The sequence below is a fragment of the Mytilus galloprovincialis genome, chromosome 9 (assembly GCF_965363235.1).
Source record: "Mytilus galloprovincialis chromosome 9, xbMytGall1.hap1.1, whole genome shotgun sequence".
In the NCBI taxonomy this organism is placed as follows: domain Eukaryota; kingdom Metazoa; phylum Mollusca; class Bivalvia; order Mytilida; family Mytilidae; genus Mytilus; species Mytilus galloprovincialis.
The window spans coordinates 26,175,152-26,319,330 of record NC_134846.1 but is presented as its reverse complement, the minus strand read 5'-3'; the positions used below and the strand labels follow the sequence as shown (position 1 = coordinate 26,319,330).

The following is a 144,179-nucleotide window of genomic DNA, read 5'->3' as shown; positions in this document are numbered from 1 at the left end:
TATTGTATATATGTAAAATGATATACTGTATAAAAATAAAGAATAGAAAAAGATAGAACAAAGTCTCAAAAGAAGACTTCAATATCAAATTGAAAAATAAACAAAATTTACATATCAATATATTTACCAAATTACTATGCCCAATTCTGAAGAGTTACAAGGTAACGATTTTCAAGTAATTACAGCCAATTTCCTAATGCATGTACAACAAAACTTTGGTTAGCTTGCTTGCTTTGTTTGTATATTGTACAATCATAAAGACAACACCCAATTAAATTCAAATATGATATATACAGGTTAAACCTTGCCTATATAAATTGTTTAAAGATGTCAATCTTATTAACATAGCTTGTATAAACAATTATACAAACAAATCAATCAAGCCAACCAAAGTTTTACTTTCCAAGCATTAAGAAATCAGCTGTAATTTTTGTATTATCTTTCAGTTACTATCTTAGTTGCACATGTTGTTATGATAAGCTAAGCTAGACCGCCACTTGAACTGTTTGCCACATTTCGTACAAGCAACAAATCTGCCATTATGGATGGCTTTGGTGTGTTCTGTTGGGGAGGATTTTGATGACACAACTAGTTGGCACACAGAACACTCATATGTGGTTTTCTCCTCTTTGCTTCTATAGCAGGTATTGTGATGTTGAAGTAAAGATTTCTTGTATTGGTATGTTGCATTACAGATACTGCACCTTTCCTTAAGTGCAGTATCATGAGATGCAACATGACCCTTGTAGTTCCAAAGGGTAGCAAACCCCCTTTGGCAAACGTAACACTGATATCTAAACACCTTCTCATGTATTGTTTTTACATGAAGTGAGAGTCCGTAAGGAGTTTTGTACATTTTCCCACAAATGCTACAAAGTTGTGTTTTGGTTGTTACTTCATGTGCAGGGGCTGCATGTTTACTGTCCATGCGGCGTGTCAAATTTCTTTTATAATTACTTGAAAATTGACAAACGTTACATTTAAACTCATTTTGGTTTTCTGTTTCCACTTCAATCGTTACAAGCGATTCATCAATTCCTTCTATTTCGAAAGATTCATCCATGGTCAATTTCTGAAAATTGAAAGAAACCAAACATTATTTTCATTGCATGGTTTTGTGGTGAAATCAAATAAGTAGGTATGATGTTTTGCGTTTCAAGAAGATTTGAATTTATGAAATAAAATCAATCTTTAAAGTTTCAATAATCTTGATTGTCATCTGGGTAAATTAGGTGCACTATGCACTCCTGTTTACATGTTAAACGTTTGTTCATTGTTGAAGGCCATACGGTGACCTGTAGCTGTTAATTTCTGTGTCAGTTATCGCAATGACAATTATACCAAATCTTCTATTTTATGTATCGCCTGTACATACTGAGCATGCAAGTTTCCAACGCCTTATACAATATATGACAACCATATACAACAAATAATGAGGTCTTTTTAAGATTTTAAGAAGGAAAACGGCAGCATGGAGATGTTATGTTAAGAGCTGTTAATGTAAAGTCCAGTGTTAAAGATATAAATCAAGTTCCAGAAGGGGATTTAAAGGGTTTCTCTAGGGACCCTCTTTTTGTGGTCTAAATTTGGTTGAATATATAGGGAAATCACTGAAGCATGACTGGAGCGGATCCCCTCTTAAACACTTATGAAAATTTATGGTTACGCCACTGAGTGCACAGCGCTACATAGATAAAAGTCCAGCGATGAAGATACCAACAAAACTCCAGTGGTATATTTGTTACTGTAGTAGCTATATTAAACGTTAAACGCTGGAGATGTGAATTTTGGCACTGTAGATGTCAATAAAGCGTAGTAGAGCAAAGTCCAGCGGTAGAGGTGTAATGTCCTGCACTGAAAACAGTCCAGTGCTGAAGAGATAAACACGATCGCTTCAGATCTAAAGTTTAATGTTGTAGATATATAAACAGTACAACGGTGGAAATGTGAAGTTTGCCGCTGTCAATGTCAATTCAAGCGCTGTATATTTAAAGGACAATACTTATATATATATATATATATATCTAGCGCTTAACGCTAATACATTTTATATACTAATCTAAAGTGCGGAAAAGGAGAAAGAGACATACTCGCGCTTTAAACTCAATTTTATTTGATTTCGATCCTAATAATTAAGAGATGCATTTATGATATTTATCTCATACAAAAAAAGTTGTGGTTTTAAAGTCAAGCGTCATAAATCTTAAAGTAGCCCTTTTCACAGAAAGTCTTAAGTGTAGAATTAATCTTACGACAAAAATGTTTAGTTGAATTGTTAAGGAATATTTTAGACTTACATGTAAGATGCATGTAACACTTAAGATTTTTAGTGAAAAGAGTTCGTACAGATTCAAAGATTTAAAGTCAAGCGCTGAAGACCTAAAGTACACATCTTAACATTTCAGCTCAAGCGCTCGGGATGGAACAAATCCAGTGGTCGACTTTATATCTACACAGCGCACGACTTTGTATCTCAATTGCTTGATTTTAAATCTTTAGCAGTGGATGGATTTGAAATCTGCAGCGCTGGACTTAAAATTAATGGCTCTGGATTTTTTTTGTTTTATCTCAAGCGCTTGATTTCAAAAACCACTCTTAGTAGGAAGCAATCCCAAAATTATTGGGATCGAAATTAAATACCATGTTTAAAGTTGATAAGGGAGGTTTTTTTTGTTTGTCTTCATAACGATGGGTTGTCTGTTTACTTTTTATGCCCCACCTACGATAGTAGAGGGGCATTATGTTTTCTGGTCTGTGCGTCCGTTCGTCCGTCCGTCCGTCCGTTCGTCCGTCCGTCCGTTCGTCCGTCCGTCCGTTCGTCCGTCCGTCTGTCCCGCTTCAGGTTAAAGTTTTTGGTCAAGGTAGTTTTTGATGAAGTTGAAGTCCAATCAACTTCAAACTTAGTACACATGTTCCCTATGATATGATCTTTCTAATTTTAATGCCAAATTAGAGTTTTTATCCCAATCTCACGGTCCACTGAACATAGAAAATGAAAGTGTGAGTGGGGCATTCGTGTACTGAGGACACATTCTTGTTATTGATTAATTTTGGAACAAGTCTATGTATCTTATTATATGAAAAATGGAACTCCAAATTGATTGATGCTTTTACATGCTTTGTATCATCATAAAATCGTTTTAAAAAAAGAATTAACAATGCCATAGCAAGTCGAACAAACCGCGCTATACATTGCAGGATTGAAACACGAAGTTTTAACAATTAAGTTCATTTTATGTTTTCTCCATTAATAAATAAACAAATTCCAAAATGTATCTTGTGTTTGTATTTGTCAGCTAGTTTGTTAATAATAATATAGATCTTACGTGTGTGTCAGGACGTCTCGATTACTACTTACTTTGGAGTCAATTCAATAATTTAGGGGAACACTACAACTGATGATATTAATATAAATATATAAAGAAGTTTATCTGGTCAATGTATATATTTATAAATATCCCATTGGCTATAAAATATAATCTGAGTTTTTATTTGAAGATATTTGATTTGTAAATTTCCTTTTTCTATATACATTTGTACTAAAATCGAGGTTTCTTATGATTACTGTTGCCAAAATCATTACTCTGCTCCCAAGCGACATTACAGAACTTCTTCAAGTGATAATACAATCGAAAGTTGTTTACCGACAAGCGACCGTACAGTGAAAAATATTTAGTGACTTATGTTTTCAAAGATTTAGAACTATTTTCTAGTGTAAACATGGTGAAGTTGTATATGATGAAAAAATATATAATAATTCTTATTAAACAACTTAAAATTTTGTTAAAAAGCCCTTTTAAAGTCAGATTTTCAGCTGAATGAAGACAATCATTTGCATAATTTGGGTCGGAGCTCTTACTTTTATTCCATTTTTTCCCCTGTTTTCTTGCCTCTAGAATATTTTCTGACCCCTGGAATGTTTGAATATTATTGACAGATGCAATACTTTTCTCATATGCATTAAAAGTGAGCCCAGAGATAGTAATTTTATAAAACACTTACCTTCTCTGTAGCTGAAAATGCTCTCGAATGTCGGAGCCCCGCTTGACAGTCTCCCGAATGACCAAAACATTAAAACACCGTACAGTTCCGTTCCCACACTGTGTTGTTCTCGTCCTGAACATGCATGAAATATTTGTCACTGGACGTTAAGCAACCAACAATCAATCTAATTTAAAGACGCACCAATTTTGCCTTCTGGTGCAAGTTTCATAAGATCACTGATGATTCGCCCACGGAAAGCAGAATATTAAGAGATGTTGGTTTTAGCATCACCTTGTCACACACCAAATCTCTGCGAATCTTCAATAGAACTCCCCCCCCCCCCCCCCCCCCCCCGACCACTTGCATGCATATTAATTGCTCTGAGGTTAAACATTGACATACAATGTATTTTCACACAATGTCAACAATAGTCATTATCCGGAAAAACCTCTTATCCGAAGGATTTGGTTAACTTTTTATATAAAGTCAAAATTTTATTAACAAAAATATAAATTATTTACAGAAAATACACGAAAGAACTACTATATATATTCAAATCACTCAAAAATAAATTAACTTCTCCTACAAAATCTACATAATCACATCGAAACTATCAAATTGATGGTGAAGGAAAAAATAAATGGTGGAGCTGATTGACGGATAGGAAATTTCCGTAATTAAAAAAGGTACAAATGATGTTTTTATTTTTGAGTTTTTGACAAAATTGTTTGGAATTTGCCCAACGAAATTTGCATGCAGTATCGCAATAATATGTTTTGTCCTCTCAAATGTCAAATACTATTTTTGAATCATATGTTTTCTCTTTTTCAAAGAAAAACGCGTTAAATTTCTACCTAAAAAACAGCTAACTTTAAGTTTGAAAGTTTTACTTGGAGATGGTATTATATTTATGTCTTCATCATTCCGATGATCCTTGATGATATGTGCATAGAAAATATTTACGAAAATAGCGGGAAATTTAACCAAAAAATATATTTTTGGATTTTAAGGTAACTACCCAAAACCGTAAATTGTGGGGTACCCCCATTAAAGGGATAAAATACAAAAATGTGACCATAGAAACTTTTTACGACCCGACGGAAATTAAAATATAGATATTATTCTATCATTTAAAACAATTTGCAGCCGTGTGTTATTCCGGACCATTAAACTCGTTAACTAAGCGTCTTTTTCGATGTCAGTTGCAGTACTATACCGCCTGAAAGGTAAATCCTTCAGAGTCGACCAACAATTCCCGGACGAAATTGAGCAGGCTAGAAAAATCTTTAACCGCTCATGATTGAAGCTCATAAAGAAAAAACGAGCTGAAGGTTGCCAGGTCAAGTTCTTGAGGGACATCTTGTATCTCTATGGGGAAAAAATGAACAACTAGCTGCGAACACACAGACTCGCACAAAAATGTCGCATACTCCAGATAAAAACCCCGTACAAAAACGCAAACGCAAAACGACGCCAAAACACGGTTAGCAACCCCATAAAGAGCCAGTTGTTGCGAATGCCAACATGATAGATAGCAATCAATATATTACTTCAGGCGTTTTCAGAATTACAAATGATTTTCTAAAAGACATTAAAATGTTAAACCTTAACTGTTGCGGTTGCTTTTGGGTATACAAATAAAATGTCTAAACATATTCATATTATTGAAACTAAGAGTAGCCTAGTGCTATGGGCTAAGATATCTGCTGATTTCCTACAGACTGATGAAGAAATGAAGAAAAGGCAGGGCCGTAACTAGAGTTCGAATTCAGGGGAGGCAGGGATTTGTGGGCTGCCGATTGAGGCCCCCTTTGAGAGGGGGTTTGGAGGCGCAAACTCTCAGAAAATGACTAAAAATGACCGGTTTTCCTTCGATTTCCTTACCTAAAGAAACATCAGTATTGCTTAAACCTGCTGGCATGAAGCTTTTTTTTTTTATGCAAAAACAAGCAGAGATCACAGTGCTGTTTGGGTGAGCCAAGGTTCCATCTTGAAGGCCGCACTTTGACCTATAATTATTTATCATTAAATAAATTGTGACCGCGGATTTTTTTCTCAATAAAATCAGTGGCCAAAAATTACCCGTTTCCCTCCGATTTCCTTACTTTAAGACTCATCAGTAATGCTTGATCCTGGAAGCAATTTTTCATGCAAACAATTATTATCTGTATTTAAAGATTTTTTTGTTAGAAATCAAACTGGTAAGTTAAAAAAAAAACCATATAAAGCAAGATCATAGAACGCAAGATAATTTCTGTTTTTTATCAAATCAAATCAAATCAAATAAAATCAAATATTTTATTGTCATATAAACTTTACAGTTTGTGACTAACATATATTAACACAATAAACACAATAAACATACATATTAAACATACACAATAACAACAGCATCACATTTTTTTTAACAACAAACAAGTTGTTAAGAGTCCCCTGCCCTCAGTTCTAATGACTTTTTTAAGAAGGATCCTAACTTATTTGTTTGTATATCGAATTTCAATATTGTTGAATGCTGAACAGATATGTATATATAAAGCTACAATCAGGGACGTTCTATACTAGTATATAGAGAGTCCCTGCCACAACGAATGGGAGTGTTTTAACTTCTGTCTAAGGCATTGACCATAGCAATGTTCTCGTACGTACTGTCTAACTATAGACACGTTAAAAAAATGATCCAACAGCTGATTCAGCCGGTAACGAATTTCCGATATCATAAAAGATTCACAATACAAAGGGAACTTCCTCTGCTTAATCGAGCCTCTAAATAAATGTGAGTAGTTAAGTTTTATTCAAAATTGACGAAAGCAAAGTTTCATATGTGTTATCGTACGACATACTGTTAAGATGGCACGGTAGTATTTGCATTCCAGAATTTAGGTTGCTCTTTTGTGTACCTACTAAGGTAAATGTATCTAAACCGTGTGATTGGGAAAAACATACAGTATCAACTGAACATACTTTCCCAAACTGAGGGATGAATCAGGTGTAGAAAAATATGAAATAATTTTACATACAGATGAAAATGAATTTTTGAGAATTTTTTTTAAATTTTGTATTCACTGCACCATAAAAGACCTAAAATTACTAGTGGCCTTAGGTTTCTAAAAATAGCAAAAAAAGTAAACGGTCATGATACATATTCAAATTCATTTCTGAAGAGTAAAATGAAAGTACTTCAGTTAAGTGTGAATGTAGATTTTTTTGCAGTGTTAGAAAGTGGTGAAAATTCTAAAAAGGCTATCATTATCCCTATGGGCCAGGAAATACTACCGTGCCACCTTTACATGACATAGAAAATACTGAATAACAGATGGACGGCCACACAAAAAAATATAAAACTGAAACGGTTCACTGTCGATCAAAAATCCGGAAAATGACAGATGTACCACGTATCATGAAAACACTGTTAAAACTGAAAACTTGTTTATAATATAAATTCAAGTTCTTCGTGTACATATTGTCAATATTTCATTTTATCACTTCAAAAAAAATTTTGGTGTGGAAAATTCAGGGAAGGCAGTTCCCTGCCTCATAGGTAGTTACGGCCCTGAAAGGTGATTAGAAACGTGTAAATCCCTCCTGAAAATTTGCTGTACAAAATAACCGATGCATTAAAGAGGCCCCTCATGGGGGGTCCTAGTAATCACATAATCACCATTTTTTTGCCAATATAATCACATAATCATTAAATATTTGCTTATCTTTAGTAATCAAATAATCATAAACTAAAAATACAGTCCTAGGTAATCAAATAATCATGAAATATTTGGCTTAACAATCAAATAATCATTAAAAAACGGCCAAGTAATCACATAATCAAAAACCCCATGAGGGCCCTCATTAAACGAACTAGAACAAGAGTTGTTGAAGCATAGCCTTTCTGTTAACTATAAATATATGATGCTTGTCGGAGATTTTAATAGCAGAACTGCTTCCGATATCGATTTTTCAAATATTGTGAATAGCTATAGCAAACATGATATAGTTAGTGATTCAGATTTATGCTATGATTACTCAAATACTTTACAAGAGTTAAATATCAGTGTATATAAAGTGCGAATCCAGTTTGTTCATTTTCACTGATATATGCGAGTATGTCTATTGTAGAATAAAGGATGACGGGGAAAATTGCGTTTGTCTACTTTTTGAAAGTACGAAATAATTAATTTAAATGTATATTTTAACACATTTAGATAAGAATACTACTTTCTAATGTAGTAAAATCACAAGATTAAAGTCCAAAAAAGTGTAAATAAAGCATCTAAATCCATAACATTGTTGACTGGATGCTATTCATTTTAACTATAGATGCGATGAATTATCACTGAAAGTGCAATCCTTTCTGATGTGGAATTTTTGGAGGTGCGATGAATTTTCATTATTGTTTTATATGATAAATCGACATGCAACAACTGAAATGTTTGTTTAATTTTCCATTGAAAAAGTGTGAGGGTATCTACACATACACCACGGTTCCATATCAACCCTCTGATTGGTTTACCAGAAGATTGAAAATGGTCATGTGGGGTATGTGAGATACCTCACACTTTTAGCCAGAATCTACAATGTAACATTTTCTTTCCTGTAATATTTTTCAACTCTAAATTTTTACTAAAACTATAGTGTTGACACTGTTGAGTAGTTGTCTCATTGGCAAATACCCCATATCCTTTCTTTTTCTTAGAAAAAGTACAAAAATGAATTTTAATAACTGTATTATTTTAATAAAATGTGAAACTAGAAGCCAAATATTAAATACTCTAATCCTCGAGAATGGCACACTGGTAATTTCACTACAAAAAAAATGCATAATTTCACTACTAAAAAGGATGGAATTCCAATGAATATATTCCTTTGAATAAAATACACCACATAATCCTCAAATACTGAAATAATCACAAATATATTTAACTTCCACTATTAAAATTGAACACACATCCAGTGAACAAACTTCCAACGCCTTCTGCTGCACTTTTTGATGTTTCTTAATTTTCTGTGCGATTTTGAATTTCTGTGTTGTCTTCATGTTTAATATTTTTGCACATGCTTTCACTCGGTTCAAGGATATTTGAGACATCCTTCAACATCTCACTGGAAGCCCTTTTATATTTTCTAACACTCTTCACTGACCTATGGCCTGTCCTGTTCATTATTTCTTGTTCTGGGACTCCTGCCTGGTATAATGTTGTGGCACATGTCCTTTTACCAGATTAGTGAAATACCCATCTATTCCAGCTTCTGCACACATGGTTTTCATGATATTAGACAATTTGTTGACCCCTACTGACTGTTCACCAAACTTAATACTTCCTTTATCTAGCGGTCTCCTATAAAAAGCTGTTCCATTTAAATCACGTACAATATTAAAATATTGTTCATATATCTTAAATAGTACTGGATTTTGTAGATAGTGTTTTAAGTTTTTGGCACTCAAGTTCCGCTGATTGAGTCCACCTGAAAAAATGAAGTATTGACATTGAGTGACAATTAAATCATACACTGAACAAAACTGAGTTATTAATGAAATAGATAAGATAAGATATTTTATTTGTTTAAAATCCAAAATAACAGTGAAATATGAAACAGTTTTATATTGCTTGAATTGGGTAAAACATAATAAGCATACACGCTACGCAAGATATGAATATACCGGCCGTCTTTACAGTGAATTTGCATAAATCAATCACCTGTTGAAGCGCGGACATCAACGAAGACACCCGTATTTTCTGAAAATCGTCACTCATGTGACAAAATTACACAAACGAACGAATTGAAATACACAAGAAAGAAAAATACTTAATATTTAAGAAAAAATAAACTGACCTTTGTACGTTTTGTTGGCTCTGCCCTTGAATAATATAATAGCTTCCCGTCTGATCCTTTCCCAGTTCGAACTGATCCACGGACAAATTCCTATGCTCATCTACACCTCTGAGCCCAAATGTTAGATCGTCTTTACTGTTGTCCCATTGGGGAATTACATTCAAAAAGTCAATGTCACTTATCTTCATTTTTGCAGCCATTTCAGACGACTGAAACGCGCAAACTGATAATGCAGCGAGAAAGGCACTTTTCATCACGTGATATCAGTTTATAATTGTGACGTCTAATGAACTTTGGCACAAGTCATTTACCAAATTAAAAATTTGATTGGGTATGTGTAGATACACCATAGGATGAACTAAATTTCACTCGAAAGCAAAACTTTCTCGTGAAATTTAGCCCCTCCTATGGTGTATCGACACATACCCAACACTTTTTAATTTGGTAACTATAACTTGTTTGACTGATTATGTCGCACGACCTTTCGCTAAGCTTGGCTGCAATTAGGTGTAGTTGCTCGGATGGATGGTACGCAGCCCGAAAAAAGAAAAGGGGGGAGAGTGTTGTAGACCTGGAGATATAAAGGTAGTCTAACTAGTTGAGTTAGGGAAGATCTTCTTTGGCTCAATCGGTTAGAGCATAGATGTAATAAATTTCATAGATTTCTATTTACTTAAACAAAAGTTATAGTGCGAAAACCAATGTTTCTTCGGACCGTGAATGACGACGACGACGACAACGTCATACCAATATTACATCTATGGTTAGAACGCTGCCTTTAGATCCCGAGATTGAGGGTTCTAATCCCACTGGTACCATCCATAGATTTTCACAACAATGATAAAACATATGTAAAAATATAAACATTATATACATGTACAACATTTTGCGTGTTAGATAGTCTTGTAGTGTTCGACTTGTATCTTTCTATGAGTGTTCATTACATCTGTCTTGCCAGTCGTGATTGTTCAGCCATCTCCTACAGCGTACACCGGTAGGCCAGAATGATTCGGTCTCGATAATGCTAGCGGATTCTTCTGTTCTGTGACGTTTAATTTAGCTGATATTCGTGAATAATTGTTGTAGAAACGTACTGTTTTAACACCTTTCACTTCGAGAAACTGTAAAATTCCAGATCGTGTTGATTTGTTATCAATTCCGGATAAATAGTATCTAGCAGATCGTTTCCTTGGTTTTACACCAACAAAAATGTTCTCGTTTAATGGTTTTATTTCTTCGGTATTACCTTGTACACGTACCGGAATTTTAAAGTTATCCTTATTTGGAACTTTCGGTGTTTCCGTTTACTGATCTAATTCGGGATTCGACACAAAATGTTTTGAATGGTCTACTGGCGATGATAAATGTTCACTTTCTTTTAAGGTTAATTCCGTACCGTTATTTTTTCCTGGGGTATGTTCATTGATCTATGAATACACTACTTCTTATCAATTCTCTAGCTTAACCCATTTCTAGTAAAAGGACTATCTGTTTGATGATCTGACAATGAATCAACTGAATTTCATGAAAATAATTTCGTATTTTGTCTTTTTATTGTCTAATAGCTGGAACTGACTAGATCCAAACGGTTCACATTTATATTTAACTTAATATATTAAAGTTCAATTTAACTTAAATGTGTAGTTATCTCCCCTTTTTATTACCAGATTTTGTATTTGTAAATGATTATTTCATTCAATGTTGAATCATTACAAATAATTAATATTGATTAGATTTAAGTATTTATAATTCATTCAAATAGACATATAACTAATATATGGATTTTTTAAAATCTTTTTTTGGAAAAATCTTTTTTTTTCAATTACCAACATTTAGAAACCTTTAATATTTACATATATAGTATTTAGCAACCTAATGATGAAACCAGATCAGTCACGTCTCAGTCATTACAGCTGAACGGACGTGCTGGGCCAGCTCTCCTTTACCCGCTATCTTCGATGAGGGTTTACAGTTAGATATCAACGACTTACTACTTAAGATGACAGAAACCGATCCATGCCGTACAGATAGACGTAGTAGTTGGCGTACCCGCTTTAACATGCACTCCAAAACCATTGTATTATGGGGAGTGTTATGCCGATTAACGTCCGAGGGCTGTATCCTAGGCTGTTGGGTGATACGACCTTCATTTCACTGCCTCACGGCTTTGGTCCTGATAATGCTTCCTGTCACCAGGTAAAAAAAAGTCAGGATAAACTAAAAAAAAAAGGCAGGACCGAATAGAGTGAAAAATAAAAATGCAGGACAGAGATTACAACTAAAAAAAATGTAGGACAAACATTTTCATCCTAGCCCCCCCCCCCCCCCCCCCATAAAAATCAAATGGTAGCTCCCTTATTTCTTTTTACATAAAGTGAGGGGTTTTGGACCAGTAAATTATTAGAAAAAAATACTTGCCCAAAGCTTTGGTGTTATTATCATTAAAGGGGGGAATGTTTCAGCATATTCCCTGATTGCATGTGTAAACCTCTATTTTGTCATATATACTTTGATGGAAATAATTATTTCATGGCATACTTTTTAGGAGAATCATAAATTATTATTCTTGAATACACATAAATTCTTTATTTTGATTCAGCTTTCAGTGATGAGTCAGTGATGCAGAAACATATTGTTTCTTAATAGATCTACATAAAAATATATTTTATAAAGATTATGGGTATTAAATGTACAATTTTGCTTTTATATATTCTATTCTAGAGTTAAGTTGAGACCCAATGTCAATTATATCTGTGAACTTATTAAATATTTATTTCCATTCTTACAAGTGTGGACACAGATGAGTGTGGATAGTATGTATGGATGTTTGACAGTGTCTTATGACAAAATGAGTTCTATGTTTTTTCTATATGGTGTTATTAACTATGTTGCACGATGACAACCAAATCTGAGCATTATGAGTGTTATTTATTAAATTTTTTATGCCCCCACCTACAATAGTAGATAGGCATTATGTTTTCTGGTCTGTGGGTCCGTTCGTTCGTTTGTCCCGCTTTAGGTTAAAGTTTTTGGTCAAGGTAGTTTTTGATGAAGCTGAAGTCCAATCAACTCGAAACTTAGTACACATGTTCATTATGATATGATCTTTCTAATTTTAAAGCCAAATTAGACTTTTGACCCCAATTTCACGGTCCATTGAACATAGAAAATGGAAGTGGGAGTTTCAGGTTAAAGTTTTTGGTCAAAGTAGTTTTTGATGAAGCTGAATTCCAATCAACTTGAAACTTACTACACTTGTTGCATATGATATGATCTTTCTAATTTCAAAACTCATAACTGCTCCAAAAGTAATCTGATAGAATTTCAAGCATTTTAAGCCAATATTATCAACATCTACTAATGAGTCTTAATATGTCTACATATCTAAAAAGTCATAGTATTCAAAAGGTAATGCAAAATTATTCCTTTTCATTTTTTTTGTTATATGGATACACATTTGAGTGATACATGTACCAATACAATATTTGTTGTGGTATGAAAGTGCAGTAATTAGCATTTACTGTAACTATGTTAATTCACACAAATTGAAAAATAAACAAATGAATGGACCAGATGCTCCGCAGAGCCCAGCTTTATACGACTGCAGAGGTCGAAGCCTGAACAGTTGGGGCTAGTATTGACACAACATGCAAGCTGGAAACAGCTCTGAGTTTGAATTGTGATTAAATAGATGACACAGCTTAGGTTTCTGACACAGAATGAATGTGGTCTAATGAACTTAAATATTTGTTTTGCTTTTGTGTTAGGAGCAATTCACTATGCTGCTGAATATTAATCCTTTCAAACAAAAATATCTAAAGAAATTTTCTTTTTAATTTCTGAAATGAGAAACATTTAGAGGAGACAAACTTCAGTTAAGAGATCAGAAACTAAAAAAATGTATAATTTTTCCATTTGTAAAAGGGCATACCCTAGAAAGTGCTTGCAATCACTGAATGGTTATTAATGACTGCTTTAATTTATCAGTTGGTAATAAAGTGAATATTGCATTGTATATTGTATAATTGATTTAAGTTGACTGAACAAAGAAAGATAACTCCAATTTTCAAAGAAGATTTCATAAAGCATTGGTATTAGGTAATTCAAGAACCATTCTGGACAAACTCCAATTAAGGGTCTTGAATTTACAAAAATGTTTGTTTTTGGTCCGTAATTATTAGACTGTTTGTCCCATAACCCACACAATATATCCGAACCTTCTACTTATGGTATTAAACATTGTGGTACAATTTCAGAACAATTGAAATACTTATACACAACTTTTTAAACCGACACTAGATTAAAGCTTGTTTTGGGCACCTTTGTACCCCTTATTCCTAAACCTTAGGGACCATAACCCCCAAAATCAATCCCAAGCTTCCTTTTGTGGTTATAAACGTTGTGTTATAATTTTGTTGATTTCTGTTGACTTATAATAAAGTTATTATCCAGAAACCATCTTTCGGACAGGATACCAATTTACGACCCCAAATTTTTTGTGGTTGTATAAAAATGTTGAACATGTGCAATGAAGTATAGTTTTAGAAATCGATTAGGGAGCTACCATTTGATTTTTATGGGGGGGGGGGGGGGCTAGGATGAAAAATGTTGTCCTGCCTTTTTTTTTAGTTGTAATCTCTGTCTTGCCTTTTTATTTTTCAGTCTATTCGGTCCTGCCTCTTTTTTTCTTAGCTTATCCTGACTTTTTTACAACAATTGTCATCCTGCCTTTTTTTTTTTTGCCAAGTTACTCATCCTGCCTTTTTTTTTACTCAAAATCCTGTCCTGCCTTTTTTTCAAATTTCATCCTAGCTCCCCCCATAAAAATCAAATGGTAGCTCCCTTAGACTGGATAGGCCTTATAATTTTTTTCCCTCCTAATTGAAGGACCATTTACACTCAGGGCCGAGTCATCAGCAGGCAATACAGATGTATTAAAACAACCTAGCATCATATTGCTAGTAGTGGGAGTAGCATTGTCCGGTAAATTTGTTCCCACTTTTTTTTATAAAATGTATGGTTCAAATCAAAAAAGAATGCTTTTATCTCCTGAATACTTACATTGTACATAGAGATGATACTACTTTGACAAATCCTTGTCCATTAGAGTTGTCTGTCAAATCTTAATTTCACAAAGAATGAATTGCATAACAATGAACTGAGCTCAAAGCAAAGTACTTTAATAATACACTTAGACAAAGAGCTAAATCCAGTGATATACTTTGTACTACAGGTCCTTCATGACCATCCATCCACCCAAACCATATCTCAATAACATTCCATACTACATGATTGGATTCAGAAGTCCTGAAAAAGACATGACTTTTTTTATCTTGTTTTAAGTATATATGCACAGGTTAAACCTTTATTGTGGATATAATCATTCAGTATCTAGCAACTATCAATTTGCTTCATGCACATATTGATATAGGTTGATTGCTCCTCTGTTGGAAATTAGAACACACCTCCATCTAATTTTAGTCAACTGACGAAGAAAAAATCAAAACTATATAAAATGTTATCTAAGACTTGTCAGTGTCTATTTCCTTTGCCACTGAATAAGATTCCATATTTACAACCAATGAAAATCAAATATCCCTCTAATAGACTTAGCATTGAAATCGTTTTCTAAAATGGTAGTTATGTGGAACCTAGAACTAAAAAAATTGAAACAATATATCTTAAATATTTCAAATGCATGTACATTTAATAATTCTCCAAAATTCACTTAATTTTTTTCTTTTTTGGTTTTCTGTTGGAGACTGTATATTGACCTCTATGTAGCCTTTTCAACTTATAAAAGGGGGGATACATTTCCATAGAATTAAACTTTTCTGAAAGAATTGATTCCATTTATTTTCAATAAACAATAAATATTGAAGTCTATAACAGGCATCTAGGAACAGGCTCAACATTATTTCTAAACATGTATTAATATATACCAAAATATGGACAAACCTACATTAAATATTCTACTTCAACGACTTTAATTAGTGGAGTAGATCAAATTAAAAAGTCACAATGGTTAAAAACTCCAATGGCAGTCTTTCCTGCTAAAATCTTGATGTGTAGAATGTGATATACCATTTTTGGGTCTATATACTGTCCTTTAAATTTAGGTCATTTTGACACGGCAAAATATGAAAAAAAATGTAAACTATGGTCTGGAAAGCACACAGTTTGTGATATTTTAAGGTATCTTTACTAAGAAAACCTGCAAATCTCAGTGGCAGATCCAGAACTTTTCAAAAAGGTGTGGGGGCTCTGATGGACCAGAGGGTTGCCCACTCCCATCAAGCTTCAATGATTTCTTACATATATGTCATAAGCTAAATTTCCCCCACCCCCTTGGTCTGTCTATGCATCTGTTTATCGTTCTGCGAAATAGTACTAATACTAATTTTTCTGCTCCCTTACCTGGCCCTAGACAGTTGCTTACCTTTGTAAACATTTTATAATTATAGTCAGGTATATATTGATTGAGAGTAACTTACATAGTAGTTAATGGGACTCTTTTTCACACGGTTCTGTGAAATATAATACGGCAAATATATACCCGTACATACTATCTGCATAACACAGAAATCTGATAGATTTTCACTCCTCTGGGAAAAATCAACCTGTGAAATGAAATACCATGCCTGGAAAAAAATTACCGGGACAAATTATCCTCAGGATAAAATATCACAGAGGACGAAATAAACCGTTACATTACATGAGAAGCCGGTTTGGTTACAAATAATTATGTCACGTGAAGGCGCACTGACGTCACAATTTGCATTAATTTTGCAATACACTACAGTTCACTCATACAGAACCCATTATCATGCAAACATGCAACGTGAATGTGATTGGTTATCAAATAATACAGAATTTATGCACGTACAGTTAATATAGAAGAAATTAGTTCATCAAATGTGAGTTCGTGATCTTGTGGTTAAGACCGATGGCTACAGTGCTGAAAGTCCTGAGTTAGATTCTCACTTGGGGTGCTAAAAATATCAGTACATCAGAAGGGTAATTTTCACCCTCTCACACACATCTTTGTTAATGTTCCGGGATTGTTGAAAACTTGCATATTCATCAATATTTGATTTTGTGGTTTTAACAATCCAGACAGACAAATAGCAATAAGGTGTTTAGGAAAACATGACCTAAAACCTCCTTCATATATGACAAAAATACATGGGAACTCATATTGAATGGTCAAATGTGTTCAATATGAAAATTGAAATTAAGATGGTAAAATCAAATATTAGCCGTTACTGTAAATGGACTTAAAGTATGACTTTTCAGCAAATTTAAAGGGAAATGACACGGAAGGGGCCAAATAGTGTTCAAGGGGAGCAAATGCTATTTAAATTAGTATATAGAGGGAAGTTGAGTCATCTTTTTGGGTGAAGTTAAATACTGACTAGTGTGTGGTTCTCATTGGGTCTAAGCGTGACCAATATTGACAATTTTTCGCAAGTGTGAAACGTGAAAGTCAAATTATTGTGTCATGAAAACGGGAAATGAGGTCTGTCGTGAAAACGGGAAATGGGGTTCTGCAGGACCCCGGAAATGACAAAAAAATGAAAATTGCTCATGTACATAGTGTAAGCGGGATATGGGAATCTGACAAAACAGTAAGTGGGATCTGGGATCAGAACACCACCCCCCCCCCCCCCCCCCCCCCAATGAGACCCCCTTATGTAGATTTACCTTCTAATTCTATATAAAAAAAACACAACTAAGAACTACGTTTAATTCACTTTGACTACTGATATGCAAACCTAGAAATATTTCATAAAATAGTGATTGAAAGATTCATAACATTTTGAAAGGATAATTCAGACACGTGTTACGCGGGGAGCATGTTTTAAATTTGTTTACAAATAATAATGTAACGTGATCGCGCACTGACCTCAAGTTGCATCGCCCTTACAATTCACTAATACATGACCATTTTCATGCAAACATGCAACGTGAATGTGATTGGTTATCATATAATACAGAAATAATGCATGCACAGTTTAAGAAGAAATTAGTTCAATAAATCGATGCGATTTTCACTTTTGACACGAATAGGTCGGGTTGACATTACTGTCATCGGAGATAATATTGAGATAAATGGGATAAAACGGACCGTCAAAAAGGTCTAGAGGAGCACATCAGTAGAACCTTAACATTAATAAGTAATACTTACCAAAATTTCTCTAATTAAAGAACTATATAACTGAAATTTCACAAAGATAACGGTAAACATTTTGTTGATGGTGATGATGCTATTATCGATCCGTTGAATTCAGGGTCAACGGAATTTTTTGCGTTGCGTTTAAATCATTGAGGGCATCTATTTTTATTGCGGGTTCCACATATATAAATCGGAATTAAAGAAAAAATGGAATGTTGTTAGCAGAATCAAAACAGAAATGATGAACATTGCAACATTTTCAGCAAAATATAAATAGGATGGAGGATCTGTGTAGTCACATTATTTGTAAAACTCTCCTTATTCATGTGAAGCGTGTGCTTTACATCGAGGCTTGCTATGCTTATCATTGACGCCACAGTACTTCAACCAATCAGACAATGTTTATTTTGGGCATTTGACTTTTTTTAACTCAGATTTTGGAATATTTTAATCGAAATTATAGAAAAATGGAATGTTGTTAGTACATATAAAATAGAAAATGATGAATACTTTTAGCTAAAGATAATTTGGATGGGGGTTCTGTGTATTCACATTATTTGCACAACTCTCCTTACTGATGCCATATTTTGGAATTTCCGTGACCTAAATGGTTCGCGAAAATTAATATTTTTATATATAGTATAGTAAATATGTTTATCTATGCAAGTAATTATTTATGTGAGGTCTATTAATGGTGAACACTGAAATGTAACAACTTCTAGACACTGGCATAGGATATCATACCCTTGACAATTTTGATTAAAAATTGAATTAATCAAAGCACTCTATAAGAAGGCTTTACCAAAAAAGTAATTTTCTATGTGTTTGTAAGTAGCAATATTACAAAGTAATAAAAATTGAGAAAAAAATAATAAATAATAAAAACAAAATCAGGGCTTTATTTCATTTTCTATTGAGAGACTGATTAAAAAAGTAAAATCTATTCCTGAACAAATTGATGTCATAAAAATATTGCATTTTATATTGAACTTTGTTCTCTACAGTGGTTTTTCATTCTAACAATATATTTAGATTTGGCCTGATAGTGACACTGTCATGTGTTTTGTTGTGTGCTGTCTCATTTTAGAAAAGGGGTTATATTGTAAAATATAAATTCTGAAATGTAGTAGTTTGAACTTTCTGTTTTTTTAAATCATTTAGAACTTAATAGGGCTTAGGAGATATTATATAAATCTAAGCATAGAATATGGATACCCATACAGTCCTCTTGAGTCATCTCTGTTTAACATTTAGGATAAAGTAAATTTTATATTTTTCTAGAATAAAGTAAAACTGAAAATAGCTTTCTCACTAATTATATGTAATTTAGTGGGATAGTAATGTGTGTACTCAAATTGAACAAAAACAATCACAACATTCAACAGCTAGAGCCATGGGGTGTGAAAAATAATTATATAATGAATATGATTTTTTTTTATATAATTCATATAATATATAGTATAATATCAGGAACACTTATAATGACATACTGTTCTCAAATAATATGTACCATCAGAGACATATGATATATAATCATTTCTGGTAACATATATATATATATATATACTGAAATATGTGTAATAATGAAGAATTAAAAAAAAATTACCATGTTGACCTGATATATAAATCCTCAATCATCAAATGCAGGTACATGGAGCTTAACAATTGTAAAAAAAGAATGCACAAGACTAAGAATTCATTAATAGAAATTAATTTACTAAGGGAGCTACCATTTGATTTTTATGGGGGGCTAGGATGAAATTTGAAAAAGATAGGCAGGACAGGAGTTTTGAGTAAAAAAAAAAGGCAGGATGAGGCACTTGCAAAAAAAAAAAAGTCAGGACTACAATTTAGGTAATAAAAAGTCAGGATAAACTAAAAAAAAAAAGCAGGACCGAACAGAGTGAAAAATAAAAAGGCAGGACAGAGATTACAGCTAAAAAAAAATGCAGGACAAAATTTTTTATCCTAGCCCCCCCATAAAAATCAAATGGTAGCTCCCTAATAGGTAAACTGGATGCAGATTGAAAATCATCTATGGAACAATTATTGAATGACTGCTAGAACCTAGATGAATAGGGAATTAACAAGCACAAGCAATATTATATTATGAAGTGATATCATCTTCATTCATTTGAAATTACATCTGAAAGCTACAAAATAAGGGTCTGACTCTGTTCAAACTGTTTTCCTCTATTATTTATCTATGATATATCTGATCTCAGAATGTTTACACTGGACATGTCATTCTTTCACTGATTCAGGACAAAACCTGACAAGTGTCACAATAATTTACACCTGGACTTCCCAAAAAATAATGCACTGCTAAAGGGATGTTATTGGGAGGTTTGTGTACATTTTATTACATGTTTAACGTGCTGAATTCATATCATTTGTGTGATTTATAAGAAAGTAAAACATATTTTGTTCATTTTTAGTATTTTTGTGTACTGGGGCATGAAAAAGGGAAATAAATTACACAAAAAATAACAGATTTTGTTCATTTCAAAGGACATGTTGACCGTCTTTTCATTAGTGGCAAGTCTGTCGTATTTCGGAGCTGTTTTAGTCCAGAGCAGAGCAGTTTCAACAAAAAAAGAAGGGAGTCCCCGCAGGGCCTTACCAATTTGTGATGTGTACTGAAATTGTGCTCGTTTGTAAACAAGGAAGGGTAACGTCATGTGACTACCCCAGTTCTGTTCTCCATGCTCCAGTTTATCAATATAAACTTATCATATTTATTTTTCCTAAGTAAAACGGGTTTGTGTCAATTCGTCCGGAGTTGAATATTTGTCAATGACGGTCGATGTTGAAAAATGGCGGTTCCGAAGACTGAAAATAAATGACTTGAATTTCTGATTCAACGATGAAATTATTTGACTTCTCATATCTTTTAAATACTTGTTAAATTTATCATATCATGCATACCGCTCGTGATACGTTTAGTTTCTTATAATTTAACAAATTCACGATTTCCTACCGGGTCGTCTTCCGCGGGGAATTATTTTTCTACGCAGCGACATCTGTCGACGACGTTCTCTCAAATTATCTCCACTTGATTCTCGAATAATAAATCCGGGTTTTTAACGGACAAATCAGGGATTTGCTGTCCGGCTGTATGGACTTTCCCAATTGATCTTCCTCTAAGTTCAGTATTTTTGTGATTTTACTTTTTACCAGACACCAGTTGTTGATAAAATAGATACTATGATTGGTCATAATTGAAATATTATATATATACATTTTGTTTAAACTGGTCCCCTTTCATTTTGTTTTGATTTTTCTAACGTTTTACATTTGTCATCCATCGTCAATCAGTTAATGAACTAGTATTATTTGTAATACGCATCCTAAAACCGAAGCAGAATTGCTTTTTCTTCAAATGTACAATACTGTATATAATTATGTCAATTTCGTAATGTGTCATATAAGCTGTTCATAGCCGTGATCGTCTAGTCGTTGGCACCGAAAGAAAAAAAAAAACTGTGATATTAACAGTGACAAGTTCAAGTCTAGTGCCCGGAATGATTTTTTTTGTAATGTTTTTCTCTACCAAAATATTTTTTTTAATCTTAGAGGTATCAATATTTCAGTCTTACTCTAAGGTTGACGATTTTGTTTCTGGTTTCACCGTAAAAAAAAGTGGTTTTACAGTCGTAGTTTATCATATTTTATTCACATAAGACCTTAGAGGTATCAATATTTCAGTCTTACTCTAAGGTTGACGATTTTGTTTCTGGTTTCACCGTAAAAAAAAGTGGTTTTACAGTCGTAGTTTATCATATTTTATTCACATAAGACGAATATAGTTCCCTTTAATTTAAGTGTATTTCTTCTTAAAATTTTTTCTTCCCTTTTCTAAAACATTTCTTAGCTTTTATAAAGTGGAAATGAAAGAAGAGAGGTGAAATAATTTTTTAGATGTTTTATTTTAACTGATTTTGATATGGAAAGAGTGATTAGGTCAGGTGCAAAAAGGTGATATTTACAGTTTTCGGAACATCTCTTGACTTGTCCATAGGGGTATGGATGTGTATTGGCTAAATTTGTAAGTTGTAAACATGCAATGTTTCTGAAACTTGGACATATTTTTGGACTTGTACTGTACATTACACACACAAAAGATCTGCCAAAAAGAACAGTTCAATTTTTTTTATGAGACAAAACGTTATAAAGAACTAATAGAGGAATTAATTGTGGTCTCGGGCCTGATATCATCATAATCATAAAACCAAAAGATGATGGAAAGGGAAAGGCCTTGTACCTTAAAAGTAATAAGTGTAATGTGTACATGGATGTTTATTTCATCAAGGAATTGTACTAGTAAGTAATATAATATCTTCAATTCCTTAATTTCATAGTGTTTATATATTTCATTAGGTAACAAAAAGACAGACATACAGTTTATTGACATACATTGACATATGTTCGCTATAAGAGTGATATTTAAATAACAATAAGCACTCGTGGTCTAGTGGTATCATGCATAGACTACAGACTGAACTGTCGAAAATACGCGTGAGTTCGAACCTATACTATTCACTCGTTTTTGAGAGGATAAATATCGTAAGTTAAAAGTTTTTTTTTATATGAATTTATTTATTTGCAAAAAGCATTTACATGCTATGGCAATCAAAACATATATTACATATATGACACAATAATAAACAGCAGAAAACAACACATCATACAAAGTTAAGTAAGAATTTGACATCTCATTTTCCATGCTGCCTTAATATAATTACATAATTTTATAGTTACAGTTTTATTGACAGCTTTTAACAATTGGTCCAGTTTATAAACATTTGGCCAAGAACAAAAGTATTTTGGTAAATAATGTGATCTTACAGGTCTGTATACAGGACAAACTAAAACAAAATGATATTCGTCTTCAACAACGTTCATGTTACAACAAAGACACAATCGTAATTCTCTTGGCGTATTGGTATATCTACCAACTTCGATATTTAATTGAAGTGTCCCACTACGTAGTTTCGTAAGTAATCGAACATCACAAAAGAAATTTAAGTAATTTTCAAGACAAAAATCTGTCTTGATTCTTCTATACATGCAAAGTTTTTCACAGTCATATAAAGATGTGGACCCCTCTTGTAAATATTGATCAGTAATACGTTTTTTAACAATATCAAAAACTACATTAGTTACATCCTGTGAAATCCACAAAAAGTTCAGGCCAAGATTAGACAACAAATCTCGTACATAAGAAACCCAATTTGTTTTACCATTAATAACATCTTTATACAGAAGCATGTACACATCGTAAACAACACTTGGCTTTTTCAATAAAATATGAAACCAATATTTTAAAATTCTAATACGCCTTGAAACATACATTGGCAAATGCCCAAGTTCACCGCATAGAAAAATAATAGGTACATTTTTACCAACTTTTACAAGAAATCTACAAAAACGGTTAAAAATTAATTCAACATCACGAGCACGATGAAAGCCCCATATTTCTGATGCGTAACTAAGAACGGAACCAACCATACTGTCAAATAAAATACAACATTGATCAGTTGAAATGTAAACGCTTTTGAGAGTATTCATTAGTGTTGATAAGGCCTTGGATCCTTGCTGAGCCAGACGTTTCTCTGTTTGTAGAAATTTGCCATTAGAATGCAGTAATATTCCGAGGTAAACATATGAATCAACTATTTGGAGTTCCTTGTTGTCATAGAAAAAAATATTCTTAACCCGCTGCCAGCCATTTCTAAATACAATCACTTTCGTTTTGTCAGTGTTTACTTCAATATTCCATTTTATACAATATGTTGACAGTTTATTAAGTAACTGTTGTAAAATATCAGGTGATTTCCCAAACAAAACAGTATCGTCTGCGAATAAAATTAGGTATATCAAATATTCGTTCAGAGTTACGACATCATCAGTTGCATCAATAGACAAATCATTGACTATATCGTTTATGAAAAATAAAAATAACAGAGGAGATAACGGTTCTCCTTGTTTCACACCAAGCAGATTTTCAAATGAATCAGACAGCAAACCTCCAGATTTAACACGAAGTTGCACAGACGAATATATAGATTTCACCATAGCTACAAATTTAGTGCTTACTCCGTTTCGTAATAATTTGTATATAAGAATTCTTCTACTGAGTTTATGATATAAGTTATCTTAAGTTAACATGGTGGTCAGTGGATTCTTGAAAAATAATCCATCGCTAGAACAATAGACTGACGTCAGAGAAATGGGTTAATCAGTGTGCACCACATTTTTTATGTTATTTCTTCATAGACAGAAAAAATATAACATTCATTCCTTAATTAATTTTTATATACATCTTATATACAGTAAAGAAAGTTCGAGCAACAATCGAGTCGCCTTAATATATGTTTGAATTTCTCATAAATCGTTAACTATGTTCTCGATGTTTTACTTACGAACGATACAGAACTATTACGGAAAAAACATAAAATCAAAGTACAGAAAATTATCGATGAACAGTACACAATGTCCGAAATCAACCATAAGTTGCTTATACCCCCGTGTATATTCAAGTGAGAATCTACGACCAGCTTGCATTGTAAATATCATCAGTATTAAAGTCATTATTAAGACTATGTTATAGTTACCAAATTAAAAAGTGTTGGGTATGTGTAGATACACCATAGGAGGGGCTAAATTTCACGAGAAAGCTTTGCTTTCGAGTGAAATTTAGTTCATCCTATGGTGTATCTACACATACCCAATCAAATTTTTAATTTGGTAAATGACTTGTGCCAAAGTTCATTAGACGTCACAATTATAAACTGATATCACGTGATGAAAAGTGCCTTTCTCGCTGCATTATCAGTTTGCGCGTTTCAGTCGTCTGAAATGGCTGCAAAAATGGAGATATAAAGTGACATTGACTTTTTGAATGTAATTCCCCAATGGGACAACAGTAAAGACGATCTAACATTTGGGCTCAGAGGTGTAGATGAGCATAGGAATCTGTCCGTGGATCAGTTCGAACTGGGAAAGGATCAGACGGGAAGCTATTATATTATTCAAGGGCAGAGCCAACAAAACGTACAAAGGTCGGTTTATTTTTTCTTAAATATTAAGTATTTTTCTTTCTTGTGTATTTCAATTCGTTCGTTTGTGTAATTTTGTCACATGAGTGACGATTTTCAGAAAATACGGGTGTCTTCGTTGAGGTCCGCGCTTCAACAGGTGATTGATTTATGCAAATTCACTGTAAAGACGGCCGGTATATTGGCACGCCTGAACCACTTTTATAGATAATCCTAGATTATCTCAGATAAACCAGGATTTTCTCAGATAAACTAGGATAATCTGAAAATTCTGAGAAAATCGATTATCTGAAAAAAAGGAGCCAATAGAAAGTCACGACACATTGGAAGATAATTTCATGGTCATAAGGGATAAGATATAGAGACCATGGTGCATCTATACAGACAGAATAATGAAAGCTAAGACTCTTACGGGAAACGTTTTAGAACGTTTAATTTTTCTAAATTTTATAAAAAGAACAATTGATTTATTTAGGATGTACATGTATTACAGGTATATCGATATTAATGAAGATCAAAGGGAAGTTGTCTTCAAGTTGAGAGTTTCTTTCAAGAGAATTTGAATGTAATATCCGTATTTTTCCTTATGAAGATAGTGAAATATGTTGACATCCGCACAATTAACTAGGACAAATAACTTTAATGTTGAAATAAGTTTAGCACAGATGAAATACACCATTTAGAAGTCCTAAAGGGTTTCCTTTTAGAAAGTTGTAATCTTAATTAAAAAAGATATCACGCTCCATTTTCTTTCCGTAATTTTCTCTATTAAAACAGTGAAATATGGTATCATACATTTTTATTGCTTAATGTTACATTTTAGTACTTACATTTTGTATTTTATTAGTAAATTGAAATATAAAGTTTTAAGTGTTTTTTGTTAATTAGATAATCTAATCATGATGATGACAAATGCCCAATACCTGAAATATTTATTACCTTACAACTCTATTATATTGTTTATTAGTTTGTTATTTAACGACACGTGCCCAGTGCATTGTTAACTATTAAACAAACGCTGTTAACACGGGTGTTTGATCGCCACATTTTGCATTGAATTAGATCTACTTTTTTGCAACTTGTATCTTTATTTTTGTTCTAAGAAAACCTTTCGTACAGATGTATCCACAAAATTATAATAACATTTTATGTACTTTCCTGCTTTAATAAATCATTTTTAATACACAATACTATTTATAAACCAAAGTCACCAATTTATGCTAATTAAGATTAAAACTTCATATAACATATTGTAATACTTGACTTGACGGATTGACTTTGATGGGCAGCAATTACTCGACAATTCGTTGGCCGAATTCACTAGTACGTTAAATGACATTATGGCACCATTTTTTAAAAAGAGGACAAACAATTATAAATCTTGCAGATCTAACATTTGTGATGATAAACCTTGGTTCAACGCCCAGTGTAAAGACCTTCATCGCCGCTATATAAACCGTTTAAAGATATTTAATAGACTGAAATCGCAACTAAACTATAGTAATTTAATCCGAGCGAAAAAGGACTATAAAACACTAGAACGTCGCTTGAAACGAGAGTATATGCGCACTGAAGGAAACATGCTAGACATAATGAGACTTACAAACCCTAAATTATTCTACAAGAAATTTAAAAGGAAAGCGTCCTCTAAACATGCTGTACCATTAAAGTTGTTCCATGAACATTTTAAGTCATTGTGCTCATCAGACACAGATGCTGTACTGGACGACAGCCGATTTCATAATACTGATGGTGAATGCGTCTATGAGGAACTTGATAGAGAAATTACAGAAAATGACATTTTGAAAGCTATTCGTAACCTTAAACGTGATAAAAGTAATGGAGTTGATGGAATTCTTAACGAATATTTTATTGAATACAAAGATGTGTTTATGCCTGTATTACTGTACATTTTTAATGGAATTTTACAGTCCGGAATTTTCCCTACAGACTGGGCTAAAGCCATACTTATACCTATATTCAAGAAGGGTAGTGTGCTTGATCCAAACAACTACAGAGGGATTAGTTTAGTCAGTAATTTTGGAAAGTTATTTACGTCCGTTCTTAATCAACGTTTGATAGACTGGTCGGAAACGTTTGATATTGTGACCGATGCCCAGTTCGGCTTTCGTCCCGGTCTGGGTACAGTAGATGCTATTTTTGCTCTTACATTATTAATTTTCAAATCCTTATCAGCCAAAAATCGTTTTTATTGTTGTTTTGTAGACTACACGAAAGCTTTTGACACTGTTCAAAGATATATGTTATGGTATAAACTATCAAAAATTGGTATACAAGGTAAATTTTTAATGGTTATCAAAGCAATGTATTCTAATGTCACTTCTTGTGTAAGTGTTGATGGGTTCAACTCTGATTATTTTACTAATGAAGTAGGCTTGATGCAAGGTGAAGTATTATCACCGATATTTTTTTCTATGTATGTCAATGATTGTGAAATGGCTTTTATAAATAGTGACTATTCCTTATGAGATGAAGGAACTAAATTTATTTTTACTAATGTACGCTGACGATATGGTTATTTTTTCAGAAACTGTATCTGGATTACAAACATTACTTGATACTTTGTATGATTATACCTCCAAATGGTCACTTAGTGTGAATATAGCAAAAACGAAAATTGTTGTTTTTAGAAAGGGTGGAAAAATACATGGCAATGAAAAATGGTATTATAATAACCAGGAAATAGAAGTTGTAGATAAGTTTAGTTATCTTGGTACACGTGTCTTGGTATTCTGTTAAATTTTAATGGTAAATATAATGTGTTACAGCAGAAACTCTCAGAACAGGGTAGAAAAGCTGTGTTTGCCTTAAGGAGAAATGTAAAAGATATATATTTGAATTTTGTAACTTTACTTTCGCTTTTTGATACTTATATAAACAGTGTACTTTGTTATAGTTGTGAAATTTGAGGTGCTCACAAGGCACCAGCTATAGATAGGATACATCTGGGCTATTGTAAAAATATTATGAAAGTAAAAAGCTCTACTAGTAATGTCATGGTGTACTACGAGCTAGGTAGATTGCCATTATTGCCCACCAGAAAATGTCGAATTTTTAAATACTGGTTTAAGCTGTTATGTACTACAAACTGTATTTTGAAAAACTGTTACTGTTTTTTATATGACGATTTACAAAAATGTCCAAATAATAAGACAAATTGGTTGTATTTTATTAAAAACGAGTTGCTCAGTATAGGTTTAGGTGATATTTGGTATAATCAAGGTTTATTTTTAGATAGTAAGCTCTCCAGTAGTTTTTACTTGATAATTAAACAACGCCTGTTTGATTGTCTGAAGCAAGATTTTGACAGTCAAATGAATAATTTAGTTAAATGTACAAGTTATAGATATATGGTTCAAAATTTTTGTTTACAAAATTATTTATGTAAACCAATACCAGTTATTTATAAGACATGTATTACCAAAATAAGACTTAGTAGTCATGATTTAGCTATAGAATGTGGTCGCTATACTACAATTCCAAGAAGTAATAGACTATGTAGTTTTTGTAAAAATGACATTGAAGATGAGATGCATTTTATTTTAAAATGTCCTACTTATCAAGGTCTTAGATCTTATTTTATAAAACCATATTATTGGAGAAAACCTTCTATGTATAAATATATACAATTAATGAGTTCTAATAACCTTAGAGAATTATGTAATTTGGGTAAATTTATATTTCGTGCACAAAAATTAAGATCTAACATGATGTAATATGTTTAACACATTACCTTCTGCTATCTATGTATACTTTGTGTAGTTTATATGTTGTATGCCTATAGTTGTTATGACTTTGGTAAATAAAGATATTATATACTTAATCTTGTGAAAATTTTTCATTAATAAATACTTTTTAAACTAAGATTAAAATTGCATGTGTCATTCGGTCATTTCATGTGTCATTCAATCATTTCATGTGTCATTCAATCATTCGTGTTACGTATCTCTAGTACTTATCTATGGATAAGAGCTAACACTACCAAAACAAATTCACTAGAATTAATCGAAAAATTCTAGAAAAAACTACCTCTAAGCTTATACTCTCACTACCAACTTATGTAGCAGATGTTACTATCATCATCCTAAACGGAATACTTCCAATAGCCCAACTTCTTATTAGACTATTGAACAACATCTTTTGCGCAAGGAATCGAGTGGCGCTATGTTCAAAAATCTGAAACTATAGGGCTAAAAATTTGAAAAAAAACGGAAAAAAGTGGGGTTGGCCTATTTTATGGCTTCTTGAGAAAAACAATGAGGGGAGTCACCGGGTATGACTATTTAGGTCTTGTAGAGGAGAAACAGGCGCATCTTTTGCACAAGGTATCGAGTGGCACTATGTTAAAAAAAATATGAAAAAATGGGGATTTTTTTTCATAGCCTCTATAGAAAAATAATTAGGGGTGTCACGGGGTATAGCGTGGTGATAGATATACAGAGCGATTGTAGATATACAAAGTGTTGTTAGATATACAGAGTGGTGATTAAATTCTTTTAAATTCGACGTCCAATTGTTTGATACTTAAATCGACGCCCAATGACAATGTGCCGTCATGTATTGCCAAAAACGACGTCCGATTTATAGTAGTCTTCTCTTATCGATGTCCACTATTAATGAATAATAGAATAACAAATTGCTGCACTTACACTTATACATGTAAATGCATATTGATAAATGACATGCGAGTATACTTAAATAAGAACCGAACGACAAAGAAAACTAAACGAAATATATATATAGGGCAACACTCAGTCTTCAACAATGGACAAAATAAAGAAGTATAAATGCCAATTGTTAAAGTATTATAATTTGGACTCTGTAAAAGTTTGAAACCCATCATAGGTAAAAATACGGCCTTAAATGCGGAGCCTTGGCTCACACCGAACAGCAAGCTGTAAAGGTAAAGGGCTATATAATTGCTTACATCCACTTTATTTGAACTCTGGTCTATAGTTGTCCGATTAGCAATCTCTACACGTTTCATTGTTTTTAATAAGCTTTTAAATTACATAAAAAATGATATTGCAACCTGTAAACATCGGTAATACATTAAAAGAGAAAAAATAATATATTTTATTTGTCACATATACTATGTTTAGGTTGTAAAAATATTGACCTAGAACTGTCTTTACTATTTTTATTTTTTTTTATCTTTATTCTTCTCGGACAATCAAACTTTCAGTTCTGTTATAAACTTTTTTGTCCCAATTTCCACAGTTTTGTTCAGTTTTTTAAGATATATTTTTGTATAATACGGCATGTCGGCAAAAAATGTCTCGGCGTTTGGATCTTTCCATAGGTCCATTAAAACGGACAACGATTAGAGAAACTAAAAATTGGACTTCGATTTGAAGAGCCAAAAATTGGACCTCAATTAGAGGGTGATAGAATTGGCCGCCGATTTGCAAAATATACAAATTGGTGATAGAAATAAAGTGTAGATAGATATACAGAGTGGTGGTAGAAATACATTGTGGTTGATGATAGACAAAATTGTGATAGATAAACAGAGTAGAGGTAGATATACAGATTGGTGGTAGATATACAGAGTGGTGATAGATATACAGTGGTGATATGTATATATAGAGAGAGAAAGGTGATAAATATACAGAGTGGTGATAGATATACAGAGTGGTGGAAGATATACAGAGTGATGATATATATATACAGAAAGGTGATATATACACATATTGGTGATGTATTTACAGTGGTGAAAGATACACAGAGTTTTAGTAAATATATAGAGTGGTGGATGATATACAAAGTGGTGATAGATATACAGAGTGGTGGAAGATATACAGAGTGGTGATATAGATATAGAGTGGTGATAGATGTTTAGATAACGATAGATATACAGAGTGGTGGTAGATATACGGAGTGGTGGTTGATATACAGAGTGTTGAAAGATTTACATAGTGTCGGTAGATTTACAAAAAGATGATATTAATACAAATTGGTGATAAATATACATGGGAGTGATAGATATAGAGAGTGGTGGAAGATATACAGAGTAGTGATATAGATACAGAGTGGTTATAGATTTACAGAGTGGTGAGAGAAATACAGTGTTTTGGTAAATATATAGAGTGCTGATTGATATACAGAGTGGTGACAGATAAACAGGTTGGTGATATATATACAGATGGAGATAGATATACAGAATATTGATAGATACACAAAGGGGTGATAGATATACAGATTGATGTTAGATATACAGAGTGGTGATTGGTTTACAGAGAGGTAATAGATATATACAAAGATGTGATATATGTACAGATAAGGATGGATATACATAGTGGTGATAGATAAACAGAGTGGAGATAGATATATGTAGAGTGGTGGAAGATATACAGAGTGGTGATAGATATACAGAGTGGTGTTAGACTTACATAGAGGTAATTTATATACAAGTATGTGATATATATACACTTAAGGAAATATATACAGAGTGATGATAGATATACAGATTGGAGATAGATAGATGTGGAGTGGTGATAGATGTATAGATGAGATTAGATAAACAGAGTGGTGGTAGTTAATGGAGTGGTGGTTGATATACAGAGTGGTGATAGATATACAGAGTGGTGATAAATATACAGAGGGGTGATATATTTACAGAGTGGAAATAGATATACATATTTGTGATATATATACAGAGTGGTGATATATGTACAGATTGTCGATAGATATACAGAATGCAGATAGATGAACAGATTGGTGATAGGTATACAGAGTGGTGATAGATGTACAGATTGGTGATAGATATACAGAGTGGTGATAGAAATACAGAAGGCTGATATATAAACAGGTTGAAAAAAGATATACAAAGTGGTGAAAAATATACAGAGTGTTAGTAGATATACAGAGTGGTAGTAGATATACAGAGTGGTAGTAGATATACAGAGTGGTAGTAGATATACATATTGGTGATATATATACAGAGTGGTGATATATGTACAGATTGTCGATAGATATACAGATTGGTGATAGATATACAGAATGGAGATAGATGTACAGATTGGTGATAAATATACAGAGTGGTGATATGTGTCAGATTGGTGATGGATATACAGAGTGGGGATAGAGTGATGACAGATATAGTGATAATATATATACAGAGTGCTGATAGATATACAGAGAAGAGATAGATATACAAAATCGGGATAGATGTATAGATTGGTGAAAGATATACAGAGTGGTGATATGTGTTCAGATTGGTGATGGATATACAGAATGTAGATAGAGTGGTGATAGATATATACTAAGTGATAATATATTTAAAGAGTTGTGATATATATACAGAGTAGTGATAGATATACAGAATCGGTATAAATTTACAGATTTGTGAAAGATATACAGAGTGGTGAAAGGTATACAGAGTGGTGATAGATGTTCAAATTAGTGATAGATATACAGGTTGGTGAAAGATAAACATAGTGGTGATAGATATACAGAGTGTAGATAGAGTGGTGATAGATATATACTAAGTGATAATATATATAAAGAGTGGTGATATATATACAGAGTAGTGATAGATATACAGATTGGTGAAAGATATACATAGTGGTGATAGATATACAGAGTGGTGATAGACTTACATAGAGGTAATTTATATACAAGAATTTGATATATATACACTTAAGGAAATATATACAGAGTGATAACGGAGTGGTGGTTGATATACAGTGTGGTGATATTTATACAGACTGGTGGAAGATATACAGAGTGGTGATAAATATACAGAGGGGTGATATATTTACAGAGTGGTAATAGATATACATATTGGTGATATATATACAGAGTGGTGATATATATACATACTGGTGGAAGATATACAGAGTGGTGATAAATATACAGAGGGGTGATATATTTACAGAGTGGTAATAGATATACATATTGGTGATATATATACAGAGTGGTGATATATATACAGATTTTCGTGAGATATACAGATTGGTGATATATATACAGAATGCAGATAGATGTACAGAATGCAGATAGATGTACAGATTGGTGATAGGTATACAGAGTGGTGATAGATGTACAGATTGGTGCTAGATATACAGAATGGTGATATATAAACAGGTTGAAAAAAAATACAAAGTGTTGGTAGATATACAGAGTGGTAATAGATATACATATTGGTGATATATATACAGAATGGAGATAAATGTACAGATTGGTGATATATATACAGAGTGGTGATATATGTACAGATTGGTGATGGATATACAGAGTGGTGATATAGTGGTGATAGATATATACTAAGTTATATATATACAGAGTGGTGATAGAAATACAGATTGGTGATAGATATACAGAATGGAGATAGATGTACAGATTGGTGATAGATATACAGAGTGGTGATATGTGTACAGATTGGTGATGGATATACAGAGTGATGATAGAGTAGTGATAGATATATACTAAGTGATAATATACATACAGAGTGGTGATAGATATACAGAGTAGTGATAGATATACAGAATCGGGATAGATTTACAGATTGGTGAAAGATATACAGAGTGGTGATAGATGTTCAGATTAGTGATAGATATACATAGTGGTGATATGTGTCAGATTGGTGATGGATATACAGAGTGGTGATAGAGTGGTGACTGATATAGTGATAATATATACACAGAGTGGTGATAGATATACAGAGTAGTGATAGATATACAGAATCGGGATAGATGTAGATTGGTGAAAGATATACAGAGTGGTGATGGATATACAGAGTGTAGATAGAGTGGTGATAGATATATACTAAGTGATAATATATATACAGAGTGGTGATAGATATACAGAGTAGTGATAGATATACAGAATCAGGATAGATGTACAGATTGGAAAAAGATATACAGAGTGGTGATATGTGTACAGATTGGTGATGGATATACAGAGTGTAGATAGAGTGGTAATAGATATATACTAAGTGATAATATATATACAGAATGGTGATAGATATACAGAGTAGTGATAGATATACAGAATCGGGATAGATTTACAGATTGGTGAAAGATATACATAGTGGTGAAAGATATACAGAGTGGTGATAGATGTTCAGATTATTGATAGATATACAGATTGGTGAAAGATATACATAGTGGTGATAGATATACAGAGTGGTGATAGATATACAGAATTGGTATAGATTTACAGAGAGGTGTTAGATATAGAGAGAGATAATAGATATACAGAGTGGTAGTTAATCTACATATTGATGACATATATAAAAAATTTGTGGTAAAAATACAAAGTGGTTTTAGATAAACAGGGTGGTGATAGATACACAGATTGGTGATAGATATACAGAATTCAGATAGATGTACAGATTGGTGATAGATATACAGAATGGTGATATGTGTACAGATCGGTGATGGATTTACAGAGTGGTGATAGATATATACTAAGTGATAATATATATACAGAGTGGTGATAGATATACAGAGTAGTGATAGATATACAGAATCGGGATAGATTTACAGATTGGTGAAAGATATATAGAGTGGTGAAAGATATACAGAGTGGTGATAGATGTTCAGATAAGTGATAGATATATAGAGTGGTGATATGTGTCAGATTGGTGATGGATATACAGAGTGGTGATAGAGTGGTGACAGATATAGTGATAATATATATACAGAGTGGTGATAGATATACAGAGTAGTGATAGATATACAGAATCGGGATAGATGTATAGATCGGTGAACGATATACAGAGTGGTGATATGTGTACAGATTGGTGATGGATATACAGAGTGTAGATAGAGTGGTGATAGATATATACTAAGTAATAATATTTATACAGAGAGTTGATAGATATACATAGTAGTGATAGATATACAGATTCGGGATAGATTTACAGATTTGTGATAGATATACAGAGTGGTGAAAGATATACAGAGTGGTGATAGATATACAGAGTGGTGATAGACTTACATAGTGGTAATTTATATACAAGTATGTGATATATATGTTACAGGGAATTTGTAAAATCAGGGATTTTGTAAAATCACTGGACTAATCAGTGATTGTGTAAAATCACTAACAGCTTCAGTGGTTTTGTAAAATCCCTGAAATTGTTAGGGATTTTACAAAATCACTGAAAATAGAGCTAGGGATTTTGTAAAATCCCTGATTACAATAGAGTATAACATGCTATTAGAAATGTGTTTTTCTTAATATAAAGATAAACCAAATGAATGATCACTAATTATTTAGAAATATATTTGTTTAATAAACACTATGAGCTACAACTTGTGAATAATGATAATGACTAAAAAGCTTTTAAACGGGTATTTAGACCACTCTGAATTTGCTTATTTTTGCAAGACAAGTTTGGATGACATCCCTACCACTATAAGCTATTGATATGTGAATTTTCTTAACTATGCTGTACATGTCTTCATAATATTTTTAAAACATCTTCATCAGATGAATATCGTTTTTAACAATTTTTTTCAAATCTTCACATTGAAGAACTTCAGTCATACTTTCATTTATCAACAAAATATTTACTTTATTTGGATTAAAAGAGTTGAGAAATTTTAGAAACTTATTCAAAGTTATACCACTTTGTGATAGAATACATGTGTCTGATAAATAACCAAAGTAGGTAAACTTTGTTTATTTTTGCTTGGTTAGATTAACCTATTCATAAACATGCAAGTACAAAACAAAGTGTTATTACCAATATTTTCTGTTGTCTTTTTTTATTATTATTTTGTGAATATAAATGTTATTTAAAAAATTTGTAGGTTGCAAATTAATAATACAACACTTTTTCATGCAGCAATAAGATGCTCTTGATCTGATATGCATGTAATATATGCCACTGGATCACATACCCTAACCCACTCAATTTCTTATACCTTACAAATGTGTTTTTCTTCTCTAATGACAGCAATCAACCTACTGTTCTGATCAGTTTTTATATTTGATTTAAAAAAATTATATAATTGGTTTTATTTTCTACAGTAATTAAACAGAAAAACTATAATAAACAGTAACTTTCTTTCAAACACGGTAGTGATAAGAGCTTGTTTTGTCTTCTTTCTGTGGCTCGTCGACAAAATATTCCAAAATGTTTATCATATTTTCCCTGGTTCCATATGTTGCATTTTACCTCATTTATTTGAAGTAACTTTTGTGTGTATGTTTGCTCTTGATTTCAAGACATTTGTGTCTGAGCCATTGTTCTACAGTATGTCAGTTGTTTTGTGCATGAAAACCGCTCACTTAGCATTAAAATAAATACTAAATTAACCTCAAACTTATTGAGTGTTACTGTTGTAGTCTTTTTTTCCACAGAAATTCGTAATAAAAATTAATGAATGTATTTTACAAATTCCCTGAATTTAATTAGTGAATCTATAAAAAAGATCTTAATTATTACAGGGATTTTGTAAAATCACTAGTCAAAATCAGGGATTTTATAAAATCACTAATCAGTTCAGTGATTTTACAAATTCCCTGAAATTTCAGTGTTACAAAATCACTGATTTCACAAATTCCCTGAAACATATACATCATCACCACTCCACATCTATCTCAAATCTGTATATCTATAATCACTCTGTATATATTTCCTTAAGTGTATATATGTTACAGTGAATTTGTATAATCAGGGATTATGTAGAATCCCTGATTTTTCAGGGAATATGTAGAATCACTAAAATCATTAGTAATTATATATAATCCCTGAAAATGACCAGTGATTTTACATAATCACTGAACATTTGAATAATTATTCTACAAATTCCCTAATATAATTTCAGGGATTATGAATAATTTAAGGATTCTTTGATGGGCGTCAAGTTGGTTACCTATTCCCTATTCGTTACCTATTCCCTATTCCCTATTCGTTGCCTATTCGTTACCTATTCCCTATTCCTTATTCGTTACCTATTCGTTACCTATTCCCTATTCCCTATTCGTTACCTATTCGTTACCTATTCCCTATTCCCTATTCGTTGCCTATTCGTTACCTATTCCCTATTCCCTATTCGTTACCTATTCGTTACTTATTTGATTTTTAATATCCTTCCCCCTTTTTAATTATGGCATGGAATAGTTTAATATGGCTGCCGTTACCATGGAAACGGCACAATTGTGAAAAATATGAGCTTTTGGTTTTTGGTGAACTGTTTGGATATGCTTCAACTCAGAATCATCATATTTTAAAACAATGTAGGTGCCCACTATATACAGGTGTTGGATGATTTTGGCGATCATTGGAACTACTATGTTGCCATGGAAACTACACCAAAATTCTCAAAATGCTCAAAACTTCATGAAACTTCACAGTAATGATGAGCAACATTGGAGTTGGAATTTCCAAAATAGGTCTTGTTACCATGGAAACAATGCAAAAAGGTCAAAAATTTCAAAAATAAGAATTTTCCGCAAACTGGATGAAACTTTACAGGAATGGTAACTGGCATAGGCAGAGTTGGATTTTGAAGTTAGAATTTTCAAAATGGCCGCCGTAACCATGGAAACAGCAAAAATATCAAAAATTCAAAATGTTCAAACTTAATGAAACTTTGCAAAAATGTTACTAAACATCTATAGATGCTCTATAGATGTTTGGAATTGTCAAAATGGCTGTCGCTCACCTGGTAATAGGGGGAAGGGGTGCCTTCCGTTATTGCTAGCAATTACAAATCTAGTTGTTAATAGTCTTACATATGGTAATAGTTCTGAATTGGTTGAGGTAAAATGATCTTTTTATGACCTATTTATATGTGTTTGTGCTCAACCGATCCTTTTACTTCATGTTCGATACGCATTTGTTCCTTACTTGTTTTTTTATACGTTCTACCTTTTAACTGCTTTATGTCCGTATGTTTGAAGATGGATCTTGGTTCGACGGGATGAAATCACCGTGTTAGCGCTTGCGTAAAAACGAAGATGTGGTATGATTACCAATGAGACAACACTCCACATTAGACCAAAATGACACAGAAATTATCAACTATAGTTCACTGTACGGCCTTCAACAATGAGCATAGCCCAAACCGTGTAGTCACCTATAAAAGGCCCAGACATGACAACCTCATACAATTCAAACAACAAAACTGACGGCCGTATTTCATATACAAAAAAATAAACGGAAATATGTAACACAAAAACAAACGATAACTACTTAATTTCAGGCTCTTGTCTAGGGACAGGCACATACTTACATAATGTAGTAGAGTTAAACATGTGAGCAGGGTGTACATCGTTTCGGAGCATGCTATTACCTTGTTTAATTCGTTCCATCACTCGCTTATAATTCGCTTATAATACGTGTATCTTACGTTGCACCTTTTAAAACATGATTTTCAATTGTTTTGTTGTCTCTGGTGGAAGATTTGGGCTCTTAGAGGTGATATAACTCTATAAGTGCATTTGTATCCGTTCCAGCGGTCGGATAATACCCTGTTAAATATTCGTTACTAATTCGCTTTTAAAAAATTTGTTGTACGTTGCACCTTTTAGAAAAGGATTTCCAATTGTGTTCATATCTCTGGTGGTAATAATGTGTTCTTATAGATGAAATACCCCTATAAGCGCATATGTACTCGTTCCAGCGATCGGTTAATACCCTGTTACCTATTCGTTACCTATTCGTTACCTATTCACTTATAGTACGTTTGTTGTACGTTGCACCTTTTAGAAAAGGATTTTCAATTAAATTCATATCTCTGATGGTAACAATGTGTTCTTAGAGATGAAATGACCCCATTACAGCGCATGTACCCGTTCCAGCGCTCGGTAAATAACCTGTTACCTATTCGTTACCTATTCGTTTTTAATGCGCGGGGTATACGCTGCACCTTGAAATAAATCGTGTTTTAATTGTGTTCATGTCTGGTGGTAACAATGTGTTCTTAGAGATGAAATGACCCCATTAGAGCGCATGTACCCGTTCCAGCGCTCGGTAAATAACCTGTTACCTATTCGTTACTTATTCGCTTTTAATGCGCGGGGTATACGGTGCACCTTGAAATAAATCGTTTTTTAATTGTGTTCAGGTCTCTGGTGGTAAGAATGTGTTCTTAGAGATGAAATTACCCTATTAGCGCGCATGTACCCGTTCCAGCGCTCGGTTAATACCCTGTTACCTATTCGTTACCTATTCGTTACCTATTCGCTTATAATACATTTTTTTATACGTTGCACCTGTTAGAAAAGGATTTTCAATTATGTCCAGGTCTCAGACGGTAACAACGTGTTCTTAGAGATGAAATGATCCCATTAGAGCGCATGTACCCGTTCCAGCGCCCGGTAAATAACCTGTTACCTATTCGTTACCTATTCGCTTTTAATGCGCGGGGTATACGGTGCACCTTGAAATAAATCGTTTTTTAATTGTGTTCATGTCTGGTGGTAACAATGTGTTCTTAGAGATGAAATTACCCTATTAGCGCGCATGTACCCGTTCCAGCGCTCGGTTAATACCCTGTTACCTATTCGTTACCTATTCGTTACCTATTCGCTTATAATACATTTTTTTATACGTTTCACCTGTTAGAAAAGGATTTTCAATTATGTCCAGGTCTCAGACGGTAACACTGTGTTCTTAGAGATGAAATGACCCCATTAGAGCGCATGTACCCGTTCCTGCGCTCGGTAAATAACCTGTTACCTATTCGTTACCTATTCGCTTTTAATGCGCGGGGTATACGCTGTAACTTGAAATAAATCGTGTTTTAATTGTGTTCATGTCTGGTGGTAACAATGTGTTCTTAGAGATGAAATGACCCCATTAGAGTGCATGTACCCGTTCCAGCGCTCGGTAAATAACCTGTTACCTATTCGTTACCTATTCGCTTTTAATGAGCGGGATATACGGTGCACCTTGAAATAAATCGTTTTTTAATTGTGTTCAGGTCTCTGGTGGTAAGAATGTGTTCTTAGAGATGAAATGACCCTATTAGCGCGCATGTACCCGTTCCAGCGCTCGGTTAATACCCTGTTACCCATTCGTTACCTATTCGTTACCTATTCGCTTTTAATGCGCGGGGTATACGCTGCAACTTGAAATAAATCGTGTTTTAATTGTGTTCATGTCTCAGGTGGTAACAATTTGTTCTTAGAGATGAAATTACCCTATTAGCGCTCATGTACCCGTTCCAGTGCTCGATAAATAATCTTGTTACCTATTCGTTACCTATTCGCTTTTAATGCGCAGGGTATACGCTGCAACTTGAAATAAATCGTTTTTTAATTGTGTTCAGGTCTCTGGTGGTAACAATGTGTTCTTAGAGATGAAATGACCCTATTAGCGCGCATGTACCCGTTCCAGCGCTCGGTTAATACCCTGTTACCCATTCGTTACCTATTCGTTACCTATTCGCTTTTAATGCGCGGGGTATACGCTGCAACTTGAAATAAATCGTGTTTTAATTGTGTTCATGTCTCAGGTGGTAACAATGTGTTCTTAGAGATGAAATTACCCTATTAGCGCTCATGTACCCGTTCCAGTGCTCGATAAATAACCTGTTACCTATTCGTTACTTATTCGCTTTTAATGCGCGGGGTATACGGTGCACCTTGAAATAAATCGTTTTTTTAATTGTGTTCAGGTCTCTGGTGGTAAGAATGTGTTCTTAGAGATGAAATTACCCTATTAGCGCGCATGTACCCGTTCCAGCGCTCGGTTAATACCCTGTTACCTATTCGTTACCTATTCGTTACCTATTCGCTTATAATACATTTTTTTATACGTTGCACCTGTTAGAAAAGGATTTTCAATTATGTCCAGGTCTCAGACGGTAACAACGTGTTCTTAGAGATGAAATGATCCCATTAGAGCGCATGTACCCGTTCCAGCGCCCGGTAAATAACCTGTTACCTATTCGTTACCTATTCGCTTTTAATGCGCGGGGTATACGGTGCACCTTGAAATAAATCGTTTTTTAATTGTGTTCATGTCTGGTGGTAACAATGTGTTCTTAGAGATGAAATTACCCTATTAGCGCGCATGTACCCGTTCCAGCGCTCGGTTAATACCCTGTTACCTATTCGTTACCTATTCGTTACCTATTCGCTTATAATACATTTTTTTATACGTTTCACCTGTTAGAAAAGGATTTTCAATTATGTCCAGGTCTCAGACGGTAACAATGTGTTCTTAGAGATGAAATGACCCCATTAGAGCGCATGTACCCGTTCCTGCGCTCGGTAAATAACCTGTTACCTATTCGTTACCTATTCGCTTTTAATGCGCGGGGTATACGCTGCAACTTGAAATAAATCGTGTTTTAATTGTGTTCATGTCTGGTGGTAACAATGTGTTCTTAGAGATGAAATGACCCCATTAGAGTGCATGTACCCGTTCCAGCGCTCGGTAAATAACCTGTTACCTATTCGTTACCTATTCGCTTTTAATGAGCGGGATATACGGTGCACCTTGAAATAAATCGTTTTTTAATTGTGTTCAGGTCTCTGGTGGTAAGAATGTGTTCTTAGAGATGAAATGACCCTATTAGCGCGCATGTACCCGTTCCAGCGCTCGGTTAATACCCTGTTACCCATTCGTTACCTATTCGTTACCTATTCGCTTTTAATGCGCGGGGTATACGCTGCAACTTGAAATAAATCGTGTTTTAATTGTGTTCATGTCTCAGGTGGTAACAATTTGTTCTTAGAGATGAAATTACCCTATTAGCGCTCATGTACCCGTTCCAGTGCTCGATAAATAATCTTGTTACCTATTCGTTACCTATTCGCTTTTAATGCGCAGGGTATACGCTGCAACTTGAAATAAATCGTTTTTTAATTGTGTTCAGGTCTCTGGTGGTAACAATGTGTTCTTAGAGATGAAATGACCCTATTAGCGCGCATGTACCCGTTCCAGCGCTCGGTTAATACCCTGTTACCCATTCGTTACCTATTCGTTACCTATTCGCTTTTAATGCGCGGGGTATACGCTGCAACTTGAAATAAATCGTGTTTTAATTGTGTTCATGTCTCAGGTGGTAACAATGTGTTCTTAGAGATGAAATTACCCTATTAGCGCTCATGTACCCGTTCCAGTGCTCGATAAATAATCTTGTTACCTATTCGTTACCTATTCGCTTTTAATGCGCAGGGTATACGCTGCAACTTGAAATAAATCTTGTTTTAATTGTGTTCATGTCTCAGGTGGTAACAATGTGTTCTTAGAGATGAAATGACCCCATTAGAACGCATGTACCCGTTCCAGCGCTCGGAAAATAACCTGTTACCTATTCGCTTTTAATGCGCGGGGTATACGGTGCACCTTGAAATAAATTGTTTTTTAATTGTGTTCATGTCTGGTGGTAACAATGTGTTCTTAGAGATGAAATTACCCTATTAGCGCGCATGTACCCGTTCCAGCGCTCGGTTAATACCCTGTTACCTATTCGTTACCTATTCGTTACCTATTCGCTTATAATACATTTTTTTATACGTTGCACCTGTTAGAAAAGGATTTTCAATTATGTCCAGGTCTCAGACGGTAACAACGTGTTCTTAGAGATGAAATGATCCCATTAGAGCGCATGTACCCGTTCCAGCGCCCGGTAAATAACCTGTTACCTATTCGTTACCTATTCGCTTTTAATGCGCGGGGTATACGGTGCACCTTGAAATAAATCGTTTTTTAATTGTGTTCATGTCTGGTGGTAACAATGTGTTCTTAGAGATGAAATTACCCTATTAGCGCGCATGTACCCGTTCCAGCGCTCGGTTAATACCCTGTTACCTATTCGTTACCTATTCGTTACCTATTCGCTTATAATACATTTTTTTATACGTTTCACCTGTTAGAAAAGGATTTTCAATTATGTCCAGGTCTCAGACGGTAACAATGTGTTCTTAGAGATGAAATGACCCCATTAGAGCGCATGTACCCGTTCCTGCGCTCGGTAAATAACCTGTTACCTATTCGTTACCTATTCGCTTTTAATGCGCGGGGTATACGCTGCAACTTGAAATAAATCGTGTTTTAATTGTGTTCATGTCTGGTGGTAACAATGTGTTCTTAGAGATGAAATGACCCTATTAGCGCGCATGTACCCGTTCCAGCGCTCGGTTAATACCCTGTTACCTATTCGTTACCTATTCGTTACCTATTCGCTTATAATACATTTTTTTATATGTTTCACCTGTTAGAAAAGGATTTTCAATTATGTCCATGTCTCAGGTGGTAACAATATGTTCTTAGAGATGAAATGACCCCATTAAAGCGCATGTACCCGTTCCAGCGCTTGGTAAATAACCTGTTACCTATTCGTTACCTATTCGCTTTTAATGCGCGGGGTATACGCTGCACCTTGAAATAAATTGTTTTTTAATTGTGTTCATGTCTGGTGGTAACAATGTGTTCTTAGAGATGAAATTACCCTATTAGCGCGCATGTACCCGTTCCAGCGCTCGGTTAATACCCTGTTACCTATTCGTTACCTATTCGTTACCTATTTGCTTATAATACATTTTTTTATACGTTTCACCTGTTAGAAAAGGATTTTCAATTATGTCCAGGTCTCAGACGGTAACAATGTGTTCTTAGAGATGAAATGACCCCATTAGAGCGCATGTACCCGTTCCAGCGCTCGGTAAATAACCTGTTACCTATTCGTTACTTATTCGCTTTTAATGCGCGGGGTATATGGTGCACCTTGAAATAAATCGATTTTTAATTGTGTTCAGGTCTCTGGTGGTAAGAATGTGTTCTTAGAGATGAAATGACCCACCAGAGACATGCACACAATTAAAAAACGATTTATTTCAAGGTGCAACGTATACCTCGTGCATTCAAAGCAAATAAGGAACGAATAAGAAGCAGGGTATTAACTGAGCGCTGGAACGAGTACATATGCGCTAATAGGGGTATTTCATCTAAAAGAACACATTATTACCACCAGAGATATGAACTGAATTAAAAATCCTTTTCTAAAAGATGCAACGTACAACAAACGTATTATAAGTGAATAGGTAACGAATAGGTAACAGGGTATTTATCGAGCGCTGGAACGGGTACATGCACGCTAATAGGGTCATTTCATCTCTAAGAACACATTGTTACCACAAGAGACATGGAGACAATTAAAAATCCTTTTCTAAAAGGTGCAACATACAACAAACGTATTATAAGTGAATAGGTAACGAATAGGTAACGAATAGGTAATAGGGTATTAAACGAGCGCTGGAACGGGTTCATGCGCTCTAATAGGGTCATTTCATCTCTAAGAACACATTGTTACCACCAGAGAAATGGAGACAATTAAAAATCCTTTTCTAAAAGGTGCAACATACAACAAAAGTATTATAAGTGAATAGGTAACGAATAGGTAACGAATAGGTAACAGGGTATTCACCGAGCGCTGGAACGGGTACATGCGCGCTAATAGGGTAATTTCATCTCTAAGAACACATTGTTACCACAAGAGACATGGAGACAATTAAAAATCCTTTTCTAAAAGGTGCAACATACAACAAACGTATTATAAGTGAATAGGTAACGAATAGGTAACGAATAGGTAATAGGGTATTAAACGAGCGCTGGAACGGGTTCATGCGCTCTAATAGGGTCATTTCATCTCTAAGAACACATTGTTACCACCAGAGACATGAACACAATTAAAAAACGATTTATTTCAAGGTGCAACGTATACCTCGTGCATTAAAAGCAAATAAGGAACGAATAAGAAGCAGGGTATTAACTGAGCGCTGGAACGAGTACATACGCGCTAATAGGGGTATTTCATCTAAAAGAACACATTATTACCACCAGAGATATGAACTGAATTAAAAATCCTTTTCTAAAAGGTGCAACGTACAACAAACGTATTATAAGTGAATAGGTAACGAATAGGTAACATGGTATTTATCGAGCGCTGGAACGGGTACATGCGCGCTAATAGGGTCATTTCATCTCTAAGAACACATTGTTACCACCAGAGACACGGACACTATTGAAAATCCTTTTCTGAAAGGTGCAACGTACAACAAACGTATTATAAGTGAATAGGTAACGAATAGGTAACAGGGTATTTACCGAGCGCTGGAACGGTTACATGCGCGCTAATAGGGTAATTTCATCTCTAAGAACACATTGTTACCACAAAAGACATGGAGACAATTAAAAATCCTTTTCTAAAAGGTGCAACATACAACAAACGTATTATAAGTGAATAGGTAACGAATAGGTAACAGGGTATTAAACGAGAGCTGGAACGGGTTCATGCGCTCTAATAGGGTCATTTCATCTCTAAGAACACATTGTTACCACCAGAGACCTGAACACAATTAAAAAACGATTTATTTCAAGGTGCAACGTATACCTCGTGCATTAAAAGCAAATAAGGAACGAATAAGTAGCAGGGTATTAACTGAGCGCTGGAACGAGTACATACGCGCTAATAGGGGTATTTCATCTAAAAGAACACATTATTACCACCAGAGATATGAACTGAATTAAAAATCCGTTTCTAAAAGGTGCAACGTACAACAAACGTATTATAAGTGAATAGGTAACGAATAGGTAACAGGGTATTTATCGAGCGCTGGAACGGGTACATGCGCTTATAGGGTCATTTCATCTCTAAGAACACATTGTTACCACCAGAGACACGGACACCATTGAAAATCCTTTTTTGAAAGGTGCAACGTACAACAAACGTATTATAAGTGAATAGGTAACGAATAGGTAACAGGGTATTAACCGAGCGCTGGAACGGGTACATGCGCGCTAATAGGGTAATTTCATCTCTAAGAACACATTGTTACCACAAAAGACATGGAGACAATTAAAAATCCTTTTCTAAAAGGTGCAACATACAACAAACGTATTATAAGTGAATAGGTAACGAATAGGTAACAGGGTATTAAGCGAGCGCTGGAACGGGTTCATGTGCTCTAATAGGGTCATTTCATCTCTAAGAACACATTGTTACCACCAGAGACATGAACACAATTAAAAAAACGATTTATTTCAAGGTGGAACGTATACCTCGTGCATTAAAAGCAAATAAGGAACGAATAAGTAGCAGGGTATTAACTGAGCGCTGGAACGAGTACATATGCGCTAAAAGTGGTATTTCATCTAAAAGAACACATTATTACCACCAGAGATATGAACTGAATTAAAAATCCTTTTCTAAAAGGTGCAACGTACAACAAACGTATTATAAGTGAATAGGTAACGAATAGGTAACAGGGTATTTATCGAGCGCTGGAACGGGTACATACGCGCTAATAGGATCATTTCATCTCTAAGAACACATTGTTACCACCAGAGACACGGACACCATTGAAAATCCTTTTTCTGAAAGGTGCAACGTACAACAAACGTATTATAAGTGAATAGGTAACGAATAGGTAACAGGGTATAAAGCGAGCGCTGGAACGGGTACATTCGTGCTAATAGAGTCATTTCATCTCTAAGAACACATTGTTACCACCAGAGACATGGGCACAATTGAAAAACGATTTATTTCAAGGTGCAGCGTATAACCCGCGCATTAAAAGCGAATAGGGAACGAATCAGTAACAGGGTATTATCCGAGCGCTGGAACGAGTGCATACGCGCTAATAGGGGTATTTCATCTAAAAGAACACATTATTACCACCAGAGATATGAACTGAATTAAAAATCCTTTTCTAACAGGTGCAACGTATAAAAAAATGTATTATAAGCGAATAGGTAACGAATAGGTAACAGGGTATTAACCGAGCGCTGGAACAGGTACATGAGCGCTAATAGGGCAATTTCATCTCTAAGAACACATTGTTACCACCTGAGACATGGACATAATTGAAAATCCTTTTCAAACAGGTGAAACGTATAAAAAAATGTATTATAAGCGAATAGGTAACGAATAGGTAACAGGGTATTAACCGAGCGCTGGAACAGGTACATGAGCGCTAATAGGGCAATTTCATCTCTAAGAACACATTGTTACCACCTGAGACATGGACATAATTGAAAATCCTTTTCTAACAGGTGAAACGTATAAAAAAATGTATTATAAGCGAATAGGTAACGAATAGGTAACGAATAGGTAACAGGGTATTAACCGAGCGCTGGAACGGGTACATGCGCGCTAATAGGGTCATTTCATCTCTAAGAACACATTCTTACCACCAGAGACCTGAACACAATTAAAAAACGATTTATTTCAAGGTGCACCGTATACCCCGCGCATTAAAAGCGAATAAGTAACGAATAGGTAACAGGTTATTTACCGAGCGCTGGAACGGGTACATGCGCTCTAATGGGGTCATTTCATCTCTAAGAACACATTGTTACCACCAGACATGAACACAATTAAAACACGATTTATTTCAAGTTGCAGCGTATACCCCGCGCATTAAAAGCGAATAGGTAACGAATAGGTAACAGGTTATTTACCGAGCGCTGGAACGGGTACATGCGCTCTAATGGGGTCATTTCATCTCTAAGAACACATTGTTACCGTCTGAGACCTGGACATAATTGAAAATCCTTTTCTAACAGGTGAAACGTATAAAAAAATGTATTATAAGCGAATAGGTAACGAATAGGTAACAGGGTATTAACCGAGCGCTGGAACGGGTACATGCGCGCTAATAGGGTCATTTCATCTCTAAGAACACATTCTTACCACCAGAGACCTGAACACAATTAAAAAACGATTTATTTCAAGGTGCACCGTATACCCCGCGCATTAAAAGCGAATAAGTAACGAATAGGTAACAGGTTATTTACCGAGCGCTGGAACGGGTACATGCGCTCTAATGGGGTCATTTCATCTCTAAGAACACATTGTTACCACCAGACATGAACACAATTAAAACACGATTTATTTCAAGTTGCAGCGTATACTCCGCGCATTAAAAGCGAATAGGTAACGAATAGGTAACAGGTTATTTACCGAGCGCTGGAACGGGTACATGCGCTCTAATGGGGTCATTTCATCTCTAAGAACACATTGTTACCACCTGAGACATGGACATAATTGAAAATCCTTTTCTAACAAGTGAAACGTATAAAAAAATGTATTATAAGCGAATAGGTAACGAATAGGTAACAGGGTATTAACCGAGCGCTGGAACGGGTACATGCGCGCTAATAGGGTCATTTCATCTCTAAGAACACATTCTTACCACCAGAGACCTGAACACAATTAAAAAACGATTTATTTCAAGGTGCACCGTATACCCCGCGCATTAAAAGCGAATAAGTAACGAATAGGTAACAGGTTATTTACCGAGCGGTGGAACGGGTACATGCGCTTTAATAGGGTCATTTCATCTCTAAGAACACATTGTTACCACCAGACATGAACACAATTAAAACACGATTTATTTCAAGGTGCAGCGTATACCCCGCGCATTAAAAGCGAATAGGTAACGAATAGGTAACAGGTTATTTACCGAGCGCTGGAACGGGTACATGCGCTCTACTGGGGTCATTTCATCTCTAAGAACACATTGTTACCACCTGAGACATGGACATAATTGAAAATCCTTTTCTAACAGGTGAAACGTATAAAAAATGTATTATAAGCGAATAGGTAACGAATAGGTAACGAATAGGTAACGAATAGGTAACGAATAGGTAACAGGGTATTAACCGAGCGCTGGAACGGGTACATGCGAGCTAATAGGGTAATTTCATCTCTAAGAACACATTCTTACCACCAGGGACCTGAACACAATTAAAAAACGATTTATTTCAAGGTGCACCGTATACCCCGCCCATTAAAAGCGAATAGGTAACGAATAGGTAACAGGTTATTTACCGAGCGCTGGAACGGGTACATGCGCTCCAATGGGGTCATTTCATCTCTAAGAACACATTGTTACCACCTGAGACATGAACACAATTAAAACACGATTTATTTCAAGTTGCAGCGTATACCCCGCGCATTAAAAGCGAATAGGTAACGAATAGGTAACAAGATTATTTACCGAGCACTGGAACGGGTACATGAGCGCTAATAGGGTAATTTCATCTCTAAGAACACATTGTTACCACCTGAGACATGGACATAATTGAAAATCCTTTTCTAACAGGTGAAACGTATAAAAAAATGTATTATAAGCGAATAGGTAACGAATAGGTAACGAATGGATAACAGGGTATTAACCGAGCGCTGGAACGGGTACATGCGCGCTAATAGGGTCATTTCATCTCTAAGAACACATTCTTACCACCAGAGACCTGAACACAATTAAAAAACGATTTATTTCAAGGTGCACCGTATACCCCGCGCATTATAGCGAATAGGTAATGAATAGGTAACAGGTTATTTACCGAGCGCTGGAACGGGTACATGCGCTCTAATGGGGTCATTTCATCTCTAAGAACACATTGTTACCGTCTGAGACCTGGACATAATTGAAAATCCTTTTCTAACAGGTGCAACGTATAAAAAATGTATTATAAGCGAATAGGTAACGAATAGGTAACAGGGTATTAACCGAGCGCTGGAACGGGTACATGCGCGCTAATAGGGTAATTTCATCTCTAAGAACACTCTCTTACCACCAGAGACCTGAACACAATTAAAAAACGATTTATTTCAAGGTTCACCGTATACCCCGCGCATTAAAAGCGAATAAGTAACGAATAGATAACAGGTTATTTACCGAGCGCTGGAACGGGTACATGCGCTCTAATGGGGTCATTTCATCTCTAAGAACACATTGTTACCATCAGAAATATGAATTTAATTGAAAATCCTTTTCTAAAAGGTGCAACGTACAACAAACGTACTATAAGTGAATAGGTAACGAATAGGTAACAGGGTATTAACCGATCGCTGGAACGAGTACATATGCGCTTATAGGGGTATTTCATCTATAAGAACACATTATTACCACCAGAGATATGAACACAATTGGAAATCCTTTTCTAAAAGGTGCAACATACAACAAACTTTTTAAAAGCGAAATAGTAACGAATATTTAACAGGGTATTATCCGACCGATGAAACGGATACAAATGCACTTATAGAATTATATCACCTCTAAGAGCCGAAATCTTCCACCAGAGACAACAAAACAATTGAAAATCATGTTTTAAAAGGTGCAACGTAAGATACACGTATTATAAGCGAATTATAAGCGAGTGATGGAACGAATTAAACAAGGTAATAGCATGCTCCGAAACGATGTACACCCTGCTTACATGTTTAACTCTACCACATTATGTAAGTATGTGCCTGTCCCTAGACAAGAGCCTGAAATTAAGTAGTTATCGTTTGTTTTTGTGTTACATATTTCCGTTTATTTTTTTGTATATGAAATACGGCCGTCAGTTTTGTTGTTTGAATTGTATGAGGTTGTCATGTCTGGGCCTTTTATAGGTGACTACACGGTTTGGGCTATGCTCATTGTTGAAGGCCGTACAGTGAACTATAGTTGATAATTTCTGTGTCATTTTGGTCTAATGTGGAGTGTTGTCTCATTGGCAATCATACCACATCTTCGTTTTTACGCAAGCGCTAACACGGTGATTTCATCCCGTCGAACCAAGATCCATCTTCAAACATACGGACATAAAGCAGTTAAAAGGTAGAACGTATAAAAAACAAGTAAGGAACAAATGCGTATCGAACATGAAGTAAAAGGATCGGTTGAGCACAAACACATATAAATAGGTCATAAAAAGATCATTTTACCTCAACCAATTCAGAACTATAACCATATGTAAGACTATTAACAACTAGATTTGTAATTGCTAGCAATAACGGAAGGCACCCCTTCCCCCTATTACCAGGTGAGCGACAGCCATTTTGACAATTCCAAAGTCAAAGAGAGCATCTACAGATGTCTAGTAACATTTTTGCAAAGTTTCATTAAGTTTGAACATTTTGAATTTTTGATATTTTTGCTGTTTCTTTGGTTACGGCGGCCATTTTGAAAATTCTAACTTCAAAATCCAACTTTGCCTATGCCAGTTACCATTCCTGTAAAGTTTCATCCAGTTTGCGGAAAATTCTTATTTTTGAAATTTTTGACCTTTTTGCATTGTTTCCATGGTAACAAGACCTATTTTGGAAATTCCAACTCCAATGTTGCTCATCATTACTGTGAAGTTTCATGAAGTTTTGAGCATTTTTAGAATTTTGTTAATTTTGGTGTAGTTTCCATGGCAACATAGTAGTTCCAATGATCGCCAAAATCATCCAACACCTGTATATAGTGGGCACCTACATTGTTTTAAAATATGATGATTCTGAGTTGAAGCATATCCAAACAGTTCACCAAAAACCAAAAGCTCATTTTTTTCACAATTGTGGCGTTTCCATGGTAACGGCAGCCATATTAAACTATTCCATGCCATAATTAAAAAGGGGGAAGGATATTAAAAATCAAATAAGTAACGAATAGGTAACGAATAGGGAATAGGGAATAGGTAACGAATAGGCAACGAATAGGGAATAGGGAATAGGTAACGAATAGGTAACGAATAGGGAATAGGGAATAGGTAACGAATAGGTAACGAATAGGGAATAGGGAATAGGTAACGAATAGGCAACGAATAGGGAATAGGGAATAGGTAACGAATAGGGAATAGGGAATAGGTAACCAACTTGACGCCCATGATTCTTTGTTTGATGAAAAAAAATAAAAATAAATATAGACAGATCAAATTTATTCGTTCATAGTGTGTTAATTTACCATTTATTTTATTGATATTTAATCGTGTGTTTTTCTATGTTGTGATGTTATACTATTGTTTCAGAAAAAGGTAGAAGGTTTGGTACCATTAAGGGCATCCGATACAGTTTCTCGATTAAATGTCATTTTTATAAATTTGTAATATGTTGTAGGCCTTGGCGAGATATAAAATAAAACACAAAATAAAACATAGGTCACCGTGCTTGTTTTCGAGAAAACTGAGGCTAAAAATTGGGGATTTGTGCAATTTTGTGAAAAAATAAGGCAATGTTAAAATTTTTTTGGAGCAGATATGTTTCGTCGTAAATTATTAAGATCGGGTTCAATCTGAAGCTGTGATAAGTGACAAAAAGGAAAAAAATAAATCACTACATGAATAATTATACAATTATCCAAGCCTTGCTTGTCATTGCGGACCAGATGCTCAAAGTGGTATTTTTTTAAACCTAAAAAATAGAAATAAACTGTTTCTGAAAATGTCATTATTATGATTTTTCTGCATAAATTGCATTTTGTCATTCTTTCTCCAAATCCAAAATAAAAAATATAGGTCACCGTGCTTGATTCCATGATAAACGCGATTTATCCTAAAAATTGCGTCCCCCCTTTGTAACCTCAACGTTAGCGCTAAAGTGCACGACGTCGCTGGCAGACAATTTCGACGTTATCTCTGCAAATGACCGGAGACATTTTTCAGATGTATAAATATTGCTTGTAAGATGTGTAAATTACTATCTATAAATTGGTAATATTGTTTCCGGAAATAAAATCATGTTAATAACAAATATTTTCATTAAATCTGGTCTCACGAGGAATCAATATATTTTAGATTTTATGGAAGAATGCAAATTTTCTGCAAAGGAGGTTGGTAAAACTTTTATACACTCCAATGGAGTAGACAGTACGGCAATAGATTATATACTGTACCCTGATCTTCTACAAGATGATATATTATATGTCAAAAAGTTAGATATTATAAATAATGTATCAGACCACTATCCAATTAAGGCTGAAATCAACTTCGAGTTTTCAATTGGGTCAAATGAATTAAAGTCATCAAAAAGAGGCAAAATCTACTGTAAAGTTAATTGGGATAAACTGGATAAAGATAAATATCAAGAGTCCATAGAAAAAGGAATAGATGCATTAAAACTGGATCTTAACACAACTGATGGTATTAGCGATGCATTTTCTAACATAAATAACATCATTGATTCTGCTACCAAATCAGTAGCTCCTGCGCACAAGGCATTCAGGAAACGACCGAAGCTGAAAGTGATGAATGAGAATATTGACCACGCTATTAAAGCAAAGAAACAAGCACATGCATTATGGAAATTTCAAGGAAGGCCAGCTGACCCTTGTAATGAACTAGTTATCAATAAAAAACAAACAACTTATGAATTAAGAAAGCAGTGCAGGAATGAAATTGCTCAAAGGCGGATTAATGACAGAGAAGAAATAATTCAAGCTAGAGTCATGGATAAGAAACTATTCCATAAACTAATTAGTAGACAAAGAGGCAAACTAGGCAAACTTATTGACGAGCTACATGTAAATCAATCTAGTTACAGCGAAACAAACATCTTAGAAGGCTGGCGAATTCACTTTTCAAATCTAGCAAAAAAATCAAATACGTCGAAATTTGATATACAATATCTAGATACTGTCGACAGTGAATATGAGCATATAATTAAGATTTGTACCGACGAGAGAGAGAGCACAGTCCGGTTGCAATCAAAGAGCTAGATGAAGCTATACATAAGCTGAACAGAAATAAATCGGCAGATATCTTTGGTGTTACTGTGGAAAGTATTTTATATGGTGGATTAAAATTAAATAGTTCCTTACTTCAAATTATAAATGCAGCATTTAAAACCTGTATTATACCAGACATTCTTAAAGTTGGAACGCTATCCCCTATATTCAAAAATAAAGGAAATATTTTAGACGCTAAAAACTATAGAGGAATAACCATCACTCCTACCATATCTAAAATTATTGAAACCATACTAAAATTCCGTATTAATCCTCAAATTTTAGATCAACAAAACCCGCTTCAACGAGGATTTACCGAAAATTCTGCTCCACTTATTGCTACACTTATGATAGATGAATTCGAAAGAGAGAACAAGGATCTAAAGAAAACAACTATCCTAGGAATGCTTGATGCAAAGTCTGCCTTTGATGTGGTTCGTCACTCCAACATGATACGGAAATTATACCATCTCGGACTATCGGAACAATCAATACTACTTATAGATAGTCTATATACAAATGCAACTACCAAAATTAAATGGAATGGACAGCTTTCAGAATCTTTCAATATTGAACAAGGAGTACGACAAGGTGGAACCTTAAGCGCCGACTTATATAAAATATATATAAACCAACTACTAAACCTTCTTGAAGATTCTAACCTTGGCGGAAAAATTGGGTCTATATCATGCTGTGCCCCCACCTGTGCTGACGATATAGCCTTAGTAAGCGATAATCCGTACAACCTACAAGCCATGGTCAATATCGCATCAGATTACAGCAAGCGTGAAGGATACCATTTACAACCAACAAAGAGTGTCATCCTCCCTGTTAAAACATCAAACAGATTATTTGATGATATGGATCTCGATTTGAATGGTGAGCTGATGCCAGTAGTTGAAAAAACCCCACATATTGGCATTCAGAGAGCTTTTAAAGATTCTGCATCTGCCACAATTGAGGAAAATCTTAAAAAAAGCAAGGAGATCTCTATATAGCTTAATGGCATCTGGCCTACATGGCGAAAATGGATTAGATCCAGTTACAGCAATCAGTTTAGTTAAAACATATATCATTCCAGTTATGCTATACGGATTGGAGACATTACTTCCTAATGGGAAAAATCTGGATCTAATCAATAAGCAATACAAAAAGATGCTGAAGCAAATACTATCTTTAACTACAAATGTAGCAGATACTGCTGTATATATCATATCAGGTCAACTACCAGCAGAGGCTGAAATTCATAAAAGGGCATTCACTTTGTTTGGCAATATATGTAGATCAGGGAATACATCAATGGAATGGAGAATTGCAGAGAGACAGCTTAGTATTAAAAATATGAATAGTAATAGTTGGTTCATTGAGATAAAAAAGCTTTGCCTGAAATATGACATTGATGATCCTTACAGTTTTAGTGAGAGATATTAGCAAGCAAAATCGAAGGAATTGTGCAAATGATGATACAAGCATGAAAATAACCACAAAGCATCATTATTATATACTTTTTAAGAATTAATTGCTGGCCATTAAGAAAAATGATTTTTTCAAGATGGCCACGGCCATTTTCTAAAATGGCTGTTTTCTTTAGTTTGAAAATACTGATTTTTCTGGAAAACTTTTCTTTGAACTTCTTTTTAGTAAAAAGCAATTACCAGGGTTGGTTGATACATTCTTTACGTCACATATTTATTAAAAATGAATATTTGACATATCCAGTATTTGCGCATGCGCTAAAATGGAACAAAATTCTTTCAAAAACATTTGAACTATTTACCATATATTTATTGTTTTTGGATTTCTAATAATATTATGAATTGGTTAAATAATATTTTTCAAGGTTATGATACACATGTGTTTAACACTTTTGCGCATGTGCAAACTATTTATAGACATCAAGAGCGATTTGTATGCACTACCAGGCAATTCTCAGGTATTCGATGGTTAAGGTGAAAATGTGGTTAATCCCGGAAAAACATCAATTGTAACTGCAGATCAGCCACTTTTTGAAATTCAATGGGAATGGCCTGATTTGTACGGAAAAGATAAGTGTATCGTCATGTTTGGTGAATTGCACATTGAAATGACTTGTTATAAAACTCTGGGTGATATATTTCGTGATAGGGGATGGGCATGTTGTCTTACTGAAGCTAATATTGCAACACCAAGAACGGCAGATTCTTTTTATGTATGTTTAAATGTACCTAGAACTAGACAGACCCATCAGAAAACCACATGTAGTTTGCTTGAATTGTTAATTTCAGATTATGAAAGCTAAACTCAGAATATATAATTATGTCATGACTCTGTGGCGTTCAGTGATGTAAAAGACTGGTGTAAGGAAATAGAGTCATCGCGACCACAGTTTAATTCCTGCCGTTCAATTATAAATTAAGGACTTCTTTTGATTTTGGTATTTTGCTCATTTCATGAGTGAGATTTTGTACTTTTCAAACAGTCCATATAAAGCATGATAGCATATTGTTTTAGGTCTGGATCGTGTGAATTATGCTCGATCGTTACCGACCCATCTCCGAGATATGACTTCCCTTCCCGAACATCACCCACAGCAGGTGGCTATGGAATTTGAAAATGATAATTTCAATGTACGTAAGACCAGCAAATTTATTTCTTATTACACAATTGATCAGGCACAAAAACAGAATAATGCAATTGTGAAGGGCGATGTTGGTGCCATATGATTAACCAAAGATCACTTTTAGACAAATGGATGGTAGCTGGACCAGGAGTTAGTATACTAGAATATGAATTTGAAAGACCTAGTGGTTTGAGTCATTCTACAACAGACAAATGGCATAATGAAGACTCTACGAAAACACAAAAAGATTTCTTGAAACAGCTTTAAAGGATTTGTAAAAGGATGAACGAGTCTGGAAATTCATTTCTAGAAGAATCGTCAGATTTGTAAAAAATAATACTCCATTTAGGAAATTGTTGATTCGGAAACAGGTAAGATATGTAAATAAACTCCAAGATTTTAGTCCAAACAATACGAAGATCTTTTGAAGTAAATGCAAAAGTCTTTGTCAAAAACAAAGCTAGAGAACCTTTAAAGTGATTGCGATATCTTTTCTAGACATTTTATTTCTTGTCACAGTAGACAGTTTTACTTGGAATATTTCTTTATCCATCATAACTAAACTGCTCCTCAGTCTTTATCTAAGGATGTCACTTGAAATAGTGGTATTAAATCGCTGCAAATGGGTATACTTGAAACATTCTGCGATTTGCTGATGCAAATTCGGACGCATTTATCGTTGGTGGGGTAGCAATGGTTAATTCCAGGTCACAAAGTTGGGCAAAAATATTTGATGATTATACTTATGATGTCATACTGCCTTATATAAAATCTTGCATCGATAAATATTCAAAAGTAGACATTGTATTTGATGTTTACTAAAGGTTCTTGTGGCAGATGGAAAGGTGTTGGTTCTGGTAGAACACCAAGGGTTTGTAGTAGTTTTCTCTGTGAAGATGACAACGAAACGAAATTGTTAAAGTTTCTTGCTGACAAAATTGCTTCTTGAGAGACTAATCCAAATGTGTATGTTACTCATTGTGAAAATATTCTTTGCAATTTCAATAAAGATACTTCCTATCTATCCCCTTGTAATCATGAAGAAGCAGATACACGAATGTTTGTCTATCTTCGGCATGATTATGAAAAGTGTTGTAAAATGTAATGTTAGGCAGTACTGACACAGATGTAATAGTATCAATAATTGCAGCAATCGGAAAATTAGGTAAAACAAATTGTGGTTATGGCTTATGATGGCTTTCTGTACGTGACATATTATGCGTTTCGTCTATGCATTCAGTGAATGTGGCACTTTGTCGAATTGTCGTGAAAAAGGGAAGAAGTCAGCTAGGCTAACATTGGACGTTTTTCCAGATGTAAAGGACGTTTTCTTTTTTGGCTTAAGTATGAAGCGAGGCACGATGTGAATTGTTTGCCAGGAGGCAGCGGCATTGTGATGCAATTCCGCCTACAAGAGGTTCTTTTCCAGAGCACATCAAAAGAGAAGTATATCAAGGAGAAGTTGTTTGGGCTCAGCCTGATTCATGTATTCGACAGGTACATGTACCAAGTCATAAACATTGGGATTGGATGAAAGAAAGAATGAATGACATTTGGATACCAGAATGGACTTCTTTGACTGCCGTTGCATTCTCGTATCAGGAAATTTTGAAATGCAGAGGCGAAAATCTAGCTGTGTTGGTAACTGTAGATGCTACCGTTCTGGCCTTCCTTGCACGGGTTGTTGTATAGGCAACTATCAGATAGTTATAAGATAAGCAACCTGTCTTTCTAACCAAACTAGGCATTTATACTTAACAAATAGTGTTATCTCTTGTTAAGTTGATGGAAATTATAAAAATATCTTCTACGTATTTGTCGCCATTTTTTCACCAGAAGTCACTATTTTTTTTCATTTATGTGTTGTTTTGTCATACTTAAGAACTGCTTTTAACGTTTTATCATAACTTACATTGGATTATACCTATATCACATCTTTTCAAAGATTTACATCCCTTCCGAAGTTGCTTAAAAGTATAAAAATTGAAATTTTTGCCTTTTTTGCCGGCATTTTGAAACCGGAAGTCACCTTTAGTTTCATTAATGCGTTGTCTAGTCGTAATTCAGGAACTGTCATTTACTTTTTATCAAATCTAACATTGGATTTTACATATAACACACCTTTCAAAGAATTAACGAAATATTGTCAATTTGTAATGACGCCATTTCCGAAATGTGTGGTGGCCATTTTGAAAAAATGATTTTTTTTTCTGGCCAGCAGCGGATTTTTTTTTATTATCATTTAGTCAACCTTTATACAAAATTTCATGCTTGCATCACGATTTGCACAATTATGTCCATAATATCTCCCACTATTTTATTATTACTCCATTATCCAATTTTTTGTGGAAAAAATTCTTATCAACAAAGGTTAATAGCTATTGGGAAAAACGCATTAACGATGAATCTAAGTTATATCCAACACTGTCATATCTGGAAATGAGCTATAAGATAGGACAATGTCATCCTATAGCAAGAACTTTAGATGCAAACATCAGAGATATTGCAAAGATACCAGTTCGATTAAAAATTGCAACTGGCACATACATTCTCCAAACAAATAGAGCCGCTTTTAATCAAAACAAAATAGATGTTGTCTGTATGCTATGCAAATGTAGTGAAGAGACACTTGCTCATTTTCTGCTAGGCTGTACCCGGCTTGAATATGTACGTAAAGATATTCTTGAAAAGATCACCAAGACTTGTAGCTTGCTATTTGCTAAATATAATCTGGCTGTAGAAGTAGATCTTCTCACTGTCGTAGTGAATCCTTATGCCTACTGTATCACCTCGGCACATTTAGAGCTTACTAATGACATTAACATTCATTTAGAACCGCTGTGCAGACATCTTATATACAGACTGCACCATAAGCGATATGAATTATTGAACATTATGCCTAAGAAGAAGAATAGAAAAGGCGGCATTAAATATAAGACATTTTAATAGTGCTGTCAGATCACCTCTATGCAATTTATAAATATCTAAAATTCAATTTTAAAATATAAATTTTAGATTTTAAATCATACACAAGTATTTTATGTGTAGATAAAGAACTTTTATCAGTGTAAATAATTTTTACGGATCTACTGTAAATATTGGTGGAGGATATTCAGTGTAACATTCCTTATATACCGTACTCCGGGTTCCAGGAGGTGTGCCTCAATTGGCAGAAGATATATACAGATAGATAGATAGATAGAATACCTCTCTCTGTTTGTGGTCTAAGTGAGAAATAAACATCTCAAGAAAAGTTATTACGGACTGTTGATAATTTTTACGGCTTTTAAAATTAAATACTCGGCAATTTAGAACTTGACATACAGGTACATTTACTGTACACACTCGTATATTATTTCATACCGTATGTTGACCTCTAGATTTATTTTGTTTTGTTTGGTGGGCTGCTGTTTCATTACAAATAATCCTTTAAATCCTTTTATTCACGTTTTAAACACTTCAAGAAATCCGGTTTTGTTGATACGAATTAAAAGTTAACGTTGTTTGGACAGTAAATCAAATTAAACGCGAATTAGAATTTACGTTAGTACGTTTTAACATTTTGAATGCGAATTAAACTAATTCGAATTAGTTGCATGTAATGCGAATCGAATTCGAAATACGTTTGAACTCAGCATTATCCTGCAAACGGAACTTCTTTTTTTGTACATAAATTGTAGCACATAAATTAGGCCGTTTCTTTTCTCCTTTGAATTGTTTTACATTGTCATTTCGTGATCTTTTATAGCTGACTATAGGATTCGGGATTTGCTCATTGTTGAAGACCGTACGGTGACCTATATTTACTAATTTCTGTGTCATGTTTGTCTCTTATTGAGAGTTGTCTCATTAGCAATTCTACCACATCTTCTGTTTTATGTGGTCAGAAAACAAAAGCAAAATCTTATAAAGGAGAAGTCTTCAATTTGCTAAAGAATGCGTTTGTCCAAACAATGAAACTATAACTTTGATTTTTTTCTTATTTGGCAAATACGATTCGATTAGTTGCGATTAAAATCCTTCACTCATAGCGTTGGTCAATAACTATATATTTTTTTCACCATATAAGGCGTACATAAAATATCGCACGTCCATTCCTCTGTCTGTCCTTCCGGTCCTTCTGATTAATCACATTTTTCAAGTGTACAATTCTTGTTAACTTTCTATAAAACTGATATCGTATAGACACGCTCGAAAATCACTGCATATCAACTATTCTTTAAAAGAGTTATGCCATTCGGAAATATTGATTATATTGGAAATTGCATTGTTTTGCTGTCATTCCGTCATTTCTCTAATATATTTATAAACCAGGTGCTCCGCAGGGCGCAGCTTTATACGACCGCAGAGGTCGAACACTGAACAGTTGGGGCAAGTATGGACAAAACATTCAAGCCTGATACAGCTCTGAATTTGGATTGTGATCAAATTTTTGACATTACATGTTTTTTTTTAACACAAAACAAATGTCAAGATTTTACAAATCAATTAAAGATTTCTTCTTCAAACTTTTTAAATCTAAAATTAAATAGTTGACACAGCATTGGTTTCTGACACAGAATGAATGTGGTCTAATGAACTTAAAAGTTTTTTTTGCCTTTGAGCAATTCACTATGCTGTTGAATATTAATCCTCTCAAAAAAATGTTTGAAGAAATTTTCTTTTTATTTATGAAATCTGAAATGAAAAAAATTTAACCCCCCCTTTTTTTCACATCCCCGTTTCCCTTTTTCCAAAACTGATATCAATTCAAATTTCTAATGGAGTTTGCAACAATAACTACTCTTTTAAATACATCATAAAATATTAAAATGTAAAATAAAGTGCTTGTTATCACTGAATGGTAAAGATTGGTTGGTAGTAAAAGTGAATATACATTGTTTATTGTATAAAACAATAAAAAAAAAACTTCATCAGCAACATTTTATATTGGCAAATTTCCAATGAAGTTATTTACATAAAGTTATTGGCAAATAAAAATAGAAAATGACATCATAGTCATGTCTGGCAAATGTCCAACATACATTATCTAAAAACATTTTAGATAAGATAAGGAAAAAAAGCTTCATCAGCAACATTTTATTTTGGCAAATTTCCAAAGAAGTTATTTACATAAAGTTATTGGCAAATAAAAATAGAAAATGACATCATAGTCATGTCTGGCAAATTTCCAACATATATTATCAACTACTATTCTATACAAAGAAAGATAACTCCAATTGAAAATTAATTGCTATTGCACAATATTGTGCAATTAGATATTTCTTGCTATTGTGCAATACTGTGCAATTGAAAATTCCTTGCTATTGCACAATACTTGATATGGAATCCTGATTTGGACCAACTTGAAAACTGGGCCCATAATCAAAAATCAAAGTACATATTTAGATAAAGCATATCAAATAAGCCCAAGAATTTAATTTTTGTTAAAATCAAACTTAGTTTAATTTTGGACCCTTTGGACCTTAATGTAGACCAATTTGAAAACTGGACCAAAAATTAAGAATCTACATACACAGTTAGATTCGGCATATCAAAGAACCCCAATTATTCAATTTTTGATGAAATCACACAAAGTTTAATTTTGGACCCCCATTTGGACCAACTTGAAAACTAGGCCAATAATTAAATATCTAAGTACATTTTTAAATTCAGCATATCAAAGAACCCCAAGGATTGAATTTTTGTTAAAATCAAACTATGTTTAATTTTGGACCCTTTGGACCTTAATGTAGACCAATTTGAAAACGGGACCAAAAATTAAGAATCTACATACATAGTAAGATTCGGCATATCAAAGAACCCATTTATTCAATTTTTGATGAAATCAAACAAAGTTTAATTTTGGACCCCCATTTGGACCAACTTGAAAACTAGGCCAATAATTAAAGATCTAAGTACATTTCTAAATTCAGCATATCAAAGAACCCCAAGGATTCAATTTTTGTTAAAATCAAACTAAGTTTAATTTTGGACCCTTTGGACCTTAATGTAGACCAATTTGAAAACGGGACCAAAAATTAAGAATCTACATACATAGTTAGATTCGGCATATCAAAGAACCCCAATTATTCAATTTTTGATGAAATCACACAAAGTTTAATTTTGGACCCTTTGGGCTCCTTATTTCTAAACTGTTAGGACCAAAACTCCCAAAATCAAACCCAACCTTCCTTTTATGGTCATAAACCTTGTGTTTAAATTTCATAGATTTCTATTTACTTATACTAAAGTTATGGTGAAAAAAAAAATAATGCTTATTTGGGCCCCTTTTTGGCCCCTTATTCATAAACTGTTGTGACCTCAACTCCAAAAATCAATCCCAACCTTCCTTTTGTGGTCATAAACCTTGTGTTAAAATTTCATTGATTTCTATTTACTTATATACTAAAGTTATTGTGCGAAAACCAAGAATAATGCTTATTTGGGCCCTTTTTTGGCCCTTAATTCCTAAACTGTTGGAACCAAAACTCCCAAAATCAATCCCAACCTTCCTTTTGTGGTCATAAACCTTGTGTCAAAATTTCATAGATTTCTATTCACTTAAACTAAAGTTATAGTGCGAAAACCAAGAAAATGCTTATTTGGGCCCTTTTTGGTCCTTAATTCCTAAAATGTTGGGACCAAAACTCCCAAAATCAATCCCAACCTTCCTTTTGTGGTCATAAACCTTGTGTTAAAATTTCATTGATTTCTATTCACTTTTACTAAAGTTAGAGTGCGAAAACTAAAAGTATTCGGACGACGACGACGCCAACGTGATAGCAATATACGACCAAAAAATTAAAATTTTTGCGGTCGTATAAAAATATTAAAAAAACCAAAATAAACAGTTGCGCTACGAGCGCATGATATGCCCGTCGTCTTATGATTTTGAATAATATGCTGTACCGGTCCATGTTTACGACGGACAGACATATTTACGGATGTATAAACATATTGTTGGCTATTGCCTTTTGTTAGATAAAATACGTGCAACGTGGAAGAAATAAGAACTTTGTTCTTTTATAAAAGTTGTGTCATTGTTTATATTTGCGGCGTTTACCTACATTGTCCGTATTAGTTTTAAAATATCATTGGTTTCTTGTGATGTACTAAAATGTCAATCATGGATGATGAATGATAATAAAAATGATAATTGACATGCAGCAAAAGGGTCAGTCGTCTTGAGATTGCTCACTATACGATATTTTGTTGAAGATCTCAAAGAAACAATAATTTGTTTTATTTCTTATAATGTTATTAGACTGTTATCCTGTTAGAATCGAATGCACTAATATTAATGGCGTAGAAGTTAGCATGCGGGAGAAAGAAACAGAAATTGGAGCAGAAATTGGAGCATAAAAATTCCACATTACGTTTCTTATTAACGGAACATTACACGCATTACGTCCTGCAAAAAGTGATGTTTTGCGGGAATTCAAACGCTTAATGTCGCGCCAAGAGTTAACTCCCTTGAAACTGTATCGGATGCCCTTAAAACGTTTAATTCCGCTGCAAATGTTTGCACCTGTCGTGTGTTTTTCTATGTTGTGATGTCATACTATTGTTTCAGAAAAAGGTAGAAGGTTTGGTACCATTAAAACGTTTAATCCCGCTGCAAATGTTTGCACCTGTCCTAAGTCAGGAATCTGATGTACAGTAGTTGTCATTTGTTTATGTAATTTATACATGTTTCTCGTTTTTTTTTATATTAGACCGTTGGTTTTCCCGTTTGAATGGTTTAACACGTCTAGTAATTTTGGAGCCCTTTATAGCTTGATGTTCGGTCTGAGCCAAGGCTCTGTGTTGAAGGCCGTACATTGACCTATAATGGTTTACTTTTATAAATTGTTATTTGGATTGAGAGTTGTCTCATTGGCAGTCATACCACATCTTCCTATATCTATCAAATTATCATTTTATTTACTTTCATATTCCTTGCCAGATGAAATAATTTTGCTTTTTAACACCGAGGATGCCATTGGTCTTAAAGATATAACCATACAGGGTTTCGAGATAAAGTTGAAGACTTCAAAATTAATAATATCAAGATTCCCTTTATAGCGATAACTTTACATATATTGTTTGTTTTTAAAAGCCAGCGTCAAATGGATATTCATGTTCTATTTGTAAATCTACAGAGCATGTTATTTGTGGTACATGTAAAACAAAAACAAATGGTGAAGAAGATCATGGAACATCTGCATTTTGGTGTTTTTTCTTCTCTCTCCCAAATGAACAAGAAATTCAAACATGGAACATCTGCATTTTGGTGTTTTTTTCTTCTCTCTCCCAAATGAACAAGAAATTCAAACAAAGAGAACTTACGCATCAAAATGTATAGAAAAACTAAAGATTGACAATTAGAACAAAATTGTAGAGGAAGCATGAATTTGGTTTAATATTCTCATTGCAATTCCACACGGTAAAAAAGGAAAGGAAATCCCCAAAAAACATAATTGTAATTGTTCACCAAGAAAAAAGGATATCGCCTGTCCAAAAAAAACATGGAGTCTTGCAAGAACCAGTTCGAGGTTGCTAATTCTCTTTTTTTTTTGGGATACCTACAGATGTTTTTACTGAACACTTCATTTCTCTTAGGCGGGTCATAAAATCTGATTCCGATCGACGATATGTCAAGGTAAATGTTTTCTAAAATATGGATATTGTGGTAAAAACAGATGTAAAGCATATAATTTTAATATATTGTGTTTAACATTTTGATATAAATTGTGCCTAACATTTAAAAAATAAAAAAAGTTATAATTTTGATATTTTGTGCTTAACATTTTACAATTTATGTTTATACAGTGTAATGCTGTTTTAATATATGATTTTATAGCATACATTATTTGACTTTTATTCATTTTCTTTATAAATAAAACTATTTCTTCATTTCAGTTAATATGTATAATCCCTGACGTTTTTTTCTAGTGATTATACATAATCCCTGAAAATTTTAGTGATTATATATAATCCCTAAACTGGTCAGTGATTCTACATAATCACTGAAATTTTCAGGGATTCTACATAATCACTGATTATACAAATTCACTGTAACAGATACAAGGATTGAAACTTTGTATTTGTGCCAGATGCATGTTTCGTCTACAAAAGACTCATGAATGATGCAGTTCCATGTATAACATTATCCATATTTTTGCATATGTATGGAAAATTGATACACAACTATCATTAACAACTGTTCTACATCCTTAATATAACCCCGTCAGGAATAAAATTAAGGAATTATGTGAAACCTTCTCTCCATACCTGTCAACTTTTTCAAAATGCCCACAGGGGTTTTGCATGCAAGATGGCTCTTATAGTCCTAAGAAACCTTCAAGGGGCCTTCAAATGTATTTTTATGTTGTTTGATGGCTTCTTTAAACTTTTGAAAGTCTATATAGTCATTGTAAAATTTACTGTTTTGTTTAAAATTGTAGACAAAATTGCTCTTTTAAAATTTCTATTTGGGAATTATATTTATTTTTATAGAGTTCTCTGCCTTCTCAAGTTGATTTCATTATCTGTTTGTTCTGTTCTAGCAATCCAGATTTATATGTATTCCACATTATGATTACAATGTTTTAGTCAAATACAACTATAACTAAGGTTAATATATTTAGCTGTTTTTTAATAGATTTGCTGCTTTAAATAAATTCAATTATGCTGCATTTAGCATTCATACCAGTATATAAGCCCTCAGTTTGACAAGTTGATATGTAATATAAATACATAACACAATTATAACTACATACAAAGGCTTAAGGAAACATATTATTACATTCTGATTATGCAAATGAAAATATTTAAGTATTTTGGAAAATATAATATAAAACAATTGTTTTCTGTTATTTTTGATGAAAATAAATTAATTCTTTCAATTTGTAGTCGCGCTTGTATATATGTTTAAGTTGAATCCATCAACATCACACAAAACTGCCATATTTTATCATAGAATCTTGACTATAAGAATATTTTTTATAAATCTCCCCCCCACCCCTGCTCTTTTAATTTAATTGGCCCAAAATAGATGTACACTACCATAACATACAAAATTTTTCTGCAATTTCAACTGATTACACTTCACAGAATAAAAATGTCTTTAAAAATGGGGCAATTACCCCCAAACTTAATCCCAGCCTTTCCTTTGTGATATGGAACATTGTGGTATAATTTCAGAGAGATCCATACACTAACACACAAGTAATTGTGCAGACACTAGAAAATGCTTGTATTTGGCCCCTTTTTGGTCCCTTATTTTTAAACTGTTGGTACCATAACCCCCAAAATAAATCCTGACCTTCCTTTTATCGTAATGAACCTTCTTGTAAAATTTTATATAGATCCAATTGTCTAAATTGTTATTGTCTGTAAACCCAAAAATGTCTGTGGTCTTATAAAAACTAAATTAATTATAACAGGATCTGCCCTTCAATATCAATAATGCAATTCAAAGGTCTTTTAAAATGAAGACTATATTTTTTAATACATTTTTAAGAATACAATTTATCTTCATGCTACACAACTGAGAGAAAAACAAGTTCAAAAGTGCAAATGACAAAAAAAACAGTAAAACCAGTTTGGTGTTGCCTTTACAATGAAGCATCAGTACATAACCAAAAGATTTAATAAACTCAACGTTATTCCCTATTTGATAAAAACAATCATGCACCATTCATCCTAACCTGCAATTGCATGTTTAATTCCAAAACTTATTAAATATTGATATACCCACAATAATGCAGATTCAAAATATTATCAAATATAAAAAAATAATTTCAATTGACATTTCAAACAGTAAATGTAATGTTGCAATGATTCATAGATTTCATTATTCATTAAAGATTCAAATACTTTTTAAACTTTAAATAAGCTGATACTATAGGCATACTGGAAGAAGAGAATGTGTTCCTGCTATTGCCATCAGTAAAGGAAGGTCTCCTCTTTCAAACCTGAAATAGATACATTACTTATATTATACAAAAAATAAAACTATTTTGGAAACTCGATATGAATAAATTTTGAATAAAATGCTAGAGGTCAATCATAAACAGTTGGGGCAAGTATAGACACAACATGCATGTGCCTCAGGGTGTATTTAGATACTACAGAGTGTGAAAATATACGTAGATACTATCCTCATTCTTAGTCCAAATCTAGCAAATTAAAGAGAAATTTTACCACAAAGTGTAATGTGAAAGCAATGTTATATTTTTTTAAAATCATTAATTGAATTTTGTAAATTTGACATATTTTTAACAGGGTGTGGGGTACAACCTCTGGTAGAACCCTACAGGTAGTCAAATATAAGCTGTTTTAGTCCAGAGACAGAGAAATTGGAATGGGAAGAATTTGACGCTCATTGTTGTAAGAGTTACATCATAGACGGTGTGACGTCAACGTGGGTCTTTTGCCTAGGTCAGTAGTCCTATTCTTTGACAATTTGCCAGCAAAGTAACACATTTTTCTAAAATGAGTGCAAATCATTGACATGATAAGATAAAATCCTTAGTTAATTAAATATTTAATTACAGACATCATGGATTATCAACAGAATTCGACATTTCACAAGGAACAATCATGGAGCTAAGATAAACATGCATGAAGTTCCCCAGTGTAATGGGTAGCAAAATCCAGGTATATGGGTTTTGTAACGACGTGCATTAACCAATCAAAATCAAAGAAATATACTAAGTTTAGGTTAATATAAGTTATCTACTTTTGTATCCATGTCTACGGATATGAATGTAGATAACAAATTTATCCCCTGTCTTAGTCTAAATGTCGCGATTTTTGGAGAAATTCAACCACAAAGTTTAAAGTGAAAGTAACGGTTTTTTGATTTTTTAAATATCTTTTATTGAAATTTGGGATTTTGACATATTTTTAACAGGGTGTAGGGTACAACCTTTGGTAGAACCTGTCAGGAGCCTCTGGCCTTTGTTAGTCTTGTATTGTTTTTAATTTTAGTTTCTTGTGTACAATTTGGAGTTTAGTATGGCATACATTATCCCTGAACTAGTATATATATTTGTTAAGGGGCCAGATGAATGACACCTCCGGGTGCAGGAATTATCACAGCAATGAAGACCTGTTGGTGACCTCCTACTGTTGTCAGTTCTATGGTCGGGTTGTTGTCTCTTTGACACATTCCCAATTTCCATTCTCAATTTTAAATATAAGACGTTTTTAATCTAAAGACAGAGAAAGCGAAATTTGTCGAATATGGCGCTCAAAGTTGTGAGAGTTACATCATAGACGGTGTGAGTGCAAATAATAGACATAATAAGAAAAAAAATCGTTAGTATATTTTAAGTATCTAATTATACAGACATCATAGATAATATACAGGATTCGATATTTCATATTAAAGGAACAACCATGGAACTAAGGAAAACGCGCATGAATTTTCCCGATGCAATGGGTAGCAACGTCCGGGGATATGGGTTAGCAACACTCAGGGGCTATGGGTTTTGTAACGACGTGCATTAACCAATCAAAATCCCAGAAATATATTAAGCCAGGGATAAATGTATTTAAAATGTCATGACAACAACAAATGAACAGCTGCGCTATACGCCCGTCACTTTTTCAAAGAATAAAATTCAAAAACTTCTTAATATCAGAAATTCATGTAAAACAATAGGGAGCTTAGTCTATAGATATGAACAATTCATCAAAGTTTCATGAAAACTGCTGAAAACATGGTACAAAAAACTGGAATATCCCCCCTTTTTTTAATGAATAAAACCCCATAACTCTACAATCTCAAATTTATAAAAATCGAAAGGGAGCTTGTACAATGTTGTAGATATATACAATTCACCAAAGTTTCATGCAAATTGGTTAAAGCGTTTTTGAGTTACTGTCGGACATGTTGACAATGGAAAGCAGACAACTGCATACAATAATACGTCTGTTAACAGGCATATAAAAATGCTTATTTGGCCCCTTTTTTTGCCCCTAATCCCTAAACTATTGGGACCATAACCTCTTAAATTAATCCCAACCTTCCTTTTGTTGTCATAAACCTTATGTTTAAATTTCATAGATTTCTATTTACTTATACTAAACTTATTGTGCTAAAACCAAATGTCTATGGACAATGACAGTGACGACAACAATTTGATACCAATATATGACCACAATTTTTTTTGTGGTTGTATAAATCTGCAAAATTTCCTTAAAATTACCAATTCAGGGACAGCAACCAAACAATGGGTTGTTTGATTCATGTGAAAATTTCAGGGCAGATAGATCTTAACCTGAAGAACATTTTATTTCCATGCCAGATTTGTTCTAAATGCTTTTGCTTCAGAGATATAAGCTGGTTGACATTCGACACATTTTTTAAACTAGATTCCCTAGTGATGATTGTGGCCAAGTTTGGTTAAATTTGGCTTAGTAGTTTAAGAGGAGAAGATTTTTGTAAAAGTTAATGACGGACGACGGATGCCAGCTGAGAAAAGCTCACTTGGCCAGTTGAGCTAAAAACAGAACAGAATCTTACCCCAACACATGTGTTAAATCATGAACACTGCATTTTTTAGAACCATCTGTAGTAATATCCTTTAGATATTCTGCTAACATTTTACTTTTAAAGTAAATTTCCTGCAGTCTATCTTCTAAATGCATCAGACACTGCAAATGAAAGTACTTATTTATTAAACACAAAATCTTTGGTCAATATCTATAGCTAGTTTTTGGGGCCATAATAAGAACAGATTTTAATTGTTCATGATATTTTATGTAAAAGTGAAATGAAGGTATATTTATCTACACTTACACTAACATAAAATATGCTTTTGGCCAAGGATATTTTTAAGACTGCTTGATATACTTTTCTTTTAAAGATTAAATTTATCCATATAAATTTTTCTTACTTTTAATCAAAACCATTTTAATCCTCATATCTTAATTAATTTTCAAAAAAAATTATCTTTATTTAACTTACAAATTCTGGACTCATTTTAAGTTTCCATAATTGTAGGACGGCTTCTATTAAGTTACAGACTAGTTGTGATGCTACAACTGGCTGAGGTGATTTCTCTGGGAATAAACTACTATTTATTTCTACAGTCCTGTTAAAAAGAAAGTCTTAAAATAGAAAATGACATACATAATCATGGCTAAAATTAATATTCCTTAGTCAACATTTTTTAAAATAGTAACTTCTACAAATAAATTGACAGCTAATAATTAACCTGAAGACAATACATTTCTTTAAACATAATTTAAAAGCAGTGTAAGGGAGGTAATTCACACATATAATTTGTACTATTTTTTAATTTTCTATTAACCAGGAAACCCTAGTTTTCCGCTAATTCCTTTACAGTGTGAGCCATAACCCCCCAAAGCCAATCCTAACCATCCCTTTGTGGTATGGAATTTGTGGAATAATCTTAGAGAGATCAATACACTTAACGTAGATACAAGTATCTTGTCTTAGGGAGGGATAAATTCTACTTTGTAAAGAATCACTCTGATTCAAACAAAAAATTCTCTGAAACTGATATTATCAAGATGCTTGATTTCTTGATTGACAACTTATTTGTTACATTCGGAGGACGTGTTTTTCAACAGACTGTCGGCATTCCAATGGGAACAAACTGTGCCCCTCTACTCGCCGACTTGTTTCTTTATTATTATGAGGCTGACTTCATGCAGGAACTTCTTAGGAAGAAAGATAAGAAGTTAGCAATATTCTTTAACTCTACTTTCCGCTATATAGATGATGTTCTTTCACTAAACAATTCAAAATTTGGTGACTATGTGGAACACATCTATCCAATCGAACTAGAGATAAAGGATACTACAGATACAGTTAAGTCGGCTTCATATCTTGACTTACATCTAGAAATTGACAATGAGGGTCGGTTGAAAACAAAACTTTACGACAAAAGAGATGATTTCAGCTTTCCAATTGTGAACTTTCCATTTCTAAGTAGCAACATTCCAGCAGCACCTGCATACGGGGTATATATCTCCCAATTGATACGATATTCCCGTGCTTGCATTTCCTATCATGATTTTCTTGATAGAGGTTTGCTGCTCACAAGGAAGCTATTAAACCAAGAGTTCCAAATGGTGAAGTTGAAATCATCCCTTCGTAAATTTTACGGACGCCATCACGAGTTGGTTGACCGTTATGGAATAACCGTTTCACAAATGATATCGGATATGTTCCTTACGTCGTAACTACAATCCCCTTCCCTTTCATGAATATGACCTACCAAATTAGACTATTTACCGGATTTGTAATCACATAAGCAACACGACGGGTGCCACATGTGGAGCAGGATCTGCTTACCCTTCCGGAGCACCTGAGATCACCCCTAGTTTTTGATGGGGTTCGTGTTGTTTATTCTTTAGTTTTCTATGTTGTGTCGTGTGTACTATTGTTTTTCTGTTTGTCTTTTTCATTTTTAGCCATGGCGTTGTCAGTTTGTTTTGGATTTATGAGTTTGACTGTCCCTTTGGTATCTTTCGTCCCTCTTTTAAACACAAGTTATTGTCTGGAAACTAGAAAAATGCCTTTTTGGGCCTCTTTTTATCCCTTATTCCAAAGCCGTTAGGACCATAACCCTTGAAATAAATCCCAACCTTCCATTTGTGGTTATTAATCTTGTGTATAAATTTCATAAATTTCTATTTACTTAAACTAAAGTTTCTGTCCGGAAACCAACTGTCTTTGGATGAGGATGACAACGAGATACCAATATACGACCACAATTTTTTTTGCGGTCTAATAAAAAAAAGAGCTATTTCCCTTTGAACAGAAATCTAGTAAATTATAGGAATTTCATCAAAAATCAAATTCTAGGGAAATGGCTTTAACTGAACAAGTAGAAAAGCTAAAATCGTGAGAATCGAACTTGACTTGTAACTTGTCATGATAAAACAATTCCCTATATATCTAATCAATATATTCAAGCATGAAGAAAAAAGTCTAGAAAACTGATTTGCTGGACTGAAAAATGGACAGACAGACAGACAGACAAAGGGACAGCGTGCAAACCCATATTCCCCTTTGCCTTCATCCATAGTGGACTAAATATGGAATCTGAAGCAATATGATGTATCAAATAGTTTTGCTCTTTGTTTTTTCAACTCGGACATACCTGATTGTCAAATGTTGTTAACTTTTGCTATTGACCATTTGTAGGATTTTTTCCAAAAATTGTTTTGTCAGGGGAACAATTGCTACGTTTTTGTTTTGAAAATATCAATATCTTATCTTTTGTGTATTTTTTTGAGGAATTTATGCTTGTACATAAGAAAGACCCAAAGGTATTTGCACCTACCACAATCAACTGTTTTATGAATATTGTCCTCAAGCTTACAAATACCCCCAAGCTCCTTACTATAATTTGAGTATTAACAAGTATTTAATTAGTTAATTTTTACCACAAATACAAATTATAGACCCATTGTAAACTTTTAAAGGCCATAGAAAACAGATGTGAACAATTCAAATATAAATCTTCTCCCTTCTCTAATAAAGAGTTTAATTTAACTGGCTATCAGCCTGCTATTACACCATAAAGAAAGTAATTGCTATTTGTTTTTCAATGGCACTTACCATTTATCTGTATCAGCAACTATACCAACAGCTTCAGATATTGTTTCATCTAACACAGAATGCTAAAAAGTGGAAAAAAATGTCATTCCCATATTTATTTCATTGAAATCACTTATTCTGACTATAATGAATAATTTTTATAAAGACATCTATAACTTTTTATCCTACTTTTCTTATGTTTCAAAATAGAAAAAGAGTTGTGTTTCTTGAATTAGTACAATTTAAAAAAAAATATCTGATATCATATCTGAAAATACGAAAAAACCAAACATAATTTTTTCAAACTCACCTGAACAGATAGCTGTAAATCCTTCATCATTTTACCATTAAAACCAGATTCAGATGTACCGTGTAATACAAAGTCAGACAGGTAATGATTAGAATAACCTGCTAAAAGTGACCTGCCAAAATTCCTGTCAAATAAGTTAATACTTCTGCCTGACATCTCATCACATATGCTGGAAATATAAAATGTGTATAACAATAATATTCAGTTCGATTTAATATAAGAATGAGTTTCAAAAATATTTAAACATTAATTTAACCAAGTGCTCCACAGGGGGCAGCTTTATACCACAGCAGTGGTCGAAACCCTGAACAGTTGGGGCAAATTTGGTCACAATATTCAAGCTTGATACTGTCTGAATTTGGATGGTGATCAAATTTTTAACATAATAATGGTTTTTGTCACAAAATAAATGTGGTCAAAGATCTAACAAATCTATTGCACAATACTGTGCTATTGAATATTTCTTCTTGAAACTTTTCAAAATTCTAAATTTGAAAAATTTTGAAAAAAAAGGAACCCCCCCCCCCCCCCAACTTATTGAAACCCCCCTTGGAGCAATAGCCCTTAAACCCAATCCAATCCTTTCCTTCGTAGTATGGAACCTGTGGTGCAATTTCAGAGAGATCCATACACTTAAACACAAGTTACTGTCTGGAAACTAGAAACATGCTTCTTTTTGACCCTTTTTTGGCCCCTAATTCCTACATATTTTGGACAATTGACCCAAAAAAATATCCCATTCTCCCCTTTGTTCTATGGAACATTGGGGTACAATTTCAGAGAGATTCATACAATTACACACAAGATATTGTCTGGAAACTAGAAAAATGCTTGTTTTTGGCCCCTTTTAAGGCCCTTAATTTTTTTAATTGGGCCCCATAACCCCTAAAATGAATCCAAACCTTCTACTTGTGTTTTTAAACATTGTGGTACAATTTCAGAGTAATTGAAATATTTATACACAATTTATTATCCTGAAACTAGAAAAATGCTTGTTTTGGGCCCCTTTTTCCTTAATGGTTGGGACCTTAGTCACAACCTTCCTTTTGTGGTATTGAACCTTCTGAACAAATTTCATAAAGATCTATTCACTTAAACTAAAGTTATTGTATGGAAACCAATGTGTCTTTGGACGACGCAGACGAAGCCGACATCATACCATTATACGATCCCAAATTTTTTTTTTGCGGTCGTATAAAAATGGAATCGTGACTATTTGCCTATTTTTAGTCTTATTCTACACTGAATTATTTTCAAAACATTATATTCTTATATCCACAATATTATACATTTATCATGTTTATTTAAACAAGCATTCTGTGAGTATTGCATGGCAATACATAGTCCCCAATCAGTTAAAAATTCATTGTATTGGAACAAACTTCTAACTTGTTCTATAACTTGTCATGGTGTAAACTACATTTATATAACAAATATCAAGTCAATATCATCAAGCTCGAACAAAATTAGTGTTGAAAACTCAAAGGACCATAACTCTGAAAAAAATTATCAGACCGAAACAAAATTCGACTTGACCTGTATCTTGTCATGAAAAAACTATATACCAATAATCAAATCAATATATTCAAGAATGCAAAAAAAAGTCAGGAAAACTGTTTTGCCAGACTGACAGATGGACAGACAGACGGACAGAGTGCAAACCTAAAGTCCCCTACAACTTGGTTGGTAGTGGACTTACTGGACTATTTAATTTCGCATCACAATTTTTTATCAGATTTTTCCTGTAAACACTAAAGCTGGGACCTTTTTCCAATCTATTTTAAATGGAGGATGATATGATATAATTTCAATAAAATTTCATGTCAACAACAAAGTGTTGACTACTGCATTGGTGATAACATTTTGAGGGAAACCTCCACTAGCAGTGGCATCGAAGCAGTGGTTGTAAACAAACTCATCATAGATACAATGGAGTTGCATTTCAGGAGAGCGACCTCAGTAGATTGAATGAAATCGAGCATCAAATAAAAGAGCATTCATGTGGTTTGCTTTCTGTAACTTTTCTTTCCATTTTAAGTACATTAAATATATAGATATATAAATTATCTATGGTTAAAAAACACCAAAACTTCAAAATTGTTTTTTTTTTTTTTATAAGGTCCCCTTTAATTCGAAAATCTCTATTTTATATTTAAGGGCATTTAAATAGCAAATTTTGCAGTATTTAATTTGTTTAGGGCCAAATCTAGATAGTTCAAATTATTTGATTTAAACATCAAAATTCAGCATCCAAATTACAATGTTAACATAGCTCTAGTTTCTTTAATATATCTCCTACGGCCAACTATCTTAAAATTTCCTAAGCTTTGGTCAAGCCTTATATTCCATTAGGTCCAAGGACACAGTTATCGTCCTCTGGTTTTCGTTGTCTAGAATATAGTTCCTAGTGTAAACAGAGTATATATTCCATAACTTGCAAATTTGTTCATGCACTTTTTACCAATTTATTTTGTAAAAAAAAAAGAAAGTAAAGTAACATACAGATCTAGACTAATTGTTGATTTCGAACATACAGCTAGTGGCAATAAATCGGTTATATCTTATATGTTGCATGTGTTATAAAATTGTCATGTAAAAAGAACAGTTATTGTTTTTGGTTTGCCTGTTATATATCCCAATTTGTTTATTATGCCTGTCCCAGATTTAGGAAAGCTATGGCAACTTCAAACATGTTTAAATACGTCACATTCTTTTTGTGTCTGTTCTTAGTCAGGAGCCTGTAGTTCAGTTGTTGTCGTTGGTTCATGTCTGTCATTTTTGTTTTTTCTTAATTGTTTGGTTATAAACTTATAATTTTCTCAATTAAATTGTTTCATATTTTTCATGTCAGGGCCTTTTATAGCCACCTATACAGTATGTTTTTTTTCCTCATAGCTGAAGGCTATTCTGTTACCTATAATTGCTTACATCAACTTCATTTGAACTTTGGTGGAAAGTTGTCTCATTTGCAACCATACCACATCTCCTTATTTCAATATAACAATGTCACATGATAAATATTAATTAATGAGAGTTATTACCTTGGAATATCTATTTCTTTCAAATGCTGAATAGGGTCAGACCAATCAATATCAAAACTACCTGTTGATGATAGATGGCGCCTCCTTCCAAGCTCTGTAGGAGTAACTGACCTTTTAACACATGAAAAAGCAACATCAATTAAAAAACCAATAATCATAAGTATGTAAAGTTCAAATTGATTTTACTTTAAAAACAAATTCTCTTCCAAACAATGAAATAAGATACATTCTTGTACACCTAAGTTTCAAAATTCTTGACTATAATAAGTGACTAAATAAAATAGTTAATTTTTAGTGTATTGCAGCTGCTATTTCTGCCTTGGTTTTTAATTTATCTCAATTTCAACTCATTGAAAACCAGGTGCTCCGCAGGGTGCATTTTTATACGACCCCAGTGGTCAAACCCTGAACAGTTGGGGCAAATTTGGTCACAATATTCAAGCTTGATACTGTCTGAATTTTGATTGTGATCAAATTTTTGACATAATATAGGTTTTTGCCACAAAATAAATGTGGTTCAAGATCTAACACATCTGTTGCACAATACTGTGCAATTGAATATTTCTTATTGAAACTTTTCAAAATTTGAAATTTGAAAAATGTGAAAAAAAAAAAAAATCCTTAAAAAATGGTAAACTGAGATCCCCCCCATTTTATTGAAACCCCCCCTTGAAGCAATAACCCTTAAACTCAATCCCATGCTTTCCTTTGTATTATTGAACCTTGTAGTACGATTTCAGAGAGATCCATACACTTAAACACAAGTTATTGTAATGATCATGATGATTGTTTGGAAACTAGAAACATGCTTCTTTTTGGCCCTCAATTCCTACATATTTTGGGCAATTAACCCAAAACTTAATCCCAGCCTCCCCTTTGTTATATGGTACATTGTGGTACAATTTCAGAGAGATCCATGCAATTACACACAAGGTATTGTCTAGAAACTAGAAAAATGCTAGTTTTGGCACCTTTTTGGCCCTTAATTCCTAAACCTTGCCCCCATAACCCCTTAAATGAATCCAAACCTTCTACTTGTGATTTTAAACATTGCAGTATACCTTCAGAGCAATTGAAATACTGGTAAACAAGTTATTATCCTGAAACTAGAAAAATGCTTGTTTTGGCCCCCTTTGGGCCCCTAATTCCTAAACGGTTCGGACCATCATCCCCAAAATAAATCCCAACCTTCATTTTGTGGTATTGAACCTTCTGAAAAAATTTCATTAAGATCTATTCTCTTAAACTAAAGTTATTATCCGGAAACCAAAGTGTCTTCGGACGACGACGACGCAGACGACGACATCATACCATTATACGAACCCAAATTTTTTTGGGGGTCGTATAAAAATCTGTCAGCAAAACATTGTATGTCCAAGAGAATAGTAATCAAAGTATCAGGTTAGAAATGGCACATATAACATACCTGCATCTACCAGGTGCCAATGAGCTAGGTCTGTTTGCTTTGTGACTTTTATCTGAACTAATCTGCCTTGTAAATGATGAAATTCGTGGACGGACTCCATTTCCAATTGAATTCAACCTAGTGGCATGAATGAATTCCAACTCAGACTGACTTCCATACAAATCTTCCTTTTTGTTGGTGTCAGCAATATTTCCAGATGACTTAGAGTGCCCACAAGCCAATGGATGCTGTACCACTCGGTCTTTGATATCAACCTCATCTATTGTCTTTGTATGGATATTATCATCATCAAAATATTCGTTGAATAGGCTGTTACTGCCACCCTTCAGAAAATTATATCTGATTTGTGCTGTGGTTAATTTTGGTTTATTAGTATTTTTTTCCGAAATTTGTGAAGTAGCTTTATTATTTTCGTTAGACAATGTTTCTGACAGTAATGATTTCTTTCTTGTAACCTTGATTTCTTCTTCACTTTTTGTAGAGTTAATATTTTCACTATTACTATCACAACAATCTTTACAAGACAAAGTCAGAAAAGAATGCTTCTGTGTATCTACTACAGCTCTAGACACTAACTGAACATTTTCGACAGGAACGTTTTCTTTGATCTCAGAACCAGATAGCCTACAAGGCTTATAACATAAAGTTTCTTCAAAATTTCCACTGCTTAGAATAGAATCATAACCCTCATCTTCTGTTTGATGACCAACAGAGTCCAAACTGTCAAGCATGCTTGACATTGATATTCTTTTATTTTCGGCATGATAAAATTGACTAGAGCCCACTTTCATTTCATTTGAGCAATTTGAGGACCTATCTTTTATCTTTTTATTTTGATTTAACTGACTAGAAACTACTTTATTTCCAGTTTCATTATGAGACAAACTATTTTCATGTAAAAGATCATCATTTTCAACATAAAAAACACTCTTTCCAGTTACTGTTATAGGAAATGGTATATCAGATTCTACTGACTCCATTGATTTATTTTTTGTATTTTTATGATCTAAACTAACAGAGTGTCTTAGCTCATCTTTACTTCCCGATTCTTTGGTTCTATTTGTAATATCATTGGAACAAACACTACAAGCATCTTCATTACCAAAAGGAATAGAACAGTTTGAATTGCAGTCTTCTTTAATTGGGGTGATGTCTTGTTTTTCACTATCATCTAAATTCATATCTTCCATACACTTCATCATGGATGAAAGATCTGTGTTTTCTTGGACATCACTGCACCTTATGAAGTATGTTAGGATGTACAAAAGCTTTTTCACAAGATCTGCCTTTTTGCCTACTATCACTGTCCTAGCTAATTTTAGAGGATATCCTATTGCACCATATAAATCTCTGAAATAAAAATAAAAACATTGTCTTATTTTAAGTCTACATTAGTTTTAAGCAAGGTTAGATTCTGGTGTTGCAGATCTTAATAGTTAAATTTGGCGAAGACAATAAATTACTATTTATGTTATAAAAAAGTACTCCCTCATTTGTGGTTCATCAAAATATTCGATGTCATTTCGTACTCGTTTTTTTAAAGTTGATATATAATTGTGGAGCCAATGAGACAACTCTCCATATATATAAATAGCTTACATCACTGCAGCTTCAGTCACTGGATAGTAATACCTATATCTTACATATTGTGACTATCATAGCAGGCGAGACAAAAACTTTTTATTCTGTTTTTAAAATCATGTTTTTTTCATGTTTCTTTCACAAACTAGAGGCTCTCAAGAGCCTTGTAACCCACTTTGGTCTATATGCATATTCAACAAAAGACACTTTCCAACATTATAGTAAAGAATAGCATGAATGAATTTTGTTTTATCTTATGATCATTTAAGCCTATTTAGTTTGTCTCTATGATCATTTAAGTCTATTTAGTTTGTCTCTATCTTCATCATCTTATTTAGCTTTCCTCCAAACACAAAAGAGGGTAAAAAACATCTTATAAAGAGTAACAGTCTTTCTAATTAGCAAAATTTGACTTGTAAGTAGATCTTGTCTTGCTTATCATTTTTGATTATTTAAGTTTCTTCTATCTATCATAATTCTTAATATATAAAACAAAACGCCAAAAAAATGGTAATAAACTGTTATCACAGAGATATGTCTCGCCTTTTTGTAATTTTGATTGTGCAAATGTTGAAATCAAAATAGCAATACTTTAACATCTTACACAAGTTATGCAAATATTCAAAGTCAATGAACCATGACTGAGTAACATGGCTAAACAATCTCCACGTAAATGAGATGTGCCAATGCTAAAACAACTGCATACCAAATACTATTGACTTATTATAAGTTGTTCCCAAACCAAAATACAAAAAATAACTTGTATTACTATGTAAAAGTTTCAAAGTCCATGAAGCATGAAGAGGGGGTGGGGCTATAATCTCCATGGAAACAATACTTGCAAATGTAAATAAATTTGCATACCAAATATCATTGATTTAACATTAGCAGTTCATCTTAAACTGATCTAATCACAAACTAATACATGTAAACTAAGATAAGTTTCAAAGTCACTAGACTTTGACTGAGAGGCAAAGCCAAATATTCTCCATGGAAATGAGATGTGCCAATGCTTATACAACTGTATACCAATTAACATTGGCCTACCACTAATGGTTCCCCTTGAACTGACCTAATCACAAACTAATACATGATTATTTACAAAAGTTTTCAAAGTCAATAGACCATGACTAAAGAGGGGGAGCCAAATTATCTCCATGGAAATGATATATGCCAATGCTTATACAACTGCATACCAACTATCATTGACCTACCACTTGTTGTTCCCCATAAACTGACCTTATCACAAACTAATACATGTAAAATAAGCAAAAGTTTCGAAGTCGATAGACCATGACTGAGGGGGAAGGGCCAAATAATCTCAATGGAAATGAGATGTGCCAATGCTTATACAACTGCACACCAAATATCATTGACCTACCACTTGTTGTTCCCCATAAACTGACCTAAGCACAAACTTAAATACATGTAAAATAAGCAAAAGATTCAAAGTCGATAGACCATGACTGAGGGGGAAGGGCCAAATAATCTCTATGGAAATGAGATGTGCCCATGCTTATACAACTGCATACCAAATATGATTAACCTACCACTTGTGGTTCCCCATAAACTAGACCTTATCACAAACTAATACATTGTTGACGCCATCACCACCGCCACCGCCGGAAACAGCATACCTATGTCTCGTTTTTTGACTCTGTCAAGGTGAGACAAAAATCATTATTAAAGGGCAATAACTCCAATAAGGAGTCAGACAATTTCGGCCATTCGGTCTTAATTGAAGATCTTGTCTTGCTGATCATTTTTGTTTATTTAAGTTTCTTTCTATCTATAATAAGTTTTGAAGCTAAGAGATATATAAACTAGAGGCTCTTAAGAGCCTGTGTTGCTCACCTTGGTCTATATGCATACATGTATTAAACAAAGGACACAGATGGATTCATGACAAAATTGTGTTTTGATGATGGTGATGTGTTTGTAGATCTTACTTTACTGAACATTCTTGCTACTTACAATTTTCTCTAATAAAATTTGGCCCTTTAGTTACAGAGGAAAATATTTTGTAAAAATTTACAAAAATTTACCAAATTAATGAAAAGTGTTAAAAATTGACTATAAAAGGCAATAACTCCTTAAGGGGTCAACTGACCATTTTGGTCATGCTGACTTATTTGTAGATCTTACCCAACAACCGGTTGTCCAATTCATCTGAAAATTTCAGGGCAGATAGATATTGACTTGATAAACATTTTAACCTCTTGTCAGATTTGCTCTAAATGCTTTGGTTTCAGAGTTATAAGCCAAAATCTACATTTTAGCCCCTATGTTCTATTTTTAGCCATGGCGATTCATCTTGGTTGGTTGGCAGGGTCACCGGACACATTTTTTAAACTAGATACCCCAATGATGATTGTGGCCAATTAATTGGTTAAATTTGGCCCAGAAGTTTCAGAGGAGAATATTTTTGTAAAAGTTAACGACGATGAAGGCCGCCAAGTAATGAGAAAAGCTCACCTGGCCCTAAAAATCTACAATATAATTTTTTTTGTTCAATCTTTAATGAAAGTGAAAAATAAAATAATCATTCCCTTTAAACAGCCAGTATGGCCTGTATGGTTCAATTTTGTCAAAATAAGCTAAGAAACATTTATGATGAATTGTTCACTTACAAGTGTATAATTCAACCTCATTGAATCCATATTCATGTGAACTTCAATTTAAGCCCTTAGCTAGAGATGGAAAACACATAAATTGTTTATTTTAGACTAATTATAGTTTGGATAAATGTTTTACATTGTTGTATATCAAATGAGAATTTAAGTCAAATCGGTGAACATGAATTTGACAGCAATTTTGCATCAAACGGCAAATAATAAGAAGTCAACTGATGATTTGAAACCCATGTTGTCCTGATAATTTTTGCAATTTATAGTTTCTTTCTATCTATTGAAGTTTTCAAGATAAAAGGCAACCAGATGCTCCGCAGGGCGCAGCTTTATACGACCGCAGAGGTTGAACCCTGAACGGTTGGGGCAAGTATGGACACAACATTCAAGCTGGATTCAGCTCTAAATTTGGATTGTGATTAAATAGTTGACACAGCATAGGTTTCTGACACAGAATGAATGTGGTCTAATGAACTTAAAATTTTTTTTTTGCCTTTGAGCAATTCACTATGCTGTTGAATATTAATCCTCTCAAAAAAATGTTTGAAGAAATTTTCTTTTTATTTATGAAATCTGAAATGAAAAAAATTGACCCCCCAATTTTTTTTTCACATCCCCCTTTCCCTTATTTCAAAACTGATCTCAATTCAAATTTCTAATGAAGCTTGCAACAATAACTACTCATTTAAATACATCATAAAATATTAAAATGTAAAAAAAACTGCTTGTTATCACTGAATGGTAAAGATTGTTTTAATCTATCAGTTGGTAGTAAAAGTGAATATACATTATATATTGTATAAAACAATGATTTAAGTTGATTCAACTACTATTCTGGACAAAGAAAGATAACTCCAATTGAAATCCAATTGGAATTTCTTGCTATTGCACAATATTGTGCAATTAGATATTTCTTGCTATTGTGCAAGACTGTGCAATTGAAAATATTTGCTATTGCACAATACTGTGCAATTGAAGATTTCTTGCTATTGCACAATACTGTGCAATTGAAGATTTCTTGCTATTGCTGAATACTGTGCAATTGAAAATTTCTTGCTATTGCACAATACTTAATATAATAATTTTGGATCCTGATTTGGACCAACTTGAAAACTGGGCCCATAATCAAAAATCTAAGTACATGTTTAGATTCAGCATATCAAAGAGGCCAAAGAATTCAATTTTTGTTAAAATCAAACTTAGTTTAATTTTGGACCCTTTGGACTTTAATGTAGACCAATTTTAAAACGGGACCAAAAATTAAGAATCTACATACACAGTTAGATTTGGCATATCAAAGAACCCCAATTATTCAATTTTAGATGAAATCAAACAAAGTTTAATTTTGGACCCTGATTTGGACCAACTTGAAAACTGGGCCAATAATAAAAAATCTAAGTACATTTTTAGATTCAGCATATCAAGGAACCCCAAGGATTCAATTTTTGTTAAAATCAAACTAAGTTTAATTTTGGACCCTTTGGACCTTAATGTAGACCAATTTGAAAACGGGACCAAAAATTAAGAATCTACATACACAGTTAGATTCGGCATATCAAAGAACCCCAATTATTCAATTTTTGATGAAATCAAACAAAGTTTAATTTTGGACCCTTTGGCCCCTTTTTTCCTAAACTGTTGAGACCAAAACTCCCAAAATCAATACCAACCTTCCTTTTATGGTCATAAACCTTGTGTTTAAATTTCATAGATTTCAATTTACTTATACTAAAGTTATGGTGCATAAACCAAGAAAAATGCTTATTTGGATCCCTTTTTGGCCCCTAATTCCTAAACTGTTGGGACCTTAACTCCCAAAATCAATACCAACCTTCCTTTTGTGGTCATAAACATTGTGTTTAAATTTCATTGATTTCTATTCACTTAAACTAAAGTTATTGTGCGAAAACCAAGAATAATGCTTATTTGGGCCCTTTTTTGGCCCCTAATTCCTAAACTGTTGGAACCAAAACTTCCAAAATCAATCCCAACCTTTCTTTTGTGGTCATAAACCTTGTGTCAAAATTTCATAGATTTCTATTAACTTAAACTAAAGTTATAGTGCGAAAACCAAGAAAATGCTTATTTGGGCCCTTTTTGGCCCCTAATTCCCAAAATGTTGGGACCAAAACTCCCAAAATCAATCCCAACCTTCCTTTTGTGGTCATAAACCTTGTGTTAAAATTTCATAGATTTCTATTCACTTTTACTAAAGTTAAGAGTGCGAAAACTAAAAGTATTCGGACGAAAACGACGACGCATACGACGACGCCAACGTGATAGCAATATACGATGAAATTTTTTTTAAAAAATTGAAAAAAAACAAGAAAACATAATGCCCATAAATGGGACATAAAAAGTGTTAAAATTTATCATTTAAGGGCAATAACTACTACAGATAACCTTCTGACAGTTTCAACATCATGAACATTCTGAACAATTTTACACTTTTCATATTTCTTCTACTGGTATTTATAACGATTATAAATCAGAATAATAGACACAAGAGTGCACACACTGAAATGTCTCGCCTTCTTTACAAATCATTGATATTATGTTGATAGTTCTAAATATAAAGCTTTATTACAACTGTCACATAAACTAAACATTGATCAATGAACCATGAAAATGAGGTCAAGGTCAGATGAACCATATCAGGCAGACATGTACAGCTAGCTAACAATGCTTCCATACAACAAATATAGTTGACCTATTGCTTATAGTTTAAGAAAAATAGACCAAAATACAACAACTTTACACTGAGCAATGAACCGTGAAAACCAGGTCAAGGTCAAATAAAACCTGCACGACTGACATATAGATCATAAAATATTTCCATACACCAAATATAGTTGACCTATGGCATATAGTATTAGATAAAAAGACCAAAACTCAAAAACTTATCCTTACCACTGAACCATGAAAATGAGGTCAAGGTCAGATGACATCTTCCCAATAGACATGTACACCTCACAATCATTCCATACAACAAATTTAGTAGACCTATTGCATAAAGTATGAGAAAAACAGACCAAAACACAAAAACTTAACTATAACTACTGAACCATGAAAATGAGGTCAAGGTCAGATGACACCTGCCAGTTGGACATGTACACCTTACAGTCCTTCCGATTATACTAGACCTATTGCTTATAGTATCTGAGATATGGACTTGACCACCAAAACTTAACCTTGTTCACTGATCCATGAAATGAGGTAGAGGTCAAGTGAAAACTGTCTGACGGGCATGAGGACCTTGCAAGGTACACACATACCAAATATAGTTATCCTATTACTTAAAGTACATGAAGTAAGAGAGGATTCAACATTACAAAAAATCTGAATTTTTTTTTCAAGTGGTCACTGAACCATGAAAATGAGGTCAAAAACAATGGACATGTGACTGACGGAAACTTCTTAACATGAGGCATCTATATACAAAATATAAAGCATCCAGGTCTTCCACCTTCTAAAATATACAGCTTTTAAGAAGTTAGCTAACACCGCCGCCCTAGCCTCCGCCTCACTATCCCTATGTCAAGCTTTCTGCAACAAAAGTTGCAGGCTCGACAAAAACTATATTGAACCCCATATGTTCTATTTTTGCCATGTCAGCCATCTTTGTTGGCAGGCGGATTCATCAAACACATTTTAAAAACTAAATACCTTTTTGAGTTTAATATTAATTAGCTCAATAGTTTCAGAGGAAAAGATTTTGGTAAAAGATTACAGATACTATGAAAAATTGTTAAAAATTTACTATAAAGGGCAATTACTCCTTAAGCTGTTAAGGGGTCAATTGACCATTTTGTTCATTTTGACATATTTGTAGAATGTAGATCTCACTTTGCTGAACATTATTGCTGCCTACAATTTATCTATAGCTATAATAATATCAAAGATAATAACCAACAAGAGGCTGTCGCGGGACAGCAAACCAGATTTTCCTGCAGAGGTGGTCCCTTAACAGTTGAGCAAGTATGGACACAACATTTAAACATCAAATAGGACAGAATCTGGCTTTTATTGTCCCTTCTCTTTTGTTTGGATTAGGACAAAAATTCAGTTTTATCAGGGTTCTGTTTAGACTTTCTTTAACTGTATAAATTTTACAATCATGTACCATTTATATTACTTACCCTAACTGAGCCCACATTGGATTGTAAGGATGTGACTTAGCAAGTGCATCTACCCATTTGGCCGAATGATTGTGAAGATATGTTTTTGATGTTGTAGCACCTGCAGGTGTAACAGTGGCAACCCAGGCTAAATGATGTGTGAGCACTGCTGTGACAAGAGTACTTATAAAACTGAAATAAAGATCAAATACAATTCATACATCATAACATTTTAGAACAAAAAAGTATAAAATAATATTTCTGTCAAATTGCACACTAACTTAATTGACTAACAAACTTTTTGTGTAAGTTATTGTCTGGAAACTAGAACCAGGTGCTCCGCAGGGCGCAGCTTTATACGACCGCAGAGGTCGAACCCTGAACAGTTGGGGCAAGTATGGACAAAACATTCAAGCGTGATACAGCTCTGAATTTGGATTGTGATAAAATTTTTGACATTACATGGTGTTTTTTACACAAAACAGATGTCAAGATTTTACAAATCAATTAAAGATTTCTTCTTCAAACTTATTTAAATCTAAAACAAGAGGCTGTCACAACGACAGCAAACCGGATTTATTAACATTTATTTGTGTCCTGGCAATATCACAAGAACCATTACTGATGAATGGTGAAAGTGAAAATCGTCAATATCAAATTTGACCTCCATTTTGTCATCAGTATCAACATATTAAAATTTGAAAAGCTTAGATTGAATGGTTCATGAGTAAATGCAACAACCTGAATGGAAACGCCATTTTACGATCTTTCAAGAACCATAACTCCTGAACGGTAAAAGTCAAAATCGTCATTATTGAACTTGACCTCTATTTTGTCATCAGTAACAACATATTAAAATTTCAAAAGCTTTGGTTGAATGGTTCATGAGAAAATGCACGGACACGACGGGAAAAACCATTTTTCAATCTTTCAAGAACCATAACTCCTGAATGGTAAAAGTCAAAATCGTCATTATTGAACTTGACCTCCATTTTGTCATCAGTAACAGCATATTAAAATTTCGGAAGCTTTGGTAGAACAGTTAATGCATAAATGCACGGACACGACTGGAAACTCCATTTTTCAATCTTTCAAGAACCATAACTCCTGAACGGTAAAAGTCAAATTCATCATTATTGAACTTGACCTCCATTCTTTCATTAGTAACAACATATTAAAATTTGGGAAGCTTTGGTAGAACAGTTCATGCGTAAATGCACGGACAACTCCATTTTTCAATCTTTCAAGAACCATAACTCCTGAACGGTAAAAGTCAAAATCGCCATTATTGAACTTGACCTTCGTATAGTTGTCAGGAATAACATATTAATATTTTAAAAGCTTTGGTTGAACGGTTCATGAGTTAATGCACGGACAACATTTGATTGCCGCCCGCCCGCCCGCCCGACCGCCCGCCCGCCGTACATCCCCAAATCAATAACCGACATTTTTGTCACAAAAATCCGGTTAATTAAATAGTTGACACAGCATAGGTTTCTGACACAGAATGAATGTGGTCTACTGAACTTAAAAGTTTTTTTTTTGCCTTTGAGCAATTCACTATGCTGTTGAATATTAATCCTCTCAAAAAAATGTTTGAAGAAATTTTCTTTTTATTTATGAAATCTGAAATGAGAAAAATTTAACCCCCCCCCCCCCCCCCATTTTTTTTCTTCACATCCCTGTTTCCCTTTTTCCAAAACTGATATCAATTCAAATTTCTAATGGAGTTTGCAACAATAACTACTCTTTTAAATACATCATAAAATATTAAAATGTAAAATAAAGTGCTTGTTATCACTGAATGGTAAAGATTGGTTGGTAGTAAAAGTGAATATACATTGTTTATTGTATAAAACAACCAGGTGCTACGCAGGGCACAGCTTTATATGACCGCAGAGGTCGAACCCTGAACAGTTGGGGCAAGTATGGACAAAACATTCAAGCATGATACAGCTCTGAATTTGGATTGTGATCAAATTTTTGACATTACATGGTGGTTTTTTTTACACAAAACAAATGTCAAGATTTTACAAATCAATTAAAAGATTTCTTCTTCAAACTTTTTAAATCTAAAATTAAATAGTTGACACAGCATAGGTTTCTGACACAGAATGAATGTGGTCTAATGAACTTAAAAGTTTTTTTTTGCCTTTGAGCAATTCACTATGCTGTTGAATATTAATCCTCTCAAAAAAATGTTTGAAGAAATTTTCTTTTTATTTATGAAATCTGAAATGAGAAAAATTAACCCCCCCCCTTTTTTTTCACATCCCCGTTTCCCTTTTTCCAAAACTGATATCAATTCAAATTTCTAATGGCGTTTGCAACAATAACTACTCTTTTAAATACATCATAAAATATTAAAATGTAAAATAAAGTGCTTGTTATCACTGAATGGTAAAGATTGGTTGGTAGTAAAAGTGAATATACATTGTTTATTGTATAAAACATCTAAGTACATTTTTAAATTCAGCATATCAAAGAACCCCAAGGATTCAATTTTTGTTAAAATCAAACTAAGTTTAATTTTGGACCCTTTGGACCTTAATGTAGACCAATTTGAAAACGGGACCAAAAATTAAGAATCTACATACATAGTTAGATTCGGCATTTCAAAGAACCCCAATTATTCAATTTTTGATGAAATCACACAAAGTTCAATTTTGGACCCTTTTGGCCCCTTATTCCTAAACTGTTGGGACCAAAACTCCCAAAATCAAACCCAACCTTCCTTTTATGGTCATAAACCTTGTGTTTAAATTTCATAGATTTCTATTTACTTATACTAAAGTTATGGTGCAAAAACCAAAAATAATGCTTATTTTGGCCCCTTTTTGGCCCCTAATTCATAAACTGTTGTGACCTCAACTCCAAAAATCAATCCCAACCTTCCTTTTGTGGTCATAAACCTTGTGTTTAAATTTCATTGATTTCTATTTACTTTTACTAAAGTTATTGTGCGAAAAACCAAGAAAAATGCTTATTTGCGGTCCTACTAAAAAGCGCCCGGGAAAAGAAAAAGGGCCCGGGGAAAAGAAAAAGCGCCCGGAGAAGGGAAATTAGCGCCCGGAGAAGAAAATTAGCGCCCGGGAGGAGAAAATAATAATATTTTATAACAATATTTTTTTCCTTAAAAAATAACTAATCATTGCTTGTTTTGTCCTTAATATAAATGGGGATATGTACTATGCTACATCTAAAGTGTTGTACTTTTACATTTTAGATTTCAAAATTGTATATTAAAGTAAGTAAATAAATATAATTAAGAGTATATGGAAGAATCATGAAAGACATTGTCCTCGATCAAAATGTATATTGTTACTAAAAATAATCGGTGCCTGAAATCTAATATTTTCGCAACGGCATGCTGACATAGATTTATTATATCTTTTTATAAAACTAAAACTGTTTCAATGGCTATGGTTATCAGGGTTTTAATGCTTAGACTTAAATTTAAACCAAACTTCTGCTTTTTACCCCCTTGTTTTAACTACGGTACATATCGTTTTTGAAAAACATGTCTTTTGATGTCTTACATGTTATAAATCTTCCGCATAAACTGTGATCCATTATTATCAGTCTTTTAAATAGTATTCATATATTATTGTTAAAATTGAAATATTCATACTTGTTTTTGTGCTTTATTACAAACGTTATATATTATCTGAATTGGCAAATTTCTTGTCTAAAAAAAAAAAATCAATTTTCATAACTTAACAAAGGTGTCTCATGCCAATAAAATATAAATATATTATCCCCGGGCGCTTTTTCTGTTCCCCGGGCGCTATATTTTCTTCTCCAGGCGCTTTTTCTTTTCCCCGGGCGCTTTTTCTTCACCCGGGCGCTCCCGGGCGCATTTTAGTAGGACCCCTTATTTGGGCCCTTTTTTGGCCCTTAATTCCTAAACTGTTGGAACCAAACCTCCCAAAATCAATCCCAACTGTCCTTTTGTGGTCATAAACCTTGTGTCAAAATTTCATAGATTTCTATTCACTTAAACTAAAGTTATAGTGCGAAAACCAAGAAAATGCTTATTTGGGCCCTTTTTGGCCCCTTATTCCTAAAATGTTGGGCCAAAACTCCCAAAATCAATCCCAACCTTCCTTTTGTGGTCATAAACCTTGTGTTAAAATTTCATTGATTTCTATTCACTTTTACTAAAGTTAGAGTGCGAAAACTAAAAGAATTCGGACGACGCCGACGCCAACGTGATAGCAATATACGACCAAAAAATTAAAATTTTTGCAGTCGTATAATAAAAAAAACTTCATCAGCAACATTTTATATTGGCAAATTTCCAATGAAGTTATTTACATAAAGTTATTGGCAAATAAAAATAAAAAATGACATCATAGTCATGTCTGGCAAATGTCCAACATACATTATCTAAAAACATTTTAGATAAGATAAGGAAAAAAAGCTTCATCAGCAACATTTTATATTGGCAAATTTCCAATGAAGTTATTTACATAAAGTTATTGGCAAATAAAAATAGAAAATGACATCATAATCATGTCTGGCAAATTTCCAACATATATTATCAACTACTATTCTATACAAAGAAAGATAACTCCAATTGAAAATTTCTTGCTATTGCACAATATTGTGCAATAAGATATTTCTTGCTATTGTGCAATACTGTGCAATTGAAAATTTCTTGCTATTGCACAATACTTGATATGGAATCCTGATTTGGACCAACTTGAAAACTGGGCCCATAATCAAAAATCAAAGTACATATTTAGATAAAGCATATCAAATAAGCCAAAGAATTTAATTTTTACTAAAATCAAACTTAGTTTAATTTTGGACCCTTTGGACCTTAATGTAGACCAATTTGAAAACTGGACCAAAAATTAAGAATCTACATACACAGTTAGATTTGGCATATCAAAGAACCCATTTATTCAATTTTTGATGAAATCAAACAAAGTTTAATTTTGGACCCCCATTTGGACCAACTTGAAAACTAGGCCAATAATTAAAAATCTAAGTACATTTTTAAATTCAGCATATCAAAGAACCCCAAGGATTCAATTTTTGTTAAAATCAAACTAAGTTTAATTTTGGACCCTTTGGACCTTAATGTAGACCAATTTGAAAACGGGACCAAAAATTAAGAATCTACATACATAGTTAGATTCAGCATATCAAAGAACCCCAATTATTCAATTTTTGATGAAATCACACAAAGTTCAATTTTGGACCCTTTGGGCCCCTTATTCCTAAACTGTTGGGACCAAAACTCCCAAAATCAAACCCAACCTTCCTTTTATGGTCATAAACCTTGTGTTTAAATTTCATAGATTTCTATTTACCAATACTAAAGTTATGGTGCAAAAACCAAAAATAATGCTTATTTGGGCCCCTTTTTGGCCCCTAATTCCTAAACTGTTGTGACCTCAACTCCAAAAATCAATCCCAACCTTCCTTTTGTGGTCATAAACCTTGGGTTTAAATTTCATTGATTTCTATTTACTTATACTAAAGTTATTGTGCGAAAACCAAGAATAATGCTTATTTGGGCCCTTTTTTGGCCCTTAATTCCTAAACTGTTGGAACTAAACCTCCCAAAATTAATCCCAACCTTCCTTTTGTGGTCATAAACCTTGTGTCAAAATTTTATAGATTTCTATTCACTTAAACTAAAGTTATAGTGCGAAAACCAAGAAAATGCTTATTTGGGCCCTTTTTGGCCCCTAATTTCTAAAATGTTGGGACCAAAACTCCCAAAATCAATCCCAACCTTCCTTTTGTGGTCATAAACCTTGTGTTAAAATTTCATTGATTTCTATTCACTTTTACTAAAGTTAGAGTGCGAAAACTAAAAGTATTCGGACGACGACGACGACGCAAGAGGCAAGACGTCCCAGGACGACAACGCCAACGTGATAGCAATATACGACGAAAAATTAAAAATTTTGCGGTCGTATAAAAATCTAAATACATGTTTAGATTAAATATCAAAGAACCCCAAGACTTCAATTTTTGTTAAAATCAAACTAAATTTAATTTTAGACCCTTTGGACTGTAATTTAGACTAATATGAAAACGGGACCAAAAATTAAAAATCTAAATACACGATTAGATTAGGCATATCAAAGAACCCCGAAGAATTCAATTTTTGATGAAATCAAACAAAGTTTAATTTTGGACCATTTGGACCTCAATGTGGACCAATTTAAAATTGGGTCCAAAAATCCAAAAACTTATTACACTGTTAGATTCAGCATATTAAAGAATCTGAGGAATTCAAGAATAAAACCCCATTGAAATTAGTCAAGAAATAATCAATAGAGAAAAGTATTGTTTTTGGCCCCTTTTGGCCCCTAATTCCTAAACAGTGAGGGTCATTACCACCAAAATCTATCCCAACCTTCCTTTTTTTGCATGGAACATTATGGTACAATTTCAGAGAGATTCATACTATTACACAGAAGTTATCATCTTGAAACTAGAAAAATGCTTATTTGGGCCCCTAATTCCTAAACAGTTAGGACCATAACCCCCAAAATAAATCCCAACCTTCCATTAGTGGTTATAAACCTTGTGTCAAAATTTTATTGATTTCTATTCACTTATATTTAAGTTATTATCCGGAAACCATCTCTCTTCTTACTTTAACCCCACCCCCACTCTTTTAAAAAAAGTAATTTTAATCATTTCATACCCCTTTTTTTCCAAAAAAAAAAAATGATTTTGAAGAACATGTTCTTCTTGTAAAACATGATACAATTTAAAAGAAATCATTACACAAGTTATTGTCTGAAACTGGAAATATAGCTTGTTTCAGACCCTTTTTGGCACCTTATTCCTGAGTGATTGGGCAATTACCACCCAAAATGATTCTCAACCTTCTTCTTGTTTGTAGTCGTATAAAAATCCCCGCTGTACATCCCAAAATTAAATACAGATTTTTCCTTTCAAAATCTGGTAAATGACATAACTATATAACAATACATTTACTGTTATAAGAAAATAATACTTACAAATTGTTATTTTTATTTTCATGCTTTGTAACTAATGACATGAAATCCTTCATAAAACTTTCACACAAGGGATAACGATAACTTGCATGTGACATCATATTTAACCATACTGGTTCAGATAATCTTGGTGTAGTGTAGAGATCTATGACATCATCTCTGAATATTTCTAATGCCTAAAATATTTGAAAGACATTTGAATTATTTTCTTTAATTATTAAACCATTGCCACTATACATATTAACATGGATTCTCTGTAAATATCAACCATGCCACATATAGGTACGCATAGTCTCAGAAAAGCTTCAAACTTTGTCAGTTAATACACTTTTATGGATAAATGAAAAAAATATATTGATATTGTTGATATGGACCATGGTTGCCATGGTAACAGGATATTCTAATTTTACCTTCAAAATTGCTCTTTTTCAACTATGAAATAGGTCTACTTTGAGCATTAATATCCACTTAAATAACAATATATTGGTAAAAATATCTATAATTTATATGAATATCATTACAAATTGATATAATGATTGAATTTAAAAATATAAAATATTTTATGTTACCCTGATTTGATCCTTGGATACATGGAAAACTTCAACAGGTATATAAAATACCCAATTTAGACAGTTTTTGAGGATGTGTAGCAAATTTACGCATCCATGTTGGAATAGGGCATTATACTTTCCTTTGAGGCAACATATTATAGTTTCGATATATGGAAAAAAATTCTTGGGGATCTTGTTTCCAAGAGCGGTAACCATGGAAACAAAAAAGTTAAATTTACAAGGTATAAACAATTTTTCTGTAGATCTTTTAAGTAACATGAAACGAAAGACTAATTCAATTTAATTTTAATGTTAAGGAAATTATTTAATCAATGCATGCATATATGGAAATGATTTAATCAATGCATGCATATATGGAAATTATTTAATCAATGTATGCATATATAATATATATATATATATAATAAAGAACTCTAAAAAAGGTATTTTGCTTTTGTTTATATATATATTTACCCGACAATATGATCATGACCATATAAGAATACTCATCGGTTATTAACTGTTCAGACCATATGAGTATTTAGACCATATTGTATAAAATTGAGAATGAAAATGGGCAATTTGTAAAAGACACAACCCGAAAAAGAGCAGAAAACAGCTGAAAGCCATCAAAGGGTCTTCAACACAGCTACAAACAAAAGACACTAGAGGGTCTACAGAGCCTGTGTTGCTCACCTTGGTCAATTTGCATATTCAACATAGGACACTCCAACATTGTAGACGAGAATAGAATTCATGACAAAAATATGTAGTGTTGATCTTGTATTGCTGATCATTCATTCTGATTAGTCTCTATCTTCTGTTAGTTTTTGCTCAGAACACAAAAAAAGGGTAAACAAAAATATCCTCATTTAAAGACAATCATTCCTATAAAGAGTCACTTGGATTGAGAGTTGTCTCATTGGCACTCATACCACATCTTCTTATATCTAATGACAATCTACTAACAATATTGACAAAATTTGACTTGTTAGTAGATCATGCCTTGCTTTATAATTTTTGAGATTAATATCCTTTATAACTTTTCTCATATAAGGCAAAATGCAAAAAAAAAATGGTTATAAAAAGCTTTGCTGAGCCAAGCCTGATACAACCACAGAGGTCAAACCCGGAACAGTTGAGGCAAGTTTGGACACAATATTCAAGCTTGATACTGTATGAATTTGGATGAGATCAAATTTTGACATGAACTAAAAGGAGGTTATCTTTATAGACACAAACCTGGCACCAAAGTTTAATGAAAACTACTCAAAGCACTTTAAAGGTATTGTCCGAAAAACTGAAAAATCCTCTTTTCTTAATGAAATCAAAGCCTTAAAGGCTGTAAAAGCAATTGCTGCCATGTTAATGTTTGGGGACTTTTATTTTTCATCCACATATATACAAGAATTAAACCTGACATGAGTGTTGTCTAGTTAAAAGTAAGAAGGTTTTAACTTTATATAAATAAAAGACTTTAGCAGAAAGTCATTTTTAATATGTTTTATATTTCACAAGGAGACAACACGTTTACCAGGCTAAAGTTGGGGTCAAATATACATGTGCTGAAACATATAACTCAAAAAGAAATCATCATGGATTATCCCCTGGTAGTGTTTGTAACTTCCTTGGCAATAATTTCCTTTATTGATTTAATTTTAACAATTTTCATTATTAATTTATATTTAACCATTAACACAAATGATTAAGTTAAAACATTTCAACTTTCCAGACGCAAATGTTAAAAAACGGGAAAGAAATAAAATATCTTACAAGACATAAACATGTAAAGAATAAATGTATATTTCAGCTTAATAAAAATATTTTCATAATGTTACTTTGTCATCATTTTTAAAACTAAGTTCCAAACATTATTGCTCAGTTGATATGTGTCCTTCTGATGCGGTACGAGCACAGGCACTTGTTTCTATCCATAGGAAGGTCGATTATCCATATAAATAGTTTTATATGGATAGTCGACCTTCCTATGGATAGAAACAAGTGCATGTGGGTACGAGATAACTACAATTCTCATGCAATCCCGAAAAGGGGGGTCATCACAGACACACATGACATTAAATCATTATCACTGAACTAGTATATATATTGTATAGGGGCCAGCTGAAGGACGCCTCCGGGTGCGGGAATTTTTCGCTGCATTGAAGACCTGTTGGTGACCTTAATTCTGCTGTTGTATGTTTTTCTATGGTCGGGTTGTTGTCTCTTTGACAAATTCCCCATTTCCATTCTCAATTTTATTATACGAACAAGAACAAACAGCTCTACGTTGCTTTGATATTTATCAATTTTCAGGAAACATTGCGAAAAATGATCTTCAATATTTCGAAAACATGTGAAATAAAATTGCTAACACGGTGGACCGTCGAGTGTCAACAAACGTAGTAGACTTGTTCACTGAAAAGACGAGGATAATGGTTTCATCTGACATTTGTTATGCAAACCCAGTCGTGAAATTATTGAAGTGTGCAGTGTGCTTTTTGCAAAATACAAGCTCAATATTAAATTTGATCTGCTTACAATTCTCATCAACCCATATTATTATTGTGGAGAACAATGGAATTCTAGGAATCTTATATCAGACATTGATCAATTGCTGGAACCTCTCTGTAGATGCTTATGCTACAACCTTCATGCTAAAAGATATCAACTTTTAGACATTCAAACTAAACCTAGAACTGTTAGAAAGCTTGCAAAGTAGAATGTTCGCATCTTGGTACTGCCCACAATCCCATTTTTTTATACTTTTAGATCTTAAAATATACCTACTAATTTCATATTTTCTAGCCCTGCTTAAAGTTAAAGTGTAAATAATTATATCCTTCTAAAGAGACATTAATCTTAAGTTAGTGGATACAGTGTGTTGTAATTATATCCTACTAAAGAGACATTAATCTAGTGGATACAGTGTGTTGTATATATATATTTTTTTTTTTTTTTTTTTTTTTATTGGTGGAGGACTTTAGAACAGATATATATTATTTAATTTTTTTTATATATAAATTAGATATCCGTGTATATATATTCTTGGTGGAGGATAACCATATTATTACTCCCAATAAGTGGAGGTGTGCCTTTATTGGCAGAAGTTAGACAGATACAGATACAGATCATGATATTTAAAAAGACGTACTTTTTTTCAATCTATGTATTAATAAACTAGAAAATTCTAAATTGTAAATATCTCTTCATCTGGACCGACTCGGCATCTACTACGTTTGGACGGGTCCATTTCATTAGTAAGGTGATCGATAAATATTACGGAGTTTTGACAGAAAAGGAAAACGAACTTATTGTTATGTGTTTTCAACAAGGGTTTCGTTCCGCTAAATTATTTGCGCAAATAAAGTTTGTCTATTTTTAGATTACAGGTAATAATTTGACACTACGCATTAAGGCAGCAACCATTTGATTTTCTGGGGGGGGCTATGGTTTTTTTTGGAAAAAAAAGTTTGTTTCCAGTTTTTGGAGAAAAAAAATAATTTGTTTTTGATTCTGAGAAAAAAAAATTGTTTGTTTCACCCTCAGCTGCCACTATATGTAATGCTAAAATTGAAAGAAAAAAAAAATTTGTCCAGAAAAAAAAACCATAGCCCCCCCCAGAAAATCAAATGGTTGCTGCCTAACCTGTGTAGTGATTTTGATTTTACGATAAATGTATGAATGAACGATAATTTTATGAATGAACAAGAGCACCTGACCTCTTAAAGAAACACAAATTAAACATAAAAAACCGTATTTATTAGGAGATAATTCAGTTAAATTTTCAATACTAAATCAACAACTGAAATGAATCCATATTTTGTTGAAACATCGTACGAACGGCGGAAAACGGAATCGCATTTATAACCAGGTGCTCCGCAGGGCGCAGCTTTATACGACCGCAGAGGTCGAACCCTGAACAGTTGGGGCAAGTATGGACAAAACATTCAAGCATGATACAGCTCTGAATTTGGATTGTGATCAAATTTTTGACATTACATGGTTTTTTTTTACACAAAACAAATGCCAAGATTTTACAAATCAATTAAAGATTTCTTCTTCAAACTTTTTAAATCTAAAATTAAATAGTTGACACAGCATAGGTTTCTGACACAGAATGAATGTGGTCTAATGAACTTAAAAGGTTTTTTTTGCCTTTGAGCAAATCACTATGCTGTTGAATATTAATCCTCTCAAAAAAATGTTTGAAGAAATTTTCTTTTTATTTATGAAATCTGAAATGAGAAAAATTTAACCCCCCCCCCTTTTTTTTTCACATCCCCGTTTCCCTTTTTCAAAACTGATATCAATTCAAATTTCTAATGGAGTTTGCAACAATAACTACTCATTTAAATACATCATAAAATATTAAGATGTAAAAAAACTGCTTGTTATCACTGAATGGTAAAGATTATTTAAATTTATCAGTTGGTAGTAAAAAGTGTATATACATTGTATATTGTATATAACAAAGATTTAAGTTGATTCTGGACAAAGAAAGATAACTCCGATTAAAAAAAATTCTTGCTATTGCACAAATAGGATATTTCTTGCTTACTATTCTGGACAAAGAAAGATAACTCTAATTAAAAAAAATTTGCTATTTCACAATATTGTGCAATTAGATATTTCTTGCCATTGCACAATACTGTGCAATTGAAAAGACTTGCTATTGCACAATACTTAATATAATAATTTTAGATCCTGATTTGGACCAACTTGAAAACTGGGCCCATAATCAAAAATCTAAGTACATGTTTAGATTCAGCATATCAAAGAGGCCCAAGAATTCAATTTTTGTTAAAATCAAACTTAGTTTAATTTTGGACCCTTTGGACTTTAATGTAGAATTTGAAATTTGAAAACAGGACCAAAAATGAAGAATCTACATACACAGTTAGATTTGGCATATCAAAGAACCCCAAGGATTCAATTTTTGATGAAATCAAACAAAGTTTAATTTTGGACCCTTTGGACCTTAATGTAGACCAATTTGAAAACTGGACCAAAAAAACTTCAATAATCAAGAATCTAAGTACATTTTTAGATTCAACATATCAAATAACCCAACCGATTCATTTTTTGTCAAAATCAAACTAAGTTTAATTTTGGACCCTTTGGACCTTAATGTAGACCAATTTGAAAACGGGACCAAAAGTTGAGAATCTACATATACAGTTAGATTCGGCATATCAAAGAACCCCAATTATTCAATTTTGATGAAATCAAACAAAGTTTAATTTTGGACCCTTTGGGCCCCTTTTTCCTAAACTGTTGGGACCAAAACTCCCAAAATCAATACCAACCTTCCTTTTATGGTCATAAGCCTTGTGTTTAAATTTCATAGATTTGTATTTACTTATACTAACATTATAGTGCGAAAACCAAGAAAAATGCTTATTTGGGTCCCTTTTTGGCCCCTAATTCCTAATCTGTTGGGTCCTAAACTCCCAAAATCAATACCAACCTTCCTTTTGTGGTCATAAACATTGTGTTTAAATTTCATAGATTTCCATTTACTTAACCTAAGGTTATTGTGCAAAAACCAAGAAAAATGCTTATTTGGGCCCTTTATTGGCCCCTTATTCCTAAACTGTTGAAACCAAAACTCCCAAAATCAATCCCAATCTTTCTTTTGTGGTCATAAACCTTGTGTCAAAATTTCATAGATTTCTATTAACTTAAACTAAAGTTATGGTGCGAAAACCAAGAAAATGCTTATTTGGGCCCTTTTTGGCCCCTTATTCCTAAAATGTTGGGACCAAAACTCCCAAAATCAATACCAACCTTCCTTTTATGGTCATAAACCTTGTGTTAAAATTTCATAGATTTCTATTCACTTTTACTAAAGTTAGAGTGCGAAAACTAAAAGTATTCGGACGCCAGACGACGACGACGACGACGACGACGACGACGCCGACGCCAACGTGATAGCAATATACGACGAAAATTTTTTCAAAATTTGCGGTCGTATAAAAATGTACTTTTTTCACTCGGACTTCTATGTTATTTGATAGTCAAACGGTTGACCCTTTAAATACAAAAATACATCTACAAGAACATATTCTGAAACTTCTTAAATCCACTAACTTTTTTTTAAAGTTTCAAGCTATGTATTGCATTAGAAAACATACATAGGTGTTAAAGAATGACTGACCAGGAGCCTGTTTAACAAAATACTATGGCTTGATCTGGGCGGAGTCTCTGATCTGGGTCACAAAGATGGCCATACGCGACGGCATAAAAGCAATTGCTTTAAAAACCCCACAACTCGGAAACCTAAAATCGAAAATTTCTAAAAATCAAACGGGTGCTCACAACAATAAATATAAACAATTCATATAAGTTTCATGAGAACTGCTGAAAGCATTTTTGAGTAATTGTCCGAAATCTGGAGAATCCCCCTTTAAAAAAACTAGAGGCTCTCAAGAGCCTGTATCGCTCACCTGATTCTACTTGGGTTTTTGAAATCATATGAAAAAATATAAACTTTGGCTAAAAGTGACAACACAACCTCATTGATAAGGAAAGGAACATGTTTAATTTCATTCAAAAGTCCCCCACTGGCGGCCATCTTGGATGGCGGATCGGCTACAAAGTAACAACACTTGGTCAGCACCTCATAAGGAACATTCATGCCATGTTTGGTTTTATTCCATTCAGTGGTTCTCTAAAAGAAGTCATTTGTATGCATTTCCCATAGGGTCCTATGTTAAACTAAGTCCCCTGCTGGCGGCCATCTTGGATGATGGATCTGCTACAAAGTAACAACACTTGGTCAGCACCTCATAAGGAACATTCATGCAATGTTTAGTTTTATTCCATTCAGTGGTTCTCTAAAAGAAGTCATTTGTATGCATTTCTAATAGGGTCCTATGTTAAACTAAGTCCCTGCTGGCGGCCATCTTGGATAATGGATCGGCTACAAAGTAACAACACTTGGTCAGCACCACATTAGGAACATTCATGCCATGTTTGATTTCATTCCATTCAGTGGTTCTCTAAAAGAAGTCATTTGTATGCATTTCCCATAGGGTCCTATGTTAAACTAAGTCCCATGCTGGCGGCCATCTTGGATGATGGATGGGCTACAAAGAAACAACACATGGTCAGCACGGCATAAGGAACATTCATGCAATGTTTGGTTTCATTCCATTCAGTTGTTCTCTAAAAGAAGTCATTTGTATGCATTTCCCATAGGGTCCTATGTTAAACTAAGTCCCCCGCTGGCGTCCATCTTGGATAATGGATCGGCTACAAAGTAACAACACTTGGTCAGCACCACATTAGGAACATTCATGCCATGTTTGATTTCATTCCATTCAGTGGTTCTCTAAAAGAAGTCATTTGTATGCATTTCCCATAGGGACCTATGTTAAACTAAGTCCCCTGCTGGCGGCCATCTTGGATGATGGATTGGCTACAAAGTAACAACACTTGGTCAGCACTCCATAAGGAACATTCATACTATGTTTGGTTTCATTCCATTTAGTGGTTCTCTAGAAGAAGTCATTTGTATGCATTTCCCATAGGGTCCTATGTTAAACTAAGTCCCCCGCTGGCGGCCATCTTGGATGATGGATCGGCTACAAAGTAACAACACTTGGTCAGCACCACAATAGGAACATTCATGCCATGTTTGATTTCATTCCATTCAGTGGTTCTCTAAAAGAAGTCATTTGTATGCATTTCCCATAGGGTCCTATGTTAAACTAAGTCCCCCGCTGGCGGCCATCTTGGATGATGGATTGGCTACAAAGTAACAACACTTGGTCAGCACTCCATAAGGAACATTCATACTATGTTTGGTTTCATTCCATTTAGTGGTTCTCTAGAAGAAGTCATTTGTATGCATTTCCCATAGGGTCCTATGTTAAACTAAGTCCCCCGCTGGCGGCCATCTTGGATGATGGATCGGCTACAAAGTAACAACACTTGGTCAGCACTCCATAAGGAACATTCATGCTATGTTTGGTTTCATTCCATTTAGTGGTTCTCTAGAAGAAGTCATTTGTATGCATTTCCCGTAGGGTCCTATGTTAAACTAAGTCCCCCGCTGGCGGCCATCTTGGATGATGGATCGGCTACAAAGTAACAACACTTGGTCAGCACCCCATAAGGATCATTCATGCTATGTTTGGTTTTATTCCATTCAGTGGTTCTCTAAAAGAAGTCATTTGTATGCATTTCCCATAGGGTCCTATGTTAAACTAAGTCCCCCGCTGGCGTCCATCTTGGATGATGGATCGGCAACAAAGTAACAACACTTGGTCAGCACCTCATAAGGAACATTCATGCCATGTTTGGTTTCATTCCATTCAGTGGTTCTCTAGAGGAAGTCATTTGTATGCATTTCCCATCGGGTCCTATGTTAAACTAAGTCCCCCGCTGGCGGCCATCTTGGATGATGGATCGGCAACAAAGTAACAACACTTGGTCAGCACCTCATAAGGAACATTCATGCCATGTTTGGTTTCATTCAATTCAGTGGTTCTCTAAAAGAAGTCATTTGTATGCATTTCCCATAGGGTCCTATGTTAAACTAAGTCCCCTGCTGGCGGCCATCTTGGATGATGGATCGGCTACAAAGTAACAACACTTGGTCAGCACCCCATAAGGAACATTCATGCTATGTTTGGTTTTATTCCATTCAGTGGTTCTCTAAAAGAAGTCATTTGTATGCATTTCCCATAGGGTCCTATGTTAAACTAAGTCCCCGGCTAGCAGCCATCTTGGATGATGGATCGGCAACAAAGTAACAACACTTGGTCAGTACCTCATAAGGAACATTCATGCCATGTTTGGTTTCATTCCATTCAGTGGTTCTCTAAAAGAAGTCATTTGTATGCATTTCCCATAGGGTCCTATGTTAAACTAAGTCCCCCGCTGGCGGCCATCTTGGATGATGGATCGGCTACAAAGTAACAACACTTGGTCAGCACCTCATAAGGAACATTCATGCCATGTTTGGTTCCATTCCATTCAGTGGTTCTCTAGAAGAAGTTCAAAATGTAAATTGTTAACGACGACGACGACGACGGACGACGACGACGGACGACGACGACGGACGACGGACGCCAAGTGGTGAGAAAAGCTCACTTGGCCCTTCGGGCCAGTTGAGCTAAAAATAAAACACCACAACTCGTAAATGTAAAATTTAAATTTAAATAAAAAAAGGGAGCTCACATCAATAGATATTCAAGTTTTATGCAAATTGGTTGCAGCATTATTGAGTTAATGACCAAAATGTTGACGACTGACGGACTGACAGAGGTATACCATTAAATACATCCCGTAAACAGGTTTATAAAAACATACTAAGACTAATAAAAGTCAGAGGCTCCTGACTTGGGACAAGGGCAAATATGTGGCGGGGTTTAAGATGTTTTATGAGATCTCAATCCTATACCTATAGCATTGTTTGTTGTAACTAAAAATTTGTAAGGGTTCCGCGGAACCCAGTGTCTAGCCTACATTTGCTGTAAATCGCAGGCTCAACAAAAATGAGGAAAAAAATCAATAAAAATATTCCTCTTGATACTATCTTTTAATTGTAAGAAGCTTCTGTCAAAGTTTGGTAAAAATCCAGGATAGTTTATGAATCTAATAAATGTTTTAAAAACTGCAGACTATTTGTAATGTTAACTGGAAGTCCATTTATAAGTAAAATACAGATACACAGGTACAAAATATGAACAAATTTCCTTCTAGATACTAGCTTTTGATCATAAACAAGCTTCTGTCCAAGTTTGGTACAAACCCAGGATAGTTTAAGAAAGTTATTCAAATTTTAGAACTTTAACCGCAGAGTGAATGTCTTGTTTTCTGGCAGAAAATCTAAGTCCATTTAAAAGTAAAATACGGAAAAAATGGATTTATATTTTTACAAAATTTACTTCTGGATACTATCTTATGATCATAAACAAGCTTCTGTCCAAGTTTGGTACAAACCCAGGATAGTTTAAGAAAGTTATTCAAATTTTAAACACTTTAACCACAGAGTGAATGTAATGTTTCCCACAGAAACACTAAGTCCATTTATAAATAAAATACAGAAAAAATAGAATTTTATTTTTACAAAATTTACTTCTGGATACTATCTTATGATCATAAACAAGCTTCTGTCCAAGTTTGGTAGAACTCCAGTATAGTTTAAGAAAGTTATTAAAATTTCAAAAACTTTAACCACAGAGTGAATATTTGTGGACGCCGCCACCGCCGCTGATGGAATGTAGGACCGCTTAGTCTCGCTTTTTCGACTAAAGTCGAAGGCTCGACAAAAATGACCTAAAAAAGCAGGATCTGCTTCCCCTTTCGTAGAATCTGAGATCACCCCCAGTTTTTGGTAGGGCTCCTGTTGCTTATACTTTAGTTTTCTATGTTGTGTCTTGTGTACTATTTGTTTGTCTGTTTGTCTTTTTTAGCCATGGCATTATAAGCTTATTTCCAATCTACGAGTCTGAATGTCCATTTGGTATCTTTTGCCTCTCTTTTGAACATATATATTTATTTGCATTTTGACTTTTAAAATTCAATTAGGTGTGTGATTTTTATCTTAATAGGATTATGAGGCAATGTGGTATATAGGGTAGAAAAATCAAAACTTTGAATAGATTTAATAACCCATAATATAAGCATGCAATTTATCAAGTACCATTGACACTCCAAAAGTAAATGAATTCCACTATTTACAAAAGGCCTTATTTTATAACAATTCATAACCTGGTTTTCGATTGTTTCAAGTGTACTAATAAGTAGTAAAGACAGTTTAGTAGTGGTCTACTACTACTACTAGTGGAACAAGGCTTGAAGACAAAATAAAATCTATATCTGTTAGATGTTTGTTGCTTACAAAGACTTATCAATGACAAAAATAGCTAACAGGCCAAATAAAGACATTTAAAGCATGACTGGTCATGGGTGTACAATAATAAAAAAATATCAAATGTACTATTTGGGTAAGGTCCTTTAAAAACAACACATGAGTTTCATTGGCAAAGTTCTACAAATACTCAGTTCCATATACTTCACAAAGCCAGCTCCTATATATGTCGTAAGTGCAACATATATATATATGCATCTTCAAAGATATTTCTCTAAAGGAGAGTACGACATATATAATTGATGCAAACATTTTAAAACTATGGTACGAAATCAAAGTGGGGCATTTTAAATAAACCAACTACAAATAAATCAGTTGTAAAGTTTCCAAGTATGAAGTTTGATATCTGAAATTTATTATAAATAGTATATCCCTAGATATGTCAATTGTCAATGTTTCTGATACATTTTTGATACATTTTAAAATGATCAACCTCTTCTTATGTCAATTCACTAACCTAATTTATTATGTCATTAAAACTTACCTCTGTTACTTTGTCAACAAACTTATCTCAGTTACTTTGTCAACAAACTTATCTCAGTTACTATGTCAACAAATTATTTCAGTTACTATGTCATCAAACTTATCTCAGTTACTATGTCAACAAACTTAGCTCAGTTACTATGTCAACATACTTATCTCAGCTACTGTCAACAATCTAACTTCAGTTCAGTTACTATGTCAACAAACTTATCTCAGTTATTATGTCATCAAACTTATCTCTGTTTCTATGTCAACAAATTATTTCAGTTACTATGTCATCAAACTTATCTCAGTTTCTATGTCAACAAACTTATCTCAGTTACTATGTCAACAAACTTATTTCAGTTACTATGTCATCAAACTTACCTCAGTTACTATGTCAACAAACTTATTTCAGTTACTATGTCATCAAACTTATCTCAGTTTCTATGTCAACAAACTTATTTCAGTTACTATATCATCAAACTTATCTCAGTTACTATGTCATCAAACTTATCTCAGTTTCTATGTCAACAAACTTATTTCAGTTACTATGTCATCAAACTTATCTCAGTAACTATATCATCAAACTTATCTCAGTTACTATGTCATCAAACTTATCTCAGTTTCTATGTCAACAAATTATTTCAGTTACTATGTCATCAAACTTATCTCAGTTACTATGTCAACAAACTTATCTCAGTTACTATGTCAACAAACTTATTTCAGTTACTATGTCATCAAACTTACCTCAGTTACTATGTCATCAAACTTATCTCAGTTACTATGTCATCAAACTTACCTCAGTTACTATGTCAACAAATTTTCCTCTGTTATAATGAGCCTTTTCAATGGCTAACTTTAACTTTTCTAAATGTGATTCCAACAGGGTAATGTGGGAAAAGAAAAAGTTCTCAAACATTCTGTAAAAAGAAGAAAAAAAAAGAAATCTTATTAATTTATATACATGAAGATAAATTCTAACTGTGTTTCAAGCTTATGTGACTACAACTTTATGGTTTACTGCATTGATCAAAATCATTAACCTTGGAATGAACTGGAATCACAATATCAATGTTCCATGGTCATTGAACTCTGAAATCAGGATAAACCAGATGCTCGGCAAGGCACAGCTTTATACCACCGCAGATGTCGAATCCTGAACAGTTGGGGCAAGTATGGACACAACATTGTGTTAGTTGACACAGCATAGGTTTCTGACACAGAATGAATGTCGTCTAATGAATTTAGCTTTTGAGCAATTCACTATTCTGTTGAATATTAATCCCCTAACAAAAATATTTGAAAAAATTTTCTTACTTTTTTAGATTACCTCCCTTACACTGCTTTTAGATTGTCTAAATTGTCCTTTAACCAGAAAATTTAAGAAAGACAAATAGGGGAAAATCAATGGTGGTATTACACCTAAAATGGGAAGCTGCACAAGCACCTTTGGCCTTGTGAGTACTCTCATTTGTTAAAATTTCATGCTATTCAACTGAACATGTGAAATACAGTGAAACCTGGGTAAACCGAACCCTGATAAAACCGAATTTCAGTTTAAACCGAACAATTTTCAAAGTCCCACAAAATTTCCCTATCAATTAACGTTAATCTAACCTGAAAAAACCAAACCCTGTCTACACCAAATTCCGAACGCTTTTTGAAGGCTCATTAGTAAATTTGTATCTAAAAATTACCTGTCAAAATCGATCAATACCAATAAAAACAATAATATATTATGAATTATTTGCATGATTTAATTAAACAAACACAGGATGGCAGAGTATCCCCGAAGGTATTTGAGGTTTAATGAACTTGTGAGTTGTTATTACAAACTAATTAGCTTGTCTGTGTCCATGTATAAAGTGATTTTTTTGTAAAGAAACGTTAAACTGGTCAGCTACCCCCATCACCGATAATGACAAGAAAGATCAATTTAATGCACCTTACTCAAATTATTACGGCCACAAAATCAAATCTGCCATTCTGTAGCTAAACTGTTTAATTAAATAATAGTTAAAAAGCCTTTCACTGGATTAAGAAGTCGTGCAACACAACAAGGTCAATGGATTTCGATTGCTGGATTCCCTTCAGGGGCCCTTAATATTTGATTCGAATGCTCCCGAAGACTTCCTTCAGCTATTTAGCAACGATAAAGTCTGAGAATAAACTGGACCCCTGCTGTTGTTTCACTGTTATCGTGTGCCGAAGTATCAATCAGCGGGTGACCAGTTTAGTCCGAGAACTGGTGTGTACAATGACTTTCCCGATTCAACTACGGAATCGTCATTTGACAGTGACTGTGAATCTGAATTGGTCAGTGAATTAACAGATGAGAAAATAATTATAAAGAGCAAAATCGCTCCACGTCAGACATTTCCTAACGACGAGCGTAATTGACGGAGTGGCGTTTGATTTATAAACAAAAATGTAGCAAAACGTCTATCTTCATCTTCTTTTATTTTTACATTTACATCTAAATCAACACAAAAATAAACTGTCGTCTGTTGTGTTACCTATTATCCTTGCCAGAAAATGTCAAAATTATTTTGGTTTCGACTTCTGTTTACCTCTACAATCCGAACACCTGTGAAAACTGAACAAAACGTAAAGTCCCGTGGGTGTTCGGTTTGGACAGGTTTCACTTTATAACAAAAAAATGGGAAATCTGTCCATGGGAGTGCTTCTAAGCACTGAAGGGTAAAGATTGTTTTAATTTTTTCAGTGAACTTTGCATTGTCACTGGTGTTAAACTTATCACCGTAACTGCAGTTATGGTGATCTCAACATGGCGGAGCCAAAAACAGGTGAAATCGTCTTTTTGTAATTTCTCTGTGTACAAGCATTGTTTTAAAGAATTACACAGCCGCTAGGTTGATATGTATGGTATTGTTGTATGTGTGATTTCTTAATATCATATGTGACCTTGTTACCAAAATAATAGCCATTGAAAATTTACAGGAGATCATTGTAAGACCAAAAAGGTTGTTTGTTATGATAGTGGTAACTTGATTATTAGGTAGTTGTAACTTGTACATGATGATCGTTACTTTCTCTATATGCTGATGGGCGACTATATATAATTTATAAACCGTGTTTGAATGTTTGATAACTAGCCAATAATTTACTTTTTGCTTTGTAGGTATAGTCTTTATATTTTACAAGTCATAATTTACGGAAAATGTTCATCATGAACAAGGAGAGGCAAACATTTTCCATGTTCACACATATTTAATGGAAACTATAATGTTTAAATTACGTTTGTTTTATAGTAAAGATATGCTTTAGGTCACAGTATCTTATTTTCCTGTGAATCTCGTTCCCTTTTCAACACTTTTTCGTAATCTAAATGTTGTAAAGGGGCATTACTCTAGAATGGTAAAAGTGACACCACAAAATGTGGTAATAAGCATTGTGTATAAGTTTCATAACATTTGGTCGAGGCAAAAGTTAGAGAACGGAAACCCAGGGCTTTCCTTTGAAGCTGGTAGCCTGCGGAAATCCGCTGCTTACAGTGGCTTCAAGTGCCGGCTACTTCACTGCCAGAAATATAAATTCAAAAAGAAAAAAATATCTTTTTCAAATGTTTACAGGCAGCCAAGAGACGTATATTGTCGCAAAGTCGCGGTCATGATAAGCAAAGATGAAAAGTCAATGTTTACCTTGGGCTAAATATAGTTCACATGAATTCAGGTCACTGATTGGTTGTCTATTTAAGGTCAGAATGCATCGTTCCTTTTCAAAGATAACAAGAGAGACATTCCGGTGGTCATTGAACGATAACAATAGAGACGTTCCGATGGTCATTAACTCATTGGCTTTTTTTGGCTTTTAAAAAGAGAAGACAATCAGATAGGATGACAATCTTATGTTATGGAATAATATTAGTCAAATTAAAGAAAGTGTAGTAGATACCCGGTAATATTGTTCAGAATCTGGAAAACAGTATCTTTTGAAGTTCATTTTTCAAAGCCCACGTGGTGTTCAGAGAATCAAGGTCAAAAACAAAAGTAGAATATTGTCGACTCGACCTCAAATAAATAACATTTCCAAATGATTTATGTATCCGACTTATTAAACAGTTTACAAAAAAAAAGAAAAAATCAGAGGATATGTCAATTTTCTGTCAATGCTTGAGAAATAATTGTATGATTTAAATACGCGTAACAGTCTTTAGAGAGAAAAGGGGGGTCATTTGTTTACAAATGCACGTAGTTATGCAAAATAAATCGATCAAGATTTCCAACAAACCGGATGATTATTTAAATGAAACTCCTTTAAAAGTAAATGAATTTTTAGCATAAGGTAATGAAAATATAAAACTGACATAAAAAAAAATGAAATTTCTTTGAGTTTTTTTTTTTTTCTTTCTTTAATTTCATACATGAAAAAATGGTCATTTGAAAGATTAAATTAGGTGCCAGGAGATTGCGAGAATGCAGGATTTTGCTCTATTTATGCCAGAGCTTCTGGGGGCCTTGAGCGGCACCCAGACCCCCTGCCGTAAGGCGCCCACCAAGCTGTAACCAAGCTTACAGCTTGGTGGGCATTCGGCTTTGCCCAAAGCATGTTATAGCCGCCTATAATTTTAATTCAGCCTTCTACTTCCATTTCAATGGAAAGCCCTGGAAACCAACTTTTGGACGTACAGACAGACAAGGATAAAACTTAATGCCCCCTCCACTATGGTGGAGGCATAAAATGTCGATCTGGATACTTTCGTGACAATTATTAAATGTCAAAGACTGGACAAAAAGCAACAGACTGACAATATTCACTAAACTTTCACTCACTTATTCTGTTCTGTATTCTTGTCATTGTCATTCAGTTCAAACAGTATCCCCATGGCAATTTTACTTCTACGTCTCCTAGCCGGAAGGATCACATCTTGTCGATCTTGGGCTACCAGATTGTCTTGGGAATTTCTCTTTCTCATAGTATATCCCTCAAGTGACATTGATTGACTTCTCATCCACCGTCGATGCAAACTTGTATAACTATTAGGATTACTACCAGGGGACGGGAATGAGGCATGAAAACTGCCACTCGAAGTCACTGAAATGTAAGAAGTAAGTCCATTTATTTATCATTTTGTGGAAATTGAACCATGTTGAAATATTTTCATTCCCATGGTCTTAGTTATTCATAACAAAAAAGAAATTTTGTTGAGAATACTACAATAAATGCTGGAGTGTACATAAAGTATCTTTTATCTTTATTTGAATGTACAGAAACAAAAATAGTTGTTCTGACAAAAATAATACTGTTATAGTACTTTGTTTTGCAATCCATTTATATTTACTTATTGCACAGTTGTCTTATTATCAGGGATTTTGTTTACACATGAATTTAAATTCAACCATTCAACTGAAAACTTATTGTTCATCTATGCATGTAATTTAACCTTGCATCAACGCCTGTAAGTTGGCAAGTATGAATATCTTTTATCTTTATTTGAATGTACTGAAACAAAAATAATTGTTCTGACAAAATTAATACTGTAATAGTAATAATATTGAATCAAAGTGCTGGATAGCACCTCTGGAAAGTTTGTAACTGTATATGTGTATTATTTCAAATAGGTTATAGACGTGTATATTTTCAAATATGTATTTAATCACAGTTTGGATTTTTCAAACTAAACCATTGTCTCGGCAGCAATTTCCAACCAGATGCTCCACAGGGCGCAGCTTTATACGAAAGCAGAGGTTGAACCCTGAACGGTTGGGGCTAGTATGGACACAACATTCAAACTGGATACAGCTCTGAATTTGGATTGTGATTAAATAGTTGACACAGCATAAGTTTCTGACACAGAATGAATGTGGTCTAATGAATTTAAAATGTTTTTTTTTTGCTTTTGAGCAATTCACTATGCTGTTGAATATTAATCCTTTGATATTTGAAGAAATTTTCTTTTTCATTTCTGAAATCTGAAATAAGAAAAATTGAACCCCACCAATTTGTTTTCACCTCCCCCTTTCCCTTATTCCAAAAATGATCTCAATTCAAATTTCTAATGGAGTTTTCAACAATAACTACTCATTTAAATACATCATAAAATGTTAAATGTCATACAGTCATGATTTAAGTTGATTTAACTACTATTCTGGACAAAGAAAGATAACTCCAATGCAACATTTTATATTGGCAAATTTCCAATGAAGTTCATTAAACTAAAGTTTTTGGCAAATTTCCAATGCAATTTATTAATAACAAAGTTTTTGGCAAATTTCCAATATACATAATTTAAGAGCAGTTTAGGTGAGCTATTAAAATGAGTTTCAATTACCAACCTTACACTGCTTTTAAATTATGTTTTGTACTGAAGTAATTGTCCATTAACCTGGAAACCCTTTTCCCCCTTTTTTGCACCTTATTCCTTAACGGTTTGAGCCATAACTCCCAAAGACAATTCTTACCATCCCTTTGTGGTATTCCAATATCCAAAATCTAAATACATGGTTAGATTCATCATATCAAAGAACCCCAAGAATTAAATTTTTGATGAAATCAAATAAAGTTCAATTTTGGACCCTTTAGACCTCAATGTGGACCAATTTGATAACCGGTCCTAAATAAAAAATCTAAATACATGGTTAGATTCAGCATATTGAAGAACCCCATATATTGAATTTTTGTTGAAATCAAACAAAGTTTAATTTTGGACCCCGATTTGGACCAACTTGAAAACTTGGCCCATAATAAAAAAACTAAGTACATGTTTAGATGCAGCATATCACAGAACCCCAAGGATTCAATTTTTGTTAAAATCAAACTAAGTTTAATTTTGGACCCTTTGGACCTTAATGTAGACCAATTTGAAAATAGGACCAAAAATTAAGAATCTAAATACACGGTTAGATTCGGTATATCAAAGAACACCAATAGTTCAATTTTTGATGAAATCAAACAAAGTTTTATTTTGGACCCTTTTGGCCCCTAATTCATTGGGACCAAAACTCCCAAAATCAATCCAAACTTTTCTTTTGTGGTCATAAACCTTGTGTTAAAGATTCATAGATTTCTATTAACTTATACTAAAGTTATTGTGCGAAAACCAAGAAAAATGCTTATTTGGGCCCTTTTTGGCCCCTAATTCCTAAACTGTTGGGACCAAAACACCTAAAATCAATCCCAACCTTCCTTTTATGGTCATTAACCTTGTGTTTAAATTTCATAGATTTCTATTTACTTTTACTAAAGTTAAAGTGCTAAAACCAAATGTCTTCGGACGACGCCAACGTGATACCAATTTTTGCGGTCGTATAAAAATCACTTTTAATGCCCCCTTTATGGACATTATGTTTTCTGGTCTGTGCGTCTGTTCGTCTGTCTTTCCGTCCGTTTGTCTGTTTGTCTGTCTGTCCCATTCAGGTTAAAGATTTTGGTTGAGGTAATTTTAGATGATGTTGAAGTCCAATCAATTGACCCGTGTATATAGCAAATTCAGAAATACACCGTTTGATGGTGCGCCTGTCAGATGAGAAACGTACAGATAAGGTACTAGACCTTTTCAACATCTCTCGACACCGACTAATGACACCTACAGTTTACAGGTAAAACGGATGGGTCGTCTCAAAAACAACCAGATGCTCCGCAGGGCGTAGCTTTATACGACCGCAGAGGTTGAACCCTGAACGGTTAGGGCAAGTATGGACACAACATTCAAGCTGGATTCAGCTCTAAATTTGGATTGTGATTAAATAGTTGACACAGCATAGGTTTCTGACACAGAATGAATGTGTTCTAATGAACTTAAAATTTTTGTTTCTCTTAGAGCAATTCACTATGCTGTTGAATATTAATCCTCTCAAAAAAATGTTTGAAGAAATTTTCTTTTTTATTTATGAAATTTCAAATGAGAAAAATTGAACCCAATTTTTTTAATCACATCCCCCTTTCCCTTATTCCAAAACTAATCTCAATTAAAATTTCTAATGGAGTTTGCAACAATAACTACTCATTTAAATACATCATAAAATATTAAGATGTAAAAAAACTGCTTGTTATCACTGAATGGTAAAGATTATTTTAATTTATCAGTTGGTAGTAAAAAGTGAATATACATTGTATATTGTATATAACAAAGATTTAAGTTGATTCTGGACAAAGAAAGATAACTCCAATTAAAAAAAAATCTTGCTATTGCACAATATTTTGCAATTAGATATTTCTTGCTTACTATTCTGGACAAAGAAAGATAACTCTAATTAAAAAAAAATTTGATATTTCACAATATTGTGCAATTAGATATTTCTTGCCATTGCGCAATACTGTGCAATTGAAAAGACTTGCTATTGCACAATACTTAATATAATAATTTTAGATCCTGATTTGGACCAACTTGAAAACTGGGCCCATAATAAAAAATCTAAGTACATTTTTGGATTCAGCATATCAAAGAACTTCAAGATTTCAATTTTTGTTAAAATCAGACTAAGTTTAATTTTGGACCCTTTGGACTTTAGTGTAGACCAATTTGAAAACAGGACCAAAAATGAAGAATCTACATACACAGTTAGATTTGGTATATCAAAGAACCCCATTTATTCAATTTTTGATGAAATCAAACAAAGTTTAATTTTGGACCCCGATTTGGACCAACTTGAAAACTGGGCCAATAATCAAGAATCTAAGTACATTTTTAGATTCAGCATATCAAAGAACCTAACTGATTCATTTTTTGTCAAAATCAAACTAAGTTTAATTTTGGACCCTTTGGACCTTAATGTAGACCAATTTGAAAACGGGACCAAAAGTTAAGAATGTACATACACAGTCATGACAGTTAGATTCAGCATATCAAAGAACCCCAATTATTCAATTTTGATGAAATCAAACAAAAGTTTAATTTTGGACCCTTTGGGCCCCTTATTATGTTGGGACCAAAACTTCCAAAATCAAACCCAACCTTTCTTTTATGGTCATAAACCTTGTGTTTAAATTTCATAGATTTCTATTCACTTATACTAACGTTATGGTGCGAAAACCAAGAAAAATGCTTATTTGGGTCCCTTTTTGGCCCCTAATTCCTAAACTGTTGGGACCTAAACTCCCAAAATCAATACCAACCTTCCTTTTGTAGTCATTAACATTGTGTTTAAATTTCATTGATTTCTATTTACTTAAACTAATGTTATTGTGCGAAAACCAAGAATAATGCTTATTTGGGCCCTTTTTTGGCCCCTAATTCCTAAACTGTTGAGACCAAAACTCCCAAAATCAATCCCAACCGTTCTTTTGTGGTCATAAACCTTGTGTCAAAATTTCATAGATTTCTATTAACTTAAACTAAAGTAATAGTGCGAAAACCAAGAAAATGCTTATTTGGGCCCTTTTTGGCCCCTAATTCCTAAAATGTTGGGACCAAAACTCCCAAAATCAATACCAACCTTCCTTTTGTGGTCATAAACCTTGTGTTAAAATTTCATAGATTCCATTCACTTTTACTAAAGTTAGAGTGCGAAAACTAAAAGTATTCGGACGACGGACGACGACGCCGACGCCAACGTGATAGCAATATACGACGAAAATTTTTTCAAAATTTGCGGTCGTATAAAAACCATCACAATTATCATTACGTAACATATTGGATTGGCGGTTTTATACTGTTTTGACTATATAGTTTAAGAATATATATCAACCAAATAAATAGATAAATATATGTATGGTGGCAGGATGCGGCGCTTTATTTCGCCTTTTCGCGTTTTCGTGACTTCTCCTTTCATTTTGCAAACGCGAAATTGGGAATTCGAGAAATTGAGAAAGCAAAATCGTGAAATTGAGATTTCGGGAAATCGGGAAATAGGGAAATCGAGAAATTGGGAAATAGATAAGATCGGGAAATCGAGAAATCGAGAAATCAAGAAAGCAAAAACACAAAAACACGGAAGAGAAAACACGAAAACACGAAAAAGAATTCTAGATTTTGCATAAATTTTTACTTTCTATATTTCTCGATTTCCCGATTTCTCAATTTTTTTCGATTTCTGGATTTCCACGAAAACACGAAAAGGGAAAATGTCCCCATCCGTCCACCATACATATAATATTCTTATTTCATATGTATTTGCACGACATTTCATGTTGAATTGATCATTTGATTAAACAAATATTCCAATCATTCAGAATTCTAACCCATTTTCTCTTCACTTTCGTGATTATGCGAGTCTTTCGCCAAATATTTGCTGCATGCCAATAATGATTGAATTTGTTGGTGTAAAAGCTTTTATGAATTTTTGTTCAAAAATGAAAGAGGAAATACTGGACCGTCCGTCCGTATCACACTTGTGAACACGACCAACTTTGTGTTTTTCCACCGATCTTCACCTTAGTTGATGTACATATTCAGTTTTTACATAATTACATATTGATTTTTTAGGTTGAAGAAAAATATCACGTTTTTTTTTTGTTTTTTTTTTTTATCAACAACGGTCTTCTTCGCTTCAAGATATCTTGTTCGAGGCAAAGTTTTTCCTTGATGAATTTTGAAAAAAATATAATTGACCCCTTGTTTCAATGTTCCAACATTTAAGCAGTGATTGGTGAATACAGAATTCAAGTGGAACACCAAATTGGGGAATTGAAATGATACAAAGTATCCAGTACATAATGGAGGCATCCAAGGCCAAAACTAACAGACATGTGCCGCCCTTGTCAACCGACATAACCATTGTTTAATTAAATATCAACTACAATAAAACATGATTTGTTCTTTTCGTTTTCCAAATTCAACCAGGACAGCTAGAAGCTAAACGTCTAAAAGATGAAATGTGACTTGAAGTCTATCATTTTCTTTATAGTAAATTAAAAAAAAAAACATGTCATTTGGACTCTGTATGAAAGTTTTCTCATTGTCAATGATTGAAAGTAATAAAATCAATAATGATCTCAATTTTTTTTACTTTTGAGACGACCCTTCACATTTTACCTGTCGTAGTCGTTCTCAACTGTAGGTGTCGAGAGATGTTGAAAAGGTCTAATAAGTAACAGGTAAATATACTATTGGTATTGGTATCGGATTCGACCCTGAACTTGTTAATTAGTGGCAATATTAATTATGTGGAAAACAAAAGGGTCTGGAGCGGTGTAATTTTTAATCAACACCATTGTCCTATATTGGATATATATAAAATTAAATTCTTTGATTTTTCATTTTTACCCAATGACGGCTGACAAATTGGACCTCGTTATTTTAGTATTACATAGATAGATGTTCCCTATGATAAAATCTTTCTAATTTAAATGCCAAATTAGAGTTTTTACTCCATTTTCACAGTCTACTGAACATAGATAGTGCAGATGGGGCATGCATGTACTATGGACACATTCTTGTCTTATATATCTATACTTTTAAATCTAAAGACAGTTTTTATGTTCACCTGATAAATGTATAACCGAAGAAAGCTACAAGTCAAACTTATATATAAAGGTATATATACTTGATAGGGTATACTTAAAATTTCACCCCTTTACATCTAGAATGGTAAAAGTGACGCCAACCAAATTCAAACTTAACTTGTGTTTTGTGGCTGTAAGCATTGTGTATAAGTTTCATAAAATTTGGTTCAACAAACTAAAGTAAGAGAACAGAAATCAATTTTGGGATGTATGGACGTAGTCGTACAAGTAAGGGACGTACATACTTACAGAAAAAAAACAAGGATAAAACTCAATATAGTGGGGGCATAACAATAGTAGTATTACATGAGGAATAAACAGTTTATATACACTAGATTCATACAATGTTGATCTGAGGTGCTTATAACCCTGTAACACATTTTAGTTGCTGCTGTGTAATTACCATTGAGGCAATGACATTTTAGATTTTTGTTTTAAGCCATTTATTTGATATACTAGTAATCATTGCCTCTGTGTTAGGACCACATATTGTTAATCATAGGTCAATCTTAATGAATCATACTGCCCCAGGAATAAAGTGTGAGGATAAAAAGTTCTGGATCCGCCACTGCAATGTTAAGCACTAAGAAAGTAATTTTGCTAGCTACATATAGTACATGGACAAATGTTATTAAAACATTTTAATAATTTCTACAGCACTTGTCTTTAGCTTGATCTCGGTCTTGATACACTGACCTATAATATTCTAAGAAGAAGATGATGACTCGGTTGTTTTTAAATTATACCGATGCTATGCTACTAATTGTCATTAAGACAATGTTTTTCTGTTGTCAGTTTGATCCACTTGAGCATGCTGAACAATTGAATGTCCTTATATCCACATTGGAAAGGGAAACAGCTTGTATTTAAAGAACGAAATTAAAAGTTTTCAAATGATTTTAGGCATCAAAACTTTCAGATCGATGTCAGTTTGACAAAAACAATGCACTTTTCTATTAAAGCCGGTATTTACCTTTTTAAAAATATTCATGAATGAAACGCTATCTCGCGTAGATTTCTTTTTATTTTCTCTTCAGCCAATGGCCGATCCGCAAAGTAGTGTTTGTGATACTTATTTCAAAATGAAGTTAAATTCATCTGAATTGTCGGTGAACATTCGTTCCTTTTTTATTCAAGCTGTAATCTTTTTAAAAGAGTAGTAACTCAAAATATCCAAGAATCAGAATTCGAACACTAGTACTACATTATCTTGGAGCAGAACATTGCGATAGTCTGTCTCACCAGAGGTCGAGGCCGATGCCTATGGAAAGTAGCTATAGCAAACTTTCCAAAAAGGAAATGGGGAAAGGTGTCAAAGAGACAACAACCGGACCATAGAGCAGACAACAGCTGAAGGCAACCAATGGGTCTTCAATGCAGCGAAAACTCCCGCACCCGGAAGGCATCCTTCAGCTGGCCCCTAAACATTATTTAAATATAACAGTTAAGACTTTTATTTTTTTGAAAATAATCGCTAAAAAAAAATAACCCTGAACTTGTGTGAAATACACAAATGGCATAAACAAGTACCGGTACACTTACAGTATTATTTTCTTCACAATAAAGAACAACACAAACCATACACTACCATAAAGAAACTACTCACAAGATAACCCACTATCCTCCTCAAATAAATCAAAACTGTGTCTCTTTGGACTCATGGATGGTACATCTACAGGTATACTTTGTGCTGAAAAATAGTAAAGGTATATATATATGTGTTCTTCCATGCACATATGTAGTGTTAAAAACATCTTGCATTTAATTTCACTCAGACTTGTGCTCAAGGCCCTCTTCATCTTACAGTGAGATTTGGCTTCCTGCTGATGGACTTACTTTGGATTTCAGAGTTCATTATAAATAAATTTAAAACTCTCGTCCACCTTGTACTATAATAAACAGGTGTGATGAAAGAATTAATGTCCCCCACCTTGCACATATTTTATCTGTCCGATAAAATAAATGGACAAAAAAAGTTTTTTTGTCTTTTTTTAAACTTTTTAAAAATATCAAAAAGGGGCACTAGCTGTTCACCAATTTGACTCTGTTTCTCATATTTGATTGATAAAAAAGTAAATCATTTATCCAAATTATAGAAAGTCTATAATAAACAATTTACAGGGCATGGGCTCAAGAATATGAAGCTTTGTTTTGTGTATTTTAGTCGTCACCATCTCATTAACTATCAAGTTGACATCTGAAGACCTCGGATGGTCGTATAAGTGATAAAAACATATATATAGATATATATAGATAAAGCGAACTTGTGCAATTGAATTCTCTAGGTATGTCTATTTTCATATTATAGATTAAAAATATATTATAATTATCGTTTTTACCTGTAAATGGATGATTTTTTGTGGATCGAATCAGTCAACTAAATGATTTACCTTTCTTTCATTTTCAATGTTGACATTATTTTTCTTTAAATAACTATACACTTACAATGCATGCACTATCCATAAGGGGTCAAATTGAAGTTCACATGAATATGGATTCAATGAGGACGAATTATTCACTTGCAAGTGAATAAAGCATCATTAATGTTTCGTAGCTTATTTTGACAAAAAAGAACCATACTGGCTCCTAAAAGAGACTTATCATTTCACTATTTCACTTTAATTAATGATTGAAAAGCAAGCAAACCAAGGATACTACCTTTACCTACACACAATGCATTCTGTTGTAAAACATCTGTTATATAAAACTAGAGGATCTCAAGAGCCTGTATTGCTCACCTGACTCTACTTGGGTTTTTGAAATCATATAAAAAAAGATTAAAATTTGGCTACAAATTAATAACACTAGGCCAGCAGCTGATTAGGAAAGGAGCATTCATGATATGTTAGGTTTCATTCAATTCAGTGGTTCTTTAGAAGAAGACTTTTGTATGCATTTCCCATCGGGTCCTACGTTAAATTAAGCCCCTCGCTGGCGGCCATCTTAGATGATGGATTACCTACAAAGTAACAACATTTGGTCAACATCTCATAAGGAACATTCATGCCATGTTTGGTTTCGTTCCATTCAGTGGTTTTCTAAAAGAAGTCATTTGTATGCATTTCCCATAGGGTCCTATGTTAAACTAAGGCCAGGCCTGGGGTAATGGTAATTTGTAATTGTAATGCATTGTAATATTACATTTTTTGAATGTAATGCAAAGTAATTGTAATGCACATTTTCTGCATTACAATTACATGTAATGTAATGATTACTTTAGTTAAAAATTGATGTAATGCCTCCATTACAGTACATTACTTTTCATTACAAATTGGTAAAATAGATAAAATTGAAGAATATTGTATAATAAAAATAAAATATTAACAAAAACAAAAGAAAGTATGGAATAAAATTTTTGTCACAGTTAATTACTGTATTAAATAAATTAATCTTTAAAACACACATTAAGGTAAGAAATATAAAATGGTAAAAAATATCAAGTCTTTGATCTTGGTTTCTGATATTTGTTTAATATGATATGGGAATATTTTGGTGTTTGGTGGTCTATGAAAAATCTTATAAAAAAAATTATCAAACAAAACTATATAGATCAATGAAAAAAAAATGAAGATGAAAATTTCATAATTCTATACACACCTTACATGTATTTCAATGAAATATTGAATATATCAAACAACATTTTTAAACCAAACTGTAGTTTGGGTCCTGTCTGTGTTGTTATTTCACCTAATTTAATATCACAATGTTTTTATTGCAATCAAATCTTCTCAACTTATGTTTGTCCTCACAGAACCCTTAGGCATTTCACAAGATAATCCTTTAATGACACATTTATTATATCCCTTTGAAATCCTTAATGATGTCTTAATGATTAAGTGATCAATGTTAGAAACAAAATTATATGATAATTTATTTATTTTTTACCACCACCTAAGAAACTTGAAAGTGATTTTTTCAGTTTCATGCCTCTTACTACTGTCTACTCAATCAAAGGGTATAGACACAGGTACGGTGCAGAACATGATGTTGACATCTACTTGTCTGAGCCATGTGAAGAAATTTCAATCAATGCACTGGAATAATGGAAGTCAAATTCAGTGTGCCTTTCTTCTTTGGCTAATACAGCTATCAAGTATTTAGCCATTTCCCACACATAAGCTCCTGTAGAAAGGCTTTTAAGTTTTGCCGGAAAGGTGTACAGAACTGATCGCTGTTCTCTTAACAGCATCACATTTAAACCACTTATGATGATAAAGTGCACATATTAATTAACCAGTATTTGAAGTCTATGTACCTAACACTGTATATATATGTACATATACCTTTGTTTTTGAAATGCTTTTTGTTTTTATATTGAAAAAGTAATGTGTAATGTAATGAATTACACAGGCAAAGTAATTGTAATGTAATGCATTACATGTAAGAAAAAATGTAATTGTAATTGTAATGGAAGAATCACAAAGTAATTGTAATGTAATGCATTACATTGCAATGTAATGGCCCCAGGCCAGGCGCTGGCGGCCATCTTGGATGATGGATCAGCTACAAAGTTACAACACTTGGTCATGCCATGTTTGGTTTCATTCCATTCAGCGGTTCTCTGGAAGAAGTTCAAAATGTAAAAAGTTTACGCCGACGACAACGGACGCCAAGTGATGAGAAAAGCTCACTTGGCTGAGCTAAAAAAAAAAAGAGGAGGTGGTTTGATTACCAATGAGACAACTTTCCACAAGACCAAATGACACAGAAATTTACAACTATAGGTCACTGTACAGCCTTCAATGATGAGCAAAGCCCATACCATACCATACAAGTCAGTTATAAAAGGCCCAGAAATGACAAATGTAAAACAATTCAAACAAGAAAACTAACGGCCTAATTTTACAACTTATTTTGGGTTGAAAAGTCTCTAAAGTCACATAACATAAGAACCTTACAAAACAGACCAAAATTCATCTTTAATTTCAAATTTGCATGTTCCAAAATCATAAGTCTTATACATGTACATGTATATATGCACTTGAATGAGTTCAATTTCTATCCGATGCAGCTCATATGAATCACCTTTGCAACCTTCTTTGTAGGCTACTCAAAAATGCCCTCATGTTTAAAGCAGATTGAATAAATTACTGAAATGTGTATTTTAATTCTAGCTACATATGTACTTACCAATGTTTGAGCCATGTCTGTTGTGTTGAGATATCTGTTTTGGGTCACTTATTGACAGATCCTGATTACTATGTATACTTAATGAGTCAATAGAATCTAAATCACTGAGAAATAAAAATGTTAGTTTTGATAGTATCATTTGTATGCAGCATTTAACAAATCCTTATCACAATAATTTATCTGCATAATTCCTAAAAGTTTCAAATCTAAACAAATAATGTTTATTTTGTATTTGACTTACATGTGATATTATTTATAAGTTACATTGCTTACTAGTAATAATTTCTCAGATACAACTTTTGATATATTCATAGTCTATATAATACAAAGTTTCAAATATTTATAATCTATAAGATACATTATTTGACATACATTTAATATATACATAGTCAATGAAATAATAGATATCCATGTATTTATACATTATAAGACTGCCAAATCTTCTAAGTATTCTAATTTATTGGGAAATCAGTGTCTGTGTTAGTGTCAGGTATATGGTTGTCACTGGAGAATTCATTCACAACTCTAACCTCATGTTATTTAGAATCTAATTAAGAAGTCCAACTGTCTATTTGTTAAGAAATGTGTTGAGATGCTGTTTTATTAGTGTCTAATCATATATCTTCATCTCTTATATACCCATATCTTCTTTTATTTGAATTGACATATACCCCTTATCTCCTTTTATTTGAATTGACATATACCCCTTATCTCCTTTTATTTGAATTGACATATACCCATATCTTCTTTTATTTGAATTGACATATACCCCTTATCTCCTTTTATTTGAATTGACATATACCCATATCTTCTTTTATTTGAATTGACATATACCCCTTATCTCCTTTTATTTGAATTGACATATACCCCTTATCTCCTTTTATTTGAATTGACATATACCCATATCTTCTTTTATTTGAATTGACATATACCCCTTATCTCCTTTTATTTGAATTGACATATACCCCTTATCTCCTTTTATTTGAATTGACATATACCCCATATCTCCTTTTATTTGAATTGACATATACCCCTTATCTCCTTTTATTTGAATTGACATATACCCCATATCTCCTTTTATTTGAATTGACATATACCCCATATCTCCTTCTATTTGAATTGACATATACCCATATCTCCTTTTATTTGAATTGACATATACCCCTTATCTCCTTTTATTTGAATTGACATATACCCCATATCTCCTTTTATTTGAATTGACATATACCCATATCTCCTTCTATTTGAATTGACATATACCCCTTATCTCCTTTTATTTGAATTGACATATACCCCTTATCTCCTTTTATTTGAATTGACATATACCCATATCTTCTTTTATTTGAATTGACATATACCCCTTATCTCCTTTTATTTGAATTGACATATACCCCTTATCTCCTTTTATTTGAATTGACATATACCCCATATCTCCTTTTATTTGAATTGACATATACCCCTTATCTCCTTTTATTTGAATTGACATATACCCCATATCTCCTTTTATTTGAATTGACATATACCCCATATCTCCTTTTATTTGAATTGACATATACCCCATATCTCCTTTTATTTGAATTGACATATACCCATATCTCCTTCTATTTGAATTGACATATACCCCTTATCTCCTTTTATTTGAATTGACATATACCCCTTATCTCCTTTTATTTGAATTGACATATACCCCTTATCTCCTTTTATTTGAATTGACATATACCCCTTATCTCCTTTTATTTGAATTGACATATACCCATATCTCCTTTTATTTGAATTGACATATACCCATATCTCCCTTTATTTGAATTGACATATACCCCTTATCTCCTTTTATTTGAATTGACATATACCCCTTATCTCCTTTTATTTGAATTGACATATACCCCTTATCTCCTTTTATTTGAATTGACATATACCCCATATCTCCTTTTATTTGAATTGACATATACCCATATCTCCTTCTATTTGAATTGACATATACCCCATATCTCCTTTTATTTGAATTGACATATACCCCTTATCTCCTTTTATTTGAATTGACATATACCCATATCTTCTTTTATTTGAATTGACATATACCCCATATCTCCTTTTATTTGAATTGACATATACCCCATATCTCCTTTTATTTGAATTGACATATACCCCATATCTCCTTTTATTTGAATTGACATATACCCCATATCTCCTTTTATTTGAATTGACATATACCCCATATCTCCTTCTATACATATACAAAATCTATATATTCACAAACCTGTATATAGATTCTCTTGTCTGATGGTTTTCTGGTATGAATACTTTTGTTAACATCATTTGTGATGGATTTCTGAGAATAAAAATATGCTATTATTGTGTAATTAATAACTTTCTAAGATTGTTTAACCTTTTTTAAGTCAAAACCAATGTTGTTGGAATAAAATCAACTTTATATGAATCAGTTATAAATATTACATATTTTCCATATAGTGTTGTCAATTTTGGATATGTATGTGATATTGTTTCTAGGAGCATTGAAGCAAGATAAAATAAATTGCCTATAGTCATTATCATATGTTTTTTGTTAGTTTTGTTTCAAACAATATTCAAAGTTTTCCGCTTTTTGTCGAGCCTTCAACTTTAGTCGAAAAAGCGAGACTAAGCGATCCTACATTCCGTCGTCGTCGGCGTCGTCGTCGTCGGCGGCGTCCACAAATATTCACTCTGTGGTTAAAGTTTTTGAAATTTTAATAACTTTCTTAAACTATACTGAATTTCTACCAAACTTGGGCAGAAGCTTGTTTATGATCATAAGAAAGTATCCAGAAGTAAATTTTGTAAAAATAAAATTCCATTTTTTCCGTATTTTACTTATAAATGGACTTAGTTTTTCTGCGAGGAAACATACATTCACTCTGTGGTTAAAGTTTTTAAAATTTTAATAACTTTCATAAACTATCCTTGATATGTACCAAACTTGGACAGAAGCTTGTTTATGATCATAAGATAGTATCAAGAAGAAAATTTTGCAAAAATGAATTTCCACTTTTCCGTATTTTACTTATAAATGGACTTAGTTTTTCTGCGAGGAAACATTACATTCACTCTGTGGTTAAAGTTTTAAAAATTTTAATAACTTTCATAAACTATCCTTGATTTGTACCAAACTTGAACAGAAGCTTGTTTCTGATCATAAGATATTATTCAGAAGTAAATTTTGTAAAAAAAAAATTCACTTTTTCCGTATTTTACTTATAAATGGACTTAGTTTTTCTTCCAGTTAACCAGAGACATATAATACATTATATGTCTCTGAGTTAACATTACATACAGTCTGCAGTTAAAGTTTATAAAACATTTATTAGATTCATAAACTATTCTGGATTTTTTACCAAGCTTGGAAGCTTCTTTCAATCAAAATACAGTACAGAGAGGGAAATTTTTATTGATGTTTTTCCTCATTTTTGTTGAGTCTGCGATTAACAGCAAAAGTAGGCGAGACACTGGGTTCCGCGGAACCCTTACAAATTTTTAAATAATGTTGAGTGAAATCACTTTTTTTAGTTCATTTTTGACTAGAATGCATAAGAGCGTTTCTTAGTATACGCTTTATGAGCCTGGCACAATGTCTTAAATATGTTAAACTAACAGAGAGTTTGTATCCAATCATCCTAGTGTAGAGATTCACTTGTGGGTTTATATGCTAAAGGTCTTGAGTCCATTCCTAGTACATGTATAGTCACTGGATTTTTTTCTACACAAAAGCTGGTCATTTCCTTATAGATATTTCTAAGTTTAATTGTCGATTTGTCATTCCTGTTAAAATGTTATTGAACAAAGGAAAGCATGCAGAACAAAGAAACTCAAGCTAGGAAGATCTTGTAGGGATGATCAAGCTCAGATCACCCCTGTAGGAACAAAGGAGCTTGGAAGTTATATCACATCTGATTTCACATGTGCATAATTCTACTCTTTAGTCTTTACTATGCCATTTACTTCTATCATGACAATTTGAAGGCATAGAAGAATCAGCATATTTCAATTGTATTACACAATTTTATGTTATTTAAGTTTTGTATGAAATATGCACAAGCATGTGAAAATGCAATGTTCACAAATCATTTTAAAACAACATATGGTCTTAAATTCTGAAGGCTTCAAAATTTTCACTTGATTTTTGTTCTGCAAAAAACTATTAAAAATCAACAAATTTAAAAACCCTTGAACATGCATGTAACTTTTGCTCAAACTATGAAAACTGATATCCATGACTAAAGTACTTTCACAGTACCAGAAAGGTACTGTTTTACCCCTTTTCTTAAACAGTAAGGGCCATAACCCTTAAAATCAATCCCAACCTCCTTTTTTTAGTATGGAACCTTTTGGTACAATTTCATAGAGATCCATAGACATACATTTAGTACTCAAGTTATAGTCTGGAAACCAGAAAAAAGGCTTGCTTTTGGCCCCTTATTCCTATTTCATGTATATAGTTTGGACAAATACAGCTAAAATCAATCCCAAACCTCTTTCTGTGGTATGGAATATTGTGGTATATTTTCATAGAGATCCACACATTGATACTGTAGTTATTGTTAGATAACAAAATAATTCGAGAAGACAGCGACAACAGCAAACATGTACTGGTAACATTTTAATTGCACCAACATTCATAACGTTCATTTTGATTGGATAACGTCACTTATTTTCATGGCATCAATTCACAATTGATACTATGAAATATATGGCAAGCGCATATGACAGATTTTAAATGTATGATTTGACGTAGTTTTCTGTCAGTTTCATTAGAATGGAGATAGCAATATTGTATTTTAAGCTCTGACGGCATCAATTGTTGATTTGATGGTCGCAAATTAAGTTTGGCAAATCTGGAATCAAAATGAGTATGTCAAAATCAAATGACTTAACCACAGCTTGGGAGACCAGCAGAACATAACTGATTATTATTTTCATTAAAACTGTATTGAATTATTTAAGTTATGTTGCAAATCAGTTTTTATGTATAGGTACATTATTTATAAAAAGAAATACTTATTCACAATGATGTTTACCTGAGAAAGTGAACTTTGAATGAAGGGCCTTTGTAGGCCATTCCAACAGACCCAAACATTAGTTCCTCCAATACTTTTACATCTGATCCCATTTTTCTGGTGAGCTGAAATTCATAAATTAGGCTTATTTATATAAATATTAATTAAATACTATCAGCAAAGCCATTTTAAAATTAAAATTACAATTCCAGACAAAATCTCTGTCTTGATAAAAAATGTTTCCCCATAACAAAAAATAAATACAATTTGAAATTTAAATTTACATGCATATATTTATCTATAAATATGAGAAACTAATATAAAAAAAAAGAATATGACTTATTAAAGCAGTGCGAAATTAAAATTCAAGAATTTCAAAAAAGATACCCAATACTTATATATAAGTAATGTCCACTTTAGAAAGAACTGCAAAATTAATTGATAAAAATAAATATCCCAATTCTGAATTCGAAATAAACTATATCATGTATATCTGTAAAAAAAATCAATAAAATAATTCTGTTAACTTTAAAATGTGTATTTCCATTGATTTCGATTACTTAGATGCAATTTATTTGACCATATTGTGTATATACACATATATAAAAATCAAGATAATTATACAATTCACTTTAACACTGCAATAAAATGCATTTTTTTCAAAGTTTGGATAATTGAAACAAAACTTTGAAAATGAACAAGGTTTAATAAGATAGACATAGAATTATTGGAGAAAAGGATGCATGATGCTGATTTTTGTATCCTATAAACATGGCTCTCAATGGCCTGATTCCTAGAGTATTGACCAGCCCGGGAAATACTTTGCTAACCCAGCTTTTTCTTGATAGCTTTGTGCTAAATCAATGAAAAAAATGTGCATTTTTGAAAGGACGGGGATTCTTAATATGTTCTATGGACAATATTGTGTAAGAGCAATGAAAGAGATTGGGCAGAAATTGTATATATATTTGAAAGGACCATCATCCTTTTTATGAACAGTATTGTGCAAAAGCAATTTAAGACTTTGTGTGTTATTTAAAGGACTGGCCTCTTTTTTATGAATATATAGTACTGTGCAAAAGCAATGAAAGAAATTTTTTTTTTAAGGTTCCGGCCTCTTTTTAATGTTTTTGATGAATAGCAATGTGCTAAAGCAATGAAGGATATTGTGCACTTTTTTGAAAGGACTGGCTTCCTACTTATGGACAGTATCTTGACATGTTTTACATCTTTAATAACACATTGAGAGATGAAATTTTTTAATTACCATATACTTTGATGGTACATGTTTCTTGTTCATTGACAAATCTCCATCAGAACATATCAATCTGTTCTGTATACATCCTTTCTTCCTTAAATGACAACCCTGAAATTATGAACAATACCAATTGGTACACTACATGGTAAACAGTTGTCATATTAGTATAAGCTCAAAAGCCTAATATAATTTAAAAAAAAATAGAATATAAAAAAATGCTTTGCTGAGCCCACCCAGCCTGATACAACCAAAAAGGTTGAACCCTGAACAGCTGGGGCAAATTTGGACACAATATTCAAGCTTGATACTGTCTGAATTTGGATTTTGATCAAATTTTTGACATAATATACATATGTAGCCTTCTGACAAAAAATATATGGTCTGACTCCAAAATCTAACATGTCTTAGATTAGATTTAGCATATAAAACCAGATGCTCCGCAGGGTGCAGCTATATACGACCGCAGAGGTTGAACCCTGAACAGTTGGGGCAAGTATGGACACAACATTTAAGCTGGATTCAGCTCTAAATTTGGATTGTGATTAAATAGTTGACACAGCATAGGTTTCTGACACAGAATGAATGTGGTCTAATGAACTTAAAATATTTGTTTTGCCTTTGAGCAATTCACTATGCTGTTGAATATAAATCCTCTCAAAAAAATGTTTGAAGAAATTTTCTTTTTATTTATGAAATCTGAAATGAGAAAAATTTACCCACCCCCTTTTTTTTCACATCCCCCTTTCCCTTTTTCCAAAACTGATCTCAATTCAAATTCCTAATGGAGTTTGCAACAATAACTACTCATTTAAATACATCATAAAATATTAAAATGTAAAATAAAGTGCTTGTTATCACTGAATGGTAAAGATTGTTTTAATTTATCAGTTGGTAGTAAAAGTGAATATACATTGTATATTGTATAAAACAATGATTCAAGTTGATTCAACTACTATTCTGGACAAAGAAAGATAACTCCAATTGAAAATTTCTTGCTATTGCACAATATTGTGCAATTAGATATTCCTTGCTATTGCGCAATACTGTGCAATTGAAAATATTTGCTATTGCACAATACTGTGCAATTGAAGATTTCTTGCTATTGCGCAATACTGTGCAATTGAAAATTGCTTGCTATTGCACAATACTGTGCAATTGAAGATTTCTTGCTATTGCTGAATACTTAATATAATAATTTTGGATCCTGATTTGAACCAACTTGTAAACTGGGCCCATAATCAAAAATCTAAGTATATGTTTAGATTCAGCATATCAAAAAAGCCCAAGAATTCAATTTTTATTAAAATCAAACTTAGTTTAATTTTGGACCCTTTGGACTTTAATGTAGACCAATTTGATAACAGGACCAAAAATTATGAATCTACATACACAGTTAGATTTGGCATATCAAAGAACCCCAATTATTCAATTTTTGATGAAATCAAAAAAAGTTTAATTTTGGACCCCGATTTGGACCAACTTGAAAACTGGGCCAATAATCAAAAATCTATGTACATATTTAGATTCAGCATATCAAAGAACCCCAAGGATTTTAATTTTTGTTAAAATCAAACTAAGTTTAATTTTGGACCCTTTGGACCTTAATGTAGACCAATTTGAAGACGGGACCAAAAATTAAGAATCTACATACACAGTTAAATTCGGCATATCAAAGAACCCCAATTATTCAATTTTTGATGAAATCAAACAAAGTTTCATTGATTTCTATTTACTTATACTAAAGTTATTGTACGAAAACCAAGAATAATGCTTATTTGGGCCCTTTTTTGGCCCCTAACTCCTAAACTGTTGGAACCAAAACTCCCAAAATCAATCCCAACCTTTCTTTTGTGGTAATAAACCTTGTGTCAAAATTTCATAGATTTCAATTTACTTAAACTAAAGTTATAGTGCGAAAACCAAGAAAATGCTTATTTTGGCCCTTTTTGGACCCTAATTCCTAAAATGTTGGGACCAAAACTCCCAAAATCAATCCCAACCTTCCTTTTGTGGTCATAAACCTTGTGTTAAAATTTCATAGATTTCTATTCTCTTTTACTAAAGTTAGAGTGCAAAAACTAAAAGTATTCGGACGACGACGACGCAAGACGACAACGACGCCAACGTGATAGCAATATACGACGAAAAATTTAAATTTTTGCGGTCGTATAAAAACCACATAAGTTTAATTTTTAATCGTTCAAGCCTTAACATGGACTTATTTGAAAACAGGCCCAAAATAAAAAATCAAATGCACAATAAGGTTCAGCAAATCATACTTGAAGTTATTTAAAACAGTCGTATTTGTTTTGAATTGAAGATTTCTTGCTATTGCTTAATACTGTGCAATTAAAAATTCTTGCTATTTTGCAATACTGTGTTTTTGCGAAATACTGTGCAATTGAAGATTTCTTGCTATTGCGCAATACTGTGCAATCGAAAAATATCTTGCTTTTGCCCAATACTTTGCTTGTACAACATGTACAATACTGTGTGCTTTTGCGCAATATTGTGCAATTGAAAATATCTTGCTATTTAGCAATACTGTGCAATTGAAGATTTCAAAATTTTGAAGTAAAAAATGAACAGAACCCCCCAAAACAATCCTCCCAAGTTCGATCCCAGCCTTACCTTTGTGGTATGGAACCTTGTAGTACAATTTATGAGAGATCCATACACTTACACACAATTAATTGTCTGGAAACTTGAAAAATGCTTGTTTTTGGACCCTTTTATGCCCCAAATTCCTGGGATTCTGCAGCCGACAACAACTAAAGTATTAGCAACTATATTAGCAACCTTAAAACAATAAATAAAATTTACCTGCAATTCTTCTGTTTTCCTTAAAGATGTAGAATCATATAAAATATTTCTATCTCGTTCATTATCATGGTATAACACCAACCTTATCTTAGTACGCTCTAATTTTGGTGGTTTCCATCTAAAACAATAAACATTTTATATTGTAATAATTTGAAAAAAAACCATCATTTTCATTGAAAAGTATCTTTGATTTTACTTTTTGTGTATTTTTTTAAATCCACCGTAATATTTATTCCAAGACTGAAGTACTATAAATATTTTTTTTTCTGAGACAAGTGCCTGTGCCCCTACCGGTTAAAAATCTCTTTTTGTATGTAGCCCTAAAAAATGATAGAGACTTATAAGAAATAAATAGATGTACATGTACCATGACCGCATGCATAGAGAGACTATTTAATATTTATAAGAAATAAAGAGATGTACATGTACATGTACCATGAGCGAGAGGCTTATAAGAAATAAAGAGATGTACATTTAACATGAGCGAGAGACTTATAAGAAATAAAGAGATGTACATATAAATTTGTACCATGAGAGAGACTTATAAGAAATAAATAGATGTACATGTACCATGAGCGAGAGACATATAAGAAGTAAAGAGATGTACATGTACCATGAGCGAGAGACTTATAAGAAGTAAAGAGATGTACATGTACCATGAGCGGGAAACTTTTAAGAAGTAAAGAGATATACATGTACCATGAGCGAGAGACTTATAAGAAGTAAAGAGATGTATGTGTACCATGAGCGAGAGACTTATAAGAAGTAAAGAGATGTACATGTACCATGAGCGGGAGACTTATAAGAAGTAAAGAGATGTACATGTACCATGAGCGGGAGACTTATAAGAAGTAAAGAGATGTACATGTACCATGAGCGAGAGACTTATAAGAAGTAAAGAGATGTACATGTACCATGAGCGGGAGACTTATAAGAAACAAAGAGATGTACATGTACCATGAGCGGGAGACTTATAAGAAATAAAGAGATGTACATTTACCATAAGCGAGAAACTTATTAGAAGTAAAGACATGTACATGTACCATGAGCGGGAGACTTATAAGAAGTAAAGAGATATAAATTTACCATGAGCGAGAGACTTATAAGAAATAAAGAGATGTACATGTACCATGAGCGAGAGACTTATAAGAAATAAAGAGATGTACATGTACCATGAGCGAGAGACTTATAAGAAGTAAAGAGATGTACATGTACCATGAGCGGGAGACTTATAAGAAATAAAGAGATGTACATGTACCATGATCACATGATGCACTTGTTGCAATTTCAAGGAATAAAGTTCCATAACTCCTCAATGTCATATCAGAAATTTATAAAAAAAAAAAGCACACACAAAGGAGTCATTTCATAAACCAGTCACCAAAGTTTCATGTTTTTTTAGTTAATGTCCGACATGGTGACTACAGACAGACAACATTATAATACCATAACAGGTCTTGTAAACATGCATATAATAATTAGAGTTAATTTTCTCAAGTATGACTATAAACATATTTGTAATTATATGAATGACTAATCTCTTAACATGTCTTTAATAGGTACCATAAAAATACTATGAATTTGAAATAGTAAGTAATTGGGGACGAAGTACCCACATCAAAGATCCCATGAATTTGAAATAGTAAGTATGACCCTTACTTCCAATGGCTTAACACCTCACACATTGTACATCATGTACATGTAGTATAAACCAGCCAAAGAAAAAAATATAAAAATATGATCATTTTTTCATGCATTTTTTTGTAACTTGAAGTGGAGTAATCTATAAACATAAAAACTTAATTTAAGTTGATCATGATAATGGTGCAGTAGGATAGTTTTCACTGACAAATATGACAAAGCATCATCAAGTATTTACCTGCTTTTGGCTTGGGTAAAGTGAAAGAAATACACTGCATCAGCATACATTGTACATTCTACTATTATGAGTGTCATTAAAAGAATTATAAGGCAGTTATAAAGTGTGTGAATGCGGGTGAATTGAAATAATCAGGTCATTTTGAACAGTGAATGCTTAAGGAAATTGCATGGCACATACAGTGTACACAATACATAATAGTAACATCACCTTTAAAATACCATTCATAGTTCACTTATGATCAGAGTCTTACTTCTTTTCATGAAAAGATTGAAAAAGTTTCTGTATTCTGGTTGACAGATGACTTAAGCTTTAAACCTGATGATCATAAAATAAACAGTGTAAAAACTTGTAATATCTTTGAATTTAATTAGACAATTAGTTAATTTCTTTTTTTTGCCTGAAACTTATATGTATATATTTTAAAATTACTTGTACAGTATCAATCCTTATATATACTAATTACTATATATAGTAAATTACTTCTTTATAAAGCCAAAAGGAATGAGCAACTACAAGTGTTATAAGAAAATGAACTTTGAATGGCATTTTATGGGCATATTATACAGTTTTGATCCCACAGTGAATTTTTTATGAAAGTTTGCACACAAGTATGTTTATCTAATTTAGAAAAAAAAAAGTTAAACAAGCCAAATTCCATTTCTAAAAGGAGTGGTCAATGAACCCGTTTTTAAGTTAAATCAGTTTGACTAATAAAGCTGTTAAAATTGTATCTTTTCCGATATGTCAGATTGCTGATGTGAAAAATAACATTTGAGGTTGGCAACATCATTACCCCCCCCTATAACCGTATGCCCTTAAGATCAGTACGGTACAATGTATATGCAGATAAATTAACTTTTATTTTTACCAATTCCTAAAATGAATTGAAATGTACATGTGTGAATAGGTTTCTGGTATTGACAGGAAGTGAGAGATATATAAAACCCTTACACAGATTTCTTAATTTCTGTGTCATTTATACCATTTTCAACCCACTGTTTACAGGTAGTTCTGAAAAGCAAACATACTTGAACATGAAAATGCTAATTTCAGTATAAAGTCATTTTCATTTCATTGAGACAGCTTTCTTGCAGTTTGTAAATTTTTCTCAATTTAAAAGTAATGTATATATTATGTATATAATATTACATGTATTAGTTAACAAGTAATTGAATATTATAAGAGAAATCCTTAATATACATGTATGAAATGCCTAACAACAGTTGTACACATGAGGATGATGCAATATTCCATGTAATTAATATTTTCAGGAGACTTAGCAGTTACTTGAAAACATGTAAAACATATGACTTCTATATGGAATATTTTTTTTAACTTGTTGATGACATTGCTGACAAGAATTGTTCATGAAGAGTCCTTACAAGGCCCAATAGATAGACACCTAGTAGTAACATGTAAACCATGAATATGTGTTACAGTACAGGGGACAGAACTTTATGAAATCAAATTCATTTTATTACCAGTATTGTTTAATTTACAGTTGAGAAATTGTTACAGAACATGCAGACCATGACATACATGACATAGTTAAATGAAGATTTATCATGATCACTTATGAATAAATTACTAGGCACAATGAAACCATGCAGTCAATAACAAAATTCTCAAAACTGAATTGTAACGTTTCCTCCAGTGACATTTTGCCTTTTAAAACTGTTAGTCATGAAAGTATGAAAGTGTAAAAGTCAAATTCAATGTTTCACATTTTGAATGTTATATCTTTTCTTACATTTAATCATATATTATTTATAAATTAAAATTCCACATACACAAAAACAAGAGGCTCTCAAGAGCCTGAATCGCTCACCTGTATTTCAGAGGAGAAGATTTTAAATGTTAGCAAACTTGTTGAACAAAGTCAAATTGTGTAAAATTGTCTTTCAAGGGCAATAACTCCTTAAGGGATCAATTGACAAATTTGGTCCTTGAACTTTTTTGTGTATCTTACTTTACTGAACATTATTGCTGTACACAGTTTATATCTATATAGCTATCTACAATAATATTCAAGATAATAACAAATAAATTGCTTCGCTGAGTGCAGCCTGATACAACCACAATGTCGAACCCTGAACAATTAGGGCAAATTTGGACACAATATTCAAGCTTGATACGGTCTGGATTTGGATTGTGATCAAATTTTTTACATAATTAAGGTTTCTGAAACAAAATAAATGTGGTCACAATGTTACAAATCTATTGAAATTTCTTCTTCAAACTATTTTAATTTAAATTAAAAAATTTGAAAAAATAGAAAAAAAATAGGAATCCCTTAAAAAAATTAATATTAATTAATAGTAATCAATCATAACTTCTAAAAATAGATTAACAGCTTATCATCTCAAGACAATCTTATCTTTTAATACATAATTTACAAGCAGTGTAAGGGAGATAATCAAACATATATATATATATATATATATATATATATATATATATATATATATATATATATAACAATATTCTTTAAATAGAATTGGATTACCTCCCTTACACTGCTTTTAAATTGTCTAAATTGTCCTTTAACCAGAAAAACCCTTGTTTTTCTCCCTTTTTTGCCCCTAAGTGCTAAATGATTTCAGCCATAACCCCCTTCCTTTTGTGTTTATAAACATTGTGTTTATTGATATCTAATTACTTATACTAAAGTTATTATCTGGAAACCATCTGTCTTCGGAAGACGCTGACAACGCTGCCGATGTGATACCAATATAAGGTTTCCGACACAGAATGAATGTTGTATAAGAACTTAAAAATTTTAAATTGGACATTAACCTTTTATGGTCCAATATCCAAAATCTAAATACATTGTTAGATTCAGCATATCAAAGAACCCCAAGAATTCAATTTTTGATGAAATCAAATAAAAACAGGCTATTATTTGAACTTGGAATTATTTTTAATTATGGAATTTGCATAATTTCTTGTGTTTAAAATTTTTAATAAATTCCATGTTTATTTGGTATTATAATCTTTTGAGTGGTTAATAACACTTTCCATAAAATGTATTTTGGTTAGATAGTGTTGTGCGCGGCACAGTACATTCTATTGAAAATAAACTATTTTCTTTGTAATAGAAAGTGTTGTGCGCAGCACAGAACATTAAAGTATAGAATTAACATGGAATTTATTAAAAAAAATTTCAAACCAAGAAATTATGTAAATTCCATAATTGATGATAATAATTCCAAGTTCAAATACATTTAATAGCCTGTTTAAAGTTCAATTTTGGACCCTTTAGACCTCAATGTGGACCAATTTGATAAAGAGGGCCAAATATCAAAAATCTAAATGCATTTACATGGTTAGATTTAGCATGTTAAACTTAAAGAAACCCCACATATTCAATTTTTGTTGAAATCTGACAAAATTTAATTTTGGACTCCAATTTGGACCAACTTGAAAACTTGGCCCATAATCAACAAGAATGTGTCCACAGTACACGGATGCCCCACTCACACTATCATTTTCTATGTTTAAAGGACTGTGAAATTGGAATAAATTCTCTAATTTGGCATTAAAATTAGAATGATCTTATCAAAGGGAACATGTATACTAAGTTTCAAGTTGATTGGACTTCTACTTTATCAAAAACTACCTTGACCAAAAACTTTAACCTGAAATTTGCACTATCATTTTCTATGTTCAGTGAACCGTAAAATTGGGGTCAAAACTCTAATTTGGCATTAAAATTAGAATGATCTTATCAAAGGGAACATGTATACTAAGTTTCAAGTTGATTGGACTTCTACTTTATCAAAAACTACCTTGACCAAAAACTTTAACCTGAAATTTGCACTATCATTTTCTATGTTCAGTGAACCGTAAAATTGGGGTCAAAACTCTAATTTGGCATTTAAATTAGAAAGATCATATCATAGGGCACATGTATACTAAGTTTCAAGTTGATTGGACTTCAACTTCATCAAAAACTACCTTGACCAAAAACTTTAACCTGAAATTTGCACTATCATTTTCTATGTTCAGTGAACCGTAAAATTGGGGTCAAAACTCTAATTTGGCATTAAAATTAGAAAGATCATATCATAGGGAACATGTGTACCAAGTTTGAAGTCGATTGGACTTCAACTTCATCAAAAACTACCTCGACCAAAAACTTTAACCTGAAGCGGGACAGACGGACGAACGAACGGACGAACGGACGCACAGACCAGAAAACATAATGCCCCTCTACTATCGTAGGTGGGGCATAAAAATCTAAGTACATGTTCAGATTCAGCATTTCAAAGAACCACAAGAATTCAATTTTAGTTAAAATCAAACTAAGTTTAATATTGGACCCTTTGGACCTTAATGTAGACCAATTTGAAAACAGGACCAAAAATTAAGAATCTATATACACCATTTAATTTGGCATATCAAAGAACCCTAATAATTCAATTTTTGTTGAAATCAAACAAAGTTTAATTTTGGACCCTTTTGGCCCATAATTCTTAAACTGTTTGGACCGAAACCCCCAAGATCAATCCAAACCTTCCTTTAGTGGTTATAAACCTTGTGTTAAAATTTTATTGATTTCTATTTACTTATACTAAAGTTATTAACCGGAAATCATCAGTCTTCAAGAGACTCTGACAACGACGCAGACATGATACCAATATAAGACCATTTTTTTTTATTTTTGCGGTCGTATATAATAAAACCACTTATTTGACTCATCAAAAGACAGTAATTGTGTATATGTTAACAGTAAAAGAATTCCAGATATACAGAGAATATTCATTATTCTAGTGTTTACAAAATTCATAACAGAATAGACAGCCTCAAACCTCAGTCACACTAGGCCACAATTGCATTTTGATCTCTGAAAAAAATGTAGATTGCATTTAGGTTGTGGTGAGTTCTTCATGATCCTGATGACCATGGCCAAGTATGAACATGTTTTAAACAATAGTGGTGCTGTAGTGGGGAAATCAGGTCACAGTAGAAGTGTAGTGACAGCGCTGTTTGGTCGTGGTAAGATCGCAAAGGTTGCTGTACCAAGTTACCAACGTAGCGAAAACGTGATACTAGTCGGAGAGACTGCGCTTTGATCTCATGTCGATGTTACAACTACCTCACTAAGACCATCATGTTATCATTGCGACTCAACCATGCTGTTCAAGCCATAGTATGATTATAGTCCGCTCATGCCTTCCTTATCACACTCTTCTTACGACCTGACTATGTTCATACTACAGCTATTTAGTATTTTGAGTTCTAGCTATATATATAGTCATGCTCATTGTCACATAACATATATAAAAGCTCTTCAGGTTTTGTTTGAAACATCAATTTCAATTGAACCATGGAAACACAAGACCATGTTCATGGAGTAATGCTTCTACAATCATTAACACAGATACAAAATCTTAACAAGCCATAGGCGGATCCAGGGGGGGGGGGGGCCTGGGGGCCCGGGCCCCCCCTTTTGTGGGAAAAATGAGGTTGATTATATAGGGAATCATTGAAGCATGACTGGAGCATGCCCCCCTTAGGTTAGTCAGCGGGCCCCCCCTTAGGAAAAGTTCTGGATCCGCCACTGCAAGCAGGCTAAATTGTTATTGAGAGATCAAAAAGGACAGATAAGAAGAAATTTAGACAACTTAGGTCCTTTTGAGTTCGTCCTTGGCTATCAACCAAAAGGAGACTCCAGTGTGGGCATCAGTTGATGAAGGAGATACGATTCTAAGATGAACCTTCCTTCTATAATTTATTATAATGCCACCAGAGATGTTTGATCAACTTCTCAACATGACTTTGTTGTTTCCGAGAAAAATTCTACTAATAAATAATGAGAAATAGAAGGAATAGAACTTTTTTTAAATATGAAACACGGCTGAGAGCATATTAAGATCGTGGAATGATTGTGGTATGATCAAGCTACATTGTATAATCGCAGTAGAAGTGTGATAAGATTATGTTGCAATCAAATAAATCGTGGTATGGTGGTATTGAGAACATGAGCATAGTTAGATCATTATAATCATAATGAGGTTGCAGAATAAAGGTGGTGAGAAAGTACATGTGGTATAATCATGGCGGGATCGTTGCAGAATTTAATTTAGATCGCGATAAGCGTGATGTGATTGTGGTATAGTGTGTCAGTGACTGGGGCATTAGGCTTTTTAAAAACATCAAGTTGTTAGTTCTGAAGGTTCAGATTTTCAAATTTCCTTTAACTCGATACAAGTCAGGCAGTATTGCAAAGAAATTCCGTAACAATTACAAGTACATTTGTACTATAAATCAGGTAAATGTACATGTACACCATGTTCACTAGTACCAAGATTTGAACGACTTTTATAATTGAATAATTATTAATTATACATATACATGGACAAATGTATGTAACATGTAACTTCATGATTCGGAAACAAACTTAAGGAAAAGTGTTTGAAACACGATCATTCTGAAAAGGGTGTCAAACCTGTCATATGCTTTCACACTGGAACTCAAAAAGGCTAAGGAAAACATTCTGGTTCTCTGTTTGAATCTGCATCATTAACTGGTTTTATTCTCTCATATCACTACGGCTGGACCATGAATAAATTATTCACAGATTATAAACGTAAAAAGTAAGTAACTACAATTGATGATATCGGATGTGTATGACCTGGATGGTCATGTGCTTGTCACAAGTTTGTTTACATTTGTATGAACACGTCGTACATGTAGATATCTAAAAGTTTATACATATAAGAATTGAATCGATTGTCCAGCTTTTATCAGACAAACATGCGCGTCGGTTATTGTTATTTTCTTTTAAGACGAATAAAAAACCAGACCCAGTTATAAGACAGAAGTAAATTGATGTTCACTGGAGGACTAGGAGATTCCATGACCAAAATGCAAATTCACAAACCAATGTTTCTCGGGTTTTTGATGATTTTTTTAAAACGTAATTATTAGAACCATATTTTTTTAAACACATAACACTGGTACTTACTCGGACTTTGAATCTGTTCGCCATTTATCACCACTACTCCGAGAATTCGGGAACAACTTCTTCAGAAATTGTTGTGCCATATTGATTTTCCATTGAAATTGCCTCACATGACCCACTCTATTTAGGCCGATGAGGTCAAAGTAAAACCTGCTTTGATTGGCTAAAATCGGAATACCCCCTGTTAATCAATACCATGTGACAAACATTACCGCTTTCTTGGTAAAAAATTCACTAGACTGGATTCCAGCAGAGAGTGAGACATTTATACAGTCAGAGATATAACTCTATAGGGTTATTCCAGAAAATAACTTGCTTGTGTTATTACAGATACTTTCATGAGTTGTCTACTCTTTATTCCTTAAACTTTCTAAATCTATAATAACATATGCTTGTTATTTGTAAAATTATTTCTTTTATATAAATACTATATAGTGGGCTCTAGGGAACTCTTGTTACTTAACCGGATTTTCGATGTTCTAATGTCACAAGTGATCACAAGTTATCGGTAAACATTGCGCTGGAAGACATGTCAACCTACCTGGACACATTATTCTACCAATTTTTAAGGACCTACCGGGGTTCGAACCCACGACCTACCGCACTAGAATCAATGGAACACGCTAGCATACAACCAGACAATGCTGATCATAATCAGAAAAAGAAACTTGAAAAAAATATTTTCAAACAATACCAAAAATGTATTTCATACTTTTATTAAAGATAAATAAAAATCATGAATTGTCTTATACATTAAAGACTTCCATAGAAAAGGCGCTTCATGATTTTGTTTAAATTAATTATAAATAATTATATTTTTGGTCAATGAATTATTTTATCGATTAGCATTTGTTTCAGTGAGTTAATTTTTGTTAGTGTAAACATTGGTAACTATAGCGTTATCGATTCAAAAATAAACCAAGGAAAGTAATAAACCAGCATACTTATAGGGGGTGCTTATACTCATGAGTTACCTTTTTCATCTTTTTTTTCTCTTTTATTAATAAAAGAACCCATCTTCAACCAGTTTTGTAACGACATTTAAATTTGTTTAAATTTTTTTTATTTTGATTTGTATTCGAAACACTTATTTTTGTACCGTCACCGCTATGGTAAAAGCTGCAATCGCTGCTGCAGATTGGACACACTGTATGTAGTGTGCCGGTAGATAGTTTGAAACTCGAATTTTGATAATGTAAAGTACATAATTAAAAAAAAATGAAAATGATAAGGAGACAAAGAGTGGAGTCATGCCAGAATCTACAGGTACATTAGTTTTATATATTTGATAATTATCAGACTAGGTTAGTAATACATGTATCATTAATTATCTCCAATCTTTTCACCCCAATTTTTTTTTATGAAAAACTGAACCTCAGAATTATTGGTAATTTAAAGTTGACGAGTTCTAATCCCGAAACAAACACAAAATAAAAATGTAAAAGAGGGACGAAAGATACCAAAGGGACAGTCAAACTCATAAATCTAAAACAAACTGACAACTCCATGGCTAAAAATGAAAAAGACAAACAGAAAAACAATAGTACACACGACACAACATAGAAAACTAAAGAATAAACAACACGAACCCCACCAAAAACTAGGGGTGATCTCAGGTGCTCCGGAAAATGTAACCTGATTATTCACAGACAATCAATCTATAAATATCTTAAAAAGCATGGAATGATATGTATTTTTACTTGTCAATAACTGCAGCACAAAAAAAAAAATATCAACATTTTCTCAATGTTTGTATACTTTAAAATGTATTTTTTATTACTATACGTACATCATATAGAATTTTTTATTCCAGGCTCAATGTATTGTCCAGTGGATTCCTTTATAAAGTATACAGACAAACTGCACCCTGATTGTGATAGGTAAGTAAATCTAGCAGTAATAAAAGCTACAATCTTCAAACAATTTTAAACACAATCATGAGGACCAAAACCCCAAAAACATAAAACAACATTGGTAAATAAAAAAAAAAACAGCTGAAAAAAATCCACCCAAAGTGTATTAATGATGGTATGTATCATAATTGTTCTAAAGGTAAAGAAAAACCAGGTTTTTTAATGTTAATTCTTCATTTTAAAAATTTCAGATTGTGGCAGCGTCCAAGGGATTGTTTTGTTGATGATGACAACGAAATATGGTATTACAACGCACCTGTTGGAGAGAAAAAGCTAAAAACATTGATGAGTGACTTGAGTTTGTCATGTAAACTTAGCCAGAAATATACAAATCATTCAATCAGAGCAACAGGAGCTTCAATTTTGTCAAAACATAAATTTAATGATGCTCAGATAATGTCTGTTACCGGTCATAAATCAGTACAATCTCTATCCGTTTATCAACGGGTAGACACGCAAGAAAAGTTAGAAATGGGACAAACTCTGGGAGTAACTATGGGAGCTGTGCCAGCCCGGATAGAGGCTTTACCTGCACCTCTTATTAGATCAGCACTACCAGCACCTCCTGCAAGACTAGCACTTACTGAAAATGGATCTATGGTGCCTGCTCTTATTGAAGCAGACACTCCACAAACTTTGCATTTCGAAGGATTTGATTTGAACGCTATATTAGGGGACTTTGATTATAATGAATCATCCTTAAATGTTAGCAACACAAGACAAGCTGCCGGTCCACAATTATTTCACAAATGTAAAGTGACAATCATTCAAAATCTAACATTGAACAAATGACTTTCATTCCAAATTCTATATTCATACAAGAAAATACTTTAAATACTTGTTAGTAAATGTGTTAATAAATTCCTATTGTTATTGTTATTATTTTGATATTTTATACTAAACTTGACATAAAACGCTCTCAGTGCGATAAATTCGTTATACGGTTCGCTACTGACCCCCTACGGATCCATAGAGGGTTAGTAAAATCCATAGGGCCTACGGCCTCACCCCCTATGGATTTTACTAACCCTCTAGGCCAACCTTAAAAATATGTTTGTTTGCAGTTTTCCGACTGTACCTTCAGACTGAAGGGTCGGTAGGTAGGAAAAATATTTTATTTTATCAGACAAAATACAGTTTAAACAAGCAGTAACACTAAACCAAGTTTCTTGTGAAGAAAAAAAAACATTTTAAAACAACAAACGCTGGACATGCTGAAAACCAACATCAAATGAACAGGCATTTTCAGATAAAAAACTTTTTAACCAAAACTGAAACTTTAACATAGTCATGATAGTGTCATTATCCAATTTATGACATAAAATATGGTATAATTATTAAATACTGGAACACTTATAAACAAGGAATGTCTTTATGACTAGAACTGTGTTAAAGAAATATATTCAGACATGTATGCTTCTTGACTAGAATGTTTTCATGAGTAGAGTATTTTCATCAGAAAAATGTAGATATTAAAGATTTATAAGACAATGTATTAAAGAGTGTATTTTTAATAAAAAAAATAACCATTGAATCTTCCTCAATTGTAAAAAAGGCAACTTGAAAAAAAAGTATTAAGACATTCGACTGTTTTCATATTTCTAACAATATTTAATTATATGTGATAAGGTTATGTTTTTGGCAGGCTTTAATGAAAACCAAAGAAATCTAAAGTTTGGGGTGAAATCCATAGCACCCCATTAAAAGTAGATGGTCTGTACTGAAATGTTTTTAATGCAAAAAAAATAATTGGCAGCATAGCTCCTAAGGACATGTTTTATTGAATTCACACAGGCCACACAGTTTGGGTATATTTAAGATTGTAAGAAAGAGAATAATTGCAATGAGTGGGGCAGCCCCCCTTATCCTAAAGGAGCATACTCATTGCAATCGAAGATAGATGTAATATAGAGAGAGTATATTTATTTTTCAAGCTAACCATTCATTTTCTCTACATCTTTGTGTAGTTAGGGTTGCTTCTTATTGATTTGGCATGATCTATATCCATTAACATTTCAAATGAGCCCTTCCTCCGTACAGGCGTGTTTACAGATATCCATGAAGATTTAAGTCACGGAGGAGTGGTTTCATCTTTGTCGTCTTCACAACGATTTGTAGAAAATATGCCATACTTCAAGCTGCTGTCGAATTATTTAACCACTGAAATTGGCTCCATAAAGTCAGGCTCCACAGATTCTGTACCCAATTTGTTCTGAGACAGAATGGTTATCGTGTCAGTTATGAATATCTTGACACATTCCCCATTTCCATTCTCAATTTTATCCCCTGCATCATCGTCAATGATATCATCACACATCATTACATGTACCTGAATCTGTATAAACAGTTTACTAATAAACTTTTTTGTTTGTTATTTGTCTTAAAATTGACACGAGACGACAGCGTAAAGTACTCCTCCGTGACTTCATGGATACCTGTAAACAATTTCCATGTGCTTTATCATTAAATGGTCACATGAACGCTTGACGGGAAGCTAAGAAAAACCGAACTTAAAATGCGTAATTGACCCAGACTTTAAATCATTTCCGGAACAGACCCAAAGTTCCGGATCGCGTCAATAGAAGTATTAAAAAAAATTTCTTCAAATTTAAAGCAATAAAATTTTCACAGTCGGGAGGATTTTCAAGGGTCGGTCGGTAAACTGCAAACAAACAATATTTTAATTTAAGCCCTATGGATCCGTAGGGGGTCAGTAGCAAACCATATAACTTATAATGTATGTAATAACAATGATAATTGTAATAATTTTATGGTTCTGATCCTGCCTTGAATTAAATGTATGTGATTTTTATAGAAGGAAGATAATAACATCTGTCTGAACTTTTTAATGTTTCATTTTAGTATATAAAAATGTTTTTCTGTTACCAGAGGTGGATTAAGGGGGGGCAGGGGCCCGGCCTCCCCCTTTTCTGGGAAAAATTTGGTTGCTTATATTGGGAATCACTGAAGCATGACCGGAGCGGGCCCCCTCTTAGGCAAGTCAACGGGCCCCCACTTATGAAAATTTCTGGATCCGCCACTGGTTACAAATCATGTTGTATTGTTTTATGTGTACATGTTATGCTGCCCATCAAGGGCCCTTGATTGGAATAATAATTATTCTTATTCTTATAGGAACCTAAAGCCAAAGAAAAAGCCCATCAAGCAGAAGCTA

The 144,179-nt window shown here is 33.3% G+C and overlaps 2 protein-coding genes and 1 pseudogene across 5 annotated transcripts in view; 1 reads left to right on the top strand and 2 right to left on the bottom strand.

Moving 5' to 3' along the window:
* LOC143044710 (uncharacterized) overlaps positions 1 to 39 on the top strand; it is an 11,094-nt gene extending 11,055 nt beyond the window's left edge. The window contains exon 3 of the mRNA XM_076216794.1: positions 1 to 39. This exon is cut by the window's left edge and continues 693 nt beyond it. The gene's annotated coding sequence lies outside the window, so the exon portion shown is untranslated.
* An 8,185-nt stretch (positions 40 to 8,224) lies between these two features.
* Positions 8,225 to 11,213, bottom strand: LOC143044709 (uncharacterized; annotated as a pseudogene).
* A 55,293-nt stretch (positions 11,214 to 66,506) lies between these two features.
* LOC143044707 (folliculin-interacting protein 1-like) lies at positions 66,507 to 139,249 on the bottom strand. Of its 4 annotated transcripts, none has more exons than XM_076216793.1 (19): positions 139,095 to 139,220; positions 133,076 to 133,135; positions 130,243 to 130,360; positions 127,429 to 127,527; positions 126,183 to 126,286; positions 123,389 to 123,460; positions 121,132 to 121,235; positions 117,608 to 117,691; positions 109,392 to 109,653; positions 105,398 to 105,518; positions 92,704 to 92,876; positions 85,733 to 85,903; positions 77,386 to 78,735; positions 75,960 to 76,070; positions 72,919 to 73,087; positions 72,630 to 72,691; positions 70,002 to 70,128; positions 69,558 to 69,688; positions 66,507 to 66,999 (listed from the first exon to the last, which is right to left on the bottom strand). In XM_076216793.1, exons 1-19 carry the CDS (start codon positions 139,172 to 139,174, stop codon positions 66,927 to 66,929), a joined length of 3,471 nt encoding a protein of 1,156 aa, XP_076072908.1. In that variant the 5' UTR covers positions 139,175 to 139,220; the 3' UTR covers positions 66,507 to 66,926. The 4 variants fall into 4 exon arrangements, with proteins under 4 accessions (XP_076072908.1, XP_076072904.1, XP_076072905.1 ...); XM_076216789.1 differs by lacking the exon at positions 139,095 to 139,220 and adding an exon at positions 138,576 to 138,729; XM_076216790.1 differs by lacking the exon at positions 133,076 to 133,135 and having other exon boundaries at positions 139,095 to 139,249.
* Between the last annotated feature and the right edge of the window lie 4,930 nt (positions 139,250 to 144,179).

Coding starts and splice junctions, on each gene's coding strand:
- LOC143044707 (XM_076216793.1), bottom strand. CDS start 139,174: ATGGCACAACAATTTCTGAAGAAGTTGTTCCCGAATTCTCGGAGTAGT. Junction 92,877..105,397: donor TTGTTGACATAGTAACTGAG/GTAAGTTTGATG, acceptor CAAATATTTTAG/GCATTAGAAATATTCAGAGA. Junction 78,736..85,732: donor CCAATGTGGGCTCAGTTAGG/GTAAGTAATATA, acceptor TTTTTATTTCAG/AGATTTATATGGTGCAATAG.